At 43.6% G+C, this 144,179-nt stretch overlaps 2 protein-coding genes across 4 annotated transcripts; both read right to left on the minus strand.

Annotated features, from left to right (window-relative positions):
• Positions 1 to 12,292: 12,292 nt before the first annotated feature.
• On the minus strand, positions 12,293 to 23,936 carry AKIRIN1 (akirin 1). The gene is made up of 5 exons (XM_072136646.1): positions 23,535 to 23,936; positions 16,970 to 17,110; positions 16,722 to 16,850; positions 14,561 to 14,632; positions 12,293 to 13,161 (listed from the first exon to the last, which is right to left on the minus strand). The coding sequence occupies exons 1-5, from the start codon at positions 23,734 to 23,736 to the stop codon at positions 13,151 to 13,153; spliced, it is 555 nt and encodes a 184-aa protein (XP_071992747.1). The 5' UTR covers positions 23,737 to 23,936; the 3' UTR covers positions 12,293 to 13,150.
• A 15,581-nt stretch (positions 23,937 to 39,517) lies between these two features.
• On the minus strand, positions 39,518 to 110,753 carry RLF (RLF zinc finger). Of its 3 annotated transcripts, XM_072136649.1 has the most exons (9): positions 65,021 to 65,101; positions 64,225 to 64,373; positions 54,323 to 54,477; positions 53,938 to 54,019; positions 52,861 to 52,996; positions 52,294 to 52,496; positions 46,628 to 46,764; positions 45,265 to 45,406; positions 39,518 to 44,311 (listed from the first exon to the last, which is right to left on the minus strand). In XM_072136649.1, the coding sequence occupies exons 4-9, from the start codon at positions 53,992 to 53,994 to the stop codon at positions 40,262 to 40,264; spliced, it is 4,725 nt and encodes a 1,574-aa protein (XP_071992750.1). In that variant the 5' UTR covers positions 53,995 to 54,019; positions 54,323 to 54,477; positions 64,225 to 64,373; positions 65,021 to 65,101; the 3' UTR covers positions 39,518 to 40,261. The 3 variants fall into 3 exon arrangements, with proteins under 3 accessions (XP_071992750.1, XP_071992749.1, XP_071992748.1); XM_072136648.1 differs by lacking the exons at positions 64,225 to 64,373; positions 65,021 to 65,101 and adding an exon at positions 110,681 to 110,753; XM_072136647.1 differs by lacking the exons at positions 64,225 to 64,373; positions 65,021 to 65,101 and adding an exon at positions 62,550 to 62,833.
• Positions 110,754 to 144,179: the final 33,426 nt, after the last annotated feature.

Consider the following 144,179-nt stretch of genomic DNA (forward strand, 5'->3'; position numbering starts at 1 on the left):
ATGAAATTTGCAGCCGGATATAAGTCCCCCCATAGACCACTATGGCATTCTGTGCCCGCACAAAAGATAGAGCTTGCTCTAACTTTGGCTGTTAGAATGGCCGTGCAGTGCGATCTCCTATGCAGAGGTGTAGGGTGAGCAGTTATTATCCCTCTTCCTCTGCAGGGCGCCGACGTATGCTAGCCCTGGCCACAGCCGGGTGAGCACGCAGCCATGTCTCACCATCGCCCCTGCTTCCTCAGCACTTTTGCCGTTAGCACTTCATGCTGACTGTACCAGTGCTGACAGAGCAGGGGGGAAATAGTGTAACAGTCTGCATAATTTTAAAAACCTTTTTTGTACAAATGAGGGCATAAGGAGCTAAAAGAAGAGCAGGTCCTGCCAGAGAAGGCACACACCTGTATGTAAGTGTGCTTGGTTTATTATTCCTTATACAGGAGATTTTCTTTAAATGTTTTTGTTGAGTTTTTGTGATCTGGTTTCTCAAACTTGCTATCTGATTTACACCTCGAAGTCCACAATCTGATTTACACCTCAAAGTCCAGTAGCTGAAACCACATGGGGGAACTAAATAGCAGTAAGTTAGAGATTCCTGCTCCTGTCATCTCCTCCCCCTCTTCTCTTAAGGTGCATTCACATGTTAGGTTGAACGCATGTGTTGACATTGTAAATGCAAATTTTAACAGTTAACATTTAATGAGGCACATCTCTCTTCAGCTGATCCATTGCGCTTTGAAACGCATGCGTTCAACACCATATGTGAATGCACCCTCAGCCGCATGCTGACTGAAATGGTAAATTGTGTGCTGTGGAGGATACACTGCTGCCCCTGCATTCTTTAGATTTGTGTACGGTTGCCTGCTAGAGTGGTAGATATGTTCCTGGGACTCCTGGGGCCACTTAGAGGGTATTCTTCTGTGTGAAAACACTAAAAAGTGACACATACATCTTTCCATCTTCAGTTTCAACATTCTAAAAGAATCTTTCTAAAAAATGGACACTAGATGGCACTGGTGTATTGGAACATTTTGTGGTGCGCATAGAGAGACTTGTTGGCTATCAATTCCCTTACCTCTATACTGTTCCTTTCTAAGCTTTACATGCAGTAGATTCTTCTTATCTCTTATTTATATAAATTATTGGCAGAGGCTACTAGGGCATGGAGTAGCCTTGGCCCCCTCCGCAGTGGCCTCTGCAAATCATCTCCATAAATAAAAGATAAGATTTTTCAGGAATGGTATAGAGGTCAGGGGTTTCCTTTAATTCCAGTACATATACAATGCCCCTGTACTGTAGCACAAATGGTACCTTGCACCCAAACCCTGCTTTGCCTGCACTGAATAATAGACTGCATGTAGCAGGAGAGGAAGTATGGAGGAAGCTGTCCCAATGGGTTTAATTATGCCATGTCCTTCCAGCACAATCTCAAGCTATGGATTGGACTTACATAGGTGCATCCATTGATTGTGCCAAAAAGAAAAAAAAGACAGCACATGCACTAGTTTATTGCAGGTTGCACCTAACAAGGAACCCATTTTCATGGACTAATTTACCCATATTTACTCTAGGTACTCATTTATGTATACAGTACAGTGACTGTACACTCACCGGCCACTTTATTAGGTACACCTGTCCAACTGCTCGTTAACACTTAATTTCTAATCAGCCAATCACATGGCGGCAACGCAGTGCATTTAGGCATGTAGATATGGTCAAGACAATCTCCTGCAGTTCAAACCGAGCATCGAGTATGGGGAAGAAAGGTGATTTGAGTGCCTTTGAACGTGGCATGGTTGTTGGTGCCAGAAGGGCTGGTCTGAGTATTTCAGAAATTGCTGATCTACTGGGATTTTCCACGCACAACCATCTCTAGGGTTTACAGAGAATGGTCCGAAAAAGAAAAAACATCCAGTGAGCGGCGGTTCTGTGGGCGGAAATGCCTTGTTGATGCCAGAGGTCAGAGGAGAATGGGCAGACTGGTTCGAGCTGATAGAAAGGCAACAGTGACTCAAATCGCCACCCGTTACAACCAAGGTAGGCAGAAGAGCATCTCTGAACGCACAGTACGTCGAACTTTGAGGCAGATGGGCTACAGCAGCAGAAGACCACACCGGGTGCCACTCCTTTCAGCTAAGAACAGGAAACTGAGGCTACAATTTGCACAAGCTCATCGAAATTGGACAGTAGAAGATTGGAAAAAGTTGCCTGGTCTGATGAGTCTCGATTTCTGCTGCGACATTCGGATGGTAGGGTCAGAATTTGGCGTCAACAACATGAAAGCATGGATCCATCCTGCCTTGTATCAACGGTTCAGGCTGGTGGTGGTGGTGTCATGGTGTGGGGAATATTTTCTTGGCACTCTTTGGGCCCCTTGGTACCAATTGAGCATCGTTGCAACGCCACAGCCTACCTGAGTATTGTTGCTGACCATGTCCATCCCTTTATGACCACAATGTACCCAACATCTGATGGCTACAGCAGGATAATGTGCCATGTCATAAAGCTGGAATAATCTCAGACTGGTTTCTTGAACATGACAATGCGGTCACTGTACTCAAATGGCCTCCACAGTCACCAGATCTCCAATCCAATAGAGCATCTTTGGGATGTGGTGGAACGGGAGATTCGCAACATGGATGTGCAGCGGACAAATCTGCGGCAACTGTGTGATGCCATCATGTCAATATGGACCAAAATCTCCGAGGAATGCTTCCAGCACCTTGTTGAATCTATGCCACGAAGCATTGAGGCAGTTCTGAAGGCAAAAGGGGGTCCAACCCGTTACTAGCATGGTGTACCTAATAAAGTGGCCGGTGAGTGTAGGTACATATTTATGTGTGCGGTATAGTGACTGTAGGTACACATATATTTATGTGTGAGGTATAGTGACTGTAGGTACAGATATATTTATGTGTGAGGTATAGTGACTGTAGGTACATATATATTTATGTGTGAGGTATAGTGACTGTAGGTACACATATATTTATGTGTGAGGTATAGTGACTGTAGGTACACATATATTTATGTGTGAGGTATAGTGACTGTAGGTACATATTTATGTGTAATTCACAAAAAATAAATTCTGTCTCGTTTTGCAAAACTGGCATCCCTCTTTCCATCATATATACCTTATATATAAAAGGAATCCCACCACAAATGTTAAAAGAAATACATTTATTAAAATATATTTGAAAACATAAACAATACAAACACATTGCTCATAAATATGGTCCCAAATGTAAACACGTGTATTTTTAATACTAGAGTCTAAGTATTCATCTGTCTTATTTCTTAGAGTGTCACCACAGCATTATGCATAATTTGCTTTTAATGAGTATTGCCAGTGCAACAATAGACGTGAACCTGTGTAAACCGCTGCCGTCTTCCCCTCGCCATGATGCACACTTCTCTCTTTTTTTAATAACCACATTCTATAAAGTGCTCCTTCAAATCCATGGCCTGTAGCTCAAAATTTATATCATTTGAACATATGCATTTTAACCTTAAGAATTGTCAGACTGGTTTCGGTTTTATGGTTGAGGGTATATGTGCAGAAGCTGCACAGAATTTAGATGCACATGGCACTTTTGGTCATGGGGATATGGGAGGTATAGAATGAAGTAGATGACACTTTTAAAAAAAAATGTAATTTGCACTAAGCACAGGGAACTTTATTTCATCCATCTCACTAAAATATGAGAATATCACTTAAATAAAGTCCTATATAATAGAGAAATGAATTTGTATATTTATAATTTTTTATATACTTAGGTATGAGCTATACATATATGTTTAGTTAATTAGAGTATATCCATCTTACTACAGGGCAGATTTAACCAAGTGATTAATGTGATGTTAAAAACCGTTAGAAATAAGATTTTTCAGACAAGATTGTTTTATTGATTAGATGAACCGTTTTCTTCTAACAAAATAAAAAAACAGCATGAATAAGAACTTACCTTGCAAGGAGGTTGATGAAAGTGGAGAATTTTGTAGGTTTGGATTCGAGAGCGCGTGTCTGTCATGAACCCTGCTGGCGCTGCTATCCTCCTACAGAAACCTCGGTGCATGCACATTACTGGTTGGCGTGAAGGGTGAATCATTTCGGTCCCTCTGGTCTGCGCATACGGGGTGGAGAACGGAGGATGCCGATCGTCATATTGGTACAGGCAGGATAAGTGACGGGACATGCGCCATAAAACTGACCTTGTAGACAACACTTCCACCAGGGAGTGACAGACATGTTAAAAAAAAAAAAAAAACAGTCCAGGAACATTTTAGTTATGAGAGGTAGAAATACGGGATTGGCTGTCCTAATGTTTAAATAGCCGAGTCTTTCATCCAAAAAGACAGATGAAAACTTAGACTCTAGTATTAAAAATACACGTGTTTTAGTACCGTGCTGATCTCCCCTTTTTACATTTGGGACCAGTTTTATGAGCAATGGGTTTGTATTGTTTATGTTTCTAAATATATTAAATATATGTACTGGGACATCGGGTACCAAAAGTGCCGGTGTCTGGCTGTGACATCACAGCCCAGACTTGGCACTAACACCCAGGAACGTAAAATCTCAGATCCTGGGTGTTTAACCCTTTACATGCCACAGTCAAGCATGACTGTGGAGTGTAAGCGTGTCCCCTGTGGATCGGACCCCCGGTGTGCCTCGAGGCTGCCGCTTCCTCTCTGCGCCGGTTTCTGCCTCCTGGCAGGACTCGGCTGTATGTATCTGAGCATGCGCACGGTAAAGGCTGATCAGATGAACAATTGTTCAAGCCAAGAAGTAGAAAATATTTAAAAAAAAATCAAAATCATTTTATAATAACCAAATAAAATAAAGGTCCCCTAAACAGCTAATTACTTATAAAAAACAAATTAAGCATATAAAACACAAAAAAGTACATATTTGGTATCCCCGCTTCCGTATCAATCTGTACAATAAATCTAAAACAATGATGAACCCACTCGGTGAACGACATAAAAGAAAAGAAACACGAAAAACGTCCCGTAATATACAACTTTTATTCAAATACCCTCACAAAAACAGTTCCAAAAAGTGCTCAAAAAAACTTATGTGCCCTTATATGATACGTCTGAAAACTCTTAATAAGCCCTGGCGATAGTAAAAATGCGATTTTCTCCAATATTGGTTTTGCTCAGTAAAATTTAACAAAAATAAGAAAAACTATATAAAAGAGGTATCACCGTAATCGTAGTGAACCAGAGAATGTAGATAAAATATTAGTTTTACATTAGGGCCTGCGGGGGGAAAAAAAAGTGGTAAAAATCCAAAATAAAAATGGATAATTTTGTTTGAATCCCCCTTGAATAGTTAATTATATTTCATGAATAAAAATTTAAAAAAAAAAAAATTATAAATTTTATAGCCTGTACATTGTGACAATACAAATCTGCTCTGATCCAATGCCCGGCTGTGCGCCCATACAGCAGGTTACCACCACATATGGGGTGTCAATACACTCAGAAGAAATTGGGTATCAGATTTTGCAGAGCATTTCATCATTTTAGTCATTATGAGAGTGTCATGTTTGGCCTAAATGAATGTATTTTCCAAAAAAAAAGTCCAAATTGTACTTCAATTTTTTTTAACCCATTTGAAAAACTTAAAGGGTTAATAGATTTAATAGAAGTTGTTTTACATACGTTCAGGTGTGTAGTTTCTATAGTGGGGTAATTTATGGGGTTTTATTATTATTTAGGCTTTTCAAAATCACTTGAAAGTTGAGTTGTCCCTCAAAATTTAAGTTTTGGCGATTTTCATAAAAAATTGAAAAATCGCACCTAAAGTTCTAAGCCTCATAACATCCTAGAAAAAGGAGAGGATGGTTAAAATGTCATTGTAACATAAAGCAGACATTCCAGAAATGTTAATTGTCAAGCTTTTGGGGTAGTTTTACTACCTGTCTGGAATGCAGAACATTTCAAACTTTGAAAATGAAGATTTTTTTCCGAAATTTCACCAAATTTTCATTTTTCACTTACATTTTACCACTATCATGAAGTACAATGTGTCTTGAGTAAACCATCTCAAAATCACCCGGATATGTAGAAGCATTCTGAAATTATAACCAATTATCGGGAGGCATGTCAGATTCGAAAAATCAAATCTGGTCATAGAGTTGAAAACAAGAGTTGGTGATAAGGGGTTAAAATGTATTTCTTTTAACATTTGTGGTGGGATTCCCTTTATATATGAGGTGCATATTTATGTGTCCTGTATAATGTAGATACAAATATATTTATGTGTGAGGTATAGTGACTGTAGGTACAAATATATTTATGTGTGAGGTATAGTGACTGTAGGTACACATATATTTATGTGAAATATTGTGTGTGGTGTAGTGAATAGAGTTAAATGCAAGGAAAAAGGGATGTGCTCTGGTACAATATAAGTAAATCCTATAAGTTATTGGATACACAAGAGAAAATACACAAAGACCCACATTTAAAACCAATTAAAAAGTACTTATTACATAGAAAAACAGCAATTTTGGTGTGCGTAAGGTAGCCCGTCCTCAACCCAGGCCCAAAAACCAAAAGCAAGCACAACACGTGGGGTGCTCCGGGTGTCATGCTTTTCCCTTAGGAATGACCATGACTTGATGGGGTTTACTATATACATGCTGGGGATCAGATTGTGTACCACGACATCATTGATCTAGTGGCCGGACTTCTGCATAGGGTTGATTTAGGTAGTGTGGCAGCACTTATTACTTGTATGTGGTGTTTTAGAACTAATTGGGTGGCAACCGTACCCACACCTACACAGCTGCTATTCTATGTACTTAAAAGGGTATCTGGGCATTTACAATGAATTCATTTGCCATATGTAAACATTTCTTTAGTTGGGCGTTAAAAAAAATAAATAAATAAATTGTCCCTATGTAAAGATAATTTCTCATAAAATGTAGCCATGTTGTCCCTTAGAAACGAGAAGGCTTCCTCGGATACGACCACCTCACCAGACATGCACTATTGAGCCCTGCCTCACCACCTGGCTTTAGCTTTTATTACAGGCTGGCTGTGGATCATGTAGTAACTCCTAGACATTTCTAATACAAAAATCCCTTGTTTCTCCAGGAGAGGTGGTCGTATCCAAGGACACAGTCTTGTTTCTAAGGAACCATAAGACTACATTTATGAAAAATTATCTTCATACAGGTACATCTAATTGAAGAAATGTATATATATATGGCATATTAATGAAATTGAATGCCCAGACGAGAATACAAGTTTAATTAATTGGTTTTTAAATTTGGCCTTTGCTTATTCAACAAAGATTTCCAGGTAAAGTGACGTGTGTGTTATAGGTTTCGCAGTTAAATATTTATATGGCACAATTTCATTTTTCACCTGGATAGAATTTTCCCTGGTTCTGCCATGTTTTTCCAGAATTGAGTTTATGGCTTGACAATGCATAGGACAGCACACTGCTTCCTTTTGTCTGCCTAGGGAACCAGAGTGGTCTGTCCCAGCCCTGGCATAACTAAGGAGTGGGTCCCATGCAAATCATTCTCATTGGTACATGAATCCAAGACTGCTTATATACTGCAGCCTAACTCCAAGTAAGCTGGTTGGCTCAGCTCTATCCAAGTTAGTTACAGCTGTTTGTATAACAGTTGCTAGTGACATGTGATTATGTCCATTTAGATCTTCTTTGAATGAAGTATAAATGATATAATAACCCGTACAGCTGCATTTTCCCTGTCACCTCAGTTATTTGACTATTTGCCAACTTACCTCAAATCTTAGTACAGAAAACAGCCCCTTTCACACATATGTATGATTTCTGCAGTCCTGTATTTCTGTGCCCCATGAATGCGTATATACATTTTTAATTATTATTATTATTATTTTTTTTTTTTTTTTTTAAACCCCACGTGTGCACATGTCACTGTATCCAGAATGTATCAAAGACGGTGAGCTGCAAAACGATGGCTAACAGAATGCACAGCCCACTGGTCTCCCTGTATACTGCATTCATATATAGCAGCACATGGTGCACAACCATATATGGCATACAGAACCAAAATACTGGAGAAAATAGGACATGTTCTATATCTTTATACTTCTTGCTCACAGTAGACAATACAGCAATGTAAATGGATGGTCTCATTGTTCATTGAAAAGCACTGCGTAATCTGTAGGCGCTATATAAGTAAAGAAGTATTATTATTATTATTGAAATGAATATGGCCATATGTTATCCATATTAAAATGGTAGTTAGCATACATCCATTTTCATATGTTCATGTGAAGGTTGCAGGAAGTGCGATGCTAAACCCATACAAGATTCGGCTGTTTTTATGCCAATTGTGAACTATTTTAAAGACCATAAACCAGGGGTCCCCAAACTTTTTACATAGGGGGCCGTTCACTGTCCCTCTCAGACCGTTGGAGGGCCGGATAAATAGCGGTACATGTGACCACATCCATAATACACTGGGCCTCCCCTCAATTAATTATTTAATATACTGCACCCTCTAATTAATTCATTGGGCCAATATATAAAATTAATTGGGTCAATAAATTATTAAATATACAGGGACCCCTCTCCATTAATTTCCAATGCTCCCCTCCCCCCATTAATCACCAGACTGTTCCCCACCATTAATTATTTAATATGCTGCACCCCACCATTATTACCTATTCTCCTCACACCATTAGTTGTTTTTTATGCCCCCCCCCCCCCCTTCCATTATTTATTTTACATGTCTCCCCCGCCGCATTAGTAGTTTTATATATCCCCCGACCGGCACAATGTTTTTATTGCCGTTTAAAAAAAAAAAAAAATCCTATACTCACCTCTGACTCCCGCAATTTCTTTCTTTTTGCGGCTGTCGGACAGGAAAAGGTGCGTGGCTGCGTGAGGACTTCATCACGCGGCTGCGCATGCAGGTTCAAAGAGCCGGGGTGGTTTTCCGGCCACATCGCTCCACCTGCAATAATAGTGCCCGAGCGCCCGGAAACAGCCGCATCGAGCACTATACAGTGACGGGCAGGAGCTTCCTGTCCGGATGGACAGAGGCTCCTGCCCGACGCCGCGGCCGGATGCTACGGGAGCCGTATAGAAACGGTCCGCGGCCTGTAGTTTGGGGACCCCTGCCATAAACAAATCAGGTAATACATCCCCCCCCATCCTACCCTAGAGGGTGTCACACATTGGGAAATTGGCCACATCAGCTGAACGTATTAAATCACAAAAACAACATGGACAGGTTAAACTAAAAACACATACACAACCACTTTTTGGACAGTACCATTACTACCTCATTAAGTAGTTACAGTAGTGACTTTAAACAATTTTTAAAAAGTTGTGCAAACTTTAAAAATACTGCAGGACTATCAAAGTGATAGGTGAAAGATAGACCTATATACAATAATTTGTTTTGTTAAAAATAAATAAAATACTTTTAAAAAAATTTTTAAAAAATAGACCAATAACCCAATTCAGACTTATGACTATTATTCACAATACCTGCTATGATGGGTGTATCAGCCAGGCTGTTCAGCAGGTGCCATCGCTCTCCCCTCATACCATGACAGTGGGGGAGTGCAGAGTATGATAAGAAAGCATCTCTTGATATGCAGGAAAAGGAGGAGGAGACACACATCCCATCTATCATACTGCTGTGCCGATCCTCCCCCTTCCCACTGACACGACTGTAGCATCAAAGTCTACAGTCATGGCCAAAAGTTGAGAATAATACAAATGTTAAATTTTACAAAGTCCACTGCATCAGGTTTTATAATGGCAATTTGCATATACTCCAGAATGTTATAAAGAGTGATCAGCTAAACAGCAATTAATTGCAAAGTCAATATTTTCCTAGAATATGAACTTTTTCACCCAAAACACATTTCAACTTCATTAAAGGCCTGAATTAAAAGGAGCAGCTAACATGGTGTCAGTGATTGCTCCAGTAACACAGGTGTGGGTGTTGATGAGGACAGGGCTGGAGATCAATCTGTCATGATTAAGTAAGAATCACACCACTGGACACTTTAAAAGGAGGCTGGTGCTTGGCATCATTGGTTCTCTTCTGTTAATCTGTTAACCATGGTACCTCTAAAGAAACATGTGCTGTCATCATTGCACTGCACAAAGCTGGCCTAACAGGGAAGAGTATCGCAGATAGAAAGATTGCACCTCAGCCAACAATCTATCGCATCATCAAGGAATTCAAGGAGAGAGGTTCCATTGTTGCCAAAAAGGCTCCAGGGTGCCCAAGGACTAGCAAGCACCAAAACCGCCTCTTAAAAGTGTTTCAGCTTCAGGATCGGGCTACCAGCAGTGCAGAGCTTGCTCAGGAATGGCAGCAGGCAGGTGTGAGTGCATCTACACTGTGAAGCAGAGACTCTTGAAGCAAGGCCTGGTGTCAAGGAGGGCAGCAAAGAAGCCACTTCTCTCCAGAAAAACATCAGGGACAGACTGATATTCTGCATAAGGTACAGGGAGTGGACTGCTGAGGACTGGGGTAAAGTCATTTTCCATGATGAATCCCCTATGTTTGGAACATCTGGAAAACAGCTTGTTCAGAGAAGACAAGGTGAGCGATAACACCAGTCTTGTATCATGCCAACTGTAAAGCATCCTGCAACCATTCATGTGTGGGGTTGCTTCTCAGCCAAGGGAATCGGCTCTCACACAGTCTTGCCTAAAAACACATCCATGAATAAAGAATGGTACCAGAATGTCCTCCAAGAGCAACTTCTCCCAACCGTCCAAGAGCAGTTTGGTGATCAACAATGCCTTTTCCAGCATGAAGGAGCACCTTGCCATATAGCAAAGGTGATAACTAAATGGCTCAGGGAACAAAACAGATTTTGGGTCCATGGCCTGGAAACTCCCCAGATCTTATACCCATTGCGAACTTGTGGTCAATCATCAAGAGACGGGTGGACAAGCAAAAACCAACAAATTGTGACAAAATGCAAGCATTGATTGTGCAAGAATGGACTGCTATCAGTCAGGATTTGGTCCAGAAGGTGATTAAGAGCTGCCAGGGAGAATTGCAGAGGTCCTGAAGAAGGGTCAACACTGCAAATATTGACTTGCTGCATTAACTCATTCTAACTGTCAATAAAAGCTTTTGTTACTCATAATATGATTGCACTTGTATTTCTGTATGTGATAAAAACATCTGACAAACACACATAAAAACCAGAGGGCAACAGATCATGTGAAAATATATTTGTGTCATTCTCAAAACTTATGGCCGTGACTGTAGAAAGAAGGGGGTAGTGTGCAGAGCCAGCTTGTGAATTATACTCTGCATACTGGGATTCTTTATTAAAGAGGACCTAGCACCTATAAAAACGGCCTAGCGCTACAATAGACGCAGCAGTGTTAACGCTAGCATACACTGCTGCAATGTACACTAGAAACGCCGGACCGCTTGCAGGGGCGCCGGCTCATGAATAGTGTACATCACTGCGGTGTCTGATAACGCTAGCAGTGTAACACTGCTATATCTGTTATAGTGCTAGGAACTGCTTACTTTAGTCCTTCCCCTGGATAAGCTCAGCTTAAAGAGAAGTATTCGGTGTGTGTGGGGACAGGAGTGCAGACTGTAGGCAGATCGGACATGCCCCTCAGCTCTTGTCTGTTGAAGAAGCTGTAATTATGGAGGGAACATATTGAATAGCCCCTCCTCTCTGCTCACCCTGGAGACTGTAGCCTGCTCTAGTTGCACAGTAAAGTTTCATAAAGACAACCAGAGTACAGGGCTTAAGGGAGATAGCCTAAAGCAGGCAGAAAGCAAAGGGTTACCAGGCAGACCACTGCAAAAAGGTAATGAATGTATATTGGATAAATATTCCTTTTCAGCCATTAAAGTGTAACTAAAGTTTATTAAGTATTTTCTATAGCTGTAAGATTCATTTTCGTCACCAATAGATCATTAAGGGAAATTTATCATAAGTGTATTGACACAAAGCTGCTCTAGGCAACCAGAATTGAGCTTTTCATTTTATAGCTGCTCATGGGAGCAGTTTATAACAGTTTAGATCTCATACATCTGTTGAATCTCCCCCATTGAGTATAGCCTCTGCAAATTTTAGTTCTATCTTGAAGATTAAATATCTGTTAATAGTTGCCCAAGTCAGAAGCCAGAGAGAACCTCAAGTCTTCCGGTGGGAAGAAGAAAAAAAAAAAATTATATAGGAGAATGAATCAGGCTACTAAAATCCATGATCTCATGCAAAATGGAGAATTTAAAAAAATTAGATCTTATTCAGCCCACTGATGCCCCAATCACAGCTCCTCATAAAAGACTAAACCCAGGAAACTTTATTCCATAGAATTCAAAATGACACTAGAGGCACAATATTATATAAAGGCTGTGTGTAACGCAACTTTCTTTTCAACATCTTCATTCTAAAGAGAATTGTTGTTAAAGTATAGTATGATAAAACACTCAGTATATGAACATGCAAAAACCAGAAACCCTTTAAACAATGAATACATCATCTTCCCAGTGGATATTTTACTACAGACAAAATTAGAAATCTGCCTGTAGCAAACCAAACATAGCCAAGTTAAATAAAAAAACACATTTTTCAGAAGAAGCAGGTGGGGATTGGCATGGTTATGTATATATTAATCAGGTTAATGTCACTAGTCACTAAATTAAGCCACAGTTAGAGTTTGTATGGTCCTTTATTTTTATTATTCTTTTTGGCCGCCATTCCCAGAAGGAAAAAAAAAAAAAAAAAATATCTTGCAACTCCACTGTAGTGCATCAAAAAATATAAAACAAAAATATAAATCCTCAATCTTCAGGAGGTAAAAGTAAAAAGAACAATTGCCATGAAAAAATGAAATGTCCTTATGTAAATGCCATGTTTGGCATATGTGGCTGGATAATGATGAATTACCCATCAGGAAAAAAAAATCTGGCAGATTAGTCAGCTTTAATGGGTGATGCAGTACTAAAACAAATGTCCATGTATATAACAGAAAAGGCTTAAAAAGAAAAATGAAATACGTGAAGGCAGCCAGCAATGACATTAAAATAGTCTGGATGACACAATGGGTACCGGGGGAAAAACGTGGCACCTGCCAGGTGGCAAGGATATGGAGCAGCTGTAAAAGTCAAAACTGGTAACCAGGCGATCGATGGAAATTTCAAGATACATCTGTAAAAAGCAAAAAAAAAAAATATATATATTAGTTTGAGCTGGTAAATTATCAATTAAAAGGATAAACAAGGGATTACATGATATAAAGAAAGTGACAAGACACCTTATTGGGATACACTTTATGTCCCAATAGCCTATATATTTTCTAGATTTATATAGAGGTCTTTCTGCCCCCTGTGAATCTCTAGGTCTCTGTTGTATCGAGGGAAAAGAGGCGAGATGTGTGGAGGTCACCACCTCAAGCATCAGGTTCGCTGGATGCAATTGTATGTTCTATACCATATAGGGGTGGCACATACTACTATCATTGTCACTGCTGATGATTAGACAGTCACCCTGCAAGCCGAAACAGTACTGCATCACATGAGCAGTTAGGACCTTGTACATGTAAATGTTGAGTGATTCTGCTAAACTTTTTCAATGGATTCTTCAGTGAAACTTAAAGGGGTATTCCCAGTTCGGCAAATTAACGTTATTGTTTGTGTGATGAAAAATTCTAAATTTTTCCAATATAGTTTCTGTATCAATTCCTTGTGGTTTTCTAGATCCATTTGCTGTCATTTTGTAGAAATCTTCAATGTTTATTTCCAGTGGACATAATCTATCCATGGTCACATAGTATAAGTAGAGCTGTGGGATATAACAAGCCGTGCTCCTGAGTGACCATGGACAGATTTCTGTACACTGGAAGCAAGCAATGAAGCTTTCTAGAGAAGGACAGCAATCAGAGATCTAGAAAACCATGAGGAATTGATACAGAAAGTATATTAGGAAATTGTATAACTTTTCATTACACAAACAATAGCAATTACTTGTTTAGTGTTAAAGGGGTATTCCCATTTTAACAAGGGTTAGAATTTTAATACACAAATATGTCATCCTTGATGCTATGGATTGTCATCTGCACTTTAAACATAAAACATTCTTCTAAATACACTACTTAACTAGGCCAACAAGTGCAACTTGTGTTTTAGGGCCAAAACATATGGCCATGGATCACTGAGCGTGCATTGGACAGTTTTCACAGATCAACCACAGTACAGAGGATGGGACTCAACTTCATAGTGATATAATGCAAGGAGTCCCTTCTCTGCTGTAACCATCATTACAGGTCAACGCTTCCGTTGCATGGGGATGCAGAGACTCCTGGGACACACTACTTCATATTGCTGCGATGCTCAGAGTGGCACAGTGTTTGGTCCTTGCATTCCAGCTAGAGCACACTGCGATTCATGGACTGGACATATGTTAGTGCTTAACAAGAAAGGGTAATGCAAACTTTGTGTTGTGCATAGTCAACTTGCTCATAGTGAGAAGCAGATAGTGTCCGAGCCAGCAGTTTTGGATTACCAAGGCTTGTATGTAGTTTGTAACCATGTTATTAAAAGATACTTACAGCTTGCTGGTCTAGCCCCATACCGTCGCATTATCTGGTCATGTGTAAATTTCACAAAGGATTCATATTGTTCTAGGTAAATTTAAAAAAAATAAATAAATAAAAATTTAATAGATATGAAAATAAGATGCAGTCTACAGTTCAAGGGTTATTCTCACGAAGACCAGTTTCTTAAATTAATCAAGATAACAAAATAACACTCATTCACTAATGAAAGGAAACCTACCACTTGTAGTGGCAGGTTTCAGAAGAAAACACCGAGCACCAGCTCAGGGTCAGCTGGTGCCGGAGCTTATTTTCGTTAGTGTTTTAAACCGCGGTATCGCGGTTTAAAACACTTTTTAAAAACTTTATAGCAGGCGCAGGCAGGTACGCGCTCGGCGCTTACCATATGCGCGCGGCTCTCATTCACTTCCTATGTAGCCGCGCGCACGGTAAGCGCCGAGCGCGTACCTGCCTGCGCCGGCTATAAAGTTTAAAAAGTGTTTTAAACCGCGATACCGCGGTTTAAAACACTAACGAAAATAAGCTCCGGCACCAGCTCACCCTGAGCTGGTGCCCGGTATTTCCATCAGAAATCTGCCACTACAAGTGGTAGGTTTCCTTTAAAGAGGACCTGGAGCCCAAATTTTACCAGCCTGACTAACAGTTCCTACTGATCAAGTGTTACAAGTCCTACCCATATCACCTAAAATTAGTTGCAAGTGGGGCACTGTACCTTACTTACAGCCATTTTTAGGACTTTATGACTTTTCTGACTCATCTCCCCTCTCAGGCTGCCAGTGAACCACACCCCATTATTTTGGCATCCAGCTCTGTCTCTTCAAATAACTGCTCTGCCTCCTTGTACTGTCCAGACTGTAGAGACTGTCTGCCAATATTCAAATACAGACATATAAAGCTCTATATAGGAAATAGTGTCAATCTTTTTACACAGTGCCTTGTGTTACATTCATGTCATGTGACAAGAGTGACATTGCAGGTCCTTTAGCCTTCTAACAATAGTTAACTGTAAACCATGTAGGAGATCATAGAGGATGGAAAGAAGAAGACGTCCATGGAGGCTACTATGACTTCATGTGGTCAGAAACATAAAAAGGTAGTTTGCTATTATTTAGAGGTTAGAGGACCTGAGATGATGTCACCCTGGTCACATGACCTGAACTGCCAAATAGTAAGGAGGCATAAGGTATGAGCAGGAGAAGATTGGAGGGACCGGATGAGCAGAACACATCCCTCTGATGCCTGGTAATACAAGATAAAAATGTAATTTATGTGGATGTACGCAAAACAATTTTTAGCTAAAAGAAGCTTGCCAGTTAAAAGGGCTCTAGAGGAACTTGTAACTGGCTGTATATGTGAAAATGGTGACGGTTCCCTTTTACAAAAATACTGGATTTCACAGATATAATTCCAAACTGTATCATTCCTGGTCTACACAATTTCAGTTGCCCCTGGTTTCCAAGCAGAGCCGACTGAAATTGTGTGGAATATGCATCTCATGGATCTCAACTTTGATCCGACTCATCTCTCCATGTGTCAGATACTAGTACAATGTTCAGACGCTAGATGAAAGTGTAAATAAACCATAGACCCTGATAATGTTCTGACCATGTGGTTAGATTATCACAGCACTAGAGGGATCATGTGTAAACATCACTAGGGGGATTGCAATTTGAGAATGTTCTTTTGTGGGCAAACCCCTTTAACCATAGAGTTGAGAAGAGCCCAAACGCCCCCTTATTAAAGTCTATTTTAGCCTATAACTACACATTCTGTATGACATTCAGCATTAAAAAAAAAAATAATAATGGGTGTCCACCTTTTTTAGGTGCATGAAACGTACAGTGAAACTGGAGTGATAGCTTTATTAAACGTGCATTCATCTTGTGGGATGATGTGGGCACATTACTGCGGACAATAGTCATCAATTGTCACCAGATTGATGATTGTCGGTAATGCACAGAATACTATTTTATTGGCTTTTAAGTTATTTTTTTGAAAAATATCAGCATAACCCATTTTGTCTTCCTTCCTGTAGAACACAAAATACAGGTGATTGTACTAATAGTGGAATTGACGGAAAGTTTTGCTCTACCAAGTGAAATATTGTACACAAACTAGAACATTGAAAAATGCAGGAACATGTTCTAGAACTGACCTTCTAGTTTTGTGTTAAGTATCTGCTCATATTCTTCCCTTATCTTTTCTTCATGGTCCTTCAGAAGACGTTCACACAGAATTCCTACTTGTCGTAAGCTAAAGGATGGCTGGTCTTTCTTCATTGACCCTTCAGGGAAACAAAATGACAAGAAATTATATAACATTACATGGCAAGACACCAAAGGACAGCAGGTATTGACAGCAACAATAACACAAGAGGGTGGAAGTCATAGAATATCCCAATACCTGGAGAAGAAGGGGCTGTAAGAGATGAACTGGTCTGAACCTCGCTAGACTGGCCGGCTTCACTTTGGTTGAATGCTCCTTCTAATTGCCTTCGTCTATGGTAACGTGTATACTCTTGTCTCAGGTTCTGAAAAATTTGTTCTGTAGGGGGGGGGGAAAAAAATTAAAATAGTAAGCACGACACGTAAACAAATGCCATGTCATACCAGAAATCTATTGCCTAGTGCACATCTGTGTCTGGGCCTTTTATGCTCTACTATTAAAGAATAGCATACCACACAAAACATGGGAGGTCTTCTATTCACATTTTGTTCCCCAGAGTTATATGTAGGGAAGAGTAGCTTCAGTTATTTTAAGTGAATAAAAAGACACCGACTGCTGTGTTATTTTCCCACTAATAATAACAGAAGGGCATGACACAGATAAAGTTGGCCAATATTTACAGTGGTAGCCCGAGGTAGATGCTCACATAGCCAGATCAAACACCAACTTGACATACAATAAGTTGCTTGCATAAAAGCAGCAACAAATAAGCAGTTCTTCCATTTGTCACTTGACCACATAGCAAGTTTAGATTCAGCTAAACTATAGGCCCTAAATATATTGATCATACTGGAATATCAGCAAAGTGTCTTAGCTTAAAGGGGTTTCCTATTTTGTCAAATTAATGTTACTGTTAGAATGACAAGTTATACAATATTCCTATATACTTACTGTATCAATTCCTCGGTTCTCTAGATCCCTGCTTGCTGTCATTCTATAGAAAATCCTATGTTTACTTCCAGGGGACAAATCTGACCATGGTCACACAGGTGCACGACTCGTTAGATCACAGAGTAATCACAGCTGTGTGATATAACGAGACGAGGACTTGTGTGACCATGGGTAGATTTATGTCCCCATAGAGATGTAGAAATCTGAGTAATTGATACAGAAAGTATATTGGAAAATTGTATCAATGCATCACACAAGCCATAACATTTATTTCCTGAAATGGGAACACTCCTGTAATCTCTGGTTTCAGTGACTACAGTGGGGGGCGGGAGAGAACACATACAGAGAACCTGAATTCCCCCGCACCCACCTCACTCTTGTATAGTTCCTGCCCATCTAGGGAGCAATTCAGGCAATGCCTGTGCATTAGGGAACAGCTCACAATATTCCAGAGGATTCAAAACAAAACTACCACAGATTTTAACCCGCTCAGTGACCGCTTGTTAACCCTTTATGCATTTTACAGAACTTTAAAAAAATGAAGGTTTGATTTGGAATCCACTAAAATAATTAACATGTTCATTCAGCCCTATAATTTACCCACATAAACCGCATAAGTTTAGGAAATGCATCCACGACTATATTGTGCAGTTTCTTCCAAGGAAGAGGAAACCCCACATGTGGATGTAACCAACTGTCTGGGCACATGGCAGGGCGGGGAAGGGAAGGAGCCATTGAGCTTTTGTGACGTGTTTGTGGAGCCCCTGGGGCCGCGTTCGCACATGGCATTTTAGCGTTTTGAAACGCAATCCAAAGGCTCTATTCCTGCGATCACACGCTGAGGTAAGATTGCATTTACTTCATGTTTAGTTGTTGTGATCACATATTCTGGTAACATTGTGGATCCGAGTAGAGTCTTTGGATTGATTTTCAAACGCAACCAAAATACCACCTGTGAACGTGGCCTCAGGTACCACAAACCTTTATTTGTAAACTTTTTATCATGTGGTATCATTTTAACCCCTTGCCACTGATTGATAAATTAAGGGTACATTCACACAGCGGTATGCCTGCCGTGTGCTGGAGAGGAGGAGGAGGAGGAGGCAGCCCCTCCTCCCTCCATAGAGAATAGAGGCGCACGGCCGCACACACGCCAAGAGATAGAGCATGCTCTATCTTTTTGCGGTGTGCGGGCCAGATCGGTGCCACACATGTGTGGCACCGCATCTGCGCCGTGCCACTATTGCCGTCTATAGAAAATACCGAGCACCAGCTCAGGGTGAGCTGGTGCCGGAGCTTATTATTGTTAGTGTTTTAAACCGCTGTATTGCGGTTTAAAACACTTTTTAAACTTTATAGTTACGTGTCGGCTCTTACCATGCGCGCGGCTCTCATTCACTTCCTATGTAGCCGCGTGCACGGTAAGCGCCGAGCGCGTACCTCCCTGCACCAAAGCAGCTTCGGCTATAAAGTTTTAAAAGTGTTTTAAACCGCAATACAGCGGTTTAAAACACTAACAAAAATAAGCTCTGGCACCAGCTCACCCTGAGCTGGTGCCCGGTATTTCCATCTGAAACCTGCCACTTCAAGTGGTAGGTTTCCTTTAAGCCAGATGACTTTCTGGAATTTCTCACTTATTATTTCTCAGTGCATTTGCCACAAGCATCCCAAACTGACCTAATAGCAGATAGAGTACATAGGCTACCCAAGCTGAAACATTTATAAGGAGATGTCCCGCGGGACGTTATAGCGCAAATTCACTTTTACCACGTTAAAGAGAAAATATCTGTGACTGCCTGCTCACAACCTGTACTGCCGCCTCGCTTTAAGGATTTATCCGTCTACGTTGTCTGACACCGTGCCTTTCACCAAATCACATCAATCTTTAGGGCACATGGAATACAGTCCCACTTGGGCTTTCCAGTAAAATCGCTTATAAACAGAAATGGCTCAAAAGCAACTCCCCAGAAGAAGCCTATTCAGTTGTACAATAAGTGGAACCTCGTAGACAAAGACAGAGGCTCATCCAAAGTGTCCATCACCAACTCATCAAGAAGAATGGAGCACAGTTGTCTATAGGAAAAAAGAGGGCATCTTCATGTAGGTCTTCCAACAATGGATCTGGTTGCGTCCCACAGGAAGTGCTTCAGGCTCTAGTCATAATATTGCCAAAACCATGGAAACCTGCCGATTCCCCCTCTAATTTCTGGGCCATTTAATACGGATCTCAAACTGTACGCAACAGTGTTGGCTGCGAGACTTGCGGACTTGCTCCCACAGGTTGTGGCAGAGGACCAGGTGGGTTTTGCAAGGGACTGTCAAACAGTGCATGGCACCAGGAGACTCATTAATCTCATCTCAATTGTTGAGGCCCATCGAGCGCCTTCTCTGCTCCTCATGGTGGATGCAGAGAAGGCTTTTGATAAATGTACATTGGGGGGGGGTGGAAGGGTCATAGAACTAGAGTAAAACTGTCAATTATGCTCCCAACTATAACCGACGGTGGACTAGGGTATCCAAGTGTGGAGAAATATTATGAGGCAGTTTTAGCAGATCAATAGCAAGGTGGCATGAGGATTCTGACAAATTATGGGTGAATATTGAACAAAACATTTCAGGTTTGCCATCACTGCGCTCTTTATTGTGGGCGTCTCGACTTACCTATACAGCAGCGCATTCTGTGTGGAAAAATATCCTATCCAGAAACTATGGTCCCACAGAGACTTCGTGAAATGCCACTATCGCTGTTTGCTGCAATAATCCCCAACGCAAAAAGAATCATCAGGGTGAAGCATTTATATAACGAGGCACATTTAAAGTGACCTAGTAAAGGAGTTTAATTTACCCAGAGGTGACTTATAAGTACTTGTAGTTGTGTCACTTCTTGCAGAACTGTAAACCAGTCAGTCCATTGGAAGAATCAAGCTATGCTAAACATGTGTTCTCTCAAGCGTAGCAAGGGGATTTCTAAAGCATATCTTGCTCTGCTAAATGGTGTAAAACAAGACAAACTTTCATGCCAAATAAAATGGGAAGAGTTAAATTTTACTTTTACCAACGCCCAATGGCGCACAGCATTGCAGACTAATCGCAAATCCTCACAGTGCATTAATCATTTAGAAGTGACAAGGAAAATACTCTATAAATTTCCCAAGCACAGCTCACTGCTGGAGGTGTCAGGTTAAACACAATTGCACACTAGAGCATCTCATATCTAAAAGAATAGGCAACCTATGCCAAAAGGGGGAATAAATGGCTCGCTTTTATGGGGCTTGCCTTACTAGCTACACGGAGTGTCACAGCATCATAGATTTTAGCACGAACACAGTTCCTGCTAATAGATATGTGCTTAACTTGACTATTCATATTTACAAGTACTGATACCAGCGATGACTTTACTTTTGTTATTATATATTTTGGTTACTACTGTACCTTGTTGAATAATCCTTCCCATAACCTTATTCCTCCCCCTTCCCACTCAAATTATATATTTATAGGATATGGCTCCTGAATGGAAACCGTACACTATTGTATGTATAATTCTTTATAAAACTATAATAAAATTTGTTAGGAAAAAAAAAAAAAAAGACAGATGCGGTATTGTATTTTTCTTTATTTGTGGAAAGTGTGTCTACAGAGATATTCACTATGCACATGGCTGTAAACTACCTGCCTACAAATCTTACAAATGATATAAGCCGTGTTCATGCTGAAATGCAACACTTCCAAGACTTGACCAGTCACTAGAATCATCCCTAATTGAACATCATCAGATCCAACAAGCGGACAGGATTCTCAGGTCAAGAAGAGCTATACAAACAAATCTGCCACAATATGCCATATGGGACCTTTATCTCATTTTGTATCCAGACTAGAGGCAGGCCAACAGGGCACTGGAGCCAATGTATGACATCCATTCACAGTCTCCACTGAAATTACAGTCAGGGTTCCCTAAGTGATGGAACTGTTCGTATGAAGACAGTAACGTCACTATAGAGACTTTCTGAACAGCAAGTCACAGGAAGGGTGAACCTCAGCAGGTGGCTGTTTTTAGTGAGGGTGCATATGAAGTTTCTCACTTTTTGTAGAGATCCATAATAAGTATATGCCAAGAATCCCCCACAGTCTATGAGAGAGATAATGCAGCCAGATTTATTAGTGACAAATTAGCCAAATCTGACAGCCAGCAGAGCAGGAATGTCATGTTTAGCTGGTGACAGGTTCCAATAACCTACGTTATGTTGATTTTAAAAATGTGTCAGCATTCTGAATCATTTCAGTAATTCATACAAGGTACATTAGCCGGCTCCCTGTCTGCAGTGTGTGGCGAGACCCCAGGGAGGGGGCAACTGCAGCCTGCGTGTCTGTCTCCTCAGCATTCTTCCTCTGTTCCACACCATATCCTTCCCTGCCTGCTCAATGACAGAGTGTGGAGGGTGATGGAGCTGGATGAGAGAAGACTGCCTGGGGACTCACCGTACACTGCTGGCAGAGAGCTAGTTAATGTGAATTAAACTAGTATAAAGTACTGAAATAAGTCAGAATCCTGACAAAGGCATTTTAAAAATCGCCATGGCATAGGCTATTGGAATCGACCACCAGCTTAAAATGACATTCAGTCAGTTAAAAATCGTTGAAAATTCCCTGTCTAATGATAAGTGTTCCCCCAAATGTGTAAGAGTATTTTCAAATGTCACAACAGGAAAAACGGAAAACCTTTTTACCAAAGGTTTGCAAATAAAACAGATGACAAGTTGTTGCTGGTCCAACAGAATGCTGCAACTTTTTAAAAACATTTATTCATTAAAAAAAAAAATATATAAATAAACACACACACAGCTATGGTACATGGAATACGCTCCCGAATGACTGACAGGCGCAACTGATACATAACAAACTACATTATATAATCAAGAATTATAGAAAATACTGAATACTTTTAGGTTAAGGTAGTTTTCAAAATCGAGTTCAACATGACCAAGTCACTGTGCAGTGTGCATTATTTCCCAATTCTGCTGTCCATTTCACACATCTAAAACATGAGGGGTGTCACCAGCCAGATCCAGATAATGGAAGTCGAAGCAATTTGTTAAGTCCTTGGAAATCCATAGGAATTTGTCTTCTATTAGTGTCCATTTGCACAATGTCCGTTATTTGAGATACAAATCTAGCGCTGCGGCTGCTATCCAATTTACTTCTCACAAAGAGAATTGGTACAACTGGACACTAACAGAAGACACAAGTCCATCAAAATCAAAGGACGTTTTAACAGATCTGTAAAAACTTCCCGTTATTCTTTTGGTGACAGAAATTAATAGAGGTCTTAACACTGGCCTTTAAATGGGCGTTTTTTCTTCTGATCTCTGCAGTTGGTTTTACCCACATCTGAAATTCTCATTGCCTGGGAATATATTGTGCATGGAAGAACACTGGACATCAAGTAGGATGCAGCATCCTCATCAAAATCTATGAAGTAGGAATATTTAGTATCATCCCAAAACCCACTCCAGGAATTTCAGTATTCTGGTCATATTATCTTGAGGGCATAGCAGCCCTGTCCAAAGTCTTAAAGAGTAGTTATCATCTACATATAAAACCTAGAAGGGCACATTATGGGAACTCTATGGAAAGCCAAGTTCAAACACAAGGTGACAATAAACACAACAAAGGTGACAGTAAATTCCTCCATTACAGACGGATCTATAGCCTCCAATAGGCAATGCATCACCTCTGGAGATGTTCACCCCTACAGACGTCAGGACAACCATTCCACAATGCGACAGAGCCCCGATCAGAGCGATTCAGCAGAGAGTACACAGCACCGCCATAAACAAAGCTCCGGACTACGTACCCGGGGTGAGCCGGCAGTCTCCACCCAGCTGGGGCAGTGAGGCTGACTGGCCGGGCTGACTCTCCTGCCTGAGGCCGCATCTCTGAGGTGAAGGGGTGGCTGGAGATCCCGGCAGAGGGGTGCACCGACGACGCTTAGGAGACTGTGGGCTCAGCAAGGCCTCAAACTCCATTGAGCGTTTTAACGTCGCTCCGCAAGCCATGGTCGCGCTCACAAATGCTCTCTGTAGTCAAGCTGAAGTCAATGGCTCCGGGGTATGGCCGCTGAGGGTAAACAATCCACGGCTCGGCGCAGACCTTCACCCCACTGCTTCCTCTCGGTTAACTTCACAGCACAGAAATGGCGTCTCCTCCCGGCAAGCGGCCAACTGCCGCGATTGTGACATCACGTGAAGGACTGGACCACTCTGCCTGAGAAAGGGTTGCATATAGAACTTACCTCGCTGCTGGGCGTGTCTAAACGTTTCTTTTGGGCAGTGTAAAATATTGTCGATATTTCAATATTAATAATGGATTGAACAGTGGAGTAACGTTGCGACGTTTAGCTGGAGCTCATTAGCCCCCCCTGTTATATCAGATAATGGAATGCTCCAATACAAATGTTAATACTTCAGAGGCAGAGGTCAGAAGCTGGGGCGGCTTCTCACTGGGAGGATGGGATCGCTGTGCCTGAGCTCTATGACGAACTTGTGTAATGCATTCCCAAATGTTTATTTCACCCTTCATTGTCTTTCACATGTCTTCACTTCAGCAAGCTAGAATATAATTTTGGGAACTTGGACCACCACAGTGATAGCTAGGGCCTGAATAGGTCCAGGGCCGGTTCTAGACAATGTGGGGCCCTGGGCAAAACTAAAAGTGGGTCCCCAAAATAAAACTATTTTGTGACCAGTCACAGTCAGCAAGAGGCTCCCTTTAGTATGGTAAAACAAACTGTAATATGGGAGAATTTTATAGGAGATAGATGATAGGGAGAGTGATGGGCTCAGTGGTTACCACTACAGCTTTGCAGCGCTGGTCAACATCTGCAAAGAGTTTGTATGTTCTCTCTGTGTTTGCGTGGGTTTCCTCCGAGTCCTCTAGTTTCACACTCCAAAAAAATTACTGGTAGGTAGAATAGATTGTGAGCCCCATGGGGACAGGGACTGATCTGGCAAGCACAGTGCAGCGCTGCATAATCTGTGTGCGCTATATAAATAAAGGAATTTTTATTTATAATTATTATGATACATATGAAAGATTATAGAGATTTCTAGATGCAGAATTATAAAGTAGATGATATATACAGATATAAGAGATAAATACAGTAGAAGAGAGAGAGAAGATTGATTGAAAAATAGATAGAGTAAAAGTGACATATATAAATGGTCAGATTATAGGAGATAGATAACTAGACAGATTGATGATAAGCATCGTCACCCGGGAATTATGCCAAGGGGTATTAACCCTTTCACCGCCCGGCATTTCTGGATATTTTGCCGCTTTATTGACCAGAGCAATTTTTACAATTTTGATTTTTAAAAATAAAATAGAAAATACAGCAAAAAGAATTAAAGTAAACCCAACAAACCACATATTTTCTGCAGGCTGAGAATTGCCCCATTTGCAAAATTGCATTAAAAAGTTTATAGGCATAGACACATTCATGCAATTTTGATTCAAGCTGAAACATTTTATAAAATATACTTAAGATTTGATTTTGATGGCAAAAAATGTGCTCCAAACAGAAAATATTTACCTTCATATCTCCTAAATGTAATAGATGGACATGTGTAGAGTTCACAAATGTCCCATATTGATACGTACACAAATGAAATCCACATAAAATCACTAAAACTGTAATAACTAGAAATCTGCTACAAATTTTAAGACAGTCACAACCTGTAAAATATATCAATAAAACAGAATAAAAAGTAAAGGCGCCATAAAACCTATACGATTTTGAAAGCAGACAACCAGGCGATGCATTGGAAATTAACATTCAAAATTTCCTCTAAAATATGTGCAAATCCAGAATACTTATCTAAAGAAAATATACTTTCCTAAAACAGTAAGATGTGAGGAGATGATACAGACCCCACAGCAGCAAAGGGAACGTTAAATCCACAGGGGACACCAAACTATTTTTGCAGAAAATTGCACTGAGCGTCACACAGATCTATCATTGTTTGATCCTTACACAATGGTCACCCAAATAAATAACGATATATACATACCGTATATACCGGCATATAAGACGACTTTTGAAGACAGAAAAATCTTCTGTCTTCTCTGGGGTCGTCTTATACGCCGGTAATCGTCTTATACGGCGGCGGTCGGGTCCCGGTGCATGGAGAGGGCTCACGGGCTGAGCCCTCTCCATAGCTGGTAAGTCTTTGCTGCATATTGCAGCAAAGGCTTACCGGCAGGGGCGGACTGGGAATTTAAAATGGCCCGGGAAAAAACTAAAAGTGGCCCCATTTTATGGGCGGAGTCAAAACAAGTGGGTGTGGTCAGATAATGTGGATGGGGTTATAACAGACAAATTGTTGGTAGATGGCATTACTGGAAAAGATGTTCTTGTTTTGCATTAAGTGAATTTAATGTGCAAAGAATGTGACCTGTCGATCAGTAAATGATGCAAACACACGACCCGATAAGCCTTAAATACCTTTCCCCTGTGCCATACATGTACAATTCAGAGAAAGAATATATTGATACTGCCTCCTATGTACAAGAATATTGCTACAATAACACATTTCGATTAACACATTCAATCCTGCCTTCTATATACAAAATAAAACTACAACAATACCTTCTCCCATATACAACCCAACTACTATAATACTGCCCCCTATGTACAAGAATATAACTACTATAATACTGCCCCCTATGTACAAGAATATAACTACTATAATACTGCCCCCTATGTACAGGAATATAACTACTATAATACTGCCCCCTATGTACAAGAATATAACTACTATAATACTGCCCCTTATGTACATGAATATAACTACTATAATACTGCCCCCTATGTACAAGAATATAACTACTATAATACTGCCCCCTATGTACAGGAATATAACTACTATAATACTGCCCCCTATGTACAAGAATATAACTACTATAATACTGCCCCCTATGTACAGGAATATAACTACTATAATACTGCCCCCTATGTACAAGAATAGAACTACTATAATACTGCCCCCTATGTACAGGAATATAACTACTATAATACTGCCCCCTAAGTACAAGAGTATAACTACTATAATACTGCCCCCTATGTACAAGAATATAACTACTGTAATACTGCCCCCTATGTACAAAAATATAACTACTATAATACTGCCCCCTATGTACAGGAATATAACTACTATAATACTGCCCCCTATGTACAATAATATAACTACTATAATACTGCCCCCTATGTACAAGAATATAACTACTATAATACTGCCCCTATGTACAGGAATATAACTACTATAATACTGCCCCCTATGTACCAGAATATAACTACTATAATACTGCCTCCTATGTACAGGAATATAACTACTATAATACTGCCCCCTATGTACAGGAATATAACTACTATAATACTGCCCCCTATGTACAAGAATATAACTACTATAATACTGCCCCCTATGTACAAGAATAGAACTACTATAATACTGCCACCCATGTACAAGTATATAACTACTATAATACTGCCCCCTATGTACAAGAATAGAACTACTATAATACTGCCCCCTATGTACAGGAATAGAACTACTATAATACTGCCACCCATGTACAAGTATATAACTACTATAATACTGCCCCCTATGTACAAGAATAGAACTACTATAATACTGCCCCCTATGTACAAGAATAGAACTACTATAATACTGCCACCCATGTACAAGTATATAACTACTATAATACTGCCCCCTATGTACAAGAATAGAACTACTATAATACTACATATATAAACAGAAGCGAACATGAAAAAAATCAGTATTTATCATATACAACTACAAAAAACACATGAGATCCTCACCTATTGCATACAGTGACATCAGGTGATCCCCGGATTGTACTCGTTCCTCATCTTTTCCAATAGTTCCACCATCACCTTGTCTCTTCCTCCAGGTACACAGCTTTCCTGCAGAGTTTACCACACAGACGTCTTATGTTCTCATTGTCCCTTCTTCTGCTACCACCTATACTGTGCCCCAAATACTGTAATAGAGCCCCCTGAAATATTAGCACCACACAAATAGTGCCCCATAATGTAACATACTGTAATAGTATAGGATATTTTATTTCTTCTTTCTCTCCTTTAACCCCCTTAACCCCCCCCCCCCACCCCAGTATTGATAGAGCTCGGACTATGACCCATAGTAATAATAATGGCCCCAGCCTTCCCCAGACATAGAATTAATGGCCCCAGCCTACCCCAGACATAGAATATATGCCCCCAACCTACCCCAGACATAGAATTAATGGCCCCAGCCTACCCCAGACATAGAATTAATGGCCCCAGCCAAACCCCAGACATAGAATTAATGGCCCCAGCCCACCCCAGACATAGAATTAATGGCCCCAGCCTGCCCCAGACATAGAATTAATGGCCCCAGCCTGCCCCAGACATAGAATTAATGGCCCCAGCCTACCCCAGAAAAAGAATTAATGGACCCAGCCCGCTCCAGACATAGAATTAATGCCTCCTGACAGCCCCAGATATTGAATAATGCCCCCCCCCCCGCACGCCCCAGACATATAATTAATGCCCCCTGCCAGCCCCAAATATAGAATAATGCCCCCCCGCCAGACAAATAATCAATGCCCCTTGCTAGCCCCAGATATAGAATAATGCCCCCCCTCAGACATATAATCAATGCCCCCTGCCAGCCCCAGAAATAGAATAAGGCCCCCCTCGCATGCCCCAGACATATAATCAATGCCCCTTGCATGCCCCAGATATAGAATAACGCCCCCCCCCCGCCCCAGACATATAATTTATGCCCCCTGCCAGCCCCAGATAAAGAATAATGTCCCCCCCCCCCCCCCTGCCCCAGACATATAATTTATGCCCCCTGCCAGCCCCAGATAAAGAATAATGTCCCAATTCTATAATTTAAACAAAAAAATCCCCATAATACTCACCTCTATGGCGCAGGTTCGTCTCGTCCCCGGTCTTGGTGTAGAGGCGCGGGATAGTGACGTCACTGCTCCGCGCCTCTCACATCAAGCCGCGGAGCTACATGGAGGCAGGCTGACATCTGGTAGGTGTCAACGCTCCTCCACTGAGTGTATAAACAGACACAGAAGCAGCAGTGCTGCGCTGCGTCTGTGTACTAATCTATAGTACCTGCATCATACGATGCAGGTACTATAGATTAGATGAAAAGTTGAAGGGAGGGAGTGCGGACCGGCCCCGGACGAGCTCCGCACCGGCCCCAGACTGGAACAGAACCAACCGGCCCACCGGGAAAATTCCCAGTGGGTACTATGGCCAGTCCGCCCCTGCTTACCGGCCACAGTGATGGCTGCCGGCAGCCTCAAAAAGCTGCCGGCAGCCTCAAAAAGACATCGGGACGCATACTCACCCTCCGTTGGCCCCGATGTCCGCGCTGTGCTGTCTTCAGTCTTCCGCGCCGTCTTCTTTCTTCTGCTGGGCGCCGCCATGCTTTTCCCCGGGGCGGCGCCTAGTATGATGTCAGCAGCGGCGCGTCATACTAGGCGCCTGCCGGGGAAGATCAATGGCGGCGCCCGGCAGAAGAAAGAAGACGGCACGGAACACTGAAGACGAGCCACGCGGACATCGGGGAAGCAGCGCAGCACATCGGGGCCACCGGAGGGTGAGTATATAAGTTTTTTTTTTTTTTAATGCTGGGCTGGGCTGTATACTACTGGGGGCTAGGCTGTATACTACTGGGGGCTGTGCTGTATACTACTGGGGGCAGTGCTGTATACTACTGGGGGCTGTGCTGTATACTACTGGGGGCTGTGCTGTAATGTTGTTGTTGTATGCCTTATGTTTATGAGCGACAGTTTTCCTGCTATATACCTGCATGTCATAAGAATTTACATTAAAAAAAGGACCATGTTAAATTCAAATCTGTTTTTTTTTTTATTTTTACCGGTGTTTTGTATGCGTTGGAAAAGGGGTAGTCTTATACAGCGAATATATCTTAAACTCTATATTTTAAACAGGAAAGTAGGGGGGTCGTCTTATACACCAGGTCGTCTTATACGCCGGAATATACGGTAACCCAAGCTAATGAGATAATAAAGTCACTTTTAGATGTGCGCCAATGTATTAGCCGCAAAATAATAGAACCCTCCGCGCTTCATAAGAATGAGAGTGAGAACGTCATAACATAGGTGGAAATAATGGAGGATGGTGGGAAATAAAAACTTTATTCCAGAACATGTGTGTGTTTTTGGTCAGGGGCGTAACTTGGAGAGGCAGGGCCCCATAGAAGATGTTTGAATGGTGTCCCGTAACACCTTATAAAATATACACATTTGTATACTCAGACATTTATAACATTTATACGCTCTTACACACATTTATGCACTGATAAATATGCTGTACAATGTGCAGGATAATATGTATATAATGGTGCAAATCTTCCATTCTTTAATGTGTCAGGTCAAGCAGGGCCCCCTGACACTGTGGGCCCCATGGCGGCTGCTATGGCTGCTACTGCTGTAGTTACGCCCCTGTTTTTGGTGTTACATATAACTTTATGGACATCTTCTGGGTCACAGTGTTAATTTTTAATAGCGACATTAGGCAAAGAGGATCGAATGTTCATCTTATCAGTCAATTTTTGCAAAAAAAAAAAATTTTTAACGAAATAAAAGGCAATAAGAGAGAACGTGTGTTCTTAGATAGTTCAGCAAAGAGAAGGCTTAAAAACATGAATATTAGTTGATATTATCCCTTCTCAAAATGTAGTAACATATAAAGTGAATATTTCCGTTATCTGTGAGGTGTAGCAGCTCCTGTGTCCAGCAGGGCTGTTTCTCTGGCTCTGACACATAGAACCTCACTTCTTTTTTCCTATGAAAGAAGAGAGAGAATTTGTGTTCCTAAGGGTGATGCCACACATGGTGTTTTGAAACTGTTTTTGGTCAGTTTTTAAGCACTCCGTTAAAAAACGCATGCGTTAAAAAACGCATCAGTTTTTTTAAAAAACGCATGCGTTTTTCGAAAACGCATCCGTTTTTGGCAGGTTTTCTGAATTTGCGCAATAAAAAACGGACAAAAACAGATGCGTTTTCAAAAACTCATGCATTTTTAAAAAACTGATGCATTTTTTTAATGCATTCGATTTTTAACGGAGTGCTTAAAAACGGACCAAAAACGGTTTCAAAACGCCATGTGTGGCATCACCCTAAGTGTCAGAAAAACAGAGCTATTAACTGTTAAACTGCAGTCGGGAGTAATTTTTACTCACTTTAAACCTGAATATCTCTGGATCCATAGCACCTAGAAACAAAATTCAAGATTCATTTGAAAGAAGAGATTCTCTCACTTTGCCTACCCATAGCACCGGCCCTGAATAGGTCTAGTTCTATGGACGTCACACAGATCCATTGAGTTATAGGGGGAGATTTATCAGAGTGCAAAATTGTTGTAGTAGCTCATGGCAACCAATCTTGTCTCAGCTTTCATTTTCCCACAGCAGTTTAAAAATGTAACCTGAGCTCTTATTGGCTTCCATGGCAACTAGAACAGTTTAAGGGTGGTGGAACACGTGGCGTTTTGAACCCGTTTTTGGACCGTTTTTAAGCAGTCCGTCAAAAAACGCATACATTTTTGGAAAACGCATCCGTTTTTGACAGGTTTTACCAATTATCTTAATTAAAACTGGTCAAAAACCGATGCGTTTTCAAAAAATGCATGCGTTTTTTGACGGACTGCTTAAAACGGGTTCAAAACGCCACATGTGCCACCACCCTAAAGGAAATCTACCACCGGTATAAATGGTTTTTTAAACTAAAGGCACTTACTGGTGGACTCTGTGCTGCTGATCCTGGAACATATTGTGGTTCGGAACAAAAACCACTGCTTTTTTTTTTTTTTTTAAATCAACTTTAGATGATATTCAAATGAAGCTCAGGCGATCCGCCAAATTATAATTATGCACACCTCCTTTTTCGCCCCCCCATCCCCCCCCTGCTTCCGAGAGCCGGTGACCTGGTTTTCGGCACTTCTCACGCATGCGCATTATATACTACACTTGTGTGGCCGGCTGTTACTTACAGCAGCTGCGTGAAACAGCTGGCTGCACAAGTGTAGTATATAATGTGCCTGCTCTCTCAGAGGCAGGAGGAGGAGGCCAGCAAAAAAGGAGGTGTGCATAATTGTAATTCAGCGGACCGCCGAATGTAAGCTATGATGTGGAGGTAGTGCCTGAGCTTCTTTTGAATATAATTTTTTTTAACAAAAGCAACAGTTTTTGTGTCTAACCACGATATGTTCCAGGATCAGCCGCAGAGAGCCTACCAGTAAGTGCCTTTAGCTTAAAAAAAAACTCATATACCGGTGGTAGATTTCCTTTAACCTCAGACACTTCTGATAAATCTCATACTATTCAGACTGTTGTCCTACTTTTAGATAAAAACAGACCCCAGCAAGTGTGTCGGGCTAATTTATCTCCCACAGGAACATAATAAAAAGCACCTAGCACTTCTACAATCAAGTAAAGAAAGGATAAACCAATGACACTTGCTCATAGGTCCACTCACCGTGATTGAGGTAATCCTCTTACATTTGTTATCCATGGCCTCATCTTTAAAAGTTATGCAGATGAGCTCAAGGGGCACTTCTGTGATCTGGCTTTACAGACTGTTACACTGTTACACTATATAAAACTTATATAAAGTAGGCTGACAACTACATTTTGCAGAGCATAGGCTTTTGGAGCCTTTCATCAGATGAAAATTAAATTCCTGGTCACAGGTTCACTTTAAAGGCAGTTTCAAACCATCATGGTCAATCTGTGATTCACGTGCACTGGCTGCATGTCATATACCAACTACAGTGGCATGGACGGGACTCGTACTGATATATAAGGCAGGGAGTCCTTCTAACCTGCGAAACAACAGAGCCCAATTATGATCAGGATTACATTCTGCAAGAAAGCAGAGACTCCTTGCATTGTATATGATTATGATGCATGAAGCTTCATCCTCTGCACTCTGGGCACTTGTTGTTTCATGGATCAACTACGGTTGTCTGTTAACCACTTAAAGGGGTTGTCCAAGAATCTGCAGGCAGGGAAGGAGTGAGAAAAAAGATAGCTTATTTTCCCTGCACTGGCTTCTGGTTTACACATTATCAAGATCCGCTTTGACCAGTGAGTGGCCTCCACAGACCTCAAGATATCACATACTTTGGATCACGTACTCTAGATCTTCCAGATGGGCTCATTCTCAAAAACGTGAAGTACTGGAGTAGGGTATGGAATTTTTTTTTGTTATTATTTGCTGTCCCTGCACCCTAAGGATTCCAGATTCCTTGAAAAATATCACTTTTAGTAGTCCCCTTTTATGTCTACCTACAAAAAACCATATGAAACACAGCTAGAAGAGGAGAGATATTGCTGTCTTCATCTCGATCACTCCTAAAACCATAATTCTGGAAAATTTTGTCTTTGAAAACACACCAGTTCTCTACTGTAGGACCAGCGATGCAGACAGGTAAAGTAAATATTTGGGAATGTAATGCAGCAGATAAAGAGCTAAATCCTACGACAAGGCCAGTAATAGCACAGCACATTACAGTATATACTTGAGTATAAGCCGACCCGAGTATAAGCCAAGACCCCTAATTTTATAACCAAAAACTGGGAAAACCTATTGACTCAAGTATAAGCCAAGGGTGGGAAATGCATTGGTCACAGCCTCCCAGTATATAGCCAGCCAGCGCACAGTAGTATATAGCCAGCCAGCTCCCAGTAGTATATAGCCAGACAGCCCCCAGTAATATACAGCCAGCCAGCCCAGCCTGTCCCCAGTAGTATACAGCCAGCCCATCCTGCCCCCAGTAGTATACAGCCAGCCCAGCCTGCTCCCAGTAGTATACAGCCAGCCCAGCCTGCCCCCAGTAGTATACAGCCAGCCTAGCCTGCCCCCTGTAGTATACAGCCAGCCCACCCAGCCCCCTGTAGTATGCAGCCAGCACTTATAATAAAATAAAAATATATACTCACCCTCCGGCGGCCCCGATGTCCGCGTGGCTCCGCTTCTTTCTTCTTGCCGGACGGAAGACGGAAGACAGAAGCGGAGCCGCACGGACATGCGGGGGGGGGGGGGGGGGAAATTGGGCGCGCCGGAGGGTGAGTATGTATTTTTATTTTTAGTGACTCGTGTATAAGCCGAGGTGAGGTTTTTCAGCACATTTTTTGTGTTTTTCTACTCCCAACATTACAAAAGCCATAACCTCTTTATTTTTCCGTTTACAGAGACGCAGGGCAAACTGTACTTCTTAGTGTCTAACCAGTTAAACAGCTAACCGCCAAGGCCCTTTTTTGTTTTTGCGTTTTCATTTTTCACTCCCCCCTTTCAAAAATCTATAACTCTTTTATTTTTTTATTTTTCCATTTTTTTCTGCGTAACAAATTGCACTTCATAGTGACAGTATTTAATATTCCATGCCCTGTACCGGGAAACAGGAAAAAAATGCCAAATGCAGTGAAATTGTTGAAAAAAATGCATTTGCACCTTTTGTTGTAGGGTTGGATTTTACGGGTTTCACTGTGCGCTCCAAATTTATTCTTTGGGTGGGTACAATCACCGAGATACCAAATTTGTATAGGTTTTATAATGTATTTATACATTTAAAAAATGAAAACCTCCTGTACAAAAAAAGTTTTTTTGTTGTACACTTTTTTTAATTTTTATTTTTACTTGTCTGATCGATCCTACCATATTCTGCCATACTATAGTATCGTAGTAGATGGGTATTTTCCTCCTCATTCATTTCAATGTGCTAATCGCACATTGTAATGAATGGGTTAAAACAAGACAGCCTCGGGTCTTCGGAAGGACGCCCCCCGAGGACGTCACGCACCACCATTTTTTTTAAGCCACTGCCACCTTTGCCGGTGGTGATCAACGGGTTAGCACCGATCGCAGGTGTTAGGGGTAAGTCTTTGCTGCAATATGCAGCAAAGACTTAGTGGCTATGGAGAGGGCTCAGCCCGTGAGCCCTCTCCATGCACCCACACGTGTGACTTACTATTATGTCACATGTCAAGAAGGGGTTAATATTCCAGGAGGATGTGCTGCTATTTCAGTCTGTTCATGTTGTTTCTTACACTGGTATATTCCTTTCCCTTACTGCCTTGATTGAATTGCATCACTACCATCAAAATGAAAATTCAATACACCTAGGGCAGATGCATACAACATGGCATTGCATTTATGTCTGTGATGTGTAAGAGACTTCAAATACACTGCTCACTGCAGGAGAAAGAAGGAGCAGAAAAGTACATAAAAAATTTACTCCATCACCTGTACTATTCATTGTTGCAAAACAATGTTTGATTTATCATCTTGTAAACCGACAGCCTACTAAAGTGGCCTAATCAGGTTATGTCAAAAGTATGTTTGTTACATCTGTGGCGTGGTCTTCTGCGGTTTGGCTTTTATGGCGCTGAATTTTGTTCAGGGTTTTTTAGTCAGCAGTCTGAACTGCGTTCCATTGCTTGACTGCTGGAAAGCTGCATCCTCTTCTCTAGACCAGTAAGAGAATGCTACACGTTAGCGGTTTGATTCTGTTTTGTAATGGAATCAAAACGCACTGGTGCGGCCCACGGGCGTTCGCATATGCGTTTCTATGCAAAAGCATGCGATTGGCAATCACCGCCCAGTGTCTTGTATTGTGTAAATGTAGGACAACGGGCGCTGAACGCACGCCTTCGCATAGAAACGCATATGGGATCGGCCGCAGGCCACCCCAGTGCGCTTTGATTCTGTTACAAAACGGTAATGGGCGCCCGGCGCCCTATGGGAGAGGTACGGTGACATGTCCTATCTTTCATGCGCCATATGTTCCTATGGAGAGGGGACGGGGTGAGCTGTGCTCTCCTCCTCTCCCCTCGCGCTGCCGTTGCCCGCCGTGCTACGGTACGGCAGGCAACGGCAGTGTGAATGCAGCCTTAGGGTTAAGACTTGCATACAATAAGAGTTTTGCCTCTCTTTCACCTGGTCTTAGCTCTTTGTCTGCTGTCTTCCCTTGCTGGTCAAACTGTAAGAGTGATGCCACACATGGTGTTTTCAGTCCGTTTTTTGACGGTTCACCATGCAGTTGGCTGCTTACAACCTATTCATCTACAAAGATAATCGGGAAAAATGGCCAAAAACGGATGAGCTTTAAAAACGCTACTAAGGTAGATCCAGTGGCCGGTTTCTCTAATGTAGAGTAGTATAGATCTTTTTAGGGCTAATTAGTTCATGGCCCAGAACTTTTATACATTTTAATTCCCCTAATATGAAAATGTTCTAAAGAGGCTATTGGGGCGTGGAGTAGCCGGAGCGCAGCTGAGCTGAGACTCCACACCCCCATAGCCTCTTGCTTTCCACCCACCAATGCATCTTCAGCACGCAGCTATGAGGATCTGCATACACTGGTCGTAGCTTCGTAGCTGCGTGCTGAAGATGCATTGGTAGGCAGAACACAAGAGGCTACTGGGTCGTGGAGTAGCCGCGCCGTGTAGCCTCAGCCCCGGCCAGTCCACGCCCCAGTAGCCTTTTTCCAGGAGACCCCGAATACTTATGTTATTACATCGGCCTCTATTTTTGGGTCATCCAGCTGGTCTTTTAGGAATTGTAGTTGAAATGCATGTGTGGATAGTATGGTGAGTGTTCACTCTGGTTGTTATGGTCCTGTACAGCCGTGGCCAAACGCCAACAGAGTTCACAGACACCGCAATCTCGAGACCCAGAGTAGCCTGGGCGGCAGCAGTTCTTGGATGAGTACATGGTCGGGCAGCTGCATGGCCGGAGAATCTTTTGTGGAGCCGGGTTGATGAAAGGTGATGAAATCGGCACCCGCTAGAGGGCTCAGATTGCAGGTGTCCAACCCGTTAATTGCCAAGGTCAGCGCAATCGCAGCATTTTACTGACTACTGGGTGGGGGAGGGTCTGCATTCGTGGGGGCAGTTTAAATGCCACTGTCGCGCTGACTGAGGAATTTAATGAGTAAGACACCCGCAATAGGACACCCCGGAAGAAGCCGCTACTGGCAAAACTCGAGTCGGGTATTGACGCCGAACGTGCACCACAATCTATTTTTAAGGCCTGTTTTTTAATCTACTTTTGTGAGTATAATATTAAAACATTTTCTTCACTAAATAGAAGCTCTGCTGCACTATTTTTTCCGTATCCCTTTCTTTCCTATACGGACCACTACGGAGTAAAGCGGAACCAAAAGGGCTGCGATCGAGTTTCCATCTGGAGGAAATAGTAACTCACACAGCCGCCCGCTGCACACCGCAAGTGGAAACATGGGATCCACGTGAACATCGCAGAGCCAGTGACACATGGAGAACCTGATGATCTTACCTTGTTATTACATCGCTTACCAGATTTAAGGTACTGTCCCACATCTACATTGAATACCTGAAAGACGTTGATGCAGAGGGAAAAGCTTCTTAGACAACCCGCAATAGGAGCCCACTCTGACTGGGAGTGTTACAATGGGATGTTGGATGTTAGTTACAGCCAGCACCCGTGTATCCTGATGCCGGCCCAATATATCTGACGCAGTGTGTGAAGCGGGTAAAGCGAACTTGTCAGCACATTTGCACATATACAGCCAGTGACAGGTTCCTAGAGAGCCCTATTAACTGACTGACCCCCTTCTTTTAGCTAAAAATAGTTTCCCCTCACATTCCCATAAATCACCTTTTATCCTATATTCCCTGGTATCAAAAGGGGCGTGCCCTGCTCATTCGGCCCCTCCCAATGTCTTATGCTGCCTCACTGGTCACAGTTCATGTCATGTGACCAGTTATGTAATCATTTAGCCTCTTGACAATAGCAAACTGTATTCGTACTGTATCAGACCACATTAAGTCACAGCAACACAACAGTTCAACTCCTCCTCATCATCCATGGAGGCTGCTGTGTACTCATGTGATCATATAAATGGTATACAGTTTACTATTGTTAGAATGCTAAAGGATGTGCGATGATGTCACAATGTAAAAAATGTTTGCAATATTTCCTATAAGTAAAGAGAGCTTTATAAATTTGTAGATGAATATTATCAGACAGTCCCTAAGTACAAGGAGGAAGGTCAGTGATTTAAAGAGACACAGAGTTGTCAGTCAAAATAAGGGAGTGTGAGAGAAGAGTCAAACCACTAGACATGATTCACAAAAGCGGTAGCAGTAGCAGTGTAAAAAAAAAATATATAATGCCATACCAACTGCAGAAATCCTCCTAATACACATGTGTGATACACAGACATCAGCTACACAAGTACCTGACATGTTCTGCTATAACAGTGATGGCAAACTTTTTCGAGACCAAGTGCCCAAATTACAACCAAAACCCATTTATTTATTGCAAAGTCCTAAAACAGCAATTTAAGCAGTAACTTATTGCTCTCTGTTCTACCACAAATTCAACAGAAGAAGGACCTACATCGATAAACCACCCCTGTCCATACCTTCTCACTCTTTCTACAGTCCGAAGAAGCCAAGGATGTCTTGCTTTAAAATAATGCTGAGAGCACCATCTATATTGCCTGTGACTGCAGGTAGATTCTTTGAGTAGTGTCTGGTGAACTTGTTGGGGCAATGTGGCCTGGGTGCCCACAGTGAGGGCTCTGAGTGCCACCTCTGGCACCCGTGCCATAGGTTTGCCACCACTGTGCTATAACATGGCTGCCTGGAGCTGTTGTATCTTTCACATACACACACACAGGCTGCAGGAGGCATGGCCATCAGCAAGCACATGGAGCAGCTGTCAATCAAGCAATGGGGGTGTGGCTGTACCTCCCACTCATGAATAAGCTGGACAGCTTGAATATGCTAATGACTCATTGGCCATTTCACATGTCATTTGCATGAAGCTTTAGGACCTCATTGCTTAGGTTTACAGGCATGTAGAGGGTCAATGAAGGGATAGAGGCAATGCTTTCTAATGGCAGTTTATGAAAATATATTTAGTTTAGGGGGGGTTATTTTGCATGACGGGTTCTCCTTAAAGGCTGTTTTTTCCAGAGTGCAGTCAGGCTGCAACATTCCCTTACTTCTGTCCTTTTGGAAACACACCTCCCACTAAGTGACAGCGCAGAAACGGATATGAATGATATGTGCAGGAGGTGTATACAGGCTGACTCAGCTCAGGAACACCCTGTTGACTCATAATTCATAGGATTACAGAGTGGTGGGGATTAATTTTATATTTCATAGGAGCCTATGACTCATATCATTATCACGCAGAGCAACTTGCCACACTAAAAGGTAGGACCTTCGGTTGGGAGGGGTAGATGTTCCTGATAGGTTCCCTTTAATGTCCTTTATTACCACATGCAAATTCTGACTGGATGCACGTTCCTTCGCCCTTTAGCAGCTTTAAAATAAATAAATAATGTACACTGTGTAAACATCACTTTATTGGGGGGGGGGGGGGGGAGGTGTTGTGTTAATAAACAGTTTTATTTTCATTTTTTTAAATCTCATACCCACAACATGCAAGCGGCCCATGTCATCAATATCTGATCAATGAAGGGTTGAAACCAGGCCTCCCCACCAGGCTTTGTATAAAAGCCAAAACTTTGTCACCTATGCTCAGATTCTAGTTAGGTGTCAGATTATGTGTACACCAATGAGTGCCATTGCGGCTTATTTGTAATTTTGTCTTGAGATTTTATAAAAAGCAACCTTCTGTCATGAACACAATGCACAGGTATATTATATATTACCGATTCTTAGCATTGCAAGCAAAAGGCAGTGCCAGGCCATTCTGGAACCCACAAGTAAACCTACAGAAGATTTAATGGATTTTATTAATACCTTGACAAGTTCTAACTTTAAGCAAATTTCTGTAAGAAAAAAAATTACATTTCCTCCTAAATTCTTTACATAAACATACATCCTCAAACTGCAAAAAAAAAAATATTTATTATTAATGTCCACAGTGCATTAACGAAGTGTCAATCAATGGATGTTCTAATTAAACAATACAAAAATAAAATAAAGATGTCATCCTAAGCCTACACTCAGTGCAGAAGACACAGACCTTTCTAAAGCATATCAATTTGAGAAAGGAAAAAAGGACTTTTGCAAAAAATATTTAAAGCCTTATGTTATAGTAAAAAAATAGATTTTAAAAAGTCGGAATGCTCCATCAAAACAGGTGAAATTCTCATTTATTGAAACAGAACTCAAAAAAATATAAGAGGTCGTAGTGTACAATATATTACACAGAGCACAGTAAGTGCAAATTCATTCAAGTATGAAATCCTGTAACACCCCAAACTTCCAGACAATCATGCACATTTACTGTCAAAGGAAGCCCCGGTATATTGATGTCCTAGCACCAAGTACATTTAACTGCTGGGAAGATCAACCAAAGATTGTGAACACATAAATACATTCATGAAATGTTACATCTAATTGCACAAATGTCTATATGGTACAACTCTTATTAACAATCCTTCGGTGTCACTCTGATAAGATCCCTCAAAATAACACTGGAAAAATATTTCATGGGGAGAGAGGAAATGGGGAATCATGAAATCCCCACACATAGTTTATCATTTTTTTTATTGGAAAACAGATCTATTAGAGGAGCTGTAAAGTTGGAGCGCTCCAAAACAACAACTGGCTTCTGATAAAGTTGGTGGAGTTGATTCAAAGCCAGGTCACCACAGTCCGACAACGCTTTGTCCAACATTGTCCTTAAATTTTGTAAAGTTAGTTCGGATGCTGCACTCTTGCCCAGGGACAAGCATATTTGCTGGTCATTTCGATCTTTACAGGATCGCTTTCGATTCCGCAATGAATTCTGGTTTGTGCACTTTTTGGGGTAATCCCATTCAAGTTCATCAAATTCATCATCTGTGTCTTTACTCTCCTGCAAAAACTTTAGGAAGGAGGACTCAAAGCCCATTGGCTTAAAGTTCTGAAGTCCAATTGCTATCTGTATTTGTTCTTGCCGGTTTTCTTTTTGAGCGGAGAGCGCAACAGACCCAATAGGTTGCCGTGGAGAACTTGCTTTGCTTTCAATTTTGCATCCTGTTTGAAGACCTGTATAAGAGACATTCTCTTTTTCATTAGAATTGGCAAGTCGGTCTTCAGATTTACGGATGGGCCGTATATCAGACTCCTTAAAATTTGATATTTCCACAGGACCATTTCTTCTCAGATCACCATTTGAGTTCCTCAAAGATTCATGCGTTCCATTGGCAGTGCGGTGGATATCACTACGTAAAGTCAATCTAGGGCTAGGTTCATCTTCTAAACTGGACCGCTTTCTCCCCTTTGGAAAATTCTTAACACAATATACTAGCTCTGATAAATAATCGCTTACGTAGTCAGCACTCAAATTATGTGTGAGTTTGTAATGTCGTACGATACTACTTTCCAGCTTTACAACTGATGAGCAGCCATGAAGCATACACGGATATTGCGTAGATTCAACATTTTGGGCACACATTTGCAATGCTTCTTCTCTGGACTTGTATTCAACTGCATCAACTTCATCTTTTTTTGCAGTGGAATCCTGATTTTTACCCTTTATTTTTTTCTTTTTGAACCGTTTTGGCTCAATATAGTTTTCATCCAATTCCTCCTCTTTTTTTTTCCGCTTCCTTCTGCCCTCATAGAGATTGTACTTTCTGTGGCGGGACAATATATGTCGGGTGTAATTGGTATGATCTCTGAAAACAGCATTGCAGCCTTCAACGTCACAGTAAATCTCAGATTCGTCACTTTCACTATCTTCACTCTCCTCCTCCTCCTCAGATTTTAAGTGGTTTTCTGTCTCAAAGGCATCGAACTCCCGCTCATCGCTCTCACCCTGTTCATGAAATTCTTTGTAATGTTTTGCCAAGGCTCGGAAACAAATAAAACTTTTTCTGCATTCTTTGTATTTACAAGTATATATCCTTCTAACTTTTCCATACTCTCTCTTCTGTTCCTTGTCCTTTTCCAAGCATAAAGACTCCCTGTTATACTGATGTACGAGTTGATAATGGCGAACCAAGCCCCGCTGGCTGGTGAAAGAAGAATTGCATGATTCATGAATGCAGTGAAAGGGTTTGTGATATTTATTTAGAATGTAGCACAACTTCCCTTGAGCTACCACTCGCCTGCTACCTCTTCCCTCACCTCCTGTAAAGTCATCTTCTCTTGGAGTATCAAGCACATTTCCAGCATCTGTTTCATCAGACAATGACTCCCCACAAGTCTCAGAATTAACATCATCCTGGGTTGAAGAGGTCAGGTTCAGACTACTATTAGACCCACTTAAATGGAATTTCTTCCAGCACTCTGCACGTCTTTGACTTATAATACGACTTTTAAGTTTTTTACCATCTAGCTTTCCGGGGCCTGACCTTCCTCTTTCTTTGCTTATCTGATGTTCTTGCTTATAGTGAATACGAAGCAAAGTTCTTCTTGTAAAGTGTCTTTGGCAGATATGGCACTCAAAAGGAGAATATTTCTTTTGGAACATGCTAAATTTAAGCGCATTTTCTTTTGTATATTGATGCTTTTTGACATAATGTAACAACAAAGCAGCTTTTGTAACAAAAGCAGATCTGCAACCCAGAAGCTCACAAATAAATGGTTTGGCTGATAAGCGAGATAAGTACTGGCTCAACCCTTTTTCTTGCTTCAGGTTTTTGCCTTTTTGAGCAAGTGGAAGTCTGTTAGAACTACAGGCCACCGATTCCTGACCTTGAGGAGAAGAGCTGAGTATGGTGGAATTGGAGGTTTTTAAATTGAGCTGTTGCAAGCCCTTAAGAAGTTCATACAAAGAGTCCTCAGAAGTTGCAGAGCTGTGACAGCTGTCAGATGAAGGATTTTCTTCTTGTTTGATATTGGTCTCTTCATTGGTAGGGTCGCATAATGGCTCAGACACTTGTCTTGTGTTAACTTCCTCCTCTTTAACAAAGGAACTGTACGGGCTTTCACTACTAAGTTTGTCTGAGCTGTTTTTGTACTTTACCATAGGCTTTCCGAGACCATCACAATCAACTTGACCATCGTTTTCCCGTTTACAGCTACAGTCTGAACTCAATCCATGATAAACGCATACTTCTGCACTGCTTGAATATCTTAAGTTTTTATCTTCATGCTCTTTGGGCCTGGATTCTGTTCCTGGGAGCAATGCTAAACGTGAAGGAAAATGTATGGAACTGGTATCGGTGCCAAATGGTCTTTCATTCTCTTTTCTTAGGTCTTTCAATAATTCAGTTCTACTTTCATGACCGTCAACCGTGCAAGCTACATGTGTAGCAATGTGATCTTGAAGGTCAGATCGACAAAAGTAAAACTTTTTGCAACGTGGAAAAGTGCATATGTATGCAGCATCTCGAAAATGTTGAGCTTCATGATGGTAAAGCAGGCCCAAGTCACCAAACACGAGGTGGCATCCTTCTAGCTCACATTTATACTGAGGGTCCATATGGATTTGTTTGTGGTGAAGCAGTTCATTAATAGATTTAAACCTTTCGTGGCAGTCTATAGATGCACACATGAATGGCAGAGGTCCCAAGTGAATGTTTGTGTGTTGCCGCAAGTGATAATTTGAGATGAAATGCCTCCGACAGAAAACACATTTCTCTCGCATATTTTTCAAGTCCAAATAATGCTTCACATTCTCATCATTATTTTGATGTTCAGCTTTAAGATGAATACTTAAATACTTAAACTGCTTAAAAACTCTGGAGCAGCCAGTTCCAGGACAAGGATATACATCTCTGTCTTGTAGATTTTTATCTCTTATTGTCCTAAAAGTAATGTATCCAGCAGAATCATTTTCATCTTCACAATCAACATCTGCCCTAAGTGCAAAGATTTCTTGTTTCTTTTTAGGTCGATGTCTCATGGGCATCTTCATGTGTTCCATGACGTGAGGGACAAACACTTCCTTCTTTCTGAACTTTTTCACACACACAGGACATGAATAAACACCATCATCAAAGTGCATTCTGGCATGGTGAAGAATCCTTGCTTCAATAACCTCCTTATTACAAATAAGACATACAAATTTGTACTGTTGCCATCGTTTGGATCTTTCAGATGATCCGATTGGTTTTTTCATTTTAATACTCTCGGTTTCATTGGAAGCATTTTCTTGTGGGTCCTCTTTATGTTCAGATAGTATATCATAGCTGTCCAATGCCCCATTTAAAATATCTGGTTCATTCACGGAGGGGTCACCATCATCCTCAGATTCTGAAACCTCTTTACCGAGAAGTTTTAGGCAATGTCTTTTTAAGGTTTTCCAGGCCCAGAATTCAGGGTCAAAGGACCAATGACTTTTCAGTGCAAGCAAGAGTTCACAGCGTAGGGAGTTAGAAATGACACTAGATTCCTCAACATGCTTTTGATCAGGCTGAAGATACAGTTCTTCCAATGTATTTAAGCCTTCAGATGTTGGTTCAAATAAGAACTCTGTGAGTTGACAAGCCCGTTTTACTTCTAAATCTTCTGGTAAGAGACATGCGATTGTTTTGCAGACAGAAGATTTGGTTGCATCAGTTTCCGTTGATGTAAGCTGAAGTGCTCTTATACATAACATGATCGAAATGGGCACCCCATCATCTCCAGCCTAAAAGACAAAGTTGTAGATTAGATCAAAAATATCAAAACAAAAATGTTAACAACTTCATTGAAATGCTCACCCTAACCAAAAGTTGAAAGGCATAGTTTCATCTCACACATTTACAGCTTCTGTGTACATTAAATTAAATGAACCATCACAATCAGGCATGGATAAACCAGGAACACTTACTCATGAATCCCAACACGGACTGTGGTAACCCTCTTAGATTTGTTATTCATGGCCTACTTCCTTCTAAAATCAACTTTTAAAATTATACTAATGAGCCTAAAAGGCTACTGGGGCAGTTTCCAGAGCCAAACTGTGCTGTAGATTCACAGGCTGTTACAATGTGCAAGGAGTGCTCCCCACTCTCACCGTGTGCTGAAACTTTCTGTGCTGCAGTGAGATTACATCAGGCAGAGGGAAGGGGAGCGCGGAGTAGAAGCAGGTTGGGACCATTTTATAATTAAAAATTCATTTTAGAAGGAAGGAGGATGACAAATAAGCAGATTACCACACTCACAGTGCCTGGATCAATAATTAAGTGGCAAAGGTTTACCATGCTTTATTTCCTGTAAGTTGTTTGATATTTTATTTAAAAGGTGCTTTCTAGACCAATGAAAGTGTGATGGCCAAACATCTTAAAAATGTATGAGGGTGCTCAGACAATCCCCTTCATGGCAAATGACAAGGAAAATGAGGATCCGACAATCTATTCCCAACATGCAAAAAATCCTTTGGTTGAAGGGAGATCAGCTGGTAGTCATGGAATAACTTAATTTAAAAAAACTGGGTATTAAGTACAATAAGGAGGAAAGGATAACACAAGATGTTTCAGATTCATTATATCACAGTGCATACAAACGTTTAGAATAGAAGAGAAAGTTCCTGGAAGTTTAAAAACTGGTCCATGCTTCACTAGCGAATTGATCTTTTAGAAGCAAAATTATATCACTTACCTCTGTATGTACAACTTTAATAAGGAAGAATAAGTGCTGACAAGTCTTAGCAATGGAACCAAACTGTCTACATCTTTCAAGGAAAGTATTCAGAGATGAATCAATTCTTCGCTGCAGTTTACTCCAAAACAAAGTCAGCTCCCTGAAAAATAGATCCATTATATTAAGGAACTTGCAGAAAAACACCCAAAAAGTAAGGTGGTGAAATCTAACTTCAGAGATGCCACCATCATCAGAAGGGTTAAACCAGGGTTGACTAATCTTTGTGGCCAAGTCTGTATCAAGAGGTAAGAGTTTTCCTTATTGAAAGTTTGCCAATTAAGGCCGCCTTACAGGCACATGGAGACTTGAAGCCATTGATGCTCCACTAGAGGATCCTGGGGAAGTATGCAAATGTGTTTTCCAAGGTAGAAAATGGAAAATAATGCCCCTTTTTGCTACCTTGAAAGGCAGGCCTCTTAACACTAAGCATGACTTACAAGAATATCTATTCTGGAATAGATATACTGATTTGGCTTAATCCCACATCATGTTATTAGGCTTCTTGTATTGTTTTCCATTTCCCACCTTGGAAAACAAAATTGCATATTTAGCTGAGCTTGTGGCATATCTGGGGCGTTCCAGTTTTGTTACACAACTAGGATTAACCAGTTGCTACAAAGTTCTGCGCTATGCTGGAAAAGTGCACAACTTGAACAGCCCAGGAATAAATTTGGTAGGTCACATTCATATTCAGCAGTAGACTGTCTGATGCAGTGTCACCTAACTCTCTACCCAGACACTTTATGTTCAGCTTGCGCACAGCAAACTCTGGATTTGGAGTGCCGCTCATACACACGCCAAATCTACAATCTCCCTACTAAGGATCAGGACATACATCCCAGTTTCTTTCAGGGATATTTACTCTTTACACTCTTGAAATGTGTAGTCCACTATTAAGAGAATAACGAACATCTAATTCTTAAGACATCTGTCTGATTTTGGTATTGCATCTTTTCATAACCCTGTTTTTTTCTACCGATTTATCGGACAGGAAGATTTGGTTAATCAAGTGACAAAGCATTGTCCTGTATGGCCAAGTCTTCTAAAACTCAAGTCAGTCATTCAGTACGTCTTTCATTTTTGACCAGCTACTTAGCAAGCGTCCCTTTCAGCAAAAGCGAAATTACAAAATTAAGTACTATTATAAAATTTCCTTAAATGGTCTGCCATACATGTTTAAGAAAAAATGGCAGTTTTACACTTTAAAACTAGAACACAATAATCAATTGCCAACCGAGAATTCATAGCAGGGGTGGGGGTGGGGACAAACAAAGAAGCTGCGAACTGAGCTGCATTTCAGTGCCGCAAAAGAACCACTTACCAAGAAAAAGATGTTACTTCATTCTGTAGTTGTTGTGTAAGATAAGTGGTGCAAAGAATAAAGGCAGCATTTACTTGTCCTTCAGATTCCATGTTACATATTGTATCCAAAACATCCTTTCCATCCATTTTAGAAATCTGTATGATAAAATTAGAACGTTTAATAGATCTTGAAGATACTTCATCACATTAGTAAATGCTAAATTTTTGGGAATCTATTTATTCTCAGCTGGTATTCAACTAATGGTAATCCAGGTTTAAACAGACTCCTCACACAGATATTATTAAAGGGGTTGTTCGAGAGAGCATGGGACACCAGGAGGGACCACGTAGGTAAGTAAATGTTTATGCAGCCCCTTTCTGACCATATATGTATATTCTTTTACCATTTCAGCCAACCCCTTTAAGAACACAATTGTTGAACATCTCATAGACCTATGCGGTACCGGATCGTGGTACCGCACCGGGCTGATGCGCCGCTCCGGGTTGAGGTGCCGCTCCGGATTGAGGTGCCGCTCCGTATCTGGGACCGTGGAGCCTGGTGCCCGAAGGTAGGGGACGGCGGGCTGCTGAGGATTTGGACGTCGGGCTGCAGTCTTCTACCGCTGTTATTGGATGCCTACTGCCCCGACTGTGTTGGATGCCTACTGCCCCGATTGTTCCGGCTGGCTGCCACTGCCTATGCTGTGGGATCAACTGAACTACTGCTGCTGATTGTCCTTTCTGCTGATTGTCCTTTCTGCTGATTGTCCTTTCTGTTTGGTGGACCTGCTCCCAACTGTCCCTTCTGTTTGAATGATGGACCTGCTGCCAACTGTCTCTGTAGTTTGATTAAAGGACCTATTGCCTATTTGTCCCCGCTGTTTGACCAACAGAATTCCTCCCTATCGCTCCTACTGTTTGCCCAAAAGACCTGCTTCCTATCGCTTCTGCCATTTTACCAACAGACCCGCTGTTATTGCTCCAGCTGTTTGACCATTTTACCAACAGACCCGCTGTTATTGCTCCAGCTGTTTGACCAACAGACCCGCTGCTAACTGCCCCTGCTGTTTGACCAACAGACCCGCTGCTAACTGCTCCTGCTGTTTGACCAACAGACCCGCTGCTTACTGCTCCTGCTGTTTGACCAACAGACCCGCTGCTTACTTCTCCTGCTGTTTGACCAACAGACCCGCTGTTATTGCTCCAGCTGTTTGACCAACAGACTCGTTGTCTATTGTTCCTGCTGTTTGACCAACAGACCCGCTGCTAACTGCTCCTGCTGTCTTTGACCAACAGCCCCGTTGTTTATTGCTCCTGCTGTTTTTGACCATCAGTCCGCTGATTACTGCTCCTGCTGTTTGACCAACAGACCCGCTGTCTATTGTTCTGCTGTCTGACCAACAGTCCCGCTGCTGCTGTTTGACCAACAGACCTGCTACCGGACTCTATACTGATGCAGAACTCTATACTGATGCAGAACTCTATACTGATGCAGAACTCTATACTGATGCAGAACTCTATACTGATGCAGAACTCTATACTGATGCAGAACTCTATACTGATGCAGAACTCTATACTGATGCAGAACTCTATACTGATGCAGAACTCTATACTGATGCAGAACTCTATACTGATGCAGAACTCTATACTGATGCAGAACTCTATACTGATGCAGAACTCTATACTGATGCAGAACTCTATACTGATGCAGAACTCTATACTGATGCAGAACTCTATACTGATGCAGGACTCTATATCGACGCGGGACTCTACATTGAATTTGGATGTACCGGAATGGCAATCTGGAGACGCAGGGTGCCCTGATGGAAAGCGCGTAGCCTTGGACTCTGGATACGGCAGTAAAGGTAAGAGCCCTTGGAGAGACCAGTACCTGGGGGGCAATGGTGGTCGCCCGAATGTCTTGGCTAATTGGGGGGTTAGGGATGATCCTGGTTTCCGGGATGTAACCTCCCCCTGTATGGGGCCTGTCGGCTATCAGTATGAGCTCCCTCGGTTCTCAAACGGGAGTACTCAGGACAGGAAATGTTCGGGTAGCTGCCACTGGATTAAAACCGAGACGGACTATACTATGGCCAGTGATGGGATCCCAAAGGGGTCAGACTGGGTACCGCTAGCTCCTAAATGGGTATATGGTAAAAACTCCGATTATGGGTCTCTGCCTTGTCTGGCCAGGTCCGAGGATTACGGTTTGGTGCATGAACCTAGTTGTGAAGAAACTCTGAAGTGGCTAGGGTACAGCCGATCTGCATCCGTATTGTCACCCTCTGAAGATGTTAGGGGGATTAATTGTATTAACACCAGTAACCTTGAGCAGTATAAGGTTGGGTATAACAGTAATGTCTGTAATCGTGCTGATGGGATAGAACCTATAGTGAGAAGTATAAACGGGTTGGATAAGGGGAATTTAAGAATTGTGTGGTCAAGATACATGTTAATTGTTATTAAGAAAGGAATTCCAAAGGGTTGTTTCAGAAGACCATGGGTACCGAAAGAAGTGATGAGACCGTATAGGGGTTGTAAGGGCGGAAGAAAGTGTAAAATATCAAAGAGAGGGATGAAACCATTTATTGCCTCCATACTGACAGGGAATGTCCGGTCCATCGTGAATAAAATTGATGAGCTGCAAAGCCTAGTTAGGTATAAAAAGTCCATCTCCAACTGCTGTTTGCTGTGTTTTTCAGAGACATGGCTGCACGAAAATATCACTGATGCATCGGTGTCCCTGCCAGGGTTTAGTCTTTTTAGGCTGGACAGGTCTGGGCTAAGTGGTAAATGCCGGGGTGGGGGTGTAATGGTATATACCAACGATTCTTGGTGTCCGAAGGGACAGGTAACGATTCGTGGTCAGCATTGTTGTAAGGACATTGAAATTTTGGTAGTAGCAATTCGACCTATATATCTACCAAGGGAATTTACAGTAGTTGTGGTGATTGTCACATATATCCCCCCTTCTGCAAATAGAGAAACTGCGGGTGACACTCTGCAAGTGGTGGCTGGAGATATGCAAACTAGGTACCCAGATGGTTTGATAATCGTCACGGGTGACTTTAATCACGTGGACGGGAAAAAACTATTTCCAAAGTTCTGGCAATATGTCACCAACCCGACCAGAGGAGAGAATGTCCTGGATTTGTTGTTGGTCAATGTTAAAGATGCTTATCGCCCAGTTACTCTGCCCCCGTTAGGAAGATCTGACCATAATTTAACCCTGTTATACCCCAAGTACTATTCGGTGAGACACAGTAAACCGATTAGTTCTTTCCAGGTCAATGTGTGGTCTGAGGAAGTGGAGTGTGAATTGCAGTCATGCTTTTTGACAACAGATTGGGACCTGTTCTTTAGTGAGTCTGAAGGGAACATTAACATGTGTGTGGACACGGTGACTGATTACATTAACTTCTGTGTGGGTTCTATAGTGCCAGTTAAGACTATTAGGAAATACCCTAATTCTAAACCATGTGTTACTAAAGAGCTTCAAGTTCTGCTGAAGCAGAAACATAAAGCATTCCAGGTAAAGGATGGGGACCTGTATAGGGACTCACTGAAGCAGGTTAAAGTTATGATTCGGGAATGTAAAAATAGATATAAAAGAGAAACTGGAAGGCAAATTGGCTGCCAACCAGGTCAGCGAGGTCTGGAAGGGTATGAAATTAATAACAGGGATGCAAGCAAAGACGGGGGGGTTTTCAGGGGATAGAGATAATGCAAATGCCTTGAACTCCTTTTTTAATCGGTTTAGTATAGGGGAAGGGAACCCATGTTCCGATTGTGATGGGGACATTGACGAAGATGATGATGGATTGGGAAATAGGGCCAATAATGATGTTGGTTTCTCAATTCTGGCAGAGGATGTAATAGGTGAACTAAAGAAATTAAAGGTTAGAAAGTCGTCAGGTCCGGACTGTGTAAGCGCGAAGATCCTTCGAATGTGCTCTGAGGAACTTGGTCCTGTTTTCTGTGAACTGTTTAATCGTAGTATTTCAGCTGCTGTGGTTCCTACGTTATGGAAGACGTCGTGTATTATTCCGGTACAAAAGGTCAGGGCTCCGAGAGAACCAAATGACTACCGCCCGATAGCGTTAACACCGATAATTATGAAGGTTTTTGAGCGTTTTATTTTGAGACATCTGGCTGAAGTAGTTGAACCGTATCTTGACCCTCTACAATTTGCATACCAACCACGTCTGGGTGTGGAGGATGCGATTCTTTACATGCTTCACAGGGTATACATGCATCTGGACGAGCCGGGGTCTGAGATTAGGATAATGTTCTTCGACTTTGGGAGTGCTTTTAACAGGATTATCCCGAAACGTTTATGTCAGAAATTGGAGAAAATGGGGGTTGGTTCTGGCCTAATTCAGTGGATCTTTAATTATCTGATATTAAGACCGCAGAAAGTGAAAATTGGAAACACGGTGTCGGATGTGGTTGTGAGTAACATTGGAGCCCCACAGGGGACTGTTCTTGCCCCGTTTCTATTTACCATCTACACTGCAGATTTTAAAAAAAATAGAAGTGAGTGTTTCCTGCAGAAGTATTCGGATGACACTGCGATAATTGGGTGTATAAAAGAGGGAGATTTGTCTGAGTATTGGTCGACCATTGACCTGTTCTCGGAATGGTGCGACACAAATGGCTTGGAATTGAATCTATCTAAGACCAAGGAAATGGTAATCAGTTTCCGAAAAGAACGTGATACTGATGGTGAGCCTACAAAGATTAGGGGTGTCGCAGTGGAACGCGTCACAAACTATAAGTATCTGGGTGTTTATCTGGATGATAAGTTATTGTGGCATATAAATTCAGAGAAATTGTATAAAAAGGCGTCTGGGAGACTGTACTTTTTAAGATCGCTCAGGTCTTTTGATGTGGACCGTAGGATGTTGCTGTCCTTTTACCAGTCTGTAATTGGAAGTGTTTTATTCTATGCGGTGGTATGTTGGGGAAACAATGCTCGCACGACTGACTTGGCACTAAGACAGAGGATTGGGAGTCAATCTTGTGTGCGCGTATGCTCTCCAAATTTAAGTCCATTGTATGTAATGAGAAAAACCCATTACATAACACACTGATGGGTCAACGTAGCACATTTAGTGACCGGTTTCTGCATATGAAATGTAGAACGAATCGTTTTAAAAACTCCTTTATACCTAGGGCAATTGTACTAGTTAACATGGGCAAGTAATTAGTAATTAATATCTGTAACCATTGTGTTTTTCTCCTTTTTATTGACTCTTTTATAATAATTGTTATTATTTATATGTATATGTACGTTGTATCTCACTGTTTTGTATATATGTGTAATTGTGATCATGAATGGAGGTGTTGCTGTTGTCGTTGTGACAAAGTCAATTTCCCCTATGGGGACAATAAAGCATTCTATTCTATTTGTATTCAGAGGCACTTCTGCTCTGCACCTCTACCAAGCAGTTGCAGCAGCAACGGAATCCATACAGTGGATGGAGCTGGAACCAGACATTCAAGTAAAAGGATAGAGCTTTATATAAAGCTGACTGCTTACAGTTTCATACACTATGTAGTTTTAGTGGCCACTGCATATGATGGGTGGGAATGCATTGATCTAACCCAATCCTAATGATATAAACATACATATTTATGTCTTGTAAAAAAAAAAATAAATAAATAAAACCATCACATTTATACCTCTTTAAAAGCTTCTTCATTTGGCAGCATTGTACATAGGCATGTGATAAAGGACTGCCGGAAAAAGAAATCACTTGAGGTCTCTGCTGATTCAGAACCAATTTTTGATAGGAGCATTGCTTGCTCTATGCAGTTTGTCTTCATTAAATGTTTAATGCGCATCTGCAGAAAACAGGGGCCTTCCTGTGACATCCAACTAGAAACTGGAGTAGAGAAAAATATACATCAACTTTAAACAAAAGAACAGAACTAAATAGGATATTCCACTTGATGTAATGTTTTATGGGGAGCTATTCCAGGGCCTACCCTCTTTTAGGCCTTAGAATAGCTCTGAATCCATGTACTGTGATCAGGCAAGTGACAGCATTAGCATTTCACTTTGGAGACCTTTACATGAGTTGTCACATACGGGATGTTTTTGTACTCTCATTATGGGCAAGCTACTTTCCATAGAGGCTATTCTCTCTGTAGGGAATAGCCATACATTCCCTAGATAATTATAAGCAGTTAATGTTTATGTTCACAAATATTCTTCACAAACAGCAGAAAATTGCCCGAGATCCTCACCTTCTTCTGGCTCCACTATCTGACGAGATAGGATTTTCACAAGAACTGGATTTTGCCAGGCATTGCCATGCTTGATGTTATCAACCAGCAACTGCAAATTGCCTTGTCCAAACTCTGATAATATGCCCTGGGAATCCTAAATTTAAAAAGCTCAGATATTATCCATTGGTTGAAGACATGCAAAGTTCTGTAGCATGAAAACTTTACTAAGTAACAAAACAATATTAAAAGGTTATTCAATAAGTTTTATGTACCACAAACATGGCACAATTATCATTTACACCCTCATTGTCCCTTTACATAGTCTTTTGTTCATTATTATGATGGTGGGGGCATTTTATGCATTTATATAAATCGGGGAAGAAAGGACAGCATTGGCACTGCTCTATAAACTCACATTACACTCCAAACACAACCAAAAGGTCCATGGAGCTCTAAACGGCACTTGTAACAGTCACAGGAAGCCGGAGGTGCTCAGAAACAATATATTTCAAGAGTCAAGTAGACATGGTAGAGAACGATGAGGCACTCACTGTGGCAAATCTTCAAAACTTATATTGGTACATATAAGAGTTACAGGACATAGACATGCGGCTAGCCTCTAGAGAAAGCACTTTGCAGCGCAAAACAGCCCGTCGCCCCAGCCGCATGTCGACGTCCTGTAACTCCTATATGCACCAATAAAAATTTTTAAGATTTACTACAGTGAGTGCTGCATCTTTCCCTACCATGTCTATTTTATGCATTTATGTATACAGGCAGACCCCTGGTTACATACAAGATAGGGTCCGTAGGTTTGTTCTTAAGTTGAAATTGTATGCAAGTCGAAACTAATGAGGTGCTCAATATTTCTGGCTTTGAATACAAATATAACCTGATAAGGGCAACCGAACCTGCTAAGAAAATAAAAACAACAACCCCACATATAGTGATGGAAAAAAATTAAAAAATGAGAGGCTTAGGATGAGGACAATAAAAATGCTGGTCATTAAGGTGACGAATAGGCTCAGCTTCAAGGGGTTAATACACCTTCCCACTGTCCAAAGAGAATTTGCTTTAGCTACATTTACGACTTACCATAACAGACTTTTTAAATCGCAGCCCAAAATCACTTAAAAGGTCATCTTCAGTCATAGAAAGAATCACTTCAAAACAACTCCTGGGTGGAAAACATGACAATATACAAATGAGACATATAGCTTGATATTGGATAAGGTCACACAAAATCTGGTGCACCTTAAATATACTTGTGTGTGGGGCATGTGTATATTTTATTAACATTCAATGTACACTAAAGTTAAGTGCAATTCTTAAAAACAAGTGTATGTGCGCGGTCTCTAGCAACTGGTGTCATTAGCTAAAAACAATACTATGGCCTTTGACAGGCAGGACCTATAACATTTTTAAAGAAATGGATGGTCTATTTAAAGAGTTAAAACACAATATACAATGTGTAACTTACAATACAAGCCTTTCCAGAACTAGTAACACCTCTTCACATTCTGTGGTTAGGTTAGGCCGCGCATTCGCAAAACTTCTCAGAGCAGTTCCGTACACATCAGTATAGAGAATGAGATTCTCTGATGCTGTATGATTTTCAGCGCACTGCAGTAATACCTAATTGGGGAAAATAATGGGTAAAAACATTAAATCTATATTATAGTAAAGACACTTAAGGTGCTTCACACTTAAAACATGCTCATTTATCTAAAAACTTGTGATTAGACCAACCTACTTTCATCACAATATAAAATAATTACTTTCTATAAACACACACACACACACACACGTGTATATATACATCCGCATGATGGAGTGCCATCAACTTATCCACAACTCAACCCACATAAGATTTTACAAAACAGTGAAAAAAATAAATAAAAAGGATGTCAAAATGCAAGGACGCAAAACAAAATGAAAGCCAAAACTGTTTAAGGTTCCTTAAGAGTACAGGTATTTTGTCAGTCATATAATATTGATACACATGGGTGGCACCATTTCATTGCATATATAGTAGTATAATTTGGCATACACGCGATGAGGAATATGCAAGAGATCACAAACGCAGAGTAAAGTTTATGTTTTTAGGTATAAGTACAACCAGACCCAGTTGGTCTGTTCTGAGCCCCTATCACCATCACATTGTGATTTTATACAACGCTGAGAGCTGTAAACCTGACCTGGGCTATAAAGACAAATAAGCCATCATTACTCAAACATAATATTACACATTTCTAAAAAGTTACAAACTTGCATTATAGCATTGTAAAGAAAAGTGCTATTAAATATCTGAACACCTATGATTTGTAAAGCGCTAGGAAATATAATGGCATTCTATAAATAAATATTATTATTAGCATGCACATTTTACACAGCTGCAGTATAGAAGCCTCTCCGTGCTTTAAGAGACACCCATATATTTAGGCTTGAGCACTGCAGCACCACCTACAGTTTGCAGTACAGCATGGACTTGGCGCCATAGGGAGAACTTATTCTAGACAAGAATGAGATTTCTAGATATATAAAAATCTAGGGGGCTTTTAAAAATAATAAAAGAACATAAACCTCTCTTCACATTCCCATTAGTGCTGGATCTGTTTGTATGTATAGGCCAGCAGTGCAGCTCTGACCACAGCCGTGTGCCTGCTCAAGCATTAGGCTATGTGTGCATGTAACCGCCAGCATACTGGGATAAGATTGCAACTGTTGGAGATGTGAGGGGCGAGTGTACATGTTATTAAAAAAAAAAAATAATAATAATAATAATATGTTCCTTTTTGAAGAAAATTCCTGTAAAGGAATCCATGTTGTAGCTTAGAATCAAAATAACAAACCAAAAAAAAAAAAACACAAAACAAAAAGATCAAAAAGTCAAAGTATATGTAACATTATCTCTCTATGGAATTTCTTAGAAACTATAAATTCCTACCAAATCATAAACAAGAACAATCCATAAAATGTATACATCAATTCATCTTTATTGTACACTTGAAATAAAACATTATTTAAAAATGATACCAATATAAAATGGAAGAGGGGACTCAGGAACACACCCTAACAAACGATGGTGGGAGATACATATACATGGGTAAACAACACCATGGCTACCTGCACCAATGGTCAATGTACACAAAAATAAGCTATCAAGTAAACAAAGAGCATCCAGGTGTTACTAAATGTTACCCATGTATCATTAGGCTGCAGTCACACTGACGGATGCCCATTCATCCACCACACGTGTGCAGCAACGTATCGCTCTGTGCAGTCTATGAGTGATGGATGCTAGCAAGCTTGCGACCATACCTTTGTCCCCCAATGGTCGTGTGAATGCGGCCTTAGTCTCACACCATCGTCCCTATGCATATTTCAGCAAGCCATGCCTTCATCTGGGCATGTGCGTCATGTGCTATTGAGCCGACTTGGATTCAGCGTTCATTACCACAATATGGTGGTGGGACATGGAGTAACTCCCGGCCATTTTATAAGAGAGAACCATTATGCAGTAAACACCCAGTGTGTATGAAAAGGAGTGCAGCCAGTGAGCCCTCTTCATACACCTGCTGCCGCACCATGATATAGGGAAACCGCTACCTTACTGGGTGGGATTTAACCAACACATTTATATACAAACATAAAAGTCACCTACTGGCCACTGTGTTCATTGCCCTACACTTTCTTTAAATTAAAAAAAAAACTTTCTTTTGTAAGTACAAAAAAAATTAGATAATGTAAATTCACTTCAAAGGGGCGGAAGAGCAAGGCTGAGCGCTAGGAGCCAAGGCTCCTCCATGCTCCTGCAGCCTCTGAAGTGCTGCCTCCCTCTTCAGCTCTTAAATGGGTGCTCCCATTGGAGCAAATGAATGTTATTGTTTGATGAAAATTGAGTTTCGATTAATTGAGTTTCCACTATACTTTCTGTATCAATTCCTCACAGTTTTCTAGATCTCTGCTTGCCATCATTATATAGGAAGCTTCTATGTTTACTGACCATGTCACACATGTGAAGGGTTTATTAGAACACACAGCTCTGATTACTCTCCAAGATACTAACAAACCGCACACCTGTGTGACAATGGTCAGATTTATGTCCACTACGGTAGAAGTTTCCTATAGAATGACAGCAAGCAGAGATTTAGAGAACATTGAAGAATTGAAATACAATTTTCCATGATACTTTATGTAACTTATTGTACAAACAATAACAATTTGGCAAAATGAGAATACCCCTTCAACTCCAGGCCGTGCCCACACATTGCCGATAACTTCTGGCTTGCTGCCAGCTTCTCTGGAGCACTGCACATGCCAATAGAGTGAGATGGAAGTCATTGCGCATGAGTAGGCACGGGATGAAGAGTCAAAGAGTATGGTATGCGCAGGGAAGCGGCACATAATAGGCTACAGGACCATGGATTAGCCTTAGCACCCAGTCGGCCTACTCCACAAAAAGTGTAAATGTGTATGAATTAGTTGGCTACAATAGCGATCTAACTTGTTCATCTATGTCCAGCTTTAGGTAGGAGATCTGGAGATTCATTGTGAAAACAGACTGTTCCATTATCACTGCTGACAAAACCACATCCTCCAACTGCTAAAGCCTGACTTACCCAGCCATTCTGTCCCTCCATAGCCCAGCAAAGGAAAGCTAGAGCTAAATCTACATTTGTAGAACTGCATAGATTGGACACTAAAAATCAGTGTGAAGCAGTATAAAAAAAGCTCAAAACCACTGCAATGGTAGTGGTCCTGGTAATGTGGCTAGTGAAGTACTCTTAGGACAATATGTAAACACTATTTTGTAGCACAATAGCTTCTGGCTATAGAACAGGCAGGATGCAAATAGTTATTTAGAAGCCTGTATGAGATAGAGACAGATGAATATAGAGCAAAGCACAAACATTCTTTTAATTTTACATCATTGGGCCTTGCGCTACACACTCCATCGAAAGAGACCTGCAGCTTGTACACATGAGAAGATAAGGGGGCATGTCTTGCACAACCTCAGGCTTCCTGTAGGCTATGCCCTAATGAATCCAAGCTAAAAAGCTACCTAGCTCAAACAAAGAACAAGAGGCACCGAAAAAGGTAACAATATGCTTTTAGTGGGTCCTGACTGCACCATCATTAGGGACATAAAGTGATTATGCGTCAAGTTGCAAATGCCCAACAGCTTGGACCCCAAGGAGTTAAAAGAATAGAGGACTGAAATCCATGCCAACCTGTTTACATCCTGTTCATAGCATGTCAAGGTGTTCACTTCAGTGCTATGTGACCAAGTTCATTCCTCAACACTAAGGAAACCAAGACGCTTTACCCAGAAGTGATGGATCAATCAGATCCATAGAAATCAATCCGGAAGTCCTATCTAAATGACAGACCATAAAGGGTAAATGGGAGACAATTAGAGAGGAGGACCAAAATTGCATTTTATCCAAACTCTTTCAAGAGCAAATTATTGATGAAGATCTTTCATTTGCTTTGGTCTGGGGCAGATAAACTACTAGAGGACTTTCAGAAAAGTTTACTCGGAAATGAAAATGTGTACGTTAATTCTAATTTAAACTTTTTTTTTCACAAATCCAGTCTAAATCAGATGCATCGACTTCCCCAGAATTTACAACTGGGTTCTATGAATACTGTCCACATCCTATGATGGTAGACCCTTACCTTACCTGGACCCTTCCTCCATGCCCCATCGTCCCAATATACACATTTTACAACCGGTCACCATAAAAAGGTTATGGAGCAAAACAAAACTCAAAGAAAAAGTGACAAATTTGCCCACAGATTGTGCCCGATACTTAAAGAATGTAACAATACTGGTAAAGACCTGAAACAACCCTTTAACCCGTTCACGACCCGTGACGTAATAGCACATCACGGGTCAGCTGCGGGTGCAAGGAGAGGGCTCACGCGCTGAGCCCTCTCCATGGCCGGTAAGTCTTTGCTGCATATTGCAGAATCCCCATATACTGCCATACTATAGTATGGCAGTATACACTCACCGGCCACTTTATTAGGTACACCATGCTAGTAACGGGTTGGACCCACTTTTGCCTTCAGAACTGCCTCAATTCTTCGTGGCATAGATTCAACAAGGTGCTGGAAGCATTCCTCAGAGATTTTGGTCCATATTGACATGATGGCATCACACAGTTGCCGCAGATTTGTCGGCTGCACATCCCTGATGCGAATCTCCCGTTCCACCACATCCCAAAGATGCTCTATTGGATTGAGATCTGGTGACTGTGGAGGCCATTTGAGTACAGTGAACTCATTGTCATGTTCAAGAAACCAGTCAGATGATTCCAGCATTATGACATGGCACATTATCCTGCTGAAAGTAGCCATCAGATGTTGGGTACATTGTGGTCATAAAGGGATGGACATGGTCAGCAACAATACTCAGGTAGGCTGTGGCGTTGCAACGATGCTCAATTGGTACCAAGGGGCCCAAAGAGTGCCAAGAAAATATTCCCCACACCATGACACCACCACCCCCAGCCTGAACCGTTGATACAAGGCAGGATGGATCCATGCTTTTATGTTGTTGACGCCAAATTCTGACCCTACCATCCGAATGTTGCACAGAAATCGAGACTCATCAGTCCAGGCAATGTTTTTCCAATCTTCTACTGTCCAATTTCGATGAGCTTGTGCAAATTGTAGCCTCAGTTTCCTGTTCTCAGCTAAAAGGAGTGGCACCCGGTGTGGTCTTCTGCTGCTGTAGCCCATCTGCCTCAAAGTTCGACGTACTGTACGTTCAGAGATGCTCTTCTGCCTACCTTGGTTGTAACGGGTGGCGATTTGAGTCACTGTTGCCTTTCTATCAGCTCAAACCAGTCTGCCCATTCTCCTCTGACTTCTGGCATCAACAAGGCATTTCCGCCCACAGAACTGCCGCTCACTGGATGTTTTTTCTTTTTCGGACCATTCTCTGTAAACCCTAGAGATGGTTGTGCGTGAAAATCCCAGTAGATCAGCAGTTTCTGAAATACTCAGACCAGCCCTTCTGGCACCAACAACCATGCCACGTTCAAAGGCACTCAAATCACCTTTCTTCCCCATACTGATGCTCGGTTTGAACTGCAGGAGATTGTCTTGACCATGTCTACATGCCTAAATGCACTGAGTTGCCGCCATGTGATTGGCTGATTAGAAATTAAGTGTTAACGAGCAGTTGGACAGGTGTACCTAATAAAGTGGCCGGTGAGTGTATGATAGGATCGTACAGACAACCTAGGGTTAAAGTACCCTAGGGAGTCTGAAAAATAGTGAAAATTAAAAAAAAGTTAAAATAATCATAATAAAAAACCCTAAAAACTCAAATCACCCCCTTTCCCTAGAACTGATATAAATATAAATAAACAGTAAAAATCATAAACACATTAGGTCCGAAAATGCCCGATCTATCAAAATATGATAACTATTTTTCACTGCGTTTAATCCTGTAACGGAAAATCGTGCCCAAAGTCGAAAATGGCCCTTTTTGGTCATTTTAAAATTAAAAATTCTATAAAAAGTGATCACAAGGTCGTACAGTCCTAAAATCGATAACATTGTAAACGTAATCAAAATCCGCAAAAAAACTATACCACCCACAGCTCTGTAGACCAACGTATGAAAAAGTAATTAGCGCCAGAATATGGCAAAATCCCGAAAAAATTTTTTGTACAGGTTTTAATTTTTTTTAAATGTATGATAACATTATAAAACATATACAAATTTGTTATCCCCGTAATCGTACCGACCCAAAGAATAAAGTAGACATGTCATTTGGGGCGCACAGTGAAATCCGTAAGATCCAAGCCCACAAGAATACGGCACAAATGCGTTTGTTTTACCAATTTCACTGCATTTGGAATTTTTTTTCCCCGCTTCCCAGTACATGGCATGGAATAATAAATACCATCTCTATGAAGTGTAATTTGTTAAGCAGAAAACAAGTTGTCACACAGCTCTGGACATGGAAAAATAAAAAAGTTGTGGATTTTTGATCATGGGGAGTGAAACATGAAAATGAAAAAACAAAAAAGGACCAGGTCCTGAAAGGGTTAAGGCAGCAAACACACGCTGTGTTTTTAAATGCATGTCAAAGGCAATGGGGAGGAGCTTCATATGCATTTATTTTTAAAGGCTTGCAATCAGGGACAAGAACATGTTTTGCACGTTGGGGAGGAACATTTCCCCACTGACTATGAATTGCATTGAACACAGCTTGTCAAACAAATGCTTTCATAAAAAACACGTGCGAGATATTATTGGACACTGTTGTACCAAAGGCATATACACAGCCAGTTACTGCTGCAGTGTTTAGCACCAGCATCTGTAGATAAGGTTACAGGCAGTCCCCGGGTTACATACAAGATGGGGACTGTAGGTTTGTTCTTAAGTTGAATTTGTATGTAAGTCAGAACTGTATATTTTATCATTGTAATCCCAGCCAGAACTTTTTTGGTCTCTGTGACAAATGGATTTTAAAAATGTTGGGTTGTCATAAGAATCAGGATTAACACTAAAGCTTCATTACAGACACCATTGATAACTGTTACAGGGGATCACTGTGGCCTAGGACTAAAGTACAATAAATTACCAATATCCAGTGGTCCGTTTGTAACTAGGGGTCGTATGTAAGTGGAGTGTTCTTAAGTAGGGGACCGCCTGTATTGTGAACGTCCTCCAAAAAGACTAAAACAGACTGACACAGGTTGTAACTTCTGCAATAGAGGATGAAAACAATGAAGACTCCAGTAATAAGTCATCCTGGGCAATTATCAAAAGCCACATCTTGCAGACAAGCCTTCAGCTGTACTTCCATGGTAGAAAAGTTCTAAGGGTGCTGCCACGCGTTGCGTTCTTGGACCGTTTTTAAACGGATTTAAATTATGTAAGCTTCAAGAGACATATAAGGAAGTCACACACACAGTGTGTGTGTGTGTGTGTGTGTGTGTGTGTGTGTGTGTGTGTGTGTGTGGGGGGGGGGGGTACAGGGTGTAGAAGGTCCATCCGCACAAACCAGGAACTAGACAGATAAAAGAAAACTTTTGGTAGAAAATAAACATTCAGGTCACTTTTGTGTACATCAGTAATAATAGGACCCACACCTGAGAGAAGGTTTAGCACACATGATAAACATGAGACCTGGCACAGGCGGCACTTTCCATTTACCTCCTCTGTGCCTGCTGCTTGGCTGACAATAAACCCCGGGGACTTGCTGTGCCCCTGGGCAACATGATCAATTACTCCCTGTCTCCAGCTACTACAACCAGAAGCTGTGGTATTGTAATAAAAGTCATCTTGGCACCTTATACATGCCAAGCACCTAGAGCTGCCAGGATATTAGGAAATGATCAAAGGTTGTTGTGTTTACATGCTGCAGAACATGGAGGCAGGAGCCTGTGGACATATCGCACAGTGACAGCTGTGACATGGGGCTGAGGCGCTAGGGATTGTGGGTGCAGCCGCCGCCATTCGGCCGAGCACCCCCTCTTCCCGTCCCCGGTGTCCCGCTCCGCTGCGGATGGGGGAATGAATTGAGTAGAGGGAATGGACTGGCAATAACCCTCCCCCAGTACCCGCCCCCATCACTCACTGTCAGCAACCAAAATAAGACGGCACAATGACAACACTGGGCCCTTAGCTCCCCGGTAGCAGAGAGACAAGCCCCCCACCTCTCCTGCAGCGACACTGACCTCGCAGAGGCGTCTGCAGTAGACGGCGGAGGAGAGCTCCGACACCTCCTCCTCTCTCAGCCGGTCCTCCAGCTCCTGCAGCGTCTCCCCCAGGCGGCCAGGCTCCAGCGAGGAAGGAGCCCCGGGTGCTGAAACCCCGTTGCTAAGCCCCGCTCGGGACTCTCCCTTCCCGTCCGCCATCTTCTCTCGCCTTTGCCGCGCGTAGGCAACACACTCGCACACTCACTCTCTCGTCACGTGATTCGGCGTCGGTAGGACGACGTCATCACCAGGGAGACCGGCGTAGGGAACGCCCCCTCTAACTACGTAGAGTCCTGCCCCACACAATTCAAGGGTCCCGCCCACAAATAGCGGCCATTTTGTTTGTTGACATGGGTAGAAAACGAATCCGTTGTTGTTGTTTTCCATTGGTCACTTGTTGTACTAAAGCAAGAACGGGAATAGGATGACAGGAACAGGAAGGCAGCGTGTTTCTATAAAGGGCTCAAGACTAGGAGATTATACAGTTATCTCAGAATCAGTTTCAAAGAGACATGAAGCCTGAATAAACCAACCAAAGTATATGTACGTCCTCAAGAGGTTAAAGTTGTATACTGAAGGTTCAACAACCCCTTTACCTAGAAGACATGTTAAAAAAAAAAAAAAAAATCATAAACACAATGGGCACATCTCAAAAGTTTTCAAAAAATTACGCCGTACGCTGCTCCATACACCAATGTATGAATATGGCAGAAGATGCAAAACCTTTTTAAAAAAACAGTTTTGTTAAAAAAAATGTACTTTTTGTAATCTAGTAAAACCTATATTAATTTGATATTCATGTGATCATACCAAGCCAAAGAATAAAGGGTAGGTGTCATTTGGAGCAAACAGTGAAAGTCCTAAAACAGAGCCCACAAGAAAATGACGAAATTGCTGAAAAGTTTGGAATTTTTTCCAGCTTCCCAGTACACAGCATGGAATATTAGATACTGTCATTAGGAAGTAGAATTTGTTACACAGAAAACAAGCCCTCATATAGTTCTATATACATACAAAATACTTGGAAAATGGCCTTAAAGAGGATGTTTCAATCATGCTGCAACCTAGAAATACGCTGTAAACACCTTCAGAGGACAAACATTTTACAGAAGAAGGTACTGTTAGTGGGCTTTGGGGGATAAGTGTGGTGACATGTTCGCTTTAAGTGATTAAGAAGTGCGTACAGATCACTTACATGTATACAACTACAACACTATGGCATGAAGAAAGTGCTCCAGAAGCCACTTGGTAAATATTGTGTGAACAGTCTATATAAACATGCACCACTGACATGTAGGCAGTAAGAGTTGATGCACCACCAGGGAAACTCACTAGATATAGAGAATTTAGTAAGCTCAGAAATGCAATGACATCTCTGATAATATGAAATGTGTGTAATCAGGAAGGTCATTTTTACATGATGACAGGTTCCAATAGGCTCTGCCATGTTGATTTCAAATACTCCTTTGTGATGCATCTGAATAATTCCACTGGTTTTTAATAGTTTCTTTAACATTACCGGGCTCCCTGCCAGCTGTGAGTGGTGAGTCCTGGAGGGAGTATCAAATGGCGCAAGTCATCTTATCCTCGATTTCTCCTCCTTCATACGCACTCATTGCCCTCTCCCTCAGAATGTCCCCTGCTACCTCCTCACCAGAAGCTCTGGGTGTTGGCTGTATATTATACCGCCTCCAACAACTGCAATCGGAGGTGTTAACCCGTGGGCACGCAATCACGCTGGACTGTGGTGTGTAAGGTGCATTTCAAGCAATTCAGATCAAAGCACCGCTTGTTCAAGCCAACCTGTTAAAAAATAAAAAAAAAGTTTTTGTAATAAAAAGAATTAAATAAAGTAAAAGTCCCATGAACACATATTTGGTATTGCAGCGTCCGTAACAATCTGTACAATAACTCAGAAACATTATTGGACCTGCTTGGTGAATGCCATAAAAACGAAAAACTTGTTCCTTCATATCTGCTCTATTGCTGTTTACTGTACATCTCTCATGTCCCCACACACAGTCCACCTCTTCCCCCTTTAGCTGCTCAGTTTAATAAGTAATCTATTATGTATAAGCTTTCCCTGCACATCAACCTTCTTCACTCTAGGCTTTTACAGGTCTATAGTAAGGTCAGTGAAAAGAGGGTGAGATCAGCAAAGTAATTTTGCAGCATGTAGGAAGTATTGCTTTCTATTCATTTTCATATTTCATATTCTACCACCATACAGAACCATTACCAATATATTTACATAAAAGGTCAATATAATTTCACCAAGATGAAATATTATTGTCCTACTGTTACTAACACCATGATAAAGATTAATAGTACAGCTGTACAAGAACCAGATATTGACACCAAACCTTAACCATAACCACTACCATTACCACCACATAACCCCACTAAACCATGACTGCTACCATTACTACTGTATTATGACTGAATATTACCGTCTGAAGTATGGGATCCCTTGAAGTGTAGTGACGATTCTTCTACATCAGACAGAGAACATCATAACTCCTCCAACTTATTCCTGCAGAATTCGCCTCCAATATCTTTGGTTTTTGCAGCACATCTCTACACTGCACCCCAAAAGATAAGACAGTTTATTAAAGTGTAGTGGCGCTTGGATATATTTACATAGCATCTCCTTATTAAAATACATACAGTGCCTCTGTACCCCTGTTATATAACGCTGTCCTCATTCATTTATATACAAACCCCTTCTGCTATACAGAAACCCTTTATATGCAGTGCCCCATCATCAATTTATATATGGTGCCCCCTTCTATACAGCATTCCCCTCCTGTGCAGTGCCCCCCTTTATCCAGTGTCCCCCTATCATACAGAAGCCCCTCCTTGTCCCCTCTATACAATGCCCAGCTTCTATACAGTCCCCTCCTAGACAGTGCTTCCACCTCCCCTCCCCAAGCAGTAAATGATAAAATAAAAAAGTTTACTTATCAGTCACTATACTATAACTTTTCTATTCATCAATCAAAATAGCAGTATCAGGTCCTATTTTGGGATTAAAAAACATAGGGGGTCATTTACTAAGGGCCTGAATCGCTTTTTTACGGCGGGTTACCCGAATGTTTCCGATTTGCGCCGATTTTCCCTGAATTGCCCCAGGGTTTTGGCGCACGCGATCGGACTGTGGAGCATCGGCACCAGCAAATTGGGGGGCTTGGCCGAACGAAAACCCGACGGATTCGGATAAACCGAAAAAAAAAAGTGTTGTTGGACACTCGCTTACCTTCACCCAGCAACTCATGGTGAACTCCGGCAGACCTCGGCAGACTTCAGTGCAGCAGCGACACCTGGTGGACGTCGGAGGAACTGCCTTAGTGAATCGCTGGAAGACCTGAATCCACCGCAGAGAACGCGCCGCTGGATCGCAAATGGACCGGGTAAGTAAATCTGCCCCATTATGTTTGAAATTGTCAATTCGACTTTTTAAATATCCTTAATTTTCTACCATAAGTACAGGATCTAAGCTCATACAACATGTAGTTGTAATCATAATGCTGGAAGCAACCTAGCAGCATTAATGGTAACTCCAAAGATGTATCTGATATGTGCTTGGCTACTGAGGTGCAATGTTGTGAGGACACACCCGATACGTTATGTGGGTGTGGAGGGGCATGAAGGGCCAGCTGCCGGAGTGCCCCATGCCTACATACTTTCTAAAAACCTCTGAACATTTACAGCTTCTTCTAAACCTACGCCTGCACGGTCAGCACATACATGGAAGAACAGGAAACTGAGGCTACAATTTGCACAAGCTCATCGAAATTGGACAGTAGAAGATTGGAAAAATGTTGCCTGGTCTGATGAGTCTCGATTTCTGCTGCGACATTCAGATGGTAGGGTCAGAATTTGGCGTCAACAACATGAAAGCATGGATCCATCCTGCCTTGTATCAACGGTTCAGGCTGGTGGTGGTGGTGTCATGGTGTGGGGAATATTTTCTTGGCACTCTTTGGGCCCCTTGGTACCAATTGAGCATCGTTGCAACGCCACAGCCTGAGTATTGTTGCTGACCATGTCCATCCCTTTATGACCACAATGTACCCAACATCTGATGGCTACTTTCAGCAGGATAATGCGCCATGTCATAAAGCTGGAATCATCTCAGACTGGTTTCTTGAACATGACAATGAGTTCACTGTACTCAAATGGCCTCCACAGTCACCAGATCTCAATCCAATAGAGCATCTTTGGGATGTGGTGGAACGGGAGATTCGCATCATGGATGTGCAGCCGACAAATCTGCGGCAACTGTGTGATGCCATCATGTCAATATGGACCAAAATCTCTGAGGAATGCTTCCAGCACCTTGTTGAATCTATGCCACGAAGAATTGAAGCAGTTCTGAAGGCAAAAGGGGGTCCAACCCGTTACTAGTATGGTGTACCTAATAAAGTGTCCGGTGTGTGTTTTTTTTTTAAACTCTTTGTCATTTTGAGTGTGCAAAATGTAACCACTCCCTGGTAGAAAGTCTATAAGGAGAGCAGTCCCTGTCCTTAGTGTCTGCAGTAACAGAGCTTGAAGAAGACTGACCGTTTACCCGAGCAACCAGAAGAAGCAGCTAAGTCTGTGAACAGGGTACCAGCCTTCTGAGAAAGAGATGGACAGCCTTTTAATGTCAGATTTTTTATTTTTGTTTTTAGACCCAGAAACAATACACAATTTTGAGTACTTCTTATATCTCTAATGAGATTATTAGGTCATTGTTAGAGTCCTTCCAAGAGCTGGATGGATCTGCTGACTCTCGATCAGATTCAGAAATCATATCCGCAGGTTTAAACCTTTTGGGTGGAGGTTCAGTACAGAGAATTGGCTCAGCCAAAGGAGCTAGAAGTTCTTTCCTAAAAGCTGCCTTTCATTCAACCAGAATGGAACACTCTAGCCAAGTAATTGGAACATAGTTCTTTACAGTAGGACTACAGAAGCTTAGTTGACCACATGCAACATTTCTTTTATTCATTTTACAGCCATTCTCTTTCCCTTCCTTTTTTTTCTTCTCTATATCTTTTGGTTTGGAATTGTCCTTCTAAGACAAATAGAAAAACCTAAACTATTGTAAACCAAGCAACACATTGAGAGGAAGGTACCCAGGTGGTACTGACAATAATTAACACAAGGGGTGAAGAACCAACATCATCCGCCATGATGGGGGAGGTGGCAACCCACCAGCCAAACAGACAGCAAACAAGAAGGCCTACAATCAATGGTGGTACAGCAGTGCAGTATAGTAGTAGGCGGTTTAAAAACTTACCACACCGCTGACGTCACTTCCGGGTGCCACGCAAGACTACTGGCCACGTTCCCATTCAGCTGGAAGTCATTAAGAGTCAGCCATGTCACACCTGTGCGTCTGGAAGGCCCCTGTACAGGGGAATAGGACATGAAGACACTAGTGAGATACTGCTGATAAAGGGACCTTTATTCTTTTTTTTTTTGTAACTTGCTGTCCCTGTCAAAGGGAAAGCTGCATCCTCCAAGTGGGTCATCATGGGGGATGTGATGGAAATTACATTTTCCTATTTCTTTGAGTACAGTTTATTTGCAGTCATTTTTGTTGCCCTCAACAACACCCTGCAACCCTTTGCAGGGCAGAATTAGCATTAGGTTGGTATATATTCTAGAATCAAGCGTCTATAAATCACTTATACTTCCCCACCTAATTGTATCCCTTAGAGCAGTGATGGCGAACCTTTTAGAGACCGAGTGCCCAAACTCCAAACCAAAGTCCATGTAATCATCGCAAAGTGCCAACACGTCTATTTAGCCCCAAATCACATCATACCACTCTATAAGGGACATATAAAATACTGCTACATGATGACCATTACCAGTAAAACAAGATAAATACCACCATACTCATAATAAACAGTCCAACATCACTAATTATATCACAAAGCAGGAGCAAATACAGCAGAGAACACTACCCCCACCCAGTGAGGGACGCTACCCCCACCCAGTGAGGGACGCTACACCCACCCAGTGAGGGACGCTACCCCCACCCAGTGAGGGACGCTACCCCCACCCAGAGAGGGACGCTACCCCCACCCAGAGAGGGACGCTACCCCCACCCAGAGAGGGACGCTACCCCCCACCCAGTGAGGGACGCTACCCCCCACCCAGTGAGGGACGCTACCCCCCACCCAGTGAGGGACGCTACCCCCACCCAGTGAGGGACGCTACCCCCACCCAGTGAGGGACGCTACCCCCACCCAGTGAGGGACGCTACCCCCACCCAGAGAGGGACGCTACCCCCACCCAGAGAGGGACGCTACCCCCACCCAGAGAGGGACGCTACCCCCACCCAGAGAGGGACGCTACCCCCACCCAGAGAGGGACGCTACCCCCACCCAGAGAGGGACGCTACCCCCACCCAGAGAGGGACGCTACCCCCACACAGTGAGGGACGCTACCCCCACCCAGTGCGGGACGCTACCCCCACCCAGTGAGGGACGCTACCCCCACCCAGTGAGGGACGCTACCCCCACCCAGTGAGGCACACTACCCCCACCCAGTGAGGTACACTACCCCCATCCAGTGAGGGACACTACCCCCATCCAGTGAGGGACACTACCCCCATCCAGTGGCAATATGAAGGATTGTTGAATTCGGCAGGGGGTGTGTAGGGTAAAGTGTATGTTGTAGGGTGGGTGCACTGAACAGCAAATCTACATGCAATCAGGCAGGTGAATTTACCATCAAATCACCACATATGACACATGTCTGCGGCCACACACATACGTATATAAATATATATACTGCCCTTGGTCTGGAGCTCTGGGCACCTGTGCCATGCTGTCAGTGAGGGCAGTATAGTGCACCCCCAGGGTCACTGACAGCATGGCACAGTGACAGGAGAACTGGACCAGGGGCAGAATATACACTCACCGGCTACTTTATTAGGTACACCATGCTAGTAACGGGTTGGACCCCCTTTTGCCTTCAGAACTGCCTCAATTATTCGTGGCATAGATTCAACAAGGTGCTGGAAGCATTCCTCAGAGATTTTGGTCCATATTGACATGATGGCATCCCACAGTTGCAGCAGATTTGTCGGCTGCACATCCATGATGCGAATCTCCCGTTCCACCACATCCCAAAGATGCTCTATTGGATTGAGATCTGGTGACTGTGGAGGCCATTTGAGTACAGTGAACTCATTGTCATGTTCAAGAAACCAGTCTGAGATGATTTCAGCTTTATGACATGGCGCATTATCCTGCTGAAAGTAGCCATCAGATGTTGGGTACATTGTGGTCATAAAGGGATGGACATGGTCAGCAACAATACTCAGGTAGGCTGTGGCGTTGCAACAATGCTCAATTGGTACCAAGGGGCCCAAAGAGTGCCAAGAAAATATTCCCCACACCATGACACCACCACCACCAGCCTGAACCGTTGATACAAGGCAGGATGGATCCATGCTTTCATGTTGTTGACGCCAAATTCTGACCCTACCATCCGAATGTCGCAGCAGAAATCGAGACTCATCAGACCAGGCAACATTTTTCCAATCTTCTACTGTCCAATTTCGATGAGCTTGTGCAAATTGTAGCCTCAGTTACCTGTTCTTAGCTGAAAGGAGTGGCACCCGGTGTGGTCTTCTGCTGCTGTAGCCCATCTGCCTCAAAGTTCGACGTACTGTACGTTCAGAGATGCTCTTCTGCCTACCTTGGTTATAACGGGTGGCGATTTGAGTCACTGTTGCCTTTCTATCAGCTCAAACCAGTCTGCCCATTCTCCTCTGACCTCTGGCATCAACAAGGCATTTCCGGCCACAGAACTGCCGCTCACTGGATGTTTTTTCTTTTTGGACCATTCTCTGTAAACTCTAGAGATGGTTGTGCGTGAAAAGCCCAGTAGATCAGCAGTTTCTGAAATACTCAGACCAGCCCTTCTGGTACCAACAACCATGCCACGTTCAAAGGCACTCAAATCACCTTTCTTCCCCATACTGATGCTCGGTTTGAACTGCAGTAGATTGTCTTGACCATGTCTACATGCCTAAATGCACTGAGTTGCCGCCATGTGATTGGCTGATTAGAAATTAAGTGTTAACGAGCAGTTGGACAGGTGTACCTAATAAAGTGGCCGGTGAGTGTATGTGGCCACAGACATGGGCAGTTTGGAACACTAAACAATAAGCACCTATAGTTGTTCAGTGTCCCAAAGCTGCCTGACTGCTGCTTGTGTAATACACACAGAGCAGCTCCTGCCCTCCTGCTGCACTCCTCTGTACTCACTGTGCACAGGCTGCTCTGGCAGTTTTCTCTCACTCTCCTCCTGTTCCTGGGCTGAAGGGGAAGGGGGAGGTAGTGGAGGGGCGGGCACTGACCTGCTGCTGTGTCTCTAGGCAGCACTAATGAGCACAGAGCAGGTCAGACGCAGCCTTCAGTGAAAGAGATCACTGGAGCTCTCGGCGATCGGCAGCTTTTCCTGCCTGCCGGGAGTTCTAATGATTTATATATAGACAGCAGGGGAGATGGCCCGCGTGCCCACAGAGAGGGCTTGACGTGCCCTCTCTGGCACGCGTGCCATAGGTTCGCCACCACTGCCTTAGAGCATAACTGTAAAGTTATAATGATTTTACCAAATTCTCATATTTGATTCCCCCCCTTAAAAACAAATAGAACAATGCCCATATTGTGCTGCTTACCCTTTTCTGAAGGTGAAGTGGGCAGAAACTAATGTAAAAAATAGAGTGTGAATAGAGTAATAAGGGGCACTATTGACTGTCTTTTATTATAGGCGCTGTGTTTAATGCAAGGGTTGTATGCATACGACGATGGGACGCTGTGAAGCCGTGGTGTTCTAACTTATTTAGCCAGTCTTTTAGTAGTATCCATGCAAGAAAAGAGAAAAAAAAAAGTTGGCCCTCACCACAAAAAAAAAAAAATCTTTATTCAGTCTTTTCTAATCAGATTAGCTGGTGTTAGATGATTACAACTCACCTCCCTGTCCCGTCCACAGGTGCACTGATATTTCATTATAACTTGCAATGGCTGCATTTAGGAGAAATTTTACATTATAAAATATGCAAATGAACAAAACATGCTCTGCAGAGCACCGCTATACTCCGCCGTAATAGAATTTATTCATGCCTCGGCTATACTCAGTCCGCCTACATAGTGCCGGTGACGTCAGCGGCTCGCTCTCTCTCTGCAAATTTTGCACATCGCATCGCTGGCAATGTTGTTCTTGCGTATGCACACGTTTTGCAGAGAGACCTAGTGACGTCATCAGCTCTCTGTACACTATGTACCTGTTACTGTTGTGATCCGTGCCAGTAGTTCACCTGTTAAGAGTTTGTGATCAAACCCAACTTACTATCCCATGGGCGTCGCCATCTGTTATGGCCTATCGCCGGCCCCCAATGGCAATCGGTTGCCATTGCAGCCTACAGTCACATTGAAACTTGTAGGCTTGCCATGTGTAATGATCTCTAATAGCCAGCAGATGGCAGGCTATTAGGTATAAGCAGTAAAACTCTAATATACTTGCAATACGTGTGTCGTCTAGGACTGATAACGGATCTCGTACAGATCCAAAACAGGTCTCTTTTTTTTTTCCTTTAAAAATTTTTTATTTCTTCTTTTAATTCACATATATAAATCTCCAATACATATTCTTATAACATACATAACATAACATACGTCACATACGTAATATATTTTCCCATCTCTATCTTACACAAAAACAGAGTACATATTGGGAATTACACATCCTAGCCTTAGCCAAGAGATGTTACATTTCATGTACATATATCTAGAGATTATACGCCATACTATACTTATCTCGCCAAAGAGAGCCTGGTTATGGAAAATTTGTCCCATATATTTAATCCCTTTATTAGTCCAAAAGGGGAATTCACGCATAAAGTAGTCCTTTTTCCATCTTATATTACCCCATATAGGAGTATCTTCATAGACCCCCTTACTATGGAAAATTTCACTAATACCATTATATGTACAAACATACTTGCCCACTGAGGGCAATTCTTTTTTGTATACATTACTTACTCCCATCTCAAAAATCTCCCTACATTTATAATTCTTCCAAACCTGCTCTTCAGATCCTAAGTAGGTCTCCCAACTTTCCATTCCTTCCCCATTTACCATTTTATCAATCTGTGAAGCCAAAAAATATAATTTTAGGTCCGGGATGGCCAACCCCCCTTCCTGAGTACTCCTTTTCATTGTCTCCAGTTTAATTGTGGGTTTCTTTCCCCTCCAGACCAAATCCGATAGGATACCATCAATTGTCTTAAATATTCCTAGTTCTATCCATATCGTATATAGTATCTTAGGTAATAGGATCATTTTTAATAATGCTATCCTAGAAGCCATACCCAACAATAGTCCCTTCCATGCTTGCACCTTATTCCTAATAAACCTTATCATTGGGAGGATATTCAATTCCATATATTCATTTATATTGCTTGATACATTTACCCCTAGATATCTAAAATGTTCCCCCTTTCCTATAGTTTTTAAAGGGAGTAAAGGCAGCTTCCTACCTTGATCTAACTGCATTATAACGGATTTCCCCCAATTAATCTTAATTCCCGAAACTTGCCCATATTGTTGAAATACCCCCAATACCTTCTCGACAGCATCAATACTGCCGAGATATAGAAGAATGTCGTCTGCAAACAAGGATATCTTTTCAACCTTATCTCCATATTGAAATCCCATTATATCATTGGAGTTCCTAACAGTACACGCAAGGGGCTCAATCATCAGATTAAATAAAAGAGGTGACAGAGGACACCCCTGCCTAGTGCCCTTTCTAACTGGGAAGGGTTCTGAAACGGAACCATTTATTAGAAGTCTAGCCGTAGGATCGGAGTAGAGTAGTTTTATCCACCTGATATAATTTGGTCCTATTCCTACCATTTCCAATACTTCCCACATATACTCCCATTCTATGTCAAAAGCTCTAGCCGCATCCAACGATAGAACCAACCTCTCTCCAACATTATCCGGACTCTTCTGTATATTTGAGAATAACCTTCTAAGATTCTCAGCCGTACCCCTCCCAGTCATAAAACCTGCCTGATCCTTATGGACAAGATCCCCTAGTACTTTTCTCAATCGAATGGCCAATACATTGGCCAACAATTTGGCGTCTGCTGACATGAGGGAGATAGGTCTATAGGCCTCTACAAGGGAGTTATCTTTCCCCTCTTTGGCGATCAAAATTATTAATGCTTCTTTCATAGTCCCCAATAGTTCCCCTTTTTCATAGGCTTCCCTAAATGAATCAAATAAATCCTTTACTAGGGCCTCTTCGAAGGTTTGAAGTACCTCTACCGGAATAGCATCTATCCCTGAGGCTTTCCCCCGTTTTGATGCGACCAGGGCCTCCCTCACTTCTTCCAGCTCCAGGGGCCTATCCAACCAAATAGCATCCTGTCTTCTCAATTTACTCAAGTCCCCCTTCAATAGAAATTCTCTACATCGCTCCCTGTGATATGGGATAGATGAGGAATATAGATTCTTAAAGTGCTCAAAGAAGGTGTCCTTCACTTGCTCCGTCCCTACTGCCCATGTTCCATCCTCTTTTTTAATTGGAGATATATTTTTTGTCCTTCTGATTTTTAACAATATTGGCTAACTTTTTACCCCCCATTGATAAATCTACATCAAGATAATATTGCAATAAGCTCTGCTCCTGATCTGCTTTATAAAAAATAAATTCTTCATAGTTCTCCAAGCTATTCTGCCAAATGTCCCAGTTAGTTTTAGTAGGTGCCACGCATACCATCGACTTTTATTGCCCTTGTTAATTCCTGCTCTTTATCTTTCCTCTTTCGTTTAAATAGAGAAACCTGTTTAGACAGTAAATCCCTTATAAAACCCTTACACACCTCCCAAACTACTCTCTGTGGGGCTGTACCTCTATTTTTATCCAAAAATTCCCTAAATTTCCCTCTCTAACCCCTCCTTATTACCTATCAATCTTAACCAACCCGCATTTGGTTATTACAAACTTTTCCTCCTTATTAATACCCAATGTAACGTGGACAGGTGAGTGATCTGAAATTCTCCTAGTATCATATGTCACATCTATCAAGGACTCTAATGTGTGCTTATTCCCTAAACAATAATCAATACGTGAGAATCTAAAATGTGTTTTTGAAAAGCAAGAAAACGCTTTACCATCTGGATACTTTGCCCTCCATAAATCAATCCATCCCAATTCTTCAAGTAACAGCTTAAATTTATTGTTCCTACGTTTACTACCTATGGCTAATCCATCACCTTCTATTTGCTTAAAGTCGAGTACATTATTCAGATCCCCCACAATTATCAAAACCGCATCCCCTTTATCTAACAAAAAATCAAATAGAGTGTAAAGTACTTCAGAATTAAATGGCGGTGGAATGTAAATTGCGGCCAAAACCATTTTCTTGCCATAAATGATACAACAAACAAAAATAAATCTTCCCTCGCTATCTATTTTAGTTAAGTGTATTTCCAACGGTAAATTTTTATGGAATAAGATAGAGACACCCCTGGAATATGAAGAGTGGTATGAGTGTAAGCTAACCCCAATCCAACCTTTAGAAAGCACCTGTACCTTATCTTTAACCAGATGCGTCTCTTGCAGACAAACAATAGCGGGCAAATAATTTCTAATAACATTAAGCACTGCTAACCTCTTCAATTTCTTTGAAAGCCCTCTAATATTCCATGACAGAATGTTTAATACTTCCTTAGTCATAGAATAGTTTTAGGACAAGATGTTAACATCAAGTAGAAATATTGTGAACAGAGGACATTGGGAAATACAATACAAAAATATCTGAGAGAGAGAGCATTGAGGGGTTGCAGGGAGAGGTACGCGGGAGAGGAAGGAAACAACAACAACAAAACAACAAAGAAAAAAAAACAAAAACAAAAAAAAAACACAAGTATCCACCCTTAGGTAGATCCTAAACTAAAGCATGGCACTTTAGCATCCCCCTCCCGAAGTTAACACTATTCAACATCATTTAACATGGCTTTTGATCCATCCTAGCACTTCCTCAGGCGATTCACAAATATAAGATTCTCCCTCATAAAGTATTTTCATTTTAGCGGGGTAAATAAGGGAGTATTTGATACCCTTCTCTAGCAGTTGTTTTTTAACATCTTTTTTTTTTTTAAACTTCTTTATTGTAAAACACAATAAAATCAAATAAACAAAAACATCAGACTTTCAATCAAATCATGCTTACAATGTTATATGATATTACATACCTTACTTTGTCTGAGGTTCAATATAACAATAAAATCATAATAAACAACAAGTATACCATTGTCCAGTTGAGTCGTCTTGTTCTGCGTTATCTGGGTGTTCTTTATATTCGAGTGAAAGTATTATGTTTGTGGTTGGGTGCACCTTGATTCCGCTCCTTTCAAATTGGTTGAGTATGTTTAAATTTACATATGTTCACAGCGCCTGTGCCCTGGTCCCCTCCATCCCCCCCCCCCCTCCCCATACGGTTGGGATCCAACTCTTGGCTACCTTTTACAAATCTCTCATGGCCATTCTGAGTCTAGGCGGCGAGTAATTGGTTCTAGGCGTGTCACACCAGTCCCCCCAGATGTGACTAAACTTGTCTGGTTTTTGTCTGTGCTTGTAAATTATTTTCTCATACGGAAGGATTTGGTTCACCTGTAGCTTCCACATACTTAGGGTAGGGGTATTGGGGGAGTACCACCTTAGTGCTATGCATTTCCGGGCCATAAACAATGTTTCTTGTAAGAATATTATTTGGTAATGAGTCCAATCTACATCAGGAATTAGGCCCAATAAGCATGTCTCAAGGGAATGTGTTAGTGGTACCGGTAGGATGGTCGATAGGAAATCTGTTACTTCCTTCCAAAATTTTTGGATTGGAGCACAGCTCCAGCTCATGTGCCAGAAATCTGCATTGAGATCTCCGCACCTGGGGCACGCCGTGGTTGGTACTCGACCCATATGTCTCAGTCGCACAGGCGTCAGGTATGCTTGATGTGTGAAGTATAGTTGGATGAGTCTATTATTTATTGAAGGGGAGACTTTGAGGTGTGATGAGAGAATATCTGAAATTGATTCATCCTCTAGTGAGGGAATACGTGATTTCCATTTATTTATGGCGGTGATTGGAGATTTAAGAGTCTTTTCCCGGATTAGGTGGGTGTAGAGTGCTGAAACCAACCCTCTGGGTCCCTGTGTCCTGAAGATTCCAATTAAAGGATAGGAGGATATGGGTGGGCGGGGTGTCAGGAACTGAGCATCCAATGCGTGCCTGAGCTGCAGATACTTGTAGAAAAAGCTTCTGTCTAGCTCGTATTTAGTTTGTAATTCTTGATAGGAGCAGAGGATGTTTGTTGTGTAAATATCTCCTAATGTTGCTATGCCTTTCTGTTCCCAGTGTATCTGACCCTCCAGTACGTGCAGTTGGGAGAGTGTAGGGTTATGCCACAGTGGAGTCTCAGCTATTATATCTGAAAAGCCTGCTATTTGCTTGGCTGCCTCCCAGACCTGTCTAGCTATCTTATGCAGGGGTAGTAAAGACATGTTTAAGTCCCGGGGTGGTTCAAGAACCGGCCATAGGGATTTGAGATTCAAGTGGTGTTGCAGGTGGTGTTCTGGGTTAGGTAGGGTCTGCCCTCCCATCCAGCTGTTTAAGTATCTAAGCTGCCCCGCCAGGTAGTAATTGTAGAAATCGGGGAGTGCCATCCCAGCTTCATCTTTTGGTCGCTGTAGCGTTTGGAGACTAAGTTTGGCTCTAGAGGTGGCCCATATAAAAACCCCTGTCAGTGAGTGTAATTCTTTAAAGAATTTTTTGGGTAGTGGAACTGCCGCATGTTGTATAATATATAGGCACTTTGGGAGAATTATAAGTTTGACCAAATTAATTCTTCCCGCTACTGAGAGCGGAAGTGTTTTCCAAACCCTGTATTTCTCCCTTATATAGGAGAGTAGAGGACCTGTGATGTGATTACGCGTGTCCTGATATGTTTTGGTAATCATTATACCTAAGTATTTAAATTCTGTCACTACTACCAGTCCCTCCACTATTGCTGGGCCCTCCCAGTTCTGAGTGCCCAGTGGCATGAATACCGATTTTGTCCAATTCACCTGTAATCCTGAATAAGTGCCAAAGTCATTGATGAGTGTTATGGCGTGTGGAAGGGATGTGGTGAAGTTGGATATGAACAGGATCATGTCGTCGGCGTACAGGCCCACTCTATCCTCCCTCTGTCCCAGCACGATTCCTGTATATATGGGGTCCTGGCGGAGTTGGGCAGCCAACACCTCAATGGTAAGGGCAAACAATAGTGGGGACAGTGGGCATCCCTGGCGTGTGCCTCGGTGGAGAGTAAAAGTTGGGGATAATTCTCCGTTGACCAGTAGTCTGCTGTTGGGGTTTGAATACAGTATACCTATCCATTTACAGAATCGGGGCCCGAAACCGAATTTCACTAGACATCGGCTGAGAAAGGGCCATTCCACCGAGTCGAATGCCTTTGCTGTGTCTAGGGACGCCAGTGCCCAGTCCCTTCCCCTTGTCTGTCCGATTTGGGCAATAACCTGGACTCTCCTGATATTGTCCGAGGTAGACTTCCCCGGCATGAATCCGCATTGGTCAGTGTGGATTAAAGTTAGGATAACCTGGTTGAGTCGGGAAGCTAGTATCCTGGTAAGAACCTTATAGTCGGTGTTTAGTAACGCTATTGGCCTGTAGGATCCGCAGTCCAGCGGGTCCTTACCAGGTTTTAGGATCAGGATAATTGTGGCTTCAGTCAGTGATCTCGGGAGTTCTCCCTCTGTAAAGGTAGTTTCATACATTTCCAGTAATTTGGGAAGGAGCAGGTCTTTGTATTTGTTGTATATTTCTTTGGGAAGTCCATCTGGGCCAGGTGATTTGTTGTTACTTAATTGGTCTATTGCGTCTTCCACCTCCTCTAGTGTTATTGGTCTTTCTAAAAGGTCAGCGTGTTCGAGTGTCAAAGTCGGTAGCGTTATCCTGTCTAGGTACTGCTCTATGTCCTCATCAGTCCGTGCCAGGGATGAGCTATATAAATGTTCATAAAATTCTGTGAACCTGGCTAGGATCTCTGAGTGTGTCTGTAACACTGTCCCGTTTGATGAGCGTATGCGTAGAATAGGGGGTGACATTGAGTGTTGTCTAGCTATATGGGCAAGTAGTTTGGCTGATTGGTTACCCAGTTCAAAGGCGGTCTGTTTGTAAAAGAACATTTTATTGTCTGCCTTCTCTTTTATTGTGTGGAGATATAATCTACCTGTCTGTAGCCAGGCTTCCCTGTTAGTGTCGGATGGGTTCTCTATATATCGCTGCTCTAAGTTGCAGCATAGCTCTGCTAGTTCAGTTTCTTGGCGCCTCGACTCTTTTTTAACGTGAGAAATGGTTGACTGAATGCATGTGCGTATATACGCTTTCATGGCGTCCCATTGGGTTCTGCGGTCCTGTTCTATTGCGTGGGCTTCAAAAAGGCGGCCAATTGTTCAGGAGTTCTATCCTGGGAACTTATTAACCCTAGCCAGAAGGGATGTATAGCTTGTCTGTACATAATGGATGTCGTTCTTGTGCCCAGTGTACAAGTTATTGGTGAGTGGTCCGAAGTTCCCCTGGGGAGATACTGTATATTTTGTTTGTGTGGGATCAACGTAGTGGAGCCCACTATATAGTCGATGCGTGAGAGTGATTTATGGGTTGCGCTGTAGCAGGAGAATACTTTTGCCTGTGGGTTCCGGTACCTCCATAGGTCCGTCCAGCCCAATTCGGCTAACAGAGCAGACAGTGGCGTGGGCCTGGGGTCCGACAATGCGGCCTGTGTGTTCTGGAATCTATCTAGGTTTGGGTGTAACAGGGCATTAAAGTCTCCCATACATAGGTTCAGGGCATGCGGGTATGTTGTGGCAAATACTGCGGCTTGGCGCAGTACCGTCAGAGAAGCGGGTGGAGGGTTATATATCCCTAAGATGTTATATGCCACTCCATCAATGTGGGCATGAACAAAAGCAAATCTGCCCTCAGTGTCCACCAATTGGGCTTTATCCTCCCATCGTAGGGATCTATGTATTAAAATTGAAACCTCTCTAGAGGCTGAACTATGGCATGAATGCAGTCCCCACTGCACCCAAGGTTTGTGTAGAGTGTGCGATTTGGATGGGATAAAGTGCGTTTCCTGAAGGCATATTATGTGCGGGTTTTGTCTAGTAATCTGTGAAAACACCATAATCCTCTTCCTAGGAGTGCCCAATCCTCTCACATTCCATGAAAAAAGGCGTATTTCAGACATAACGCGGGTGGGTGTTATGAGGGTGGGTCCTAGGCTTGTCAGCTAGTGCCCCCGTCCTAGAATGTGTAAATAATAATCTCTCTTCCTCTGCATCCTTCAACTGGTTTTTAGGTTGGTATACATGACAAACTTTAAACATAAACTTAATGTAACTTACATTACAAACAACTGTTCGGGTCGCCCCTCTGTCCTTCCGGCCTAACCGTGGTCGTGAAGGTCGTGAGGCGTTCCCGACAGAATTGGCTAGAAAACTGGGATACTCTTGCCATACCTGGTGGATCATAGGCAAAGAGTATATGCGGTTTTCCTTAGGACCCAGATACTTAGACATTTGTCCCCAGGCTATTGTAGATCATTATATACCCTATCGAGTATAAACTCTCGCTAAAGGTCCTGAACTGTCTACATATATGAACACAGTTATAATTTCAATAGTTAGTAACCCGTTATGGGTGAATAACAACCAAATTTACATAAATGCTATAATGATTATGCTTCCCTTTCTTAAACACTGTCCCCGTGCTCACGTGCTCCTCCTAGATGTTGGATTGAGGATTACTTGTCTCAGGGATTCTGATCAGCGTTGTCTCGGCGACGCGTTTCTGCGGAGGTCCAGCCATTCACTGGCCTCCGCTGGAGAGGTGAAGAAGATAGCTTTGTCTCCGTCTAGGACTCTCAGACGAGCTGGATAGGCCATGGAGTAAGGAACATTTTTTTCTCGAAGCCTGCGTTTCACATCTGTGAAAGTTGCTCGTCGTTTCTGGAGTTCCAGGGAAAAGTCTGGGAAAATGGAGATCTTCGCATTATCCACACAGATGTTCGGGTGTTTGCGGGCTTGTTGAAGGATCATGTCCCGGTCTTTGCAATTTAGCATTCTTGCAAGAAGTGGACGCGGAGCTGCTCCTGGTGGGGGCGCTCTAGCCGGCACCCTGTGCGCCCTTTCCACCACAAAGGCCGGTGAGAATTTTGCCGCGGGGAACAGTTCCTGCAGCCATTTTTCAAGAAATTCTTCCGGACTTCTGCCCTCTGTTTTCTCTGGCATGCCAATTATTCTGATATTGTTTCTGCGGAGCCGATTTTCCAAGTCGTCCGCCTTTTGTTTAAGTGAATCAGACTCTGACTTGAGAGAGGAGAGGGATCTCGGGACATTGGCTGTGCGGTCCTCCACCTGCGATATTCTTTCCTCAGTGGTTTTAACACGGTCTCTGAGGTTTTGCAAATCGTGACGAAGCAGGCCCACATCAACTCTCACTTCATCAAGCTTGCCTGTGAGAGAACTTTTGCAGGAGTCTATTGCCGCTAGCACTTGTAGGGTTACTTGTTTCAGAGTAGGTTCTTCTGCATCCTCCTCTGCTTCTATTTGCGATGTTGAGGCAGTCGCATTAGGTTTAGCTCTGGTATGCACCGTGCGCTGTGGTTGTGGAGTACGTGCAGGTTCTGCCGAGTCTCCCCTTGCAAATTCTCTGAGCTTGTCAATGGCACTCGCTTTAGGGGGGCTCATGTTGCCTGCAGATAGTCAGCAGTATTGGTATATCAGAAGGATTCACGCAATGTAGCCGAGGCAGTAATTCTTTGGCAGGCTATTGCTCAATATGTACTCTTGTCAGTAATAGTCCACTGTGCAGATAGTAATGCAGGGTTAAATGCTAGTGTAACTCACAGTTAGTTGTGAATATCTCTGGAGCCTCTGCTGAGTGCTTGCACCTGTGTGGATCCAGTGCTCTTAGGGTGCTGCTGTCTTCTGCAGTCAGGCCTCTCTGCGCTGTTAGCTGTCCCCAAAATGGCGCTGCTGTTTTGGCGCGTCTCCGGTCCTCCCTCTCAGCAGGTTACCTCAGCTGCCTTAGTCCTCCGCGTATCGGAGCGATGGCGCTCAATGGGGCACATTTACTTACCCGGCCCATTCGCGATCCAGCGGCGCGTTCTCTGCACAGGATTCGGGTCCGGCTGGGATTTAAGATGGTAGTTCCTCCGCCGTCCACCAGGTGGCGCTGCAGCGCCGAAAATAATCTTAACGCCCCGGAATGCACCATCCCATAGAAGGTGAAGGTGAGCGCTCCCCAAGCGACACATTTTCGGTTTTTAAATGCGGCGGTTTTTCCGAATACGTCGGGTTCTCGTTCGGCCACGCCCCCCCGATTTCTGTCGCGCGCATGCCGGCCCCGATGCGCCACAATCCGATCGCGTGCGCCAAAAACCCGGGGCAATTCATGTACAAGCGGCGCAAATCGGAAATATTCGGGTAACACGTCGGGAAAACGCGAATCGGGCCCTTAGTAAATGACCCCCAATGTGTGTGGGCAGATGCTGGTGTGCCTCTGTTCTCGTTGCCCGCGCCTCCTCCGGTCAGCGAGGAGCAGGATCAGAGCTCGTCTTTACAAGATGGCGCCGGCCACGTGTGAAGGCGCGCAACTCGCGCCGATTTGCCCGGCGGCTCCCGTGCCCGACTCCCGGGCTCCGACTGCCGCAGCTGTGTCGCGGGGTCTCTCACCGCTCCGGTCACTTTCTTGGCGCCTGTGGAGCGTTCCGGCCCGCACGTTGGCCCGCGTCTGTCCGGTCTCCGCTCCTCACGGTCTCCTGCGGAAGAATGTTCCGGCCCGCTCACTGGCCCGCGCCTGTCTGGTCTCCGCTCCCTGCGAGCTCTCACGGTGTTGGAGTTACTCCCGGCGTCTCCCGTGACTGCGGTAAGTGGGTTCACTGATTACTGCCGGTGTTGGCCTGGGGGATTCAGGATTTAACCTGCGGATTCTTAGGGTCTCCACGGAGCTCCGCTAAACACGTCTGGCCATCTTGGCTGCTAGCCACGCCCCCCCGTTTTTTAACATCTTTAAAAGATACTCTTTTCTTTTGTACCTCCGCTGGGTAATCCGGGAAGAATAGAACCTTATTGTTGTTCCACTTTACTTCTTGGTTCCTAACCTCCCTGAAAACCAAATCCTTATCGTTACTTGACAGGAACCTAACCAGTATAACTCTCGGCATAGCCCCTGGAACTCTTCTTATCATAGGGACCCTATGGGCTCTCTCTATCTGAAACCATTCTGGTAGCTTCTTAGGGTCGACCAGCTTTTTAAACCATTCAGTAAAAAATTTCACCGGATCCTCCCCTTCTTCCTTTTCGGGTAAACCAACTACCCTAAGATAAATCCTCCTGGACCTATTCTCCAGGTCTAAGATCTTCTGTGCTAATATTTTATTGGTCTGTGTAACCTCCTGTAGTTCCTTTCTCAGCTCTGTAGTACAGTCCTCATTATTACCTAATCTTGTCTCTACTTCCTGTAGTCTTTCCCCAATCGCTGAGAAATCTGTCCTCATTACGGACAGATCTTGTTTAACCTCTTTCACGACCTCAAAACATTGTTTGATCTGATCCGAAATGTCCCTTAACCCCTTCACGCTCCGCGGCGGATATATCCGCCACGGAGCGCAGTGACTTAGCGCTCAGTGGCGGATATATCCGCCACGGCGCTTATGCCGGTTCGGCTCTGGATCAGAGCCGAACCGGCATCGGGAAACACGGGGTGCCGGCTGTAACTAATAGCCGGCACCCCAGTGTAACACCCGCGATCGGAGTTGTCTCCGATCGCGGGTGTGTAACCCGTTAGATGCCGCGGTCAGCGCGACCGCGGCATCTAACAAGTATCTGGGGGGTCTTTCCCCCACGATCGGCCCCCCCGAACCGTTTTCGGGGGGCGCCGATCGTTGCTATAGTAACTCTGGGGTCCGATCTGGTCCCAAGAGTTACTAGCAAGAATTGCCAGTAAGATGGCGTCTGTGACGTCATCTTACTGGCACAGTGCCAGCCTATGCAAGTGTATAGGCTGACACTGATAATACTCTGCAATACATCAGTATTGCAGAATATTATTATGAACAAGCAATCAGATGATTGCTTGTTCATATCCCATGGTATAAAAGTGAAAAAGTAAAAAAAAAAAAGTTATTCAATAAAAAAATAAAGTCATAAATCACTAAAAATGCCCCAAACCCCCAAAACATATAAAGAGACATAAAACATATAAAAAAAAGTCTAAATCATAACACAAACCCCACATATATAGTATCACCGCGTCCGTAACAACCCGTAGAATAAAAGTAAATCATTATTGAACCCCCACGATAAACGCCGTAAAAAAAAACTGTTATAAACCCTCCAAAAATTATGATTTTTACCTTTTCAATCCCACAAAAAATGCTATAAAATGCGACCAAAAAACCATATGTACTGCGACATGATACTGGTGCAAAGTACAACATGTCCCGCAAAAAACAAGCCATCAACCAGCTCCGTAGCCAAAAACGTAACAAAGTTATGCCACTTGGAAGATGGCAATACAAAAATTATAGATTTTTCCCCACATTAGGGTTTTGTTTGACAAATTTAGTAAAACGTAAGAAAATATATTCATGTCTGGTATCCCCGTAATCGTATCAACCCATAGAATAAAGCTAACATGATTATTAGTCTATACGGTGAACACCAAAAAAAAAAAAGAGTCAAAAATCCAGTACAGAATTGGTGCTTTTCTACTCCTGCCCTCAAAAAAAGTTCCTAAATTTTCAACAATAGGTGATACCAACCCCAAAATGGTAACAATGGAAAAAGCATCTCATCCCGCAAAAAAAATGCCGTCACATGGCCCCAATAACGAAAAAGCGAAAATTTTATAGCCTTCAAAAGGGGCCAATGAGGAAACTAAAATCCTGGCAGCTGCAGGGTGCTCCTTCCCTTCTGCGCCTCGCTGTGCGCCCATAAAACAAGTCACAGCCACATGTGGGGGGTCTTTGTACTCAGGAGAAATTGCAGAACAAATTGTATGGTGGGTTTTCTCTTTTTATATTTTGGAAATGTGTAAATTTTAGTGCTAAATGAACGTATAAGGGAACAATTTGACCATTCTAAATTTCACCTCCATTTTGATTCAATTACTATGAAGATCTCAAGGGGTTAACAATCTTCGTAAAAGCTGTTTCTGATAGTTTGAGGGGTGCAGATTTGAAAATGGGTAGATTATATAGGGGGTTTTGATGCTAAATATGTAAAATTTCATTCAAAACTGTATTTATCCCCAAAATAGTCAATTCTGAAAATCCGGAAAAGCGATATTCTATTTGTAAGCCGCGTGACGTCAAAATAAATTATCCAGACATTTCAGAAATTATGAAAATGTAAAGTAGACAAATGGGAAATGTTATTCAGCAACTTATTTAGCTGGTAAATCTGTCTGCCTGAAAACGCAATGATTTAGAATTTCGAAAATGGCAAATTTTTCAAAAAATTTATCATATTTTCTTTTTTTTGTAAATAAACGCAAAACTTATCAGCCAAAATTTACCACTAAAATGAAGTACAACATGTGGGGAAAAAACTATCTCAGAATCGTTTTGATAAGTAACAGTGTTCAAAAGTTATAACCATATAAAGCGACGCAGGTCAGAATCCAAAAAATCGGGCTGAGCCTTAAGCTGTAAAATGGCTGCGTCCTTAAGGGGTTAAAGACAAGTTGTCCTTATGACCCTCTCCTTGAGAACCTGTTACCTCATAATCGTGCGTCTCTTCCATAACTGATTTGTTTAGGAATTTATCAATTTTACCCACTTTTTTCGCTCTATTATCACCCCCTGGTGATAAAATCCTTTCAGGTGTCCCCCTATTCTTAGACGCTTTATTTTTAGACGCCATTCTGAAGGTTCTATACTATACAAAAAAACCCTTGTTATATCGCTCTTTAGTTGGTAAGAGAAATAGAGATTTTGGAATAGGATCGATAAGGTTATACCAAGCTATTCATGTATAGCGGACTACAGTATCTCCCAGTATACACTTTACAATTGATAGTAAAAAGTCTCCTCAAATGTTAGACCAAGTAGTAGAAGACAGTACTACAATGCAACAATTATCAAAATAGAATCCTTGGAACTATACCAGACTGATTATATATATATATTGGACTAAATAGTATCTCGCGGCACAGTTGGCAAAAAAAAAAAGACTATCTGGATCTCATCCAAAGTTAGTGCAGGTCAAGGAGAACACATCATCTGGTAACAATTTTCAAATAGATTCCATAGAATTCTAACAAGCAATTATATATACTAAGCAGTATGAAAAAAAGCAAAAAGAAGCATCAGCCACAGCTGTTAGATTTGACATGCACAGTTAGTTAGTTATTAGTTAATATAGCAGATCTCATCAATGTTAGTTATTAGTTATTAGACCGGATCGCATCCAATATTAGTCCAGTATTGGCCCAAATAAACATCAGCCACAGCTGTTAGATTTTAAATTTGAGGAGCACAGTTGGTTAGTTATTAATTAATATAGGAAATCTCATCAATGTTAGTCCGGTGTTATCCCAAATAGGGAAGCAAAAAAAAAAAAAAAAAAGCAACAAAAAAGTTCTCAGTTAATCCGAAAGAAATTTCACAGTCCCCGCAGAGGTCTCATCCACAGAACTGTAGTAGAGCATCAGCCTCAGATGTTAGAGTTAGCAGGCAAAAAAAAACAGCGATAGTGAGCCTAAAAAGCAGCGTAGAAAAGAAAGCATTACTCATACATTACATTCTTTTCTTCTTAAACGTGTCTGTCCGCTACTGACTTCAGAAGGATAGATACACGCCTCCTCCGGATTCTCGGCGACCACCGCTGGTTTCCTACGGATCACAGCCCACTCCCGCAGGCCGTCACCCGCATGTTCCTCCAGTGCACACCCAGATTTCGCCCGTCGGATCCGTTCACACAGATGGCCTCCTCACATCACCTCTGCCAGCCTAGAAATTGCGGACCTGCTCACACGCTGTTTCGACCACTCCACTCCATCCGCCTCTCCACGTGATCACAGCGTTCTCAGCTGTCGTTCATCAGCGCTGCCTAGCTTCCGGATCAAGAACCACGTAGCATGGGAGCGGGATGCCTACGTGCCGCCCTCACGCTCTCATGCCTCCTCCCACGGCCTCCATCCAAAACAGGTCTCTTTATTTTATACTATTTTTACGAGCCAATATCCATGATATCATGGTGAATAGCTCAAATGTCTTGTTTTTATTCCCATAAATACCCTGCTTCCTGACCAGTGGCTTAACTAGGAGAGACAGGGCCCCATAGCAGGCTACTGCTATGATGAGGCAGCACTCAAAGGAAAACAAAAAACAGCCAACATCCATCCGCATGTAAAACAGCAAAGAATGGCAGCACTCCGAGGCTTAAATGTGGCAAAAAGGAGCTAGTTTATTTGAATAAAGAGTACCTTTTTTTGGCCACATTTAATCCTCGAGAGTGCTGCCATTCTTTGCTGTTTTACATATACTTATATATATATATACACACACACACTAATATATTATATACACACATACATTACTTTATAGCCTCTGCTTTACACACAAATTCACAGAAGAGCCGGGTGAAGACGATAGCCGCGCGCCGAGGGAGCAGTCTGCCTGCATGTGAGTATGATTTTATTATTATTTTTCATGTACTTTCATTAATTAAATGTGGCTGATATGTGGGTGGGAGGTGTCATGCTATGTACTATATGTATTTTATGGGTCTAGAAAACGTTTAATACTGAGGGGGGGGGGGATGCTATATATTTATTATTTGGGGCTATAATTATTTTATACTAGGGGGGTGGGATGCTATATATATTATTTGGGGCTATAATTATTTTATACTGGGGGGAATGCCATATATATTACTTGGGGCTATGATTGTTTTATACTGGGGGGATGCTATATATATATTATTTGGGGCTATAATTATTTTATACTGGGGGGGATGCAGTATATATAATATGGGGCCAGAAACGTTTTATACTGGGGCGGGGGATGCTGTATATATTATATGGGGCCAGAATAATTTTATACTGGGGGGCTGTATATATTATATGAGGCCAGAATCTTTTTTCCTGCGGGGTTATATATTTATATGGGGCCAGATTTCAGCATATTACTGAGCTGGAGGCTGTATATGGGATACAGTATATTACTAAGCTGGGGGGCTGTATATGGGATACAGTATATTACTAAGCTGGGGCTGTATATGGGATACAGTATATTACTAAGCTGGGAGGATGTATATGGGATACAGTATATTACTAAGCTGGGGGGCTGTATATGGGATACAGTATATTAATAAGCTGGGGGGCTGTATATGGGATACAGTATATTACTAAGTTGGGGGCTGTATATGGGATACAGTATATTACTAAGCTGGGAGCTGTATATGGGATACAGTATATTACTAAGCTGGGAGGGGACTGTATATGTGGGGCAAGATTTTATTTAAGCTGTAGGAGATATGTATAGTGGGGAGCTGTATATTATTAAATTGGGGGGGGGGGTGAATATATAGAGTATATATTCATTAATGGGTGCTATATATTTGGTCAGGGTAGCACTGTATGTAAAATCATGTAACATAATAACGGTAGGATATATTGGATTTATTAGTTATATGATACAATAGATTACTTTGCATCATGTAAACCAAATGTAGGGGGGTGGCTGTATTAATAAATTAGAGGTGTTGTATATTGATTGGTGCTTAGCATGCTATAATTACAGTAGAATATATATGTATAATGAAGGGATGTTTTATATGTGTGGATCATGTGGCCAGTTGTGTTGTGAGGGGTATATATTATTTAGGAGCACAGTGTTGTTATCCAGGAGACTTCATAAAGTAAATGACCGTGGTATTTTTAGGGACGCCGGGTGGAGATGCTGCACAGAGATGAAGGCATCTAGCTGTGAACTCAGCAGTTATACGTCATGGATTGGGGAGCACGGAATAAAGTCCTCCTGATGGAAGAGATTGTCATCTATAAAGGTACTAGATGTCACTAATGACTCTCAGATCCTGTAGTCAGTCACACAGTGTCAGGGAGCTGCCTATGGGGATGTTAATTGTTAGTAAAGTTTCAGGATTTACTTAACAGGGAGCTGGGGGGGGGGGAGCAGCATTTTAATATTCGCCTCAGGCAGCAAATATGCTAGAATCGTCCCTGCCATTACATATACCTATGTACATACACAAATACACCTCACTATGTACTGTACGCTGTACTATAAACATATATACACCTCACTATATACTCATACATACAGCTCACTATTTTCACATACATATACCTCTCTATACAACAAAAACACATAAAAGCACACACCTAACTATGCTCACATTTACACTGTAGTCTAGTAGAAACACACGCAATGCACTTGCACATATAAGAATACACTAACCTGTGTTCTGTGAACTCCCCTCTTCCTTCTCTTAGGCCGACTGCAAAAAACTCTGGAAGTAATGTGGAGGAGGGGAGAGCTCACCTCACCGTGTACCCGCTTCCCAGCAAAGGCAAAAGCAGTTGTGGATCATAATAGGTGAGAACTTATCATTAAGTGCTCCTCCTCTATTTTCACTCCACTCCTGGTTTGGGCATCAAGAAACGTATCTGAAAAACTGAATATGTTCGTCTGCTACCAGTCCTGACCTTGTGCTCTGCCATTGACTTCGATTCTGTGCTACCTGTCCTGACCTTCAGCCTGTTCTCGACCACAATTCTGCCTCACGATTCTGTACCTCGCCTTTGCCGCCACCACGAGCAAAGCCGCACCTGTGGAGAGACCTGGTGGTATCCCACCACAGCAAGTCCAACTCGCTTTGCTGCGGGCTCTGGTAACAACCCGGTGCCACTTAGACTCTCCTCTCAGATGTCGGCTTACGTAGTGCTCACAGTAGTACGGTGGGTCCACTACCCTTGCATCCTGACAGCCAGGCATTGCATCAAGCACACAATGCGATGACTTTCACTCATGAGTTTCGTCTTTCAAAAATGCCTGGATGTATGTATTAACTTGCCTAATCACTGAATGCTGGGGGACATTTCTCAAGATTTTTATGCCAATGTTCTAGGCATACAAGACATAAAACATTTGCAATTCCTGGCACGTGACCAGGAAATTGTGACTCCTCTTTCGATCCCCTACCACTAAAAATTGTGCATGGCGGGGCATATGATGAGCCATGCAGGGACGCCCATGCCTGCTAAATCTCCTATAGCCAGTGCCAGGATACTGGAGTAAGATATAGATGAAATCTATGTCAGGCTGGACATGGGGTTGTGCGTTTCCCCAATTTTTGTGGCTGGCTCACAGACCCATTTATCCCACACACCCTGATGACCACAGTGAAGACTGTGCTATAAACATGGGTAGGAATACCACTTGCTCTGAGTTTCCTGTGAATCAACAAATAGCACATGAACAAAAACAAAAAGTGAAATGTGTCAAAACTGGTTCATTGTGAGCCTGTCTGTATAATCCTGTGTCGGCAAACAGCACCTTGCATTCTTTAGGAGGCTCCATATTCTTTGTATATTTGGCACAAGATCTGTGCATCTGAATTAAATATCATGTATATACTCAAGTATAAGTCGACCCAAGTATAAGCCGAGGCCCCTAATTTTTTCCACAAATAACTGGAAAAACTTATTCACTCAAGTATAAGCGGAGGGTGGGAAATGCATTGGTCACAGCCTCCCCCCCCCCCCAGTATATAGCCAGCCCCTGCCTGCTAGTATAATGCCATTAGCCCCCTTGTATATAGTCAGCCAGTGCCCCTTAGTATATAGCCAGTGCCTGCCCCACAGTATATAGCCAGTGCCTCCCCCCATCCCATATATAGGTAGTACCTTCCCCCTCCGTATATAGCCAGCAGCCACCTGCCCAGCCTAAAAAAAACTAACAAAAGACTCTGTACTCACCTATTCGACGCTCCGTCTTCGACTACCCGTGTGGTCCCGTTGCACACACCATGACATCAGCCTCTAGTATGTTGGCAAGCAGCTAACGTCATGGTGAGCGCTACGGGACCGTGCGGGGAGCGAAAGACGAAGCCGGAGGTGAAGACAGAAGAGGACCAGTGAGGGGTGTAGGAAAGGTGAGTGCAGTGTTTTCTTTTTCATTGACTTGAGTAGAAGTTGAGTTTTTTGTGCTGAAAAACTCAGCTTATACTCAAGTGTATATGGTAGTTAAGGCCATGACTTGTATAGGATTCCAGCTATAACCTGCACCATTATCCTGGTGCAGGCTGTAGTTAATTCAGCAAAAAGGTTTCAAAAATTCACCACCAGAAATGTAATTCTTTATAAGTCTTCAAACATTTTATTTACTATTCGTATCCATTAAAGCATATTACAGGCATCAGTTGCGCCTACTATTGGACAACTACTATTGGACGCAACTAATACCTGTAATATGCTTGTATGGATATGAAATAAAATGTTCGAAGAATTCAGTTTCCAATGCACCATTCCAGCACCGTTTGAAGTCTTGGGGTCACCGTTTCCCGACTGGGTCTGATCAGCCCCCGATCACGGTAAGTTTCAGATTACATATGTTCTGCTACTTGCCTGTAACTCAGGGAATGGTGATACTTGTGGCTGTAGACAGTTGGGATTGGAGGGTAAATATGTATAGCCACCTGGTGTTCTGCAGTGGGTCTGAATTGTTAGACACTTCTGTGTGAAATTGAAACAAGTGCCTTGGCTGCTATGTGTAAGCGCTTTGCTGAGCCAGAACAGAAAGGGAGGGGGAGGACGTCCGAAGTTCATATAGAGAGGAGTATAGCTGATCAGACATATGGGCTGTTAGAATAGGATAATAGGACAGGTGTTTGCACATCAAACACAGGCTGCCAGAACAGGGGGGAAATAGGACAGGTGTTTGCACCTCAAACACAGGCTGCCAAAATAAGGAGAAAAGGATGGATGTTTGCCCGCCAGAATAGGAGAACGGGTAAAGAACGGGTGTCTCGGGATTTTGACTGGAATTAGGAGAAAAGGGAGATCGTTAAGCATGGACCTTCTGATATACCTTTAACTGACACGCAGTGAGCTAAGTCTCTATAACTGGTGATTGCGGAGCTTGAAAGTCAGCCCTTAACACGTGAGCAGCTGCACGGTAAGGGTCTTGTAGAAATTATGCTGCGGTTTCGGAATAGAAAGGACGTCCTCCCGGAGGGAACCACTGGTGTGCTAGCGATAGTACAGTGTAGAGAAGGGAAAGATGTAAGTAGGCAGAAGGTTGTTGAGTTCAGCAGGACTGTTGGAAAAGTGCAAAGTTGATATGATGGAACAGAAAGGCTGGTAGCATTGTGCTGAAAAGAAAAGTGATAGTGAAGGTTTAAAAGTTTTGGGATGTGTCAGATGATCTGATGATTGTACAAATGAGAAAACTTGATCAGATTTACAAACAGATACTTAGAGCCTCTGGCTTTGACGGATGGACCAGGACAGAGTGACAGGGATCCTTCAGAGTGCCCATTTAGAAAGGGACAGGCGATAAGGGACATTTTAAAGTTTTTGATGTGGAGAAAATTTGAGAAAAAGATTTTATTATATTTTCCTCAGAGGGAAAGATGGCGTCTGAAATGCAGACTCCACCCCTGTATCTGGTGGTTAAAGAAGATGACACGCCCTACCATCCTTCAGTGGCGGCCATCTTAAGTTATATTCCCTTCAAGTCCCTGAAAGTTAATAAAAGCTGGTTGTGGGGCTTTCGTGTAGGTTAGCAGCTGAGCACCCTGAGCAGATGGGTGATGTTTGCAGCTGAGCACCCTGAGCAGATGTTTGAAATAAACGCTGGCAGGTGATATTTCACCATTTTAGGCTTCTGCTAAGGATTTTGGAGTGTGGGACGTTGTTTGTTTGGGTATGGTGTAGTTAAAACTTATTTTATCCTGTCAATTAGAGAAAAAATACTATAAAAAGTGTTGCAATGTCTTTGGTACCTGCTTTCTGGAGTTTAAAGAGTTAACCAGGGTCAGATCTGGGGGCAGCTATGCAGCTGGGCGTTGCCTGAGCAGTGTTATCTGTGTCTTTGTTCTGTTCAGAACTGACCTTCAGATTGTTTACAAAAAGTGATCTGTGTTGTGCTTAGGACAGAGCTGACAGCCTAAAAAAAAAAAAAAGAAAAAGACTTGAAAGAATTTGCTTGTGATACAAGAATACAGTATGATGTGATATCCTCCTGTGTACCCCACGAACAGACTAAGCAAGAACGAGACCCTCAACTGTATTATAGAGCCTATGACTTTATGACTAAAAAACCAACACAAGTGTACCTGACTTCTGTTTAAGACATTGGAGTCTGGCCAGAACTTTATAGAGAGCACAAGAACGCTGGGAAAGAAGAATCCAGTTGTCAATGAGTGTCCCACAAATCTCACTGGCAGCAGTCCCCAGGAGTGACATATTATTCACTTTTATTGATTTGGCAAATTTTCTCCTCTCTCTTCCCCTACATGAAGATTGCCAGTACCTATTTGCCCTTACCAGTTCAGTATTCCAGTATACCTGATGCAGATTCCCACAAGGGGGGTAAACTCACCCAGCCAGTACTCCATACTACACGGCCCTATAGGGAGTAGACTGGTAGACTAGCCCCTTACTGAATATTCTATTGTTTTTGAGCCTCTATTTTGCAGGTTTGCTAGGATGGATTTATTGACCTTATGTGTTTTCTGTTCCCGAAGGGTTGCAAAGTTTCCAGAGACAAACTCCAGTATTGCCAAGAGAAGGTGGTCTTCCTAGGTCACTGCTTCTCAGTCACAGACAGACACCTGACAGAGGAAAGAAAGCTGTCAGGCCTGGGATAAGGTCTGCTGCCTCCAGCCTGATGTTGCCCCTTGATAACTGCATTGCCTCTTCCCCATTTGCCCTTAGTCAGGAGGCAATTGATGTATTGCATAGCCCTAAGCTGGCAAATCCTGTCTGCTCTGGTCCTAGGCACCAGACCTTTTATTTTATTTTGCATTGTGTATCCCACAGGTGTCTTAGCCCAGGAACGTGGTGGCCTCCCCAGTGGCCCACTATTAGGCCCGGTTAGACTCAGTCATGAGGGGAGCCCCTCATGTGTTAGTAGCTGCAGCCAGCAATCTGCTCAGCAAGGCCAGTGAATAGATCCTAGATCGTAGATCACTCAGTTACTGTGCAAACCCCATATACCTTGCACAGTGTCCCCACCCAAGTACAGCCCAAGAATCTGAGCAAAGGCCAGACAGCTCAGACTGTAGTGTGTACTCCTGATGCCCCAGGATACACTGAAAAGGTGCAAAGCCCTGAATCCTGCCATCACCAGTCTTTCAGGATTCAGAGAGAGGGGGGGGGGGGGGGGAGTGTTTAACCCAGAAGTTGGCTCCAGGTCTGCAGGAGAAGACAGACAGTTCTATGCTGGATATGCAGTGGTCAGTGGCACACATGAGGTAGTAAAAGCAGAACCACTCCCTCCACACAGGTCAGCACCGGAGGTGGAGTGGCGGCACTCAGGGAAGTGCTACAGCTGGTGGAAGGTAAAAGGGAAAACATCTATACTCAAGGTATAGTTCTGGGGTCTAAACATGACTATGAACCCATATGGAAGGCTAGAGATTTCCTCACCTCTGCAGGGACCCCCTTTAAGCATGACACGCTGATTATAGAGCTCATGGATGCTCTCTTACTTCCACAAGAGGTGGGTACAGTAAAAGTAAAAGCACACATAATTTGGTAACTCCACAAGCCAAGGGCAAGTATGTGGCTGACGGGATGGCGAAGGATGCTGCACAGATGGAACCCAGAGACTGTCCTGTAGTCTCAGCGGTGAGTTCTGAGCTACAAAGTTTGATCCACGGGTGTTCCAGTCCCTGGTGGCCCGAGAGTCATCAGAAGTGAAGGGAGTGGGGAGGAAACCTACAGACCAGATGCTGATGGGACCTGGATGCTGGGAGAGAGGGTGTGCCTGCCCAGAGCCCTTCTGTCTGTGAAGCTAGAGGGAAGTCAGCATGCTTCCACGCTTTCTATTGCAAACTTACTTATTCTTTCAAATATAGAAAGATGCAGAGGAACAGGTACTACCTAAGTCTCTCCATACTGTGAACACAGTGTGAACTCTCCCCAATAGCACGGAACGGTACCTTCTCCAATCGCTGGTGTAATGGGATCTATTGTGGTACTCTGTTCCCAATAGAATAGAAGCCAGTAGTGGAAAGTCCAAGAACAGAACGGCACTCACTTTTCTCAATCCACGATTCCTTTATTCAAGCGTTAAAACATCAGACATCTGAGGACGCTGGGGTCCACAATGTAACAGCTTGTTTCGCGCAAAACAGGCTGTTTCCTTGTGGACCCCGGCGTCCTCAGATGTCTGATGTTTTAACGCTTGAATAAAGAAATCGTGGATTGAGAAAGGTGAGTGCCGTTCTGTTCTTGGACTTTCCATTACTTATTCTTCTTGCTAGCTGGTCTCTTCTGACTGACTGTATGCTCAGGGATACCCCAACCATGACTATCACTGTAGCTATAGGGACGACCAGGATGCCCCCAGTGTAGGAGACTTTACCTTTGGTTGGTGCAACAAGACAATGACCTTCTTTAACATTGACATCACAGGTAGCCCTGTGTTAGCAGCATCTGATGTGTACTGGATTTGTGGGGATAGGCAAGTCCGGTCAGGCCTAGAGGCTGGGAAGGAGCGTGTGCTGTGATAAAACATGTGCATTCCTTCCTCGTGATCCCCAAGGATAAGGTTGACACAAAGAAAAAAGTAGAGAATCCCAAAGGATTCTGAAGGTCTAAGAGAGAAGCACCTAAATGACAACGTTTATATGGATACAGTGGGAGCACCAAGGGGGGTCCCAGATGAGTACAAGGCCCACAATCAGATATGGGCAGGTCTAGAGTCCATTATTCCCCAGATAGCTATGAGCAAAGATGTGGGTTAACTGTTTTTATTGTAATTAACAGAGATTTGTGAATTACATCCGAGATGCTTTCCAGAACTGCATGGCTGTGGACATGATCCTTGCTGAGAAGGGAGGAGTCTGTAAGATGGTGGGAGCAGCTTGTTGCATGTACATCCTGGATGATATTGCCCCCTATGGATCCATTACCTATGCACTTAAAGAGATTGAAGGGAACTCAAGAGAAACTCAGAAGTGGGCGCTATATCCTTCACTTTGTGGTTGGGGAATTGGAAGGGTTTCCTTTAAGTGGGGGTGATATTGGGGATTGTGATTTTGCTCTTGTCATTTATTGTGTGTTATGTGGTTCCCCAAGTCCACCAAGTATCATGGGTATCAGTAGTTAGACAAGCCAAAGACCCCTTACTCAAGTGACCTAAATTTACATAATGAAGATATCCCTCAGAGATCAACCACCCCTGAAACATATCAAACAGCCCCCTGCAGTAGGGAGAGGTAGAGTAGAGATTTGATTTCCATATGTGAAAGTCCACTAAATGGGGGCACACCCAACAGGGGTCTGCTGTCATCCAACTGGTGAAGATGACAACAAAGCACATATGGGCAGATCTGTAGGTCCTTCTAGAACTAAGAGTAGCAGAGAGAAATTCCAGGATTTAGGGGGGACTGTTAAGGTAAAACTAGCTGATCAAATCCTGTCATTTTTACTTGTTCTATTTTCCTAAAAGCATTGTAACAGAGACTTCATTTTAAGATGGCGCGGCATCGTGATTATAACCAAAACAATCAAGGCTAAAGAATGTCAACATGACGTCAATAAGTAACATCAGGGACGTTCTCCAATCAAGAGACTACATGAGCTGGGAATTCTCCGCCCCCTTCTGCTTTTTCCTAATTTCTATATAGATGTGTGAAACCAAATAAAGCTTGAGCAGTGCAGATTTGCCTCGGCAATGATAGCATGAGTGAGATTTAAATCAGCAAATGTTGTCTGAATTATTCCTTATGACGTGCACACATGCTAATTGATTAGAAACACATCCAACGCACACTAAAAGAGGATGTCTTAAATCCTTCCCTAACAGCTGGTGAGCAGGTAATCTCTTTTTTTTACATGTATTAAATTTAGTGGGCTGGAGTGTCCTTGCCCCAGCCATAAAGTTAAATATTTTTCAAAAATCTATCCAATGATACAAAATTAGGTCCCCTACTCCCTCTCCCTGGAGGTGGGATGGGGGGCAAGCTTAAAATCTTAAATGGGAGCCCCATTTTTTTAATTCAGATTCAGATTTCCTAAGAAAATTACTTTGATTCAATCTACGATTAAAGTAATTTTTATTGAAATATTTCTTAAATGATACTAAAGTTTACCCTGAATTTTCACCAACGTCATAACCCAGGAACAACAAGTTGATAATAGTTTTCTGTTCTGGGTGCTGGTATAATGTGAGTCTCCTTGCCTCTCACACATCGGAAAACTTGATTAAAAGGGGTATTCCGGGAATATGAACGTCTGATACAAAAACCCATAATGCTATAAATAAATGAGTATAACAAAACTCAATGTCATTAATCACAAAATGGAGCTTAAATAGTTGTTTTTTTTGATTCACATAATGTTATGGCATCTCTTGAGTAGGTGAATTTATAACCAAGATGGCCGCCACTGGAAACTACAAGGCCCTTGATCCTTTAGTTCTCAGTAACTCCTCCGTCTTATTTTCTGTCCCCAGTGATGTTGTAATGGACTGTCCTGCTCTGTTACCATGGTAATGATGTGTAACTGCCATCATGGCCCATCACCAAAACACTGGTCGTACTGGATGCACTACTAGTACTAGTGAAGATCACATGACCTGCCCAGGCAGGTGCACGGTATGTGATGTGGACACGTGACCAGTGGCCATTTCCTGTGTCACGCGGAGGAAATTAACGGACTGTTTAAAGGGCCAGTAGCATTGTAATTCTTCATTACAGTGTATGTCAGCAGCATTTTTCTGCTAAGGGGAGCAAAATTTTAAATAACAACTAAATACATATTAGCTTATATTTTACTGACTCATTTGTATATGAATTATGCCGATTCCTGGAATACCCCTTTAACTTAAAGGGGTATTCTCATCTGGGCACTCACATTCAGTTTCATTAATCTGCCACATGTAAACATTTCTTCAATTAGATGTTATAAAAAAAAATGTTCCTGTGTGAAGATCATTTCTCATAAATGTAGCCATGTTGTCCCTTAGAAACCAGATAGCTTCCTCAGATACGACCACCTCTGCTGCAGAGAAACAAAAAGTTTTGGTATATGAAATGTCTAGGAGTTACTGCATATCCTTCAGCCGTCCTGTGGTAATGATTGCTGAATCCAGGTGGTAAGGAAGGGCTCTATAGCGCATGTCTGGCCACCACTGCCAAAGTGTGAGGTGGTCTTATCCGAGGAAGCTATCTGGTTTCTAAGGGACAACATGACTACATTTATGAGAAACTATCTTCATACAGGAACATTTTTTTTAATAACATCCAAATGAAGAAATGTTTACATATGGCAAATGAATTTAATTAAATGTAAATGCCCTGATGGGAATACCCCTTTAAGTCTCTTCCCCTTTGAAAATGGAGACTTGTCTTATCTTTTCAAATATCAAATACTCTACATGAAGTGTTATATTTTTTTTAACTTTGGATAGCTTTTAGAAAAATATTGTATACGTCTATTTTCAGATTTTGGATCTGAAGTGTATTTGTCGAAATATTCCCCTTTTCAATGATCACATTTTTGGCGATTACAGCGCCATCTGTCACTAACATTGAAAAAGACCTAGGTTAAATCAGCATAATTTTTCCTGGGGAATCAAATAAAAAATGTGTGTTGCCATTTAAGTTTTTTAAGTTAGGGTTTGGTATCATTGGATACATTTTTATAAAATATTGGAGTGTATGATTGAAGGAAGCATTCCTATGATTTATGCAATAGCTTACCATTCAAAGCTTAAAAGGAAATCTACCATCAAAATCAAGAACACTTACTCATTGATCCATGTATTGGGACTGTGATAATCTTTTTATATTTGTTATCCATGACCTCTTTACTCATAATTAGAGATGAGCGAACATGCTCGTCCGAGCTTGATGCTCGGTCGAGCATTAGGGTACTCGAAACTGCTCGTTGCTCGGACGAATACTTCGCCCGCTCGAGAAAATGGCAGCTCCCGCCGTTTTGCTTTTTGGCGGCCAGAAACAGAGCCAATCACAAGCCAGGAGACTCTGCACTCCACCCAGCATGACGTGGTACCCTTACACGTCGATAGCAGTGGTTGGCTGGCCAGATCAGGTGACCCTGGGATAGACTAGCCGCTGCCCGCGCTGCTCGGATCATTCTGTGTCTGGATGCCGCTAGGGAGAGAGCTGCTGCTGGTCAGGGAAAGCGTTAGGGTGTTCTATTAGCTTACTGTTAGGCAGGAGTGATTCTCAAAGAACCCAACAGCCCTTCTTAGGGCTACAATAACGTTCTACTTTTTTTATTTTAATTTGCATCTAGTACCATTTTGTGAGGAATTAGCAGGGGGACTTGCTACCGTTGTGTTTAGCTCTTAGTGGCACACATATCCATAGCAAAGACCGAAGTGGGAAAATTTAGTAGGGGTTGGATTTCAATTAGGCACTAACTCAGTGTCATCTCATCTGGCATAGTAGTGTGCTTTGATACTTGGCTAGAAAATAGCCATAGGAGAATACAAAGAGCTTACTTACGCATACAGTAGCGTTCTATATATTTGATTTCTGGTTGATCTGCTGGTGGCTGTACTTTCTGCAGTGCATGTACTAGCCAATTCTGAGCAATTTGTAGTGAGACTTGCGACCGCTGTGTTCTGCGCTTAGTGACGCACATATCCATAGCAAAGACCGAAGTGGGAAAATTTAGTAGGGGTTGGATTTCAATTAGGCACTAACTCAGTGTCATCTCATCTGGCATAGTAGTGTGCTTTGATACTTGGCTAGAAAATAGCCATAGGAGAATACAAAGAGCTTACTTACGCATACAGTAGCGTTCTATATATTTGATTTCTGGTTGATCTGCTGGTGGCTGTACTTTCTGCAGTGCATGTACTAGCCAATTCTGAGCAATTTGTAGTGAGACTTGCGACCGCTGTGTTCTGCGCTTAGTGACGCACATATCCATAGCAAAGACCGAAGTGGGAAAATTTAGTAGGGGTTGGATTTCAATTAGGCACTAACTCAGTGTCATCTCATCTGGCATAGTAGTGTGCTTTGATACTTGGCTAGAAAATAGCCATAGCAATAGGATAGCATTGTTTGGTTTTAAAAACTCAAAAAAAAACAAAAAACACAAAAAAAAAAAACACAAAAAAAAACAAAAAAAAGTAAAAAAAAAAATAAAGTTATAACTCTCATTTTAAAAATGTTTAACCCGAGGGCTAGGGGTAGAGGACGAGGGCGGGGACGTGGGCGTCCAACTACTGCAGGGGTCAGAGGCCGTGGTCCTGGGCGGGGTGAGACACCACCTGCTGATGAGGGAGCAGGGGAACGCCGCAGAGCTACACTCCCTAGGTTCATGTCTGAAGTTACTGGGACTCGTGGTAGAGCACTGTTGAGGCCAGAACAGTGCGAACAGGTGATGTCGTGGATTGCTGACAATGCTTCGAGCAATTTGTCCACCACCAGTCAGTCTTCCACGCAGTCCACCCATGTCACCGAAATCGCCACTCCTCCAGCTCCTGCACCTCAGCCTCCTCCCCCCCAGTCTGCCCCCTCCCAGGAAAATTTGGCATTTGAACCGGCATACTCTGAGGAACTGTTTTCTGGACCCTTCCCACAGTCACAAACCACTTGTCCGGTTGCTGCTGAGCAATTTTCCGATGCCCAGGTTTTCCAACAGTCACAGTCTGTGGGTGATGATGACCTTCTTGACGTAGTGGAAGTGTGTAAAGAGGTGTCCGACGATGAGGAGACACGGTTGTCAGACAGTGGGGAAGTTGTTGTCAGGGCAGGAAGTCCGAGGGGGGAGCAGACTGAGGGATCGGAGGATGATGAGGTGACAGACCCAAGCTGGGTTGAGAGGCCGGGTGAACACAGTGCTTCTGAGACGGAGGAGAGTCCTCGACCAGAACAGGTTGGAAGAGGCAGTGGTGGGGCCAGACGGAGAGGCAGGGCCAGAGCTGGTGCATCAGCGCCAAATGTGTCAACTAGTGAAGCTCCCGTGGCGAGGGCTCCTGCGGCGAGGGCTAGATCTTCAGAAGTCTGGAGGTTCTTTAAGGAAACACCGGATGACCGACGGACTGTGGTGTGCAACATTTGCCAAACCAGGCTCAGCAGGGGTTCCACCACTACTAGCTTAACTACCACCAGTATGCGCAGGCATATGAATGCTAAACACCCCACTCAGTGGCAACAAGCCCGTTCACCTCCGGCCGTGCACACCACTGCTCCTTCCCCTGTGTCAGCTGCTAGTCAGCCCCCTGCCCAGGACCCTGCCACAAAAACCCCATCGTCGCCTCCACGATCCTCCACAGCATCCACCAGCGTTCAGCTCTCCATACCCCAGACGCTGGAGCGGAAACGCAAATATAGTGCAACCCACCCGCACGCCCAAGCCCTTAATGTGCACATCTCCAGATTGCTTAGCCTGGAGATGCTGCCCTATAGGCTAGTAGAGACCGAGGCCTTTCGCAACCTCATGGCGGCGGCCGCCCCTCGGTATTCGGTCCCCAGCCGCCACTACTTTTCCCGATGTGCCGTCCCAGCCCTGCACCAGCACGTGTCAGACAACATCATCCGTGCCCTGACCAACGCCGTTTCTGACAAGGTCCACCTGACCACGGACACGTGGACGAGTGCTGCCGGGCAGGGCCACTATATATCGCTGACGGCACATTGGGTTAACTTGGTGGAGGCTGGGACCGAGTCTGACACTGGGGCTGCTCATATACTGCCGACGCCGAGGATTGCGGGGCCTACCTCGGTCCAGGTGTTTCAGGCCTACTATGCCTCCTCCTCCTCCCACCCCTCCTCCACCTCCTCCTCCGAACTACCATCCGTGGGCACGGCGCCATCAGTCGGTAGCTCTAGGCACAGCAGCAGTGCCGTCGCTAAGCGACAGCAGGCGGTGCTCAAACTGCTGAGCCTAGGCGACAAAAGGCACACCGCCCAAGAGCTATTACAGGGCATCACGGCGCAGACTGATCTGTGGCTGGCACCGCTGAACCTCAAGCCGGGAATGGTTGTGTGTGACAACGGCCGTAACCTGGTGGCGGCTCTGCAACTCGGCAGACTGACACATGTGCCATGCCTGGCCCATGTGTTAAATCTGATAGTTCAGCGTTTCCTCAAGACATACCCCAATCTGTCTGATTTGCTCACGAAGGTGCGCCGCATCTGTGCGCATTTCAGGAAGTCCAGCCCAGATGCTGCCACTCTCAGGGCAGCGCAGCGCCGCCTCCAACTGCCCGCTCACCGACTGTTGTGCGACGTGCCCACGAGGTGGAATTCAACACTGACCATGTTATCCAGAGTTTACCAGCAGCGCAGAGCGATTGTAGACTGCCAGATGTCAACTTCCACCAGAACTGGTAGTCAGGTCAGTCAGCTTCCTCAAGTCTACAATGAGGAGTGGACGTGGATGTCTGATATCTGTCAGGTGCTGAGTAACTTTGAGGAGTCAACACAGATGGTCAGTGGCGATGCCGCCATCATCAGCCTCACCATCCCGCTGCTTGGCCTGTTGAAAAACTCTCTGGTCAGCATGAAGTCGGAAGCTTTGCGCTCGTCACAAGAGACAGGGGAAGAATATTCCCTTGTTGATAGCCAAAGCACCCTCAGGTCTGTTTCTCAGCGCATATCGGAGGAGGTGGAGGTGGAGGAGGATGAGGAGGAAGAGGAGGAGAATGTTGGTGAGACACAAGAGGGGACCATTGTTGAGTCCTTTACTGTTCAGCGTGTATGGGCAGAAGAAGAGGAGTTGGAGGAGTTGGAGGAGGAGGAAATGGACAGTCAGGCCAGTGAGGGGAGTGAATTCTTACGCGTTGGTACTCTGGCGCATATGGCAGATTTCATGCTAGGCTGCCTATCCCGTGACCCTCGCGTTCAAAGAATTTATTCCAGCACCGATTACTGGGTGTTCACTCTCCTGGACCCACGGTACAAGCAAAATCTTTCCACTCTCATCCCTGCAGAGGAAAGGAGTGTGAGAATGCATGAATACCAGCAGGCCCTGGTGCACAAGCTGAAACAGTATTTCCCTTCTGACAGCGCTAGCGGCAGAGTGCGTAGTTCTGCGGGACAAGTAGCGAGGGAGAGTAGGCGAGCAGGCAGCTTGTCCAGCACTGGCAAGGGTACGCTTTACAAGGCTTTTGCCAGCTTTATGTCACCCCAGCAAGACACTGTCACCTGTCCCCAGTCTCGGCAGAGTAGGGCTGATCTTTACAGAAAGATGGTGAGGGAGTACGTAGCTGACCATACCATCGTCCTAAATGATCACACAGCTCCCTACAACTACTGGGTTTCAAAGCTGGACATGTGGCACGAACTGGCGCTGTACGCCTTGGAGGTTCTTGCCTGCCCTGCCGCTAGCGTCTTGTCCGAGCGGGTTTTCAGTGCAGCTGGTGGCATCATCACCGATAAGCGTACACGCCTGTCGACTGACAGCGCTGACAGGCTGACGCTTATTAAAATGAATAAAGGCTGGATTTCTCAGAATTTCCAATCTCCACCAGGTGAAGGAAGCTCAACCTGAATAATTGATCCACTCCTCCTCCTCCTCATTTTCCTCCTTCTCCTCCTCTTTGTACAGTAAAGCAGAGGAAAATGGCTATTTTTTGACAGGGCCCACTGGCTCTTGCTATAGTACTTCATGCATTTAATTTTTCTGGAGGGCCACCTACCCGGTCCTCTGTTTGAAACAATTTTTGTGAGTGCCACATACAGGCACTCAATCTATTCCATTTTACTGCAGGGCCACCTACCTGCTCCTCTGGTTTGAAACATTTTTGGGACTGCCACATACAGGCACTCAATCTATTCCATTTTACTGGAGGGCCACCTACCTGCTCCTCTGGTTTGAAAAATTTTTGGGACTGCCACATACAGGCACTCAATCTATTCCATTTTACTGCAGGGCCACCTACCTGCTCCTCTGGTTTGAAACATTTTTGGGACTGCCACATACAGGCACTCAATCTATTCCATTTTACTGCAGGGCCACCTACCTGCTCCTCTGGTTTGAAACATTTTTGGGACTGCCACATACAGGCACTCAATCTATTCCATTTTACTGGAGGGCCACCTACCTGCTCCTCTGGTTTGAAACATTTTTGGGACTGCCACATACAGGCACTCAATCTATTCCATTTTACTGCAGGGCCACCTACCTGCTCCTCTGGTTTGAAACATTTTTGGGACTGCCACATACAGGCACTCAATCTATTCCATTTTACTGGAGGGCCACCTACCTGCTCCTCTGGTTTGAAAAATGTTTGGGACTGCCACATACAGGCACTATCCAAATTAAATTGTCTCCATAGCAGCCTCCACACGTTGTCTCCATTGCTACCTCCAAAAGTCGTCCATATAGCTGCCTCCATACATCGTCCCTTTATCAAACGAGGTGTGTCAGGCAGAAATTTGGGTTGTTTTCATGGATTCCACATCAAAGTTGTTAACTTTGTCGCCACCCTGCTGTGTTATCCACAAAATATACTGGCAAACTTTTACCATTTAGGGATATTATTTCAGCGCTTCTTGCGCATCTGTTTACATTCCCCTCACCCGGCATATCCTAAACTTATAAGAACGCTACTACACTTGATCTTATACAAAAGGTTCTTAGAAGTGCTGTTTGGGGAGTAGCCTAGAGACAGGGGCTTGAATTGGCGAAAGCTCGCCTGGCAGCGGAGCGCCAGCTCCATGCGCATCATGCGCTTCTTGCGCATCTGTTTACATTCCCCTCACCCGCCATATCCCAAACTTATAAGAACGCTACTACACTTAACTTGGTGCAGGCTGGGACCGAGTCTGACCCTGGGGCTGGTCATATACTGCCGACGCAGAGAATTGCGGGGCCTACCTCGGTCCAGGTCTCAAAGGCCTACTATACCTCCTCCCACCCCTCCTCCACCTCCTCCTCCTCCGAATTACCATCCGTGGGCATGGCGCCATCAGTCGGTAGCTCTAGGCACAGCAGCAGTGCCGTCGCTAAGCGACAGCAGGCGGTGCTGAAACTGCTGAGCCTAGGCGATAAAAGGCACACCGCCCAAGAGCTATTACAGGGCATTCCACATCAAAGTTGTTAACTTTGTCGCCACCCTGCTGTGTAATCCACAAAATATACTTGCAAACTTTTACCATTTAGGGATATTATTTCAGCGCTTCTTGCGCATCTGTTTACATTCCCCTCACCCGCCATATCCTAAACTTATAAGAACGCTACTACACTTGATCTTATACAAAAGGTTCTTAGAAGTGCTGTTTGGGGAGTAGCCTAGAGACAGGGGCTTGGATTGGCAAAAGCTCGCCTGGCTGCAGAGCGCCAGCTCCATCCCAAGATCCAACTAACATAGTTGCAGCACCTTTAATCTACTACTAGTTCACTGCCTCCATAATAATAATAATAATAATCTTTATTTATATAGCGCCATCATATTCCGTAGCGCTTTACAAATCATAGGAAACAAATACAAATGTATTGTAACAGAGCACAACATTTGTATGGAACAACAGGAGTGAGGTCCCTGCTCGCCAGAGCTTACGGTTTATGAAGATGATGGGGTAACACGAGGTAAAAGAATATTTAACGGTCAAGCCATTCTTCTTAGGGAATAGAACAAAATATAATAAATGGAATTGCTGTCGCTTGAACCACTCAGCCGTCATCTTATATACCAGGTCCAGGGTGAATGGGACTGCAGAGAAGTCTGGTGCCTGTTGGTTGCTGGATAACAGATGGGAGGACGACACAGGACGGGTTAGTAGAAGAGTTAAAACTTCATGCAGTTAATGAGTGTTATAGGCTTGCCTAAAGAAATGGGTTTTAAGAGCACGTTTGAAACTTTGGAGGTTAGGTATTAGTCTGATAGTCCAGGGCAGAGCATTCCATAGAATTGGTGCAGCTCTAGAGAAGTCTTGGAGACGCGAGTGGGAGGTCCGCACTAGGGTAGAGGTTAATCTAAGATCACTGGCGGATCTAAGAGCACGGGTTGGGCGATAGACTGAGATAAGAGAGGAGAGGTAGGGGGGTGCAGCATTATACAGAGCTTTATGGATGAGGGTTATTATTATTTTAAACTGTATTCGAAAGGAGACTGGCAGCCAGTGCAGCGACTGGCATGAACTGTAAGCATACATGGTCCCCTTATCAAACGAGCTGTGTCAGGCAGAATTTTGGGTTGTTTTCATGGCTTCCATGTTAACTTTGTCGCCACCCTGCTGTGTAATCCACAAAATATACTGGCAAACTTTTATCATGTACCGATATTATTTGAGCGCTTCTTGCTCACCTCCTTTGGTTCCTCTCTGACACCCATTGGTTTGAAGCCTGAGTCCAATTAGGGTATGTCGCCATGCCACTCTCTAGCCTGCTGCCGCTGCCTCTGCCTCTGCATGCCGTCCCCTATAGTGTCAGGGTCAATTATTGGATGTTTTACATGCTATCTAGCTTCATTCTGTCACTCTGTCATGGCCATGCTGTTGCCCATAATTTCGGCATAATGGTGCAATTAAGCAGCCTCAGAGGCATCCATGCATGCTGCCCCTGCTGTTTCCTGTCCATTTCCGTGGCGTTTCCATCCTTTTCTGAGGTTCCCAGGTGTTTGGCCAAGCTTCCCTGTGCAGAGCCTTGGTCCCCTTGAAAAATGCTCGAGTCTCCCATTGACTTCAATGGGGTTCGTTATTCGAGACGAGCACTCGAGCATCGGGAAAAGTTCGTCTCGAATAACGAGTACCCGAGCATTTTAGTGTTCGCTCATCTCTACTCATAATCTTTTATGGCTGTTACACTGTACAGATTCATTTCCCTCCTCCCACTGTGTGCTGAAACTTCCTCTAATGCAGTGAGATTACTAATGGCAGAGGGAGGAGGAAAGTGCTGATAGAGCAGAGGGGTGAGCAGAAGGGGGAGAGGAGACAGTGTAACAGCCCATGAAGCTACAGCAAGAAGGTGATCAGGCTCATTAGTATAAGTTTATAAGTTGATTTTAGAAGTAAGAAGTTTATGCCTGACAAATATTAGGCAGTCACAGAGGCCCCCGAGTAAATGCCCCTGGTATTTCATGCTGGATTTTTATGGTAGATTTCGTTTAAGGATTTTACAGTGGTGAGAACTGTGTTATATACTGTACTAGCGGTAGCCACTGGCATTAGCTGGGATAATAACTGCTCTTAGCTCTTACAAAATAGACTGGGTTAAAAAAATATATATACTGTATATACTCAAGTATAAGCTGACCCCAGTATAAGCCGAGACCCCTAATTTTACCACCAAAAACTGGGAAAACCTATTGACTCGAGTATAAGCTGAGGGTGGGAAATGCATTGGTCACAGTCCGCCCAGTATATAGCCAGCCTGCCCCCTGTAGTACACAGCCAGCCCAGCCTGCCGTATACAGCCAGCCCAGCCTGCAGTAGACAGCCTACCCCCTGTAGTAGATAGCCTGCCCCCTGTAGTAGATAGCCTGCCCAGCCTGCCCCCTGCAGTATACAACGTGCCCAGCCAGGGCATACCATGACGTCATCAGGGCCGCATGGAAGATAACATGGCCTCGTCCCTGTCAGCTGTACAGAAGACCAAAGACAGAAGAGGTGCTGCGCCGTCATTGGGGAGCTGTGCCAAGCATCGGGGCCGCCGAAGGGTGAGTATATAACTTTATTATTCTTATTGACTCATGTATAAGCCAAGGTGACGTTTTTCAGCATTATTTGTACAGCTTATACATGAGTATATACGGAATTTATATGTATAAAAAGATATATCTATCCATCAATCTATTGCTAGCACTGATAGCGGGTGTTACCTGTTGGAGTTTGCTGCAATATACAGCAAACACTTACCAGCTATGGAGAGGGCTCAGCTCGTGAGCCCTCTCTAGTCACCCGTAGCCGATGCGGGACATACATGTCATGCGTCGGTAAGGTGTTAATGACCTGCAATAGAAGCTGAGCAGACAATGACTCCCGTTTATGGTGGTTAATAAGTGTATTTTGGGAAGAGCAGGGTGAAATTTTTGGCTGAAAACCTAGTCTATGCCATTCCCTAAGTCACAGGGAGTCGCTGTGCAAAATTTGGCGGCTGTAAACGCAACGGTGTAGATTCCTTTAGCAGACATACATACACTCAGCTTTATATATTAGCTAACCAACAGTATCCAATATTGTCATTGTGCGAGGTATGTCCTGCATTCAACTTTGTCTGTGCCTTATAGGGGGTGCAATATACAATGTAAAGGAACACAGGACAGGAGGCATTATAGTATGGGGGCACCCTAGGGTGGTGGCGATAGGGCATTACTATATGTGAAATGATTCTATGAGGCGTTACATATCCTTTATCTTGTCTTAGTTACTCTGAAAGCTGGGATGCATGGCGGCAATAGGGAACAGCTCAGAGGGGACCCATATTTCGGTATTTGTGCACAAAGAGAATACCTGTCTAGCATTGAAATACATTCACACGATGTATGTCCGCCGTACTATAGTGCGGTGGGCATACATCAGCGCCGGGGAGAGGAAGAGGGGATGAGTGCTGCCCACCCCCGCCCCTCTCCATAGTAATATATGGCACACGGCTCTGTATTGCGCTGAAAGATTTCCTGAACCTCCTGTTGTCTAACCTCATATAATTGGTCATAATTATGTTTCCTCTACAAGCCATAATATTGTGGACAACATAGAACAACAATGATCTCTTAAAAGCAGTGTTACTACTGATTAAAGAATGGTCCTTAAGGAGGTTCCAAAAAAGTATGTGCACCATATTTACTAAAGAAATATAATTACTTACAATTTTCTCGAGAAGCTTTGTATCTACATATCACATCTTAGAACACACCCTGTCTGTAAGCAGGAATGTCAATAGTGAATCCTAGCTGCAATCCATTTTTCATCAGTGTTCCTCCCGTTATGTTTTTCACTGACCCATTGGCACAGTTTTATGCCCTTTCTGGACATGAGCCCTTAAAGAGAACCCGTCATGCAAAATAACCCCCCTAAACTAAATATATTTTCATAAACTGCCATTAGAGAGCATTGCCTCTATCCCTTCATTGTCCCTCTACACGCCTGTAAACCTAAGCAATGAGGTCCTAAAGCTGTATGCAAATGACCTGTGAAATGTCCAATGAAGCATTAGCATATTCAAGCTGTCCACTCTATTCATGAGTGGGAGGCACAGCCACACCCCCAGTGCATGACTGACAGCCTGTATAATGGTGTGAGGCTGTATAATGATGTGCTTCCTGGTGCTGGTGGCCACGCCCCCTGCAGCCTGTGTGTGCATGTGTGTGTGTATACAGCAGCTCCAGGCAGCCATGTTACAGCAGAACATGTCAGGTACATGATGTAGCTGATGTCTGTGTCTCTCACCTGTATATTAGGAGGATGCAGCATGTCAGCAGATGCAGTACACACACTAGCCATGCTTTACTATACATTACACAAAGACATGAGCAGGGGGAGGAGAGGGGAGGGGTAACAGGGGTGACATCACTGCCTCTGACCATGTGACCAGCCTCATTTACATGATAAAAAATAGATGATTTTACAATGATTAATGTATGAAATAACTAGATAAGGGCTGGGATGGGATCCTTGTGAGCTGCTCCAACAGGTAGTAGTGACAGGACAAGTGACACAGACCTGATGACAGGTGTCCTTTAAAGGAAACCTACCACTTGTAGTGGCAGGTTTCCGATGGTAATACCGGGCACCAGCTCAGGGTGAGCTGGTGCCGAAGCTTATTTTAGTTAGTGTTTTAAACCGCGGTATCGCGGTTTAAGACACTTTTTAAACGTTGTAGCCGGCGCAGGCAGGTACGCGCTCGGCGCTTACCGTGCACGCGGCTCTCATTCACTTCCTATGTAGCCGCGTGCACGGTAAGCGCCGAGCGCGTACCTGCCTGCGCCGGCTACAACGTTTAAAAAGTGTTTTAAACCGCGATACCGCGGTTTAAAACACTAACTAAAATAAGCTTCGGCACCAGCTCACCCTGAGCTGGTGCCCGGTATTACCATCGGAAACCTGCCACTACAAGTGGTAGGTTTCCTTTAATGCGCGATTCTAGATTCATCAAAAGGATCTACTTTCTCTCTTGTGAAGTTGGATGTGATCCAGTTTTTTTTTATGAACACTTTTTAGGTTAAAGGACATCCTAGGTGAAAGCTGCTGGTTATACGGCAAAAATATATAATTCAGTAGTGGTTAAAAAAAAAAAAACAACCAGTTTCATGTGGCTTTTGCTGCTGTGATTTTCCTTGCTGACACTCAACTTAATTTTTACAATGGTTTTCCTTATCCTAAAAAAAGAAAGCTTCAGAAAAAGGTAAATGAATCATACACTGAAATCCAGTCAACTTTTTCCTGCCTTTTGCCAGCATTAGTCATTCTTGGCGTAAAAAGCATGTAAAAGACTCCACACCAATTGGGGGTTGAAGACGCGCCCCAGCCCCATTCGTTTACTATATAGCCTGTGCTAGGTGCTGGTGCAGGTTATAGCATAATTGTATACCAGGCAGTACCTTGTATATATTTCATATATACAGAGACCATAGACTCTGGTGGGAATTAAGACAAGATATACCCAGTCTTGATAAATCCCTCCCCTCTGTGTGTAATATGAATTATCTACTTTCCAATGCATTTATGCCAGAAAACTGCAGTGAATACATATGAATCAGAGGATTGAAAAACATTTCATTATATAGTGAAAGATACTCTAGGAAACACATAGAATATTGCATACAACACAATATATAATTATAAACATTATATTTTATGCCATACAAAATGTCTTTAAATTAGACCTTACATTACTGTCTTCTTACATTGAACTGTTTGAGCATTATGGATTGCATGTTGAAACACTGAGGGACTTGGGTTTGTCTGCACTTCAGGGAGCCACAGTTAGGAACACCAGCTGAGAATATTTAGAGTAAGTACTGATTTTCCCCTCCCCCACCACTTATAGGTGGTGTTCAGGACTTTAAAATTGTACTTGATGGACTTAAAAATAAAAAATTTTTTATATACTTAACCCCTTAATGACAAGGCCGGAAAAGGCTTTAATGACATAGAGGCATAACTTTTTTTCTGTGCTACTTTAAAAAAAAATTGCGCCATTTTTTTGAGATATGTCAACAAAGGTCTAAGAACTTTTTTTGGGGTTACATTTACACAAAGTGGAAAAAAGGCTTTTTGTAATGCATAGTATATATATATATACCAGTTGGCTATTGCAATGTTTTTATAGAGTAGCGGGGGATTTTTTTTTAACAAATTCTATTGGGAAATATTGATGTATGTTTCTAAATATTATTTTGTGTTTGTGTGTTTTTTTACTTTATATGCCCCTCATGAGGTCATAAAAGACCCCTGGTGGATATTTCCACAGTTTTTTATTTTTTAAAAATTTTTTACATCTTTTACAAGTGCCTTAGTTACAGGGGAAAACAACCTCCTGTGGGGGTTGCTTAACTCTTGCAGACATGGCGGCAGTGGCGGCTCCTGCATGCACTGCATAGCTCTTCTGCTGATCCGGCTCCAGCGACTAGCACCAGGTGACGTCTAAAGTCGGTGTGATGTTCGATAGAGGTTAAGTTCCTTTTGCCACCGTTGGCAAGATGGGTTCTAATTTTTGTTGTTGTTGATGGTTTGTCCATAAAGGCTGCTGTGGTCATGGCAGAGAACAAAAATAGACATATATGATCAGGGGACATGAATAGTGAATTTGCTATGTGTCAAAGTGACGGTAAGTGCACACAGCATTTCAACACAAGGTTATATGTAGCAAAAGACCAAAAACATTATATGCTACAAAAGCAAAAATTTACAAATTGGTAAAAAAGTGTCCTTTTTGCCTTCATTGGGCCAGCATATACAGGCAGTCCCCGGGTTACGTACAAGATAGGTTCCATAGGTTTGTTTTTAAGTTGAATTTGTATGTAAGTCTAAACTGTATATTTTATAATTGTAGATCCAGACAATTTTTTTTTTTTTTGCCCAGGTGACAATTGGAGTTTAACATTTTTTTGCTGTAATGGGACCAAGGCTTATCAATAAAGCTTCATTACAGACACCTTACAGCTGATCACTGCAGTCTGGGACTATAGTAAAGCATCCAGAGAGCTTCACCAGAGGTCACAGTGGGCAGAGGGGTCCATCTGTAACTATGGGTCGTCTGTAAGTCAGGTGTCCTTAAGTAGGGGACTGCCTGTATTAGTAAACCTTTGTTATAACTTTATAGAGAAATACAATAAGTCCAATGAAAAAAAATATACAATAAATGGGAATTTCTGGTGGTCAGCTTGCCATCAGCAAATTAGCCAAATGTCAGCTCACAGGTACTACTAATACGTCACTCTTTGAGGCCGCAGTCACACATACCGCTAGGCGTCCGTCATAACGCATGTGATTGTTAAGCCGATCGCATGCGGTTCTCTGGAAACGCATGTGCGTTCGGGCCGAGGACCTCCCCCTGTGCGCTAGCGTCGCGTTATGAACGGACGTCTAGAGGTACGTGTGACCGCGGCCTGAGGATATAAGATATCAGGCCATGTTCACACGCTGCATTTGAAGTGTGTTTCCAAATACAATTCAACGCAGCAAAGAGGAGATGTTGACAGCATGTGCTATGAAACTTGGGATCTGAATTTCACAATGGGTTCTTGGTGCCTGTTCATAGTACACATACGTTTGCTATCTGCAGAATGAAGTTTTGGCTCCCAAATACTTAATCACATACATAATTAAACTATCCAAGGTTTTTTTTGCAGTACATCTTTTGGGTGCAACCAAACTAGCCCGTCTGCTATTCTCAGAATAGGGGATAAGTCAAAGATTACTAAGGATTGCAAATATACTCTAGACCGCACTAAACCCTTTGGATAACCTCAATGGGATGTGTGCTATGGTTGTACCGTGTGTCATTTGGTATATAAAAAATGCCACTAATCAAAGACAATCTGGTTCCCGCGCGCCATCAGCTGCACGTATGTTGGGATGTGTGACAGGAGTCCACTGGGTCTTAAAGCTGGATTGTGGCACTACAGAAGCATGGAAGCTTCCTTGGTATTTGTGCCTCGGCTGTATCACCAAGTTTTGGAATGATAGCAAAGTGTCCCCACTTCTGAGTGGTAGCTTTCTCAAAGTTTGATTGATAATTCTGCAAATGTAGCTATACAGCTAGACAGTTTGGGGGTATCTAACCCCTTTCTCAATAGCTGTGTACATTCTGGATTTCACCTGGTATTTAAACCCACTACTGCTGCAAAACATGGTCTGGAATTGTGTCCATCTAATTGATCCTGTCCATTTCTTGTTTTACGAACTTGGATACTATACATGTGAATGAAGCCACTGTATTGCATGTTTATAATATGCTCTATATTAAGTAGAGGAAAACAAATATATATGGACCTCTGGGAAATGGATTCAAATTTGAATAGTTATGATAACCCTTAAATTCTTACATATAGGCAGTCCCCGGGTTACATACAAGATAGGGTCTAGAGGTTTGTTCTTAAGTTGAATTTGTATGTAAGTCGAAACTGTATATGTTATAATTGAAGTTCTGGACATTTTTTTTTTCTTTTGTCCCAGTGACAATTGGAGTTTCAAAATTTTTGCTGTAATGGGACCAAGGATTATCAATAAAGCTTCATTACAGACACTTTACAGCTGATCATGCAATTTGGGACTATAGTATAGCTTCCAGGGAGCTTCACCAGAGGTCACAGTGGGCGGAGGGGTCCGTCTGTAACTATGGGTTGTCTGTAAGTCGGGTGTCCTTAAGTAGGGGACCGCCTGTATTACTAAGTTAAAAAGACTAACCCTCAAAATGGCTATATTAGTTCCTATTTACATAGTATATACCAGATACATATGCTCAGTCATAGATACCCCTGACTACACTGTATACTTAAGGTGAACATTACATAACGTCCTACTGTAAATAGTTAAATTTACTATGGGAAAAAGTATTGATGGACAGTTAACATCTACTGCTATTATTAGTATTACTCCAACTGTAGTTGAGTCTTAGTTTAACATATTCAGAAAATGTAAACTTAAAATGTGATGTCAACTTTTCATATCAAATACTGACGGGACTAGGTGTGAGATACAGTGGTTCTCATGCTGGGTGAGCATCCTGACGGGAATCAAGTGGATACTCACATGCAGTTAGGCTACAAAAAAACAAAAATTTATTTTGGTACAAACATGTCAAATTCAAAGATGAATCGGGCTTCTGCCCTTGACATTTTCGCGATAAAGTCGCCTCTATGGCACTCTTTTTTTTAACTGACTGAATAGCACAAAAACGGAGTTTCTCGGGGTCCTTATTGTGAAATTTTGCAAAATGGGACAAGAGGGTATGGTTGATGATGTTCTCATATTCTTGCTTTAAATGTGTTGCATATTCTACCTGTCTATTGTTTGCTTCATGGGCATTGGATCATATAAACAACCCCAACTGAATTGCCGGTAAGTAGTTCACTAATATCGAATGTATATCCATTAACTGTTGAAGAAACTTTATCTTTTTTCCAGGAAAAATTTGTGCTTCGACATCCTACACAGAGGCCACATCTATAGCAAACCTTTTTAATCCAACCAATTATGTGATAACGTGTTTTTATTCTTTCTAATGGTTGGGGCTTGTCACAGGTGCTTCCGCTTCCACTTACCTTTCCTCCCTCCTGCTTCCCGGTCAATGGTGTGTAATAATGTGTTCTATTTGTTTTTATTTCGTATTGAATGGTAGTATTATCAATTGTTAATTGTTTACTATTCGGTTGTTCCTCTGTAGTTGTTGTTTCAATGAAAAATTTCTCCCTTTTTTCTGGGTATTTTTTATCCCTGAATTGTGGAATTAGAACTGATACTTCTTTTTCAAATTCCTCTAAATCTGTGCAGTTTCACAGTCTTATAAAATTGCCCATAGGGCACATTCAATAGCCATCTTGGAAGATGAAAACTGTTGAATAGAATTAAACCATTTGTAGCTACTGGTTTGTGGTATGTGCTGCAAACACAAGTGTCTAGGTGTTGTGTCTTGTCTTGATATTTCCCTGGGGATATCCTGTATTCTTTGTAATGATAATTTTTCCTTTTGTGACTGCCATGTTTTGTGGGTACTTGATACCCCCTGTGTTTGTGTGGTATTGGTATTGTCTGTATTGGTAATGGTAATGGAGCCTTGTATATGATTTGTGTTGGTGGGGTTCTTGTGTGTAGTAGTCTTTTGCTCAATCCGAAATTGGTTTGGTGTGTTTCGTTGTTGTATACTTGTGACGTTTTTTTTCTGCTAAAAGGGCGCCATATCTTGATGTTTCTTTGTTTTATTTTTGCTGAATGTTTTGTCCCACAAAACATTGTTACCTGTTGGAAGTTGGTATGTTATAATTCACTAATTCTAAATCACTAAGGGTATAACTGCTCTCTGGCATTGGTACAGTCATCTACATAGCACAGCGATTATAAGTTAGAGGCGGAGGAATAAGCTTTCAATATACCCTATCCAAATTCACTCATCCAAATAAAAACATTTATGCCACAGTGTATATGCTCAGTAACATCACAACACAGCCAGACAAGGAGTTCACGGGTAATTCCCCCTATTAATGACAGCCGCACTATCCTCATAATGGTATAGCCACAGTGCCCCATAATAGTGTCAACTAAAGATACCCATAAAATAGCTATAGTGCCCCAGTACAGAGTGCCATTGTAGGACAATAAGTGACCCATAAATGAAATTTTAGAACTCATTTTTTTCAGCAATGTTTCTCAAATCTTCTAATCCTTCTTTTTATGTGCAGTGCATAACAAGATACAATTCTACACATAGAAGGAGAAAACTATTCAAATCCAGACGAATCCCTGATTTCCAAGTATAAGGCTACCTGCACATGAACATTGCAAAAATAGCCACTTTTCTCAGCTGATTTGCATCAGAATTGCATCCGTTTCTCATGTATCTTTATAAACTATCGTCTCTGAGTGATCCATAAATAAAGATTCTGACTTGGGCACGCTCTACTCTTTGGCTGATCAGTTATGTAATCCATTAATGCCCATAGGCACTGAGCAATTAGAAAGTTTAGCAGTGAGTACAGGCGCCAATTAAAAAATAAATGGACGGATCACATTTGATTTCCACTGTTGTTTACATTTAGGTTAAATTTGTTGAGGAGTAATAAAAAACCATAAGTTCAGAAATGGGAAAAGGGATTTGAGAGGTAAGATTATCTCAAGCCACAGGGAAGGAAGGGGAAGGATAGAAAATCTGAAAATGTTACAGAGGTACTTTCTGTCTTGTGGATTGTAGTTAAGCAACAAAAGCAGAGAAAAAAACATTGGGGCTTATTTACTAAGGGTCCGCGGAGCGCACTTTCGTTGGATTTTTGAAATTTTTGGGGGGTGGGCCATTGAACGATCCAACTGAACGTGGGATTTAATATTTAAATTGTGTCGCAAGCAATGTACTAGCATGCATCGGGAAGAATAAGGTGAACTCCGGCAGACCTGAGCGGGGAAGCAACAGATACAGGCAGGGGCGGACTGGCCATAGGACCCACCGGTAAGAAATCCCGGTGGCCGATTGGTTTTGGGCCGCTCCGGGGCCGGTCTGGGACTGATGGGGCCGATGGAAAAAAAAAACACATGAACTCACCTTTCCGATGCCCTGACGCTGCTCCCCTGCTTGATTCAGTCCGGCCGCGGTGACAGCTCCGTACGGGCCGGCGTCGCGCAGATAATGAAGTCAGCCGCCTGCCAACGTCATGGGCCGTGCGACGCCGGCCCATACGGAGCTGTCACCGCGGCCGGACTGAATCAAGCAGGGGAGCAGCGTCAGGGCATCGGAAAGGTGAGTTCATGTGTTTTTATTTTTATGTACTGTGCTGGCGCTGTGTTCCGGGGGCAGGCTGTATACTGGGGCAGGGGCTGTACACTGGGGCAGGGGCTGTGTACTGGGGCTATGGGCTGTGTACTGGGGCAGGGGCTGTATACTGGGGCAGGGGCTGTACACTGGGGCAGGGGCTGTATACTGCGGCAGGGGCTGTATACTGGGGCAGGGGCTGTACACTGGGGCAGGGGCTGTACACTGGGGCAGGGGCTGTATACTGGGGCTATGGGCTGTATACTGGGGCAGGGGTTGTACACTGGGGCAGGGGCTGTACACTGGGGCAGGGGCTGTACACTGGGGCTATGGGCTGTATACTGGGGCTATGGGCTGTATACTGGGGCTATGGGCTGTATACTGGGGCTATGGGCTGTATACTGGGGCAGGGGCTGTATACTGGGGCTATGGGCTGTATACTGGGGCAGGGGCTGTATACTGGGGCTATGGGCTGGCAGGCTGTACACTGGGGCTATGGGCTGGCAGGCTGTATACTGGGGCAGGGGCTGTACACTGTGGCAGGGGCAGTCTGGCTGTATACTGGGCAGACTGAATATACTAGGAGGACTGGGGGGCTGGCTATATAATATATATTACAGTGGGCTGGATGTATACCGGGGTGGCACGCTGACTGTATACCGGGGGGTTGGCTGGCTATATACTGGGGGAGGGGGTGTGTGCTGGCTACTAGTAATAGTAGCTATATTCCTGTACATAGGGGCAGTATTATAGTAGTTCTATTCTTGTACATAGGGGGCAGTATTATAGTAGTTATATTCCTGTACATAGGGGGTAGTATTATAGTAGTTATATTCCTGTACATAGTGGGCAGTATTATAGTAGTTCTATTCTTGTACATAGGGGGCAGTATTATAGTAGTTATATTCTTGTACATAGGGGACAGTATTATAGTAGTTATATTCCTGTACATAGGGGGCAGTATTAAAGTAGTTATATTCTTGTACATAGGGGGCAGTATTATAGGAGTTATATTCTTGTACATAGGGGGCAGTATTATAGTAGGTATATTCTTGTACATATGGGGCAGTATTATTGGAGTTATGTTCTTGTACATAGGGGGCAGTGTTAAAATATATTAAACTTAGGGGCAGTAGTATTATAGTAGTTACATTCTTGTTTATTGGAGAAGGTATTGTAGTATGTTTTTAGTGTACATATATGGCAGTATTAAGTTGTGTGCTCTTAAAATAGAAGTATTATTCCTGTACAAGGAGGCAGTAAGAGTCTCTTTCTCTGCTGTGTACATGTTGATTTAGACTATCTATTAACAGTTTGTATGGAGTTTAGTAACTCCACCCACATCACAAGGCCACACCTACTTGTTTTGACTCCGCCCACAGAATGGGGCCACTTTTACAGTTTTTTCCAGGGACACTTTAAATTCCCAGTCCGCCCCTGGATACAGGAAATCTCGGGCGTATGATCTTTGTGAATCGCGGCACAGTTCATTGTCGTCGGACAATGCACTTCGGGTGAACTCCGTCGGCCGGTTAAGTAAATGTGCCCCATTGATTTTATGTATTCTATAGCATAGCTTATTATTTTTTTCCAGTTCCAGAGAAGATGTCAGCATCCACAGAAGCCTGAAAGGTGGCCTGTAAATGAAAAAGCTCAATGAGGAGTTTAGACTCTTCCCTGACCAACGTCGAGGGCTTCTAACTAACCAATTCTTTAGACAGTCCTAATGAGATGCAAAGTGAGCTGTTGTTTAACTCTTTGCTATCAACGCCATTTCCAGTTTTGCATTTCTGTTTTTTTCTCCCCTCCTTCCAAAAGCCCAAACTTTTAAATTTTTCTTTCTTTTATTTTTTTTCAGGCTCTGTTTTTAAGGTTTTTATTGTACGGTCTAAATGACACCTCCCTTTATTCTTCTGGTCAGTACAATCCCCTGGATACCAAATTTATATAGCTTTTATTATGTTTTAAAACATTTTTAAAAATGTTTATCTTTTGTATGAAAAAAAAAATTTGGTGCATCGCAATATTCTGTCGCCTATAACTTTTGCATACTTTGTACAGAGCTAAGTAACCTGGCTTTTTTGAGGGATACAGGCTTATTTTTTAATTTATTGCAAGAAAATGATACAAAGATGTTTTTACGTAAAAAAAAAAAAATTGATGCTTCAGTAACTGTTCAAAACATAATTCCCTTGTAACTGTTTTGGTATCTGCTGCTCCCATGAAAGATTGTAAAATAGTTATGAAACGTGTTGGTTAGATGAACATATGGTTGTGGTTAGCTCTCCAACAGGTATATGCCTAAAAGTAAATGACTACTGTACTTATAGTGGGGTTATTTTAATTATCTAACTGACTGAAAGGAGGAGTTTGGTGATTTGTGATTTATGTCTGTAATGCCAGCTGCACACCAAAGGACCATGGAAATGGGACCATATGCAGTTGCACCGACACTGTAACAAATATTTTACTATGATGCAAGGACTCCCACCTGCTTCAGTGTGCGTGATCCGTTGGAATCAATGAGCACACAGTCCTATTTCAAAGGACCAAGCACTTTTGTGTGAAAATAGCCATATATACAGTTGAGAAAGGCTAAATGACATCATATTAGGCTGTCATGATGGCATGTAATACTTAGGCCCTGCTTTGCATTTATTCAGTTGAATTAAAGAGAACCTACATGCAGTCCTATTTACAGGCAGCGTATTGTAGAGCAGATGAAGATTGTCAGATTGTGCAGTGTCCTATGTTCAGGCATCATAGGTGGAGCAAGGGCAGGTTGATATATAGTTAGATTGTAAGTTATTCCGAGTGGATGGTCCTTCTCGGTCATTTACAGCTATCTCTGTATAATTTTGTAAGAGATAGCTGATAATCAATGGCAGATCTTCATATTGGCGGGCCTTTGGCTTGGGAGGGACCCGCGCCCGCCCATACCCGGGCCCTAAATGAAGATCCACCATCAGTCTTTAAAAAAACTATGCTCACCTTCCAGCTTCTTTTCATCGGCCCGAGTCTTCTGCTCTTCTGGCCTGGGCGCATCACTATTACGTGGCCGCTACACCGGCGCATCATAGGGAAGGACCGGAAGATGGAGAAAACTGAGCTCCGGGGCCGAGGAGAAAACAGAGCCGTGGGGCCGAGGAGAAGAAGCCAAAAGGTGAGTAAAGCTTTATTCATTTTTTTAAGAGAGCCCGGCTGTGGAGATAACAGTAATGATGGAGGGAGCATCTGGGGTGGACATTTCATTAATACCGGGCATCTGGGGTGGACATTTCATTAAAGGAGGCATCTGGAGTGGACATTTTATTAAAGGGGGACCCTGTTGGTGGACATTTCAGTAAAGGGGGACTCTTCTTTGGACATTTTAGTAAAGAGGGACCCTGCTGCTCATCTGGGGTCTGGGGTGGACATTTCATTAATAGCGGGCATCTGGGGTGGACATTTCATTAAAGGAGGCATCTGGAGTGGACATTTTAGTAAAGGGAGACCCTGCTTGTGGATATTTTAGTAAAGGGGGACCCTGCCAGTGGACATTTCAGTAAATGGGGATTATACTGTGGACATTTTGCAGGCTCTGCTGTGGACATTTCGGTAAATGCAGGCTCTGCTGTGTACTTTTCAGGAAAGAAGAGCTCTGCTGAAGGACATCTCATTATCGATTAGCAGCTGCAGCGGCTGCGGTTGTCCTCCAGTCAATAACTTTTCCCTGTTTTTTTTTTTTTTGAGTGGGGGGTGTTAAATTTAGGAGCCTTTGGTTATAAGTGAGTATTTAGAGTATGAGGTGGAGTTCATCTGCAGGATGCACAGAGGCTAGGCAGCTAGGGGTAGCATCCACATCTCCAACACTGTCTGGAAGATGTGGTCTGGACGGCAGTCGGGGTGGAGGGTGCCATGCAGTTCGTAAATGTTCGGCTTTTCTAAATAGATGGGTTTCAAGAGCATAATTGTAGTTCATCATTAAATTACTTTTATAAACAGTACAAGATTAAGGATATAGAGTAGTACTTAAGTCCTAACATATAGACGCATGTTGATTTGGATGCTGGTGAGGGGCCCTAGTCGTGTGAACAGCTGGGTCAAATGGAACACTTAATCTGCTACTGCTGATAATCACTGACTAGACCACTAGCCCAGCTCCCTAAAGGGAAACTGTTAATGCAACTTCATGCCTACAATCCTGAAATCACCTCCAAATAGTACATGGAGAGAATGCCATTAGGTGTCCAACTTATTTTAACAACTGGTCAGAGAGAATTGGAGACATCCCACCAGTATGTCTTACCCCCCCCCCCCCCATCTCTGGATCACAAGCAATTGTTTTGACTGCTTTATGGATAAATCCTCCCCTGTTCTAATGCCACCTTATGGAAAGAATTTTTGCTCCTTCCAAAGGCAGTCTACAAAGGAGACTCCTCACCTTGCCAACAAGTAACCTTCTCTCCACTAAGGAGAAGCAAAAACTCTCAATTGGCTGTTTGAGATTACACTATTTTCCTTTTGTAAGATATTTACTCTGGTGCAGTGTCGGACTAGGGTGCCTAGGGCCCACCAGTAAAATTAATTCTGGCAACATTGGGGGTTATTTATCATTCGCCGGCGCTCGTGATAGCTCCGCCCCTTCACCTTCTTGATGTATCTGGTGGGGTCCTGCACAGCGTTTATCTCTACCCCAGGTCCTGCCGGGCGTAGAAATAAATGCAGCCGGCAACTTTTTACATGTGACAATTCTCTCTCCGCTTGGCTGCCCGCACCCCCCTTCACACCCCTTCACTCCCCACTGTCGTGAAGGTGGCGGATTGGGGAAAATAATTGCAAGTGCTAGCAATAAGCTAGCATTTGCGATTATTTCAGAGCTTCTGTGCCACGTCAGGCCCTGATAAATATGCCCCATTACCTGTGTTACAAGGTAAAGTGGATAGTCTAGGATCTGTATATTTCTAGATACTTGCAGGAAATGTAAACTAACGTAATACCTTTCTCCTTCACTCTCTTATAGTGCACAGCTATTGGTTTGTAAGCATTGGCTGCAGTGATGATGTTATGTCAGGATGTTATGGGGATGTTATATGTTGGGATTTCTGCTTATGGCTGTACCAATATATTGCCAATTACAAAATGTTAACTTATGACAATATATGAAAACCCCATTCAGAGGGCAAACTTGTCTCACTGACCCTGTGACTGACACTAAACATGGTAAGAGTCGTCCCATAACTGACTACAGGACTGATCCGACACACATAGAAGTGGAATTTAGTAATCTACAGGTGGTGATCTGCTTCTTCAGTTCCAGAACTGCATGAAGACTTCTCCTTGCCATGCATTATTGCTGCAGAATTTCTCACCAGATGTACTTGGTTTCTTGCAGCATATCTGCACACTGTGCACCTAAAGATACCACAGTCGCTTACAGCATAATGGCAACTGGTTAACAGGTATGTCCCACACTATGCTCTGAAATAATATTTACCAACTCCTCACAGCGTAAGTTACCCCAAATAAACCCGATAACAAAACCACGCTGTGGCCCTTGCTTAAATCAAAAATTTCATGGAAACTCCTTAATATATTTAAATATGTACTATAGCCCACATATAAATAATACTGTACCCCTAATAAGTTAATATATATGTGTGCAATTATTAACAAAATATATTGTTCCTATAATATTTAAAGCAATATTCCCATCTTAATTATTCATTACATATCCATTTTATATGTTATAAATAGATAATAGGTGTGGGTCCCACTTCTGGGACCTGCACTTATCTCTGGAACTGAGGTCCGGTGACCTACTTCCCACAGTTGGGCTGAATGCAGAGAGCGCATGTGCAACCATTCTCCATTGAACTGTATGGATGCACCAACAAGCGAAGAGAATATACACTCAGTGCTCACATAGAGCTGTATGGAGAATGGACGTGCATTTGGCCTGGCTATGAGAAGGAGATCAGTGGATCTCTGTTTCAGAGAAAGGTACTGGTCCTAGAACTGGGACCTGCATCTATCATCTTTTTATGACATGTCCTGTGGATATGTAACAAATAGTTAATATGGGAATACCCCTTTAATTCCTATGAGTTATTTTATATAGCTCCCTCCTATATATTTTGTATATAGCACCCTCCTGTTATAGCATATAGCCCCCTCTATTTATTTTTATACAGTGCCCCTCTTCTCAATTATTTTATATTAAAAGCACTGATCAATTAATTAATACATTATGCCCTCTATTATTATAAATTATTAATTTACATATAATACCCCTTCAATTATGAATTTCCCGAATTTATATATATGCTTATAGTACATTTTATTCATAAAACCAGGCCCCAAAGTATTAATTCACATATTGTCCTCCTAATTGCCACCTATTCACATATAAAATGGCATTTATACATATAAAGTGCCTCTTATTCATAGTTAAATATGGCCCATACATACATATTTATTTACAAATTGTGCCCCCTTTACATGTCCCCAGAGTGCTAACCATTAAAAAGAAACAACAATCATTTATTCACCTCTGCTGGCTCCCACATCATCAAACTGTCTTGTGGCTGCAGTGCGAGTCGGCATGGGCAGAAACAAGATGTGAGGCAGAGTGATGAAGTCATCATGTGGCCACACATCCATGGTCAGAGTATGAAGTGTGCCAGGTAAGTCTCCAGGCAGCATTACACTCTTTGACATCTGCATCTTAAAGACACAGATTCCATTGACTGTTATAACAGCATTAATAGTACTCGAACAACTGGTTCTTGCCATATCAAGTGCTGTTAATAACACTGGCAGGGATGGAGGCCCCTGCCATAGCAGGCGTTTTGGGGTCCACCAGTGAGTCTGCTTGTGTGCCTCATATCCCAACTCTTATTACAAAGCTTTTTGAGAGTTGGGCATTAACTTATAAGCAACTACCTTCAAAAAAGTGGTACTAGAGACATTCTTACCTCCTCTATCAAGAGGAGTTTACTTGTATATTCTTCCCCATATAATAAATCAGTTAGAAAAACATGTGAGCCTCCAATTGACAAGTTACAGCAGGATTGCGCTTTGATCTTCTTGGCAAGATGCACATTTGGAGGCTCTATAAAACATTAGTAATTAGCAATCAGGAACTAGATCAGGTCAGGATGATCTCAATGTCTGGTTGACCAAATCATGTAACTATTAATAGACAAGATGCTTAAACATTCATGGATATATATACTGTATGTACCGTTGGATCTTATATCCTGCTTTAACAGGATTACTAGAACAAGTCAAATGCAGCCACTTATTTTTTACATTGCACTTATATATGCTTGTCTAAAATTATTTTAGTTTTGTTAGAATGGATAATAGTTTTACTTTTAAGAAGTTAATATTCCAATACATTTTGCAGACAAGATAAGAAACCTTATAACTATGCCTCTGAGGCAGAGATACCGCGGAGGAAGCCCCTGTTTCTAGTGAGAGTTGGCCTTGCATTCCAGTTTTCATCCACTAGATGGCAATTTTACATTATCATCTAACTCTTTAGTTATTGCTTCAATGGTAAAACGGCTTGCACAGGTATTTAAGTAGTAGGTGCGCCGCGATGTAGGCACAATTTAGGGGGCGTGCCATCGGACAGTCCGACTGATTCGGACTGACCGGGGGATTTAACTGTCAAATTGTGTCGTAAGCCCAAGCACTTAGATGCACCACTAAAAAGATGGTGAACTCTGTCAGACCTGAGCGAGGAAACGACAAATTCATGATAATGCGTTCTGTGAACTGCATTGTGCAGGTAAGTAAATGTGCCCCATTATGTCAATAACAGGATAGGTTTAAAGTACCATGGGGAGAGGTCTAAAAATAGTAAAAAAAAAGGGTCATACAGTGAGAGGACACAAGTGTGAAATAAGGTGGTTGCAGGTAGGTATTATTTTAAATTTTTTTTTGCAGGGGTTGGTAGTGGCTTGATATATAGTGGGGACAGGGGGCAGGGGGGAGCTATATACTCTGGTGCTGGATGGCTATGTACTTGGGACATGGGGCTGACTGGCTATATTCTATGGGGCTGACTAGCTGCATTCTATGGGGCTGGCTGGGAATGTACTGGGGCTGACTTGCTTTATACTATAAGGCTGGCTATATACAAGGATCTGGATGGCTATATACTATGCAGCTGGCTGGCTTTATACTTGGGCCAGGTTGCTGGCTGACTACATACTATGTGGCTGGCTATGTACATGGGCCAGGGGGCTGGCTATATTCTATGGGGCTGCTTGGCTATATACTAGGGGGGTGGCTAGCAATATACTAGGGGTCTGGCTGGCTATATACTAGGGGGCTGGCTAGAAATATACTATGGGCTGGCTATATACAGGGGGCTGGCTATATACTGGGGGCAAGGGGCTGACAGGCTATATACCAGGGGGTTGGCTGGCTTTATACTGGGGGCTGGCTATATGCAGGGGGCTTGCTAGCTATATACTAGTGGACTGGCTATATACTAGGGGGCTGTCTGGTTATATACAGGGGGCTGGCTATATACTGGAAGTTGGCTATATACTGGGGACTGGCTGGCTATATTCTGGGGGCTAGCTATATACAGGGGACTGGCTATATACTGAGGGCAGGTGGCTAGTTGTCTATATTCTAAAAAATATAGTATACTGGTCTGTACTGATGTGTGCAGTAAATTAATTTTTGTTATTTATTGATATGTGCAGGATATTATTATGTGCTGTTTATTCATTGCTGGTAAATATTTATATGTGTGTCATAGTCATTGCTATCTATGTGTTTGATATATTCATTTCTGTAATATATTTATGTGTTTGCTATATTCTTTGCAGGTATATATTTTCGGTATAAGCATTGCAGGTATTTTCACTTGAGGCACATATTTTTATATTGTACACTATACTTTATACTATGTTCCCATAGCAGTTGGCATTTCATTTTTCACCTTAGGTTCGACCCTAATTGGGCCACGTTTTGGGGGTGTGGGTGTTACAATTTTGCTTGTCTGCCTAGGGCCTTCCCTGCAGCAGCTGCATCCCCTGCATCTGCGCATGCACAGTAGCCCCATTTTTCTGCTAGCGTGCATCAGCAGCAGATAAGCTCTGCATAACAGCTCCCATTTGTCTGCTGGCGACAGTATTCATTGAATGCTGAAACCAGATTAGAGATACTGCATGATGATAGGATAACTGGAGGTGCTAGAGTATTCAAGGTGGTTGTTGTTCCAACAAGGCCAGAGGAAGTCTATTAGGAAAGGAAACTATTGCTCATGAGATTATACTAAATGGGAATCATTGTACACATTTTTGATTATTGATGGTAATCAATTCAGTTATATATATAACCCTTGTAGCAGCCACTCCTATTTATACACAATTCTGTTTTAGGCATGATCTTATTGTTAATAGAGCAATATATTATCCCTTGATTAATGTTTTCTCAGTGTCTGAACGAGGTCTATAACAGACCGAAATGTCACACTTGTTTGTTTGCTGTAAATATCAGAAATAAAAAGCATATTTTGAATCTAACAGTGTGACTGTGTTACACTCCAAACCATTGCTGGGAATGAGATTCAGAGCACCTGAGAACCTTCATTAAGAGTGCAGTGCAATTCTACAAGACTGCATGCCAGAATTAGTGAGAAACAGGATGCAGCTGCTGGAGGGATGGAGAATCCACCATGGGGAATCTTTCAGAAAGTAGATTCCCCATGGTAAATTTCCTTTAAGCATTACTAGGAGATCAGGTCTAAGTAATAATTTGTTTGTTACCTTAAATTTCTCCTCATGGAAATTTTCATTTCAGAGGAGATCCCAAAACCATGTCCCTAGTGTAGTCACTAATAGTTACCTTTCATACATGGTACCCCATAGCAAAAAAAACACAGTGGGGCACATTTACTTACCCGGTCCAGTCGCGATCCAGCGGCGCGTTCTCTGCTCTGGATTCGGGTCCGGCCGGGATTTATGAATGTAGTTCTTCCGCCGTCCACCAGGTGGCGCTGCTGCGCTGAAAGTCATCTCATCGGTCCGGAATGCACCACCTCGGACCAGGTGAAGGTAAGCGCTCCCCAAGCGACACTTTTTCGGTTTTTAAATGCGGCGGTTTTTCCGAATACGTCGGGTTTTCGTTCGGCCACGCCCCCCCCCGATTTCCGTCGCGCGCATGCCGGCGCCGATGCGCCACAATCCGATCGCGTGCGCCACAATTCCTGGGCAATTCAGGTACAATCGGCGCAAATCGGAAATATTCGGGTAACACGTCGGGAAAACGCGAATCGGGCCCTTAGTAAATGACCCCCAGTATGCAGATTGGAAAATACGAGGCAGCACAGCGTTCTATGGGTCACATGGTGCATTCTTAGTCAGTTCTTGGTGCGTTTTTAAACTCACTAAAATGCATGCTATTTTGCATGCTTACTATGCGATTGGCTGCTTTGAATCAGTTTTTCGTTTTTTTCTGGAAGTGTAAGCAGCTCTGTTAACATTTTCACAGCTGCTTCCACTGTGTTTTAAATGTATATGTGTTTTAAATGTATGCGTTTCCAGTGTGTTTCCACCAAGAGCACACTGTGTGACCAAACCCCTAGGCCTTGGTCAGACATTTCACTAGTGTTGTGTATAAGGAACCTTTTCTACTGGTATAGGGAAATAAGGAACATAGCATGGTTATGGCTGGCAGAGTCTGTTGTTGGAGGCAGCTTTCTTAAAGAGAATGCATAATACAGTCTAGGTCAGTGCACACAGAACATCTTAACACTAGTGTTGAGTACAAAGTTTGGGTTCATCTCAACCCTCTTGCTGGTCTCTTTTAATGGCGCTGGAAAAGCCACCAGCGCCATTTAGATCAACGGAGCACAAGCAGGGATGGGGTAGATGATAGCCTAGGGCACTACCATTGCCTCCCATCATGTGGCGCCGTCCCCTTAGAAGCGATCAGTGATACATGTATCTATAAAATACACATATCACTGGTTGTTGTACAGAGCCAGCGCCCTGTATGACCCAAGTGCTTGGCTGCTAATATCATTGGTTAGTGTGAGAGCAGGCTAGCTATATACTACTGTGGGGCTGGCTGGCTATATACCAGGGGGGGGGGAGTTGGCTATATACTATCCTGAGGGCATGGGGAGTGTGATGGGGCTACTGGATTAATGAGGGGGAAATTATATGGTAGTATATATTATATATATTATAGTATATTGATGGGTGGCAGTGGCAGTATATGCAGAGGGCACTCAGCTGTGTTTTTTTTATTCTTTATGAAGTACTTTAAAGCATGACCAGTTCTTATATTTGTTATATATACTTTTCTGAATATTGTTCCATTTAAAAAGGCAGTGATATGTAAGAATGAAAAGGCGGGAAGAAGCGTGAACTGCGCGAAACGCCCGTAGCCTTCTTTTGAGCACAATGCCTCACTCCCTCCCTACTTTGTCCTATTTGTGAGTATTGGTCTTTGTACTAGAAGAAAGAGAAATTGGATTTCTACAGGACATGGGTCAGTGTCGTCCTTTTCATTCTACTTGCATCGTTTGTATGGACTAACTATTCTTTGGGACCTGTGCACCACAATAATCCTGGTTGATATAAACACCTGCAAGAAACCCTCCATTGGACTTCAGATGATGTTTAAGTATTGCGTATACAGGGGTGAATGGTGGTGCCGCTATCGTCTGTTTTGCTTTGAACAAAAAGTGTCATAAGTAAACGTTTAATAACAAGAGGATATAGTGGCCAGGTACTCAGAAGAGCACAATTAAAAACAGCTTCTAGGAATCGCAGCTCTCTTTTGAGTGACAGAAACCTCAATATTGCAAAGAGGACACAGAAGAAGGTTGTTTTTTCCACCACCTTTAGTCACGATTACTATAATGTAGTTAATATTATCAAAAGATGCTTACTAGTTTTGACAGCTGACAATATAGTTCATGCTATTCTACGTAAAGGATGTCTTTTTGTAGCATAAAGACCTCAGACCATTGGTAATATGGTGTCCCTGTCACGGGTGCTCCCGCGATCCCTGTCTCAGATTGTGGGCACACCCATGTTCCTCCGTGCACCTCCGCTTATTTGGCACCGCTGGACTTACCCATCCTGCCTTGGGCTGCCGTGCGCACGTGTCCCCATCTCCTAGTGTGCGTCGGAGGTGGGGAAACTAAACCCATACAGTGAGGGACACTACTGCCATAAAGTGAGGGACTCTACACCCATACAGTGAGGAACACTATCCCCCATACAGTGAGAAACACTACCGCCATACAGTGAGGAACACTACCCTCATACAGTGAGGAACACTACCCCCCATACAGTGAGGAACATTGCCGCCATACAGTGAGGAACACACCGCCATACAAAGAGAAGACTACCCCCATACAGTGAGGGACACTACCCCCATACAGTGAAGAACACTACCCCCATGTAGTGAGGAATACTACCCCCGTACAGTGAGGGACACTACTGCCATACAGTGAGGAAGACTACCGCCATACAGTGAGGAACACTACCGACATACAGTGAGGGACACTACCACCATACAGTGAGGGACACTACCACCATACAGTGAGGGACACTACCGGCATACAGTAAGGGACACTACCGCCATACAGTGAGGAGGACTACCGCCATACAGTGAAGAACTCTACCGCCATACAGTGAGGGACACTACCGCTATACAGTGAGGAACACACCCCCATACAGTGAGGGACATTACCCCCATACAGTGAGGGACACTACCGGCATACAGTGAGGAAGACTACCGCCATGCAGTGAGGGACACTACCGCTATACAGTGAGGAACACACTCCCATACAGTGAGGGACATTACCCCCATACAGTGAGGGACACTACCGGCATACAGTGAGGAAGACTACCGCCATACTGTGAAGGACACTACCACCATACAGTGAAGGACACTTCCACCATACAGTGAGGAAAACTACCCCCATACAGTGAGGGACACTACCGCCATACAGTGAGGAAGACTACCCCCATACATTGAGGGACAACACCCCCATACAGTGAGGAAGACTACCCTTATACAGTGAGGGACACTACCGCCATACAGTGAGGAATACTACCCTCATACAGTGAGGGACACTACCGCCATACAGTGAGGAAGACTACCGCAATGCAGTGAGGAACACTACCGACATACAGTGAGGGACACTACCACCATACAGTGAGGAACACTACCCCCATACAGTGAGGGACACTACAGCCATACATTGAGGGACACTACTGCCATACAGTGAGGGACACTACCCCATACAGTGAAGAACACTACCCCCCATACAGTGAGGAACACTACCGCCATACAGTGAGAAATACTACCCTCTTACAGTGAGGGACACTACCCCCATACAGTGAAGAACACTACCCCCATACAGTGAGGGACACTACCCCCACACAGTGAGGGAAACTACCGCCGCACAGTGAGGAAGACTACCGCCCTACAGTGAGGAACACTACCGCCATACAGTGAGGGACACTACCGCCATACAGTGAGGAAAACTACCCCCATACAGTGAGGGACACTACTGCCATACAGTGAGGGACACTACTGCCATACAGTGATGGACACTACTGCCATACAGTGAGGAACACTACCCCCATACAGTGAGGGACACTACCCCCATACAGTGAAGAACACTACCCCCATACAGTGAGGAACACTACCCCCATACAGTGAGGAACACTACCCCCATACAGTGAGGGAAACTACCACCATACAGTGAGGAAGACTACTGCCGTACAGTGAGGAACACTACCGCCAAACAGTTAGGGACACTACCGCCATACAGTGAGGAACACTACCCCCATACAATGTGGGACACTACCGCCATACAGTGAGGGACACTATCGCCATACAGTTAGGAAGACTACCGCCATATAGTGAGGGACACTACCGGCATACAGTAAGGGACACTACCGCCGTACAGTGAGAAACACTACCGCTATACAGTGAGGAAAACTACCCCCATACAGTGAGGGACACTACAGCCATACATTGAGGGACACTACTGCCATACAGTGAGGGACACTACCCCATACAGTGAGGGACACTACCCCCATACAGTGAGGAACACTACTGCCATACAGTGAGGAATACTACCCTCATACAGTGAGGGACACTGCCCCCATACAGTGAAGAACACTACCCCCATACAGTGAGGAATACTACCCTCATACAGTGAGGGATACTACCGCCATACAGTGAGGAACACTACCGCCATGCAGTGAAGGACACTACCGCCATACAGTGAGGAACACTACCCCCATACAGTGAGGGACACTACCGGCATACAGTGAGAGACACTACCGCCATACAGTGAGGAAGACTGCTGCCATACAGTGAGGGACACTACCCCCATACAGTGAAGAACACTACCCCCATACAGTGAGGGACACTACCCCCACACAGTGAGGGAAACTACCGCCGCACAGTGAGGAAGACTACCGCCGTACAGTGAGGAACACTACCGCCATACAGTGAGGGACACTACCGCCATACAGTGAGGAAAACTACCCCCATACAGTGAGGGACACTACTGCCATACAGTGAGGGACACTACTGCCATACAGTGAGGAACACTACCCCCATACAGTGAGGGACACTACCCCCATACAGTGAAGAACACTACCCCCATACAGTGAGGAACACTACCCCCATACAGTGAGGAACACTACCCCCATACAGTGAGGGAAACTACCACCATACAGTGAGGAAGACTACTGCCGTACAGTGAGGAACACTACCGCCAAACAGTTAGGGACACTACCGCCATACAGTGAGGAACACTACCCCCATACAATGAGGGACACTACCGGCATACAGTGAGGGACACTATCGCCATACAGTTAGGAAGACTACCGCCATATAGTGAGGGACACTACCGCCATACAGTAAGGGACACTACCGCCGTACGGTGAGAAACACTACCGCTATACAGTGAGGAAAACTACCCCCATACAGTGAGGGACACTACAGCCATACATTGAGGGACACTACTGCCATACAGTGAGGGACACTACCCCATACAGTGAGGGACACTACCCCCATACAGTGAGGAACACTACCCTTATACATTGAAGAACACTACCCCCATAAAGTGAAGAACACTACCGCCATACAGTGAGAAACACACCGCCATACAATGAGGAAGACTACCCCCATACAGTGAGGAACACTACCCCCATAAAGCGAAGAACACTACCCCCATACAGTGAGGGACACTACCCCCATACAGTGAGGGACACTACCCCCATACAGTGAGGAACATTACCCCAATACAGTGAAGAATACAGCCACACAGTGAGGAACACTACTCCCATACATTGAGGAACATTACCGCCATACAGTGAGGAACATTACCCCCATACAGTGAGGAACATTACCCCCATACAGTGAGGAACACTACCCTCATACAGTGAGGAACACTACCACCTCACAGTGAGGAACAGACCCGCATACAGCAATGGGGGTGGACTTTATGGTGTTTTAGCTGCTCATGGACCAAATATTGCCAGTAGCAAGGGCAATATGAAGGATTGTTGAGTCTAATTCAGCAGGGGGGTTTGTAGGGCAAAGTGTGTGTTGTGGGGTGGAGGGTGGGAGCACTAGATATCAGAGTTACAGGGAACCAGGCTGGCAAATTTTCAATTAAATCACCACATATGACACATGTCTGTGGCATATATCTACCGCCATACAGTGAGGAAGACTACCGCCATACAGTGAGGAATACTACCCCCATACAGTGAGGAAGACTACCGCCATACAGTGAGGAAGACTACCGCCATACAGTGAGGAACATTACCGCCATACAGTGAAGGACACTACTGCCATACAGTGAGGAACACTACCCCCATACAGTGAGGGACACTACCGCCATACAGTGAGGGAAACTACTACCATACAGTGAGGAACACTACCCCCATACAGTGAGTAACACTACCCCCCATACAGTGAGGAACACTTCCGCCATACAGTGAGGAACACACCGCTATACAATGAGGAAGACTACCCCCATACAGTGAGGGACACTACCCCCATACAGTGAAGAACACTATCCCCATACAGTGAGGAATACTACCCTCATACAGTGAGGGACACTACCGCCATACAGTGAGGAAGACTACCGCCATACAGTGAGGAGCACTACCGCCATGCAGTGAAGGACACTACCGCCATACGGTGAGGAACACTACCCCCATACAGTGAGGGACACTACCGGCATACAGTGAGAAACACTACCGCCATACAGTGAGGAAGACTGCTGCCATACAGTGAGGGACACTACCCCCATACAGTGAAGAACACTACCGCCATACAGTGAGGGACACTACCCCCACACAGTGAGGGAAACTACCGCAGTATAGTGAGGAAGACTACCGCCATACAGTGAGGAACACTACCCCCATACAGTGAGGGACACTACCGGCATACAGTGAGAAACACTACCGCCATACAGTGAGGAAGACTGCTGCCATACAGTGAGGGACACTACCCCCATACAGTGAAGAACACTACCGCCATACAGTGAGGGACACTACCCCCATACAGTGAGGGACACTACCCCCATACAGTGAGGGACACTACCCCCATACAGTGAGGAACATTACCCCAATACAGTGAAGAATACAGCCACACAGTGAGGAACACTACTCCCATACATTGAGGAACATTGCCGCCATACAGTGAGGAACATTACCCCCATACAGTGAGGAACATTACCCCCATACAGTGAGGAACACTACCCTCATACAGTGAGGAACACTACCACCTCACAGTGAGGAACAGACCCGCATACAGCAATGGGGGTGGACTTTATGGTGTTTTAGCTGCTCATGGACCAAATATTGCCAGTAGCAAGGGCAATATGAAGGATTGTTGAGTCTAATTCAGCAGGGGGGTTTGTAGGGCAAAGTGTGTGTTGTGGGGTGGAGGGTGGGAGCACTAGATATCAAAGTTACAGGGAACCAGGCTGGCAAATTTTCAATTAAATCACCACATATGACACATGTCTGCGGCATATATCTACCGCCATACAGTGAGGAAGACTACCGCCATACAGTGAGGAATACTACCCCCATACAGTGAGGAAGACTACCGCCATAGAGTGAGGAAGACTACCGCCATACAGTGAGGAACATTACCGCCATACAGTGAAGGACACTACTGCCATACAGTGAGGAACACTACCCCCATACAGTGAGGGACACTACCGCCATACAGTGAGGGAAACTACTGCCATACAGTGAGGAACACTACCCCCATACAGTGAGGAACACTACCCCCCATACAGTGAGGAACACTACCGCCATACAGTGAGGAACACACCGCTATACAATGAGGAAGACTACCCCCATACAGTGAGGGACACTACCCCCATACAGTGAGGAACACTACCCCCATACAGTGAGGAATACTACCCCCATACAGTGAGGGACACTACCGCCATACAGTGAGGAAGACTACCGCCATACAGTGAGGAGCACTACCGCCATGCAGTGAAGGACACTACCGCCATACAGTGAGGAACACTACCCCCATACAGTGAGGGACACTACCGGCATACAGTGAGAAACACTACCGCCATACAGTGAGGAAGACTGCTGCCATACAGTGAGGGACACTACCCCCATACAGTGAAGAACACTACCGCCATACAGTGAGGGACACTACCGCCGTATAGTGAGGAAGACTACCGCCGTACAGTGAGGAACACTACCGCCATACAGTGAGGAACACTACCGCCATACAGTGAGGGACACTACCGCCATACAGTGAGGGACACTACCGCCATACAGTGAGGGACTCTACCGCCATACAGTGAGGAAGACTATCGCCATACAGTGAGGGACACTACTGCCATACAGTGAGGGACACTACCGCCATACGGTGAGAAACACTACCGCTATACAGTGAGGAAAACTACCCCCATACAGTGAGGGACACTACTGCCATACAGTGAGGGACACTACTGCCATACAGTGATGGACACTACCCCTATACAGTGAGGAACACTACCCCCATACAGTGAAGAACACTACCCCCATACAGTGAGGAACACTACCCCCATACAGTGAGGAACACTACCCCCATACAGTGAAGAACACTACCCCCATACATTGAGGAACACTACCCCCATACAGTGAGGAACACTACCCCCATACAGTGAGGGAAACTACCACCATACAGTGAGGAAGACTACCGCCATACAGTGAGGGACACTACCCCCACACACTGAGGGAAACTACCGCCGTATAGTGAGGAAGACTACCGCCGTACAGTGAGGAACACTACCGCCATACAGTGAGGGACACTACCGCCATACAGTGAGGGACACTACCGCCATACAGTGAGGGACTCTACCGCCATACAGTGAGGAAGACTATCGCCATACAGTGAGGGACACTACTGCCATACAGTGAGGGACACTACCGCCATACGGTGAGAAACACTACCGCTATACAGTGAGGAAAACTACCCCCATACAGTGAAGGACACTACTGCCATACAGTGAGGAACACTACCCCCATACAGTGAGGGACACTACCGCCATACAGTGAGGGAAACTACTACCATACAGTGAGGAACACTACCCCCATACAGTGAGTAACACTACCCCCCATACAGTGAGGAACACTTCCGCCATACAGTGAGGAACACACCGCTATACAATGAGGAAGACTACCCCCATACAGTGAGGGACACTACCCCCATACAGTGAAGAACACTACCCCCATACAGTGAGGAATACTACCCTCATACAGTGAGGGACACTACCGCCATACAGTGAGGAAGACTACCGCCATACAGTGAGGAGCACTACCGCCATGCAGTGAAGGACACTACCGCCATACAGTGAGGAACACTACCCCCATACAGTGAGGGACACTACCGGCATACAGTGAGAAACACTACCGCCATACAGTGAGGAAGACTGCTGCCATACAGTGAGGGACACTACCCCCATACAGTGAAGAACACTACCGCCATACAGTGAGGGACACTACAACCACACAGTGAGGGAAACTACCGCAGTATAGTGAGGAAGACTACCGCCATACAGTGAGGAACACTACCCCCATACAGTGAGGGACACTACCTGCATACAGTGAGAAACACTACCGCCATACAGTGAGGAAGACTGCTGCCATACAGTGAGGGACACTACCCCCATACAGTGAAGAACACTACCGCCATACAGTGAGGGACACTACCCCCATACAGTGAGGGACACTACCCCCATACAGTGAGGAACATTACCCCAATACAGTGAAGAATACAGCCACACAGTGAGGAACACTACTCCCATACATTGAGGAACATTGCCGCCATACAGTGAGGAACATTACCCCCATACAGTGAGGAACATTACCCCCATACAGTGAGGAACACTACCCTCATACAGTGAGGAACACTACCACCTCACAGTGAGGAACAGACCCGCATACAGCAATGGGGGTGGACTTTATGGTGTTTTAGCTGCTCATGGACCAAATATTGCCAGTAGCAAGGGCAATATGAAGGATTGTTGAGTCTAATTCAGCAGGGGGGTTTGTAGGGCAAAGTGTGTGTTGTGGGGTGGAGGGTGGGAGCACTAGATATCAAAGTTACAGGGAACCAGGCTGGCAAATTTTCAATTAAATCACCACATATGACACATGTCTGCGGCATATATCTACCGCCATACAGTGAGGAAGACTACCGCCATACAGTGAGGAATACTACCCCCATACAGTGAGGAAGACTACCGCTATAGAGTGAAGGACACTACTGCCATACAGTGAGGAACACTACCCCCATACAGTGAGGGACACTACCGCCATACAGTGAGGGAAACTACTGCCATACAGTGAGGAACACTACCCCCATACAGTGAGGAACACTACCCCCCATACAGTGAGGAACACTACCGCCATACAGTGAGGAACACACCGCTATACAATGAGGAAGACTACCCCCATACAGTGAGGGACACTACCCCCATACAGTGAGGAACACTACCCCCATACAGTGAGGAATACTACCCTCATACAGTGAGGGACACTACCGCCATACAGTGAGGAAGACTACCGCCATACAGTGAGGAGCACTACCGCCATGCAGTGAAGGACACTACCGCCATACAGTGAGGAACACTACCCCCATACAGTGAGGGACACTACCGGCATACAGTGAGAAACACTACCGCCATACAGTGAGGAAGACTGCTGCCATACAGTGAGGGACACTACCCCCATACAGTGAAGAACACTACCGCCATACAGTGAGGGACACTACCCCCACACAGTGAGGGAAACTACCGCCGTATAGTGAGGAAGACTACCGCCGTACAGTGAGGAACACTACCGCCATACAGTGAGGGACACTACCGCCATACAGTGAGGGACACTACCGCCATACAGTGAGGGACTCTACCGCCATACAGTGAGGAAGACTATCGCCATACAGTGAGGGACACTACTGCCATACAGTGAGGGACACTACCGCCATACGGTGAGAAACACTACCGCTATACAGTGAGGAAAACTACCCCCATACAGTGAGGGACACTACTGCCATACAGTGAGGGACACTACTGCCATACAGTGATGGACACTACCCCCATACAGTGAGGAACACTACCCCCATACAGTGAAGAACACTACCCCCATACAGTGAGGAACACTACCCCCATACAGTGAGGAACACTACCCCCATACAGTGAAGAACACTACCCCCATACATTGAGGAACACTACCCCCATACAGTGAGGAACACTACCCCCATACAGTGAGGGAAACTACCACCATACAGTGAGGAAGACTACCGCCATACAGTGAGGGACACTACCCCCACACACTGAGGGAAACTACCGCCGTATAGTGAGGAAGACTACCGCCGTACAGTGAGGAACACTACCGCCATACAGTGAGGGACACTACCGCCATACAGTGAGGGACACTACCGCCATACAGTGAGGGACTCTACCGCCATACAGTGAGGAAGACTATCGCCATACAGTGAGGGACACTACTGCCATACAGTGAGGGACACTACCGCCATACGGTGAGAAACACTACCGCTATACAGTGAGGAAAACTACCCCCATACAGTGAGGGACACTTCTGCCATACAGTGAGGGACACTACTGCCATACAGTGAGGGACACTACTGCCATACAGTGAGGGACACTACCCCCATACAGTGAGGAACACTACCTCCATACAGTGAAGAACACTACCCCCATACAGTGAGGAACACTACCCCCATACAGTGAGGAACACTACCCCCATACAGTGAGGAACACTACCCCCATACAGTGAGGAACACTACCCCCATACAGTGAGGAACACTACCCCCATACAGTGAGGGAAACTACCACCATACAGTGAGGAAGACTACCGCCGTACAGTGAGGAACACTACCCCCATACAGTGAGGGACACTACCGGCATACAGTGAGGGACACTATCGCCAAACAGTGAGGAAGACTACCGCCATATAATGAGGGACACTACCGCCATACAGTAAGGGGCACTACCGCCATACGGTGAGAAACACTACAGCTATACAGTGAGGAAAATTACCCCCATACAGTGAGGGACACTACAGCCATACAGTGAGGGACACTACTGCCATACAGTGAGGGACACTACCCCATACATTGAGGGACACTACCCCCATACAGTGAGGAACACTACCCCCATACATTGAAGATCACTACCCCCATACAGTGAGGAACACACCGCCATACAATGAGAAAGACTACCTACCATACAGTGAGGAACACTACCCCCATAAAGCGAAGAACACTACCCCCATACAGTGAGGGACATTTCCCCCATACAGTGAGGGACACTACCCCCATACAGTGAGGAACATTACCCCAATACAGTGAAGAATACAGCCACACAGTGAGGAACACTACTCCCATACATTGAGGAACATTACTGCCATACAGTGAGGAACATTACCCCCATACAGTGAGGAACACTACCCTCATACAGTGAGGAACACTACCACCTCACAGTGAGGAACAGACCCGCATACAGCAATGGGGGTGGACTTTATGGTGTTTTAGCTGCTCATAGACCAAATATTGCCAGTAGCAAGGGCAATATGAAGGATTGTTGAGTCCAATTCAGCAGGGGGGTTTGTAGGGCAAAGTGTGTGTTGTGGGGTGGAGGGTGGGAGCACTAGATATCAAAGTTACAGGGAACCAGGCTGGCAAATTTTCAATTAAATCACCACATATGACACATGTCTGTGGCATATATCTACCACCCTTGGTCCGGAGCTTTGGGCACCTGTGCCCTGCTGTCAGTGCTAATGTCATCAGCATGGCACAGCAACAAGGGATACAGGCCAGGGGCAGTAGATATGTGGCCATGGATATCTGTTATACAGGACAATTTGGGACACTAAGCAATAAGGACCTGACAAGCTGCCTGACTGCTGCCTGTGTAATACACACAGAGCAGCTCCTGCTTCTATGTACTAACTGGGCGTTCTACCTCATTCTCAAGGAGTCCCCGGCTGCAGGGGGAGGGACTAGTGGGGCGGGCACTGACCTGCTGCTGTGTCTAAGGCAGCACTAGTGAGCACAGAGCAGGTCAGATGCAGCCTACAGTATGAGAGATCACTGAAGCTCTCGGCGAGCGGCAGATTTTCCTGCATTGCCTGAGCATCAATGATTAACAGGGAGATGGTACGCATGCCATAGGTTCACCACCACCGCACTGTCACTATGGGGGAGAATTATCATTAGGCAGGATTTTAAGCAGTTGTCTATGTGTTAGACTGGCAGGTTTCCACTAGTCAGATTTATAGTCCCGTGTATGTGCAGTATTACATACATGCCTTCTGATGTGACTATCAGCTGTGTGTGATCTATGCGAATAGACTGCACCAGTCGCATGTATGTTTAACATCTGCTCAATTTCTGGCTTTTTGCGATGTTTTTGCACAAGAAATTCTCAGATATCTAAAACATTAAATTGAGCAAAAACTTTAAAATTGAGCAAGTTTGAGATAAATCTCCCCCCTGTAGTTGCAATGGACCCACATACACCACCTCCTATGTGGTGCAGTTTTGCGATTAAATTTGCGTTCTTTTGAAAATTCTCCGTTGATAAATGGTTGATAAATGTGCTGTTGCATGGTGTTGCACACTCTGTGGTGTATTTTTTCCGCTATTGCGTGACTTTAGAGCTGTATTTTTTTCTCTCTAAACAACCCTGCAAAAACGATGTTTGCGCAAAAATTTGCAACAATTATACGCCAAGAAGCTACATAGAACTAATGATAAATCCCCCTATGTATTTATATTGAAACAATTGTTATTTATATTATGAAACTTACATCTCTTTTGTCTTGTATAAATTTAATGTCATCTACGCATGCACGGTTTGCTTTCTAGGTGGTAATCACCTAGAAATATATATGTGAGCTGCACAACTAGGAATGTTAGGCCATGAGTAAGTACATGCATTTTATTGTCCAAAGTGGTCTTTATTGTCTGATTGGTCTCATCTCTCTGGCCACTTGGATTGACATCCATTCTCAGAACGTTCTGAGGAGCAGCGTCTTGAACAAGAGCAAGTCAGTACCTGACAACTGCCCCGCCTGTCTCTTGTCTTCCAAAGACCACCTCAGCCGTCTTCCGTGTCTGCTGCAGAGGAACCTATGCAGGTGGATAGAACTTGTCTGTCTCCTCAAGAACATTCCAGACAAAGACAACAGAATCTTTGCCTCTATTGTACCAGCCCGGAGCACTTTCTTGAGACTTGTCCTGTCCGTCCAGAGCGTTCGGGAAATGCATGCACCTAGGGTTCTTGGGAGAAGCATCCCTTGGTGAGAACAAAGCTTCTCCACGCCTGAATGTCCCAGTTCTACTCAGCTTTGGAACAAGTGGCCAGGTTCAAGCTTTGTGGATGCTGCCCTGGTCTCTCTCAGCATCATTTTCTTGTGGTTCATCTAGAGAAGCGGCTGGTCGTTTTTTCCGTCCAGTATCACACTGGAAGTGTGATGCCTGCAAGTTAAGACTTTGCACAAAGAGAGACTGTCATTCTATGTCATTCCCCGATCCACGTCTTCTGTTCTACTGGGTCTCCCGTGATTGCAATGACATGATGACACTTTGGCCTATATGCCAAGTTCAAGAAGTGTCAATTTCATCAGAAAAGTCTTCCATTTCTCGGATACATCATCTTTGACAAGGGACTACAGATGGATCCTGCCAGGTTGTCTACTGTATTTCAGTGGCTTTGCCCAGTATGACTTTGTGCTATCCAGAGATTCCTTGGTTTTGCCCAGTTCATACCACATTCCCCCTCCTTCGTATCTCCCAGTGTGGTGCTGACCAAGAAGAACGCCAATCCTAAACTCTGGCCTACGGCGGCTGAAGAAGCTTTCTCTAAGCTGAAGTTTGCCTCTGCTCCCCTCCTCACCCAGCCTGATGCTCAGAGACCGTTCCTGTTAGAGGTTGATGCCTCCTCGGTTGGTGCTGGAGCCATTCTCACCCAGAAAGGGCCTAAGGGTCGAACTCTCATGTGCGGCTTCTTCTCATGTGCGGAGAGGAATTACTCTATTGGTGATCTGGAGCTTCTGCCCATAAAGCTTGCTTTGGAAGAGTGGCGTTATCTTCTGGAAGGAGCTCATCATCCACTTAGTATCTATACTGATCACAAAAACCTTCTAGACTCCAGACTGCTCAGCATCTCAACCCATGACAGGCTTGTCGGTCCCTCTTCTTCTCCCACTTCACTTTCCTGATTCATTTCCATCCTGCAGGAAAGAATGTAAAGACTGATGCCCTCTCTCGTTCCTCAGATGTCATTGGGGAAGAGCCTGCTCCTCGACACATTCTTCCTCCAGAACGCCTGGTTCTCTCTGCTCCTGTGGATCTTCGGCAGCTTTCTCCTGACAAGACCTATGTCCGACCAGCTCTTTGGAAGAGGATAGTAACTTGGAGGCATTGCTCGTGTGTGGCTGGGCACCCTGGGGTGCAGAGATCTGTCGCTCTCATATCTCATTTCTACTGGTGGCCAGATCTGGTCAAGATTTTGTGAGCTCCTGCACTTCCTGTGCCTGTAACAAGTCTTCAAGCCTCAAATGGATCTTCCGCCATCTTCCGGTAACACCGTCATCTGGATGGTTACAGACCGATTTACTAAGATGTCCTACTTCATACCTCTGCTTGCAATGATATCTTCTCCTCATCATTCCAACTTGTTCTTTCTCCACATCTTCTGGCTTCATGGTCTACCTCTACATATTGTATCGGACCGAGGGGTTCAGTTTGTTTCCCAGTTTGATGTTCCCTATGTAATCAACTTCAAGTGAAACTGGACCTCTCCTCTGCACCATCCACAGTCTAATGCGCAAGTAGAGACAGTTATCCAGACAACTGGTCCATTCTGATGCCATGGGCAGAATTTTCCTATAACTCCTTGGACTCTGAATCTGCTGGCTCCGCTCCATTTTTTGTTTATGCACAATGTCAACCTCTCCCTCTTGCTGAGGGCTCCGATGTTCCTGCTGTGGAAGAACCGGAGATCTCAAATCCATCTGGGAGCAAATGCGTCAGTCTCTACTTCAGGCATCCGCCTGCTCTGAGGCCCAGGCTGACAAGAAACGCAGGTCTCCCCCAATCTTCTCTCCAGATGATAAAGTCTGTCTGTCTTCTAGATACGTCCGGCTGAATATTCCCAGCTTCGTCTTCCTCCCACGAAGCGCATCCCAAACTCTATCCATGTCTCTCTCCTGAAACCAGTCATCCTGAACCACTTCTCCAGACAGGTACCTCCTCCTGCTCCTGAGGATGATGCCAACAATGTATATGAGGTAAAAGAGGTCTTGGATATGAGGTCGGTCAGAGGGAAGCGGTTCTTTCTTGTCGACTGGAAGGGGTTCGAGCCGAAGGAGAGGACAGCATCCTGGACTGTGATCTTATACAGAGGTTTCTTCAGTCCAAGAAGAGGGGGACGCCAAAGGAGGGGGTACTGTCATGGGTGTTCCTGGAACCTATGCACAGGTGCACCTATGTGCCTCCCCGTGCCCCCGAAGCCAGTCTGCAGCCTCACTTACTAGTTTGCAGCTCACCACAAGCAAATTTTCGCCTGTGACGTGACCTGGTGGTATCCCACTGCAGCAAGTCCAACCCCCTTTGTGGTGGGCTCTGGTGAAGACTGGGTGCCGCTTAGACTCCGCTCCCAGGTGCCGCCTTACGTCATTTCTTGCGGTCCACTACGTCAATTAAAAAGAAGGCGATAAAAAGGCGGCACTATCTAGTCTCCATATATGTATTGAATGCAGATATGTATTTAAAGATGGCCCCAAAAAATGTATGTGAAAATTTAGGTGGTGTCAGCGTTCATAGACACAGGTACCGTTAATATGCAACAAATAAAGAAAGATCGCGGCAATCACCGATAAAAGTATCTTCTTTATTTCATCACAGGGTAAAATAAACCCGACGTGGTAGCCAAAGCGGGATAGAGGTAGGAGCAGGGGGCCTGACTTATTCCCCTGCTCCTACCTCTACCCCGCTTTGGCCACTACGTCAGATTTATTTTACCCTGTGACGAAATAAAGAAGATACTTTTATCGGTGACAGCTGAGATCTTTCTTTTGTGGGCCTACTACCCCTGATCCTGACAGATATCATGCATCTGACTTCAGGAGATTCAGTTAGTGATGTCTCTGGATGTAGGACCATCGATTATAGTGATGGGGGCTTTCTGCAGAGCAGAGAGCATGACTTCAGTGTTAAAATCTCTGCCTCCTTGACTTTATACAACCAGAATCAATTCAAAGTTGATTTTCTGGATGATGCCACCACATTGATTCATAAAAGAAACACGGTCTGGAAGGGTTTCAGCTTCCAGACAGCATACTGGTTTATTAGGTCAAATTCTGCTGACAGGTTCCCTTTAAATTCTATGTGGCAAAACTGGCTAATGCATGGCCCTCCATCCCTTCTGCACCTTGCTGTGTGCACTTACAACAATAACATCTGTCACAATCTCAGGGGAATAGTACCTTAGGACTAAAGTCTTGTGGACTCCCTGAACCACCACGGGACATAATGATGCCAGCCTCAACCCGGGAGCAGAGTCTAAGTGGACTCCTGGTCTTCGCCAGAGCCTGCCGCAAAGCGGGATGGTCTTGCTGCAGCGGGGAGCCACCAGGTCACTCTACGGGTGCGACTAGACTTGCGGTGGCAGCCAAGGTAGGGACACAGGGCAGGCAGGACCACGGGAAGGCAGGATGACAGGAAGGCAGGACCACGGCAAGACGGCTGGTAGGACCCCGGCAGGACAGCTGGCAGGACCTCGGAACACCACTAGGATACAGGACCGCCACAGGAGTACAGGACCACCACAGGATACCGGAACTCGGGAATCACAGAATACATGGGAATCACAGAATACACGGAGGCGCCTGGAA

The sequence above is a fragment of the Engystomops pustulosus genome, chromosome 2, assembly GCF_040894005.1.
Source record: "Engystomops pustulosus chromosome 2, aEngPut4.maternal, whole genome shotgun sequence".
Taxonomy (NCBI): Eukaryota; Metazoa; Chordata; class Amphibia; order Anura; family Leptodactylidae; genus Engystomops; species Engystomops pustulosus.

Coding starts and splice junctions, on each gene's coding strand:
- AKIRIN1 (XM_072136646.1), bottom strand. CDS start 23,736: ATGGCTTGCGGAGCGACGTTAAAACGCTCAATGGAGTTTGAGGCCTTG. Junction 17,111..23,534: donor AGACTGCCGGCTCACCCCGG/GTACGTAGTCCG, acceptor CCCCCCCTACAG/AACAAATTTTTCAGAACCTG. Junction 16,851..16,969: donor TACAGCCCCTTCTTCTCCAG/GTATTGGGATAT, acceptor GTTTCCCTGAAG/GGTCAATGAAGAAAGACCAG.
- RLF (XM_072136647.1), bottom strand. CDS start 62,729: ATGGCGGACGGGAAGGGAGAGTCCCGAGCGGGGCTTAGCAACGGGGTT. Junction 54,020..54,322: donor GTTCTGGAAAGGCTTGTATT/GTAAGTTACACA, acceptor TTTTCCACCCAG/GAGTTGTTTTGAAGTGATTC. Junction 52,997..53,937: donor GATTTAAAAAGTCTGTTATG/GTAAGTCGTAAA, acceptor TTTTAAATTTAG/GATTCCCAGGGCATATTATC.